At 52.3% G+C, this 104677-nt stretch overlaps 7 protein-coding genes across 20 annotated transcripts; 3 read left to right on the top strand and 4 right to left on the bottom strand.

The window, feature by feature from the left end:
- The first annotated feature begins 8719 nt into the window (after positions 1-8719).
- Positions 8720-19421, top strand: TSPEAR (thrombospondin type laminin G domain and EAR repeats). 2 transcript variants are annotated; one of them, XM_086754821.1, is made up of 13 exons: positions 11587-11748; positions 11835-12073; positions 12200-12290; positions 12680-12836; positions 13259-13390; positions 13451-13464; positions 13739-13760; positions 14652-14929; positions 15837-16023; positions 17848-18077; positions 18360-18547; positions 18894-18995; positions 19268-19421. In XM_086754821.1, exons 1-13 carry the CDS (start codon positions 11587-11589, stop codon positions 19419-19421), a joined length of 1956 nt encoding a protein of 651 aa, XP_086610947.1. The 2 variants fall into 2 exon arrangements, with proteins under 2 accessions (XP_086610946.1, XP_086610947.1); XM_086754820.1 differs by lacking the exons at positions 13451-13464; positions 13739-13760 and adding an exon at positions 8720-8813 and having other exon boundaries at positions 11528-11748; positions 14697-14929.
- Positions 19422-20737: 1316 nt separating this feature from the next.
- On the bottom strand, positions 20738-24048 carry LRRC3 (leucine rich repeat containing 3). The gene is made up of 2 exons (XM_086754727.1): positions 23805-24048; positions 20738-22501 (listed from the first exon to the last, which is right to left on the bottom strand). Exon 2 carries the CDS (start codon positions 22497-22499, stop codon positions 21636-21638), a length of 864 nt encoding a protein of 287 aa, XP_086610853.1. The 5' UTR covers positions 22500-22501; positions 23805-24048; the 3' UTR covers positions 20738-21635.
- Positions 24049-24425: 377 nt separating this feature from the next.
- On the bottom strand, positions 24426-43110 carry TRPM2 (transient receptor potential cation channel subfamily M member 2). 4 transcript variants are annotated; one of them, XM_086754721.1, is made up of 33 exons: positions 43013-43110; positions 41372-41638; positions 40966-41051; positions 40305-40473; positions 39639-39819; positions 39084-39250; positions 38475-38655; positions 37896-37957; positions 37553-37753; positions 37097-37199; positions 36736-36857; positions 35368-35718; positions 34787-34924; positions 33932-34061; positions 33494-33639; positions 33204-33316; positions 32885-33098; positions 32194-32312; positions 31757-31889; positions 31443-31614; positions 30823-31006; positions 30361-30542; positions 30078-30210; positions 29891-29978; positions 29169-29256; positions 28582-28733; positions 28106-28182; positions 27914-28015; positions 27513-27599; positions 27256-27361; positions 26646-26747; positions 26064-26180; positions 24426-25790 (listed from the first exon to the last, which is right to left on the bottom strand). In XM_086754721.1, the coding sequence occupies exons 2-33, from the start codon at positions 41564-41566 to the stop codon at positions 25665-25667; spliced, it is 4527 nt and encodes a 1508-aa protein (XP_086610847.1). In that variant the 5' UTR covers positions 41567-41638; positions 43013-43110; the 3' UTR covers positions 24426-25664. The 4 variants fall into 4 exon arrangements, with proteins under 4 accessions (XP_086610847.1, XP_086610845.1, XP_086610844.1 ...); XM_086754719.1 differs by lacking the exons at positions 41372-41638; positions 43013-43110 and having other exon boundaries at positions 24426-25523; positions 25624-25790; positions 40966-41047; XM_086754718.1 differs by lacking the exons at positions 41372-41638; positions 43013-43110 and having other exon boundaries at positions 40966-41047.
- A 3906-nt stretch (positions 43111-47016) lies between these two features.
- Positions 47017-65589, bottom strand: THAP4 (THAP domain containing 4). The gene is made up of 6 exons (XM_086754643.1): positions 65442-65589; positions 63418-64574; positions 54454-54613; positions 51391-51500; positions 49929-50032; positions 47017-47351 (listed from the first exon to the last, which is right to left on the bottom strand). The coding sequence occupies exons 1-6, from the start codon at positions 65516-65518 to the stop codon at positions 47232-47234; spliced, it is 1728 nt and encodes a 575-aa protein (XP_086610769.1). The 5' UTR covers positions 65519-65589; the 3' UTR covers positions 47017-47231.
- A 637-nt stretch (positions 65590-66226) lies between these two features.
- On the top strand, positions 66227-89949 carry ATG4B (autophagy related 4B cysteine peptidase). 3 transcript variants are annotated; one of them, XM_086754508.1, is made up of 14 exons: positions 66278-66345; positions 71929-72231; positions 72336-72434; positions 72966-73037; positions 75109-75207; positions 76053-76154; positions 78511-78583; positions 79629-79708; positions 82939-83135; positions 84139-84217; positions 84963-85108; positions 85791-85847; positions 86142-86235; positions 88133-89949. In XM_086754508.1, the coding sequence occupies exons 5-14, from the start codon at positions 75147-75149 to the stop codon at positions 88204-88206; spliced, it is 963 nt and encodes a 320-aa protein (XP_086610634.1). In that variant the 5' UTR covers positions 66278-66345; positions 71929-72231; positions 72336-72434; positions 72966-73037; positions 75109-75146; the 3' UTR covers positions 88207-89949. The 3 variants fall into 3 exon arrangements, with proteins under 3 accessions (XP_086610633.1, XP_086610634.1, XP_086610635.1); XM_086754507.1 differs by lacking the exon at positions 71929-72231 and having other exon boundaries at positions 66227-66345; XM_086754509.1 differs by lacking the exon at positions 66278-66345 and having other exon boundaries at positions 72034-72227.
- On the bottom strand, positions 87671-95580 carry DTYMK (deoxythymidylate kinase). 6 transcript variants are annotated; one of them, XM_086754513.1, is made up of 7 exons: positions 95436-95580; positions 94148-94256; positions 93807-93932; positions 93049-93139; positions 92497-92694; positions 88292-91461; positions 87671-88224 (listed from the first exon to the last, which is right to left on the bottom strand). In XM_086754513.1, exons 1-6 carry the CDS (start codon positions 95563-95565, stop codon positions 91351-91353), a joined length of 765 nt encoding a protein of 254 aa, XP_086610639.1. In that variant the 5' UTR covers positions 95566-95580; the 3' UTR covers positions 87671-88224; positions 88292-91350. The 6 variants fall into 6 exon arrangements, with proteins under 6 accessions (XP_086610639.1, XP_086610640.1, XP_086610637.1 ...); XM_086754514.1 differs by having other exon boundaries at positions 87671-88220; XM_086754511.1 differs by having other exon boundaries at positions 87671-88200.
- An 81-nt stretch (positions 95581-95661) lies between these two features.
- On the top strand, positions 95662-103948 carry ING5 (inhibitor of growth family member 5). 3 transcript variants are annotated; one of them, XR_015259349.1, is made up of 8 exons: positions 95662-95906; positions 96342-96413; positions 97228-97394; positions 98855-98966; positions 99923-100016; positions 100980-101115; positions 101376-101507; positions 102235-103948. XR_015259349.1 is itself a non-coding variant. In XM_086754510.1 (8 exons), the coding sequence occupies exons 1-8, from the start codon at positions 95798-95800 to the stop codon at positions 102275-102277; spliced, it is 795 nt and encodes a 264-aa protein (XP_086610636.1). In that variant the 5' UTR covers positions 95662-95797; the 3' UTR covers positions 102278-103948. The 3 variants fall into 3 exon arrangements, 1 of the variants encoding a protein (XP_086610636.1); XR_015259348.1 differs by having other exon boundaries at positions 101376-101570; XM_086754510.1 differs by lacking the exon at positions 101376-101507 and adding an exon at positions 101272-101333.
- Positions 103949-104677: the final 729 nt, after the last annotated feature.

The following is a 104677-nucleotide window of genomic DNA, read 5'->3' as shown; positions in this document are numbered from 1 at the left end:
GACTTCCTTGAAAGGCTTAATCCTCTCCCTTCGTGAACACGAACACTCGTGCTGGCAGCGTGTGTAATACTAGCCAGTAGTGATGTTTTTCTGACCAGTTGCCTTTTTTCAGTTTGAAGCAGTTACTATAAAACACATTCCTTGGGTAGTGTCGGAGCTCTACACGTGTTACGTGTGCAGGTAAAGTATTAAAGATGAAAAAAAAACTTTCTCTGGATTATATTTGCTTTAGGCTTTTATATTAAAAAGAAAACAAAACCCTTCAACAAGGCAGTAAAAATGCCAGCAATGTCCTCTTTAAAGCCTTTGTATAGACATACATCCACACACGCACATGTTTTTTTTCCTTGGCAAATGGGGCTGTGTCAGAACACACACAGTGGGATGGGAGACACTCACTAATTGTGTTTTGTGTGCCTGTGTGCATGCAAGCGGTTCTTTGAAAGTGCGAGCTGCCGGGCGAGAGGCGTTGGAGCCACATGAAACGACTGTAGCTTCGGGGCAGAGCCAGCCCCGGGCTGCTTTCCAGCTTTTTTTCTTTTTTTTTTTTTTGGCTAGAGCTGTGTTGTGAATGCAAGGTGGTGTGCTGCCTTCAAGACGAAATGGTGAAAGCTCTGCATCTCTCGTATCTGGAAGATCCTTGCTTCCTCCTGAAGTGGTGTCTTGATGAGGATGCTGTGTATGTTTTACCCTTATGAGAACTGAAAGCAGAAACACCTCCTCTGCCAGCACAGACCTGAAATATCTGTACCCAGTGCCAGCCATGCTGCTGATACTCGAATGTGAGATCAGCACAGTTTTTAGGAGGTAGCTCCAGAAAGGGGCTCAAAGCAGCTGGCTCCCCTGGCCTGCAGCATGAGGTGAGGGCTGTGCGTGCTGCAACAGCGTTGAGCTGCAGCAGTGGCAGGATGTGGAGGTACGAGCGTGGGAGGTCCCCAGGGTGAGAAGCGGCACTGGTTACCTGCACCGTGTTGCTTCTCTCTCAAATTTCCCTGGCTCAGTGGAAGAAGAAAATCACTCTGCCCTTCAGCAAGCTCCAGGGCTGGGAGGATGAGGGATGATGAGGGTCTTGCTGCTGGTGGGATGGTCGGGAGTGGTGGTGTGGGGAGGGTGCGGGAATCTGGAGAATTCCTCCAGCCTCTGAGGGTCTGGTTGGGATGAGCTGCACTCCCCAGGGATGAAACCCAGCACTGAGGAGGGAATTGCTCGAGCCACTTAATGCAAGGTGGTCCTGCATAACGTGCTTGGTGCTCTCATGGTCCTCAGGAGCATGGGACAGCTGGGAGGTCAGTGCCTTCCCCGTGCCTCCAGCCTTGGTGATCTTCCAGCCCGTTCCAGCCCCGATGCTTGCAGCTGCCTGCCAGATCCTAGTCCTGCCTCGGCCACCAGCCCCTCTCCTGAGGTAGGTGGTGTAAGAGCCGGAGGAGAACCAGCCAGGTGGCTTTTGAAAGCGGCTCGCGTCCCCCGAGATGCAACTGAGCAGCAGTTAAGATTATGGGGTATGTTAATATATAATTAATGGTAACGATACGGATGGTGGGTTATTACAGGGTAGCTGCCGCTGTTCGCAGCGTGTGCGTGAGCTCTTGGGGAGCGATTTGCGAGCGGGTCTGTCTAGTCATGTTCTTCCTGAAGGGCGTGGGGGCAGATGAGTCAAGTCCTGGGCCCAGTCCCCTTCCTCCATGCATGAGGCACCAGCCGCCCCCGGCTCGCCAGGGCAGGGCTCTCTGGGGCCACTTGGATGCGTTTAACGGGGGGGTGCAAGCAGGAGTCAGGCATGTGCGGCTGGCAGGATGGTGGGGGGAGAGGCCGTGGCTCTGCGCTGCTGTCGCAGCTCTGAAAGGAGCCAGGTCACCCTGGCCGGAGGGGCTGCAGGGGGTCTCTGGGGGAGTGGGTGCAGGGAGCAAAGGCTGCCGCTCTGGGGGCTGCAGGGTGATGTGGGAGGTAGGTTCAAAGCGGCAAGGATGCAGGATGCAACATGCCAGGGGGGTGGGGGGCACCCACGCCCTTGGATGCTGGGCCAGCACGGGGAGGCTTGCCGCCCACAGCCGAGTTGGGAGTTTTTGCCCCAAAACAGTTTTTTCCCACACCAAAACAATTTGACAAATTGAACCAAATTTGGACCGGCGTGATGATGTTAGGTGGATTGGGGTTTCTTTGCTGAGTCTGCCCACGATGGGTTTGGATGGGCTCCTCTTCTGGTGTGCTGTTTCACCAGGATCCCAGCTGGTCCAGTCAACGCGTGGATCCTTCTGAGCTTGCTTAATGGCAGCCGTGCTTGCCATGAAGGGATCCAGGGATCTCCATCCAGGGATGCCAGAAGGGCAGGCTGAAGGGCAGGTGTTTTCAAATCCACTTTGGCTGAAGCAGCCATCAGAGCTTGAATTTTGTCCTTAGCCAGATCCTGCTTTGGCTCGAGATCTTCTGTCACCCTCGCCTGTCCCCTCCTGACTCTAATCTTTCCCTTCTCTTGTGAAGTTCAATGAAAAAGCATTGAACTTCAAAGGCAGCGATCTCTGGGTGCTGTGGTGCTGGGCCAGGAGAGGACAGGCTGTAATTAGAGCTGTGCTCATGGGGCAATAAAGATTTTGCTCGTCCTGCTCGTGCACAATCCCACTGCGTGACCTCTCGCTCCCCAGCGTGGGGCCCTGCTGCCAGCAAAGGCTGCTCTCCTCACCACGTGGACTGTGTGGGGCTGGTGAGGAGGAGGGCGAGCCAGGTTCCTTGGGACAGCCTGCTCCATTCTTCTTCCCTACCCCTTTGAGCCGTGGGCTGGGATTGCCCGTTCCCTGCCATGGGGATCACGCCTTAGTGGGTTGTGGGAAGATGGATGTCCTTGTGCCCGAGCATCTTGGGGATACCAGGCGGTGCTGGGTGCAGGGGGAGAGTGGAGCGGGACTGGACCCGCGGTGTGTGGGGTAACCATGCTGGCTCCGTCTCTCTCCGTGCTAGTGGGGACCAGGCTTGGATGGTTGGGTGGCAGATGCCTGGGGATGGGGACCGTGTCCCCGCCAGTGTCTTCACAGCTCCGAGCGCAACGAGGCTGCAGCCGGAGTGGCTGGGCAGCAGCACTGTGCTGGAGGAACTGGCCCAAAGAAAGTCTTGGAAAACAATAGCAATTGTTCTCTCTCTTTTTTCCCTTCCCTCCCCGGATGTTCGTGGAGATGGAGCTGTGCTTGACTGCCGGCGGGTGGGCAGAGCGAGAGCGGCTGCCGGCGCTCCCGCCTTGGTGCCCGGGGAGTCTGCCTTGCACGCCGCCTGCTCTGCCACCCGCCGCCTTCCCGGACCCGCCAGCTCCTCCAGAGCTGGAATCATCGCTAATATAATAATAACAGCTCTACATTGTCGTATGGCCGAGCAATAAAATTAGCCCGTGGTTCTTTGTCGTGGGGCAAGAGGTTTTCTTACGGCTGCGGTGGGGCTGCAGGGCACTTGGCCGGCCCGTGCTCAGCCTGGCAGGAGGGAGGACCTCGCGCCAGCCCCGAGCGCAGGCGGAGGATCTGCTGCCTGCGCTGGGGGAGCTCTGGCTGGGAGAAGGGCTTGTGATGCCCACGCCTTTTCCCACTGCCCTGAGCAGTCCAGGGTGGGCTTCAGCTGGGAGAGAAGGTGCTGGCCAGGTCCTACCTGGGGAGCCACAGGATTGTTTCTGGTCCAAGCAGCATTGTGCATCCCCTTTTCTGTCCTTGATGGGCCCAGGCATGTGGGGGCAAGTCCCTGGGCTTCCCTGCCGTGGCTTTTTCTGCTGTTCACCACCATCCGCCTGCTGCGAGCTGGGGCGTGTGGCCACTGCCCGGATCAAAGGGCTACGAGGCACAGGAGGGTTTCCCGCAGGGCTGCCAAGGGAGATTCCTCTGTGCGTGGGGAGCGGCTGTCCCCATCCCGGAGCCCTGGGGCTCAGGTGTTACCCCACGGCAGCCTGCTGAGAGACACGCGGTGCTTGGCACCAAGTTTGCTTGGCCAAACCCTCCCGCTTGCAGTTCCCCATGCAGAGCCCTCAGGTTTGCGTATTCAGCCTGGCGAACTGCTGCTCCTGACGGAGGAAGGCTGAGACGTTTGCAAAACCCTTCTCCCCTCTCTGCTTGCAAGCAGGTGCTCTGCAGACCCCCGGGGTCTTTGGGCGAGTGCCTTCGCTGAAGAAGCGCAGAGCTGGGTGCGGGCTGGGGTGGGCACTGGTGCCTGGGGGCTTTGCAGCAGTAACCGTGAAATGGGAATCTTGCCTCCTTCCTCTTGGCCTTAGGAGCTCTGTTTGTTCCCTTTGCAGAGAGATCTCAGCTGAGCTCAAAGGCAAGCAGGGAGTCCAGGTGGAGCTCCTGGGTCTCCTACACTGCCATCGAGGGACATGTTATCTCCCCTGCTACTCTTTGGCCTCTGCGTAGATGTCAGACCTACAGAAAATACCTGCAGCACCATTTCCATAGTTTGCGTGCTTGTGGTTGCTTGGGTTTGATGCCCCCATCCCTATGGAGCCACCTTGCTGGGAAGTGGTGATTGCAGAGAAAGGCTGGGGGTCCCGCGGCTGCGGGGAGGGGGCTCAGCTCCTTGCAAGAGGTTCAGGTGCACTGGGGAGAGGTGCCAAAAGGAAAAAAGCCATTGTCACCGAGGGACAGGCAGCAGTAAGAGGCTGTTTGACACGTGCAGGGGAGATGCGGCTGCTGGGCGCTGCCCGGCCCCATCCTGAGCAGCTCTGGTGCAGAGGCGCGCTGTTAAAGCCTGTTGTACTGGCCAAAGTTAAGTGACTGCTTTTTGGAGCCCTTTCATAGCCTGCCAGCTCGGTTGCCATGCGTCCTCCAAATGCGAGGCAGGATGCTTGGCTCACTCCCGGCTGCCTGGGAAGGGACCTGGGCTGCAGGTCACCAGCCCTGCCCGCTGCCGAAGCCAGGGCAGCGCTGCCAGGACGGCAGCTCCCGGCTCCTTTGCGGGGCTGGGGAGGCGCGTGGGTGTGTGGAACTGGACGGCTCTGGGATGAGAGCAATGCTGGTGGCTCACTGCTGCCTGGCAGGGATTGCTCCCAAACTCAGCTCTGCATCTCAGAAGCTGGCAGCAGGACTTGCAGCGTTGGGACGGCTTTGTGCTTTCTTTGGTGTTTTTTCCTGAAAAAAGTGCCTTTTGCAATCCTCACAGTACTTTGACAAAACTTTCCTGGCAGAACCCCTCCAAAACTTCTGGGAATTAAGTTTTTGAAAGGCAATGGGGTTAAAGCTGTTTACACTTCTTGTACAACGCTGATGGGTTTCCTGGTGCTGAGATTTCTTGCAACAACTCCAGTTCTGTGTCGGTGGGTTGGGCTCCAGGAGCTGAAGTAGCTCCAGGAAACACAGGGAAGATTTTCGGCCTAGAATGAAGGGCAGAGGTGATGAGGGAGCGGCCTTGGAAACCATTGGGGATGGATACCCTGTCCCTCTCCATCCCACCATCCCGGGGAAGGCGTTCCTGGTGTCTGTCTGCCATCTGGGACCTTGCTCTGAGAACAATTTTCCCCCAGCCCCTTCGTGCCTGACCCTGAAGGGCTGATCCTGACCCTGCTGCTCACATAGGCGAGACCAGCTCCGTGTGCTCATCCTTCACCTCCAGCTCCATCCCTGTGGATGTGTGGTGGCGAGCTGGGCTGGAGGATGGAGATGGCACTGCCGGCTGGAGCCTGGGCTGGGGACACCCACGAGAGGGGCAGCGCCGCGTTTGTCTGTGCGTTATGCATAGGGTCGCTCAAGCTTTGGCACAGCCGGTGCCTGTATGCGCGCTGCATTTTATGGGAGAAAGCTCTTGCAGATGTCAGGAATAAAGACTGAAATGAACAGGGCATAACAAGTCCCCAACCATGACTTTGTGTCTGCAAATAATAAGGAATGAATTACGGGTCTTGGAAGAGGAGGAACATTACCCCATGTGCAGGGTCCAGCCTGTCCCTGGCCTTGATTAGGTGCCCTCCTCGCACTGTCCTCTGCGTGGAAGCTCTGCTTGAAATGTATTGTCTGCAGATGGGTTTCTCAACCTTTTCTAACCCAGGGATGGCCAAACCTTTTTGGTGGAAACCCAAGGATCATTTTGTTCGGAGCCGCCACATGGTTTTATTTACGACCCATGCGAATTAGGCAAACGTCTCTGTTTGTCTCTTTTATTTTGTCCTCTCGCGCTTGCTTGTGCGCATAGGAATGCTCGCGCATGTGTTTAGGAACGATTTTGCAGACCGCTTCCTACTGTTGTTGGGATGCGGAGCAGGTCCTGGACCCGACACGAAAGTGGGCAGCGATGGGCCGCTGTCCTTATTTCACATCACAGCTCGGTTCCCCGGGCAGGTCCTCCTGGGGAGGGAGAAAAGCATCAGGCGGTGCCCAAGCCACTCCACCATATTCTGCTGTCCCAGGGTCCCCAGCCCAAGGATGGAGGAAATCCTTGAGAATCATCAACATCCCTGTCCTCAGCAGGAGACCAGCTTCCACCTCAGGCTTCAGGACCGGGCCTGTTCATTCACGGCACACGGCTGAAAAACAGCCTGAGCACACGGTGCTGGGTGAGTGCTGCCTGGTGCGTCCTCTGTGCTCCTCGACGGGGACCGCAGTCCCTCCGCCTCCTGCCTGGAAGTGTCTGGGTCCCTCTGCTTCCGGAGGGGACACCTGCGGCTGCGTCCTTAGGTCTGGACATGTGCCCGCCAACTGTTTTTTTGGCCGAGGAAGCGCTCAAAGGTGGCTGCGTCCCCTTTGAAAGAACCGGGGTCCCTGGCAGGACTTTACCTCCCTCCCCAGGAGGAATCACACGGGCTGCCCGCACCCTCACAGAGCCGGGGCTGGTGTCAGCGGGAGACTTCCCAAAATCCGGCCGCTTGTGCGAGTTCCCCGCTTGGGGCGGCGGGGCGGCGCTGCCAGCTCCTAAAGCCACACTTAACTTGACACATGTGTGCGGCCCTGGGAAACGCGGCAGCTCTGATTCTCATTTGTGCCTCCTCACCCTGTGCCAACCTGCCGGGAGGCAGGGTCCTGCCAGCAGCCGCTCTCGTCTCCGCACCAGCCTCCCTTCCAACACGCCGACCTCTCTGCCGGACCGGCCCAGGGCGCCAATCTCTGCTCCTCCTGCCTCCTGTGCCATGGGGTCCCAGTGAGATGGCTGCTCCCAGCCCCAGCGCTGGTGGGCGTCCCTGAGGCCATAGGGAGCAGCACGAGGGGCCGAGCCTGTCAGGCGAGATGGGATGGCTGGCACCTCCTGCATCCCTCGGGGCTGCCGCTTGCGGCTGACATTCAAGATCCCCAGGTTTGGGTGGTGGCTCTGCTGCCGAGCACCGTCCCCAGCACAGGGATGAGGAGGGATGGGGAGCCGGTGGTGCCTCACCTCTGCAGTTCTCTCTAGAGAGGTTAAACTCTGCTTAAGCATGATCTTGGTAGAGCCCTGATTTGGGGGATGGCCGAAAAAGATTTTGGGGGAAGGGGAGCTCAGTCCAGCATCCCTGGACGTGCATGGAGCCACCCTCCTGGCTGTTTGACTCTGAGGTGGAGGCACCAATGGTGTTTGGGTGTCTCTGGGCTCCAGTGGCAGCTCCTCTCAGGATTTGGGACGGAGGTGCAGAGTGCTCTGTTCCACCACGTGCCCGCATCCCATGGACTGCAGCCTTCTGGTCCCAGCAAGGTGGGTTTTGGGCCAGCGAGGGATGTGGAGAGACCAGCAGTGAGGCACGTCCGTGCGTCCGGCTCCGGCTGTTCCTTGCTGACGAAACACCCGGTTTGCGACACAACTTTTTGGCGTTTCGTCCCGGCAATCCGCTTTCTATTCTGGCGCTCGCCTTGCGGGAAGGCTTTGGGGATGGGGGGTGGAAGCCCGTTTCAATTGTTCGGGGAATGGAAGTAACTTGTTTTGCGGCTGGAGGAACCCAGCGGAGCTTGCTGCACGCAAAGCGTTTTTCCACTGCCGTCTCTCCCGTTTGAACAGCGGAACCTCGCCGTTTCCAAACCAGCACCCAGCTCACTGCCACCATCCGTGGCAGGGCCAGGTCTGGTGGCCGGCCTTTGGGCTGCGGCTTTGCGTGGGGCACCGGCTGCGCATCACCTGCCCAAAGCTCTCTCAGGGGTGAAATTCACACCTTGTGAGGTCTGGCTTTATTTTGGGCAGGGTGGAGCACACCAGAGGGGACAGAGAATCTCCCCCTTGTACAGGCTGGGATTGTGCTGCTGAAAACCCAAGGCTTTTTGGGGCAGGAAGGTTCTCACCTTGGTCTCTCCAGACAGGGGTGAGTCTCCCACCTCCTCCCACGTGACCCCGGAAAAGTGAATCACCAAAAATGAAAGGAAGCAAAGAAAAAGAGAAAAAAAAAAAAATTAAAAAATCCCTCTCCAAAGCTGCCTTCCAGAGGGCTGGGCAAAAGATAAAAGCTTTCCAAGGAGCTGGGACTCCTCCTCTCCCACCGCCGACTTCTCATTTAAATGTCTGCGCCCAGGCTGCAGCCGGCACTGCCTCTGCGGCCACCCGGGGGAGCCCCCGCCGCCCCCCACCCGCCACCCCTGTAGCTTGCCCAGGGGCGATGCCCACGCGAGGGGACAGCACAGCCGGGGCTTAGCACCCCAGCGCTGCCTGACGTGACGCGTCCCCAAAGAGACGGACCTGCGACGGGGTGCTCCAGGTGGTCCCAGGGGCTGACTATGCGAGAGGGGGGCTGAGCTGAGCGACGTCTGCCCAGGCACGGGGAGTGGAGGGCAGGGGGGTCCCGGTGGATGGACCCCCTGAGGCTAGCCCCCCGATGTCGGCTCTGCTGCTGCTCTGCGTCGTCCTCCTCCACTGGGCCACTGACGGGGGCTTCGTCAGGGGGGACAGGACCTGGCAGCACTGCACAGGTAGGAGTGAGGGCTGGTGGGGGGAGCTGCGCTGGGAGGGCGATGGCAAGGAAGGTGCTGGCCGTGCCGGGAAACACGCCAGGACCCGCGTGCTCCCATGGGCAGCATCTTCCCCACGCTGCCAGGGCAGAACCCAGAAAATGTGCTCGATTTTGGGGGATGTGTGGCTGCTTACAGGGTGCCCAATGTGGGGCAGCCTCTCCCCGGCAGCCCAGCTCTGGGGTTTGGGTGCCTGGGTGCTGGTGGACACGTGGCAGGATGTCTTGGGATGCCTTGGGTGCTGGAGCTGCCAGCACCCTGCCTGCACCCATGGGCAGCGGGTAGCAGGGTTGTCCCTTTGCCCGCAGCCCCTCAGTGTGGCGTGGTACCAGGCAGCAACCAGCCCTTCTTGGTGCCGTGGGGAGAGCTGTGTGCCTGTCCCTGCACCACGAGCTTTGTCCCAGCGTCTGCTGGCCCTGGGGACCGACGCGCAGGGAGCGGAAGGGTTGGAAGGAGAAGCAGAGGATTGCCATGAAGTCCCCCCCGGAAAGTCCCTCCCGCCCGGACTCTCCAGGGCTCCCTGCATCCTGCCAGACACAACATACCCCCTCTCGACAGCAAAACCTCCCAGAAAGTTTCCATCCTGCTGCCCCCAGCCAAGGATCTGGCAGCTCCCATGGCATTTCCTGTAAGGAAGTGCCTAGAGCAGCTCAGGCCAAAGAGGGTCCCCGTCCCCTGCCTCTGCCTTCCCACCCCCGTCCCCATGCCACGCTATCCCCACCGTGGGCAGTGAAACTTCAGCCCAGTTTGGGGGGCTGCTTGGGCCCAGGCTCGGTGTGCTTGGGGCTTGTCTCGGTTTGGTGGCACCTACATTTATGTTTTATTACAGCCCGGCTGGCGGTGAGAAGGAAGCTGAGAGGGATCAGAGAATTCCTGCCCACCGCCTCCTCCCACAGATGCTCTGGTCTCTCCAGACGCGTTCCCTCTGACCCCATGCAGCCTTGACGGGAGGGGTCCCGGGGGTGTCGAGGCCCCAGTATCAGCACATTTAACTGCTCCTGCATCCCTCCTGCTGGTGCCTGGCCTCGGCTCCCGGCACAGCCCTGATGCCGTCCGGCTGCAGGCAGCTACCCCACAGAGCAGGCAGCTGCCGGGCGCCGTGCTGCCCGACCTGTGCCGAGAGCTCCGGCTGCTCTCCTGGCCGTTAAGCGCCCGCTCTGCTCTGATCGTGAGCAGCGGCTGATGCGGGAGGCAGAGTGGGACACTCATCTTTAGTTTTAGGGATTTGGATTTGGTTTTAGGATTTGGTCCCCTGGCTGAGCTGTCCCGTGGCTCGTCCCAGCCACCCCAGGGCAGCTGGGGGCTCCTGAACTGCTCTGCATATCCAAGCCTGAATTCAGCTTGTGGTTTTTGCTGAGAAAAACAGGAGCTGATCATTCCCCGAGTCATGCATTTCTGAAATAAGTCGTTTCAATTCAACCTCCTCCATCAAGGGTTTGCTTTAGGAGCAGCTTAACACCAGCGAAGGGGCAGGCAGGAGGGATGCAGAGGTGGCAGGGCGGGAAGGACCTCGTTGGTCTCCCTGCTCCGGGCTGGATGGAGCCACTCAGGCAGATTCCTCCTTGCTGTACCCATCTGGGTTTGGAATGGCTGGGGATGCCTGGCGGGGGGGAAATGCCTCCCCTCTCCAGCTGGTTTGGATTCAGACACCCGCCGGTCCAGCCTTGCTCAGAGCTCCCTCTCTCCTAGCTCTCCCCCTGTGCCTCGGCAGCCGGGATTTATTAGTACAAATAGGAGCTAAAAGCCCAGTCTCACCGGGGATGGGACAGGCAGGGATTTTTCGGTCTGGCCAAGTGCTGCTTCATCCTCTGGGCATCTCCGCAGAGCCCCTCTGCCCTTTGCTGCAGACCCCGCAGTCCTGCCCGCGAAGCATTCAAAAACAACAGGTGCCAAGGCGGAGAAGCGCCCGCCACGGGTACAGCCCTTCCTGCGGCTGCCGGCACGGGGCTTGCCGAGGCGTCGGGCCAACGGCGGCCCTGGCACGGTGCGGTGGGGACGGCTTTGCAGTGCCACTGCGCAGCACAGCGCTGTTCCTCGCCTGGGCCATGCCCTGCGGCTGGGCGCGTCGTTTTCTCCTCTGGGGAGAGGATAATGATTTAATGAGCGGTTTTGGTGCCTGCCAGGGGAGGGCAGGGAGTGTGTGTGCAGTTAGGGCTGGGTTGGGAGAGCCTGGACCAGGGCTGGGGCGGGGAGCACCGTGCCCCACTGCCCTGGGGTCGGGCGGCCGCCCCACGAGCGAGCCTGCGGGTGTCGGATCCCTGCCCGCTCTCCTGGCGCCGGTTGCGGTTGCTGGTGCCAGTGGATCCCTAGGAAGCTGGCAGCAGCCTGGGGCTGTGCAGCTGGCAGTTCCCAGCCCGGGGTCAGCGTTTGGAGCTGCGTCACTGGGACAGTTCGTGCGGGTGAATCCACACACTTGGTGTTCCTGCTGTGGGGATGGAGATGTCAGCCATGGTGCCTGGAGGACAGACCTTCCCCGTGTCCCTGGAGCAGGGGCTCGGAGCAGACCCCGGGGAGGGGTGCCGTGGAGCGCTCCGGCCAGTGCTGGAGATGAACTGGCTGCCTTGAGCAAGCCAGGTGGCAGAGCACCCCACAGCGAGGCGGGGACTCCATCCCACAACAGGACAGAGTGGGATGGCTGCCGCTGCCGTGACGTGCTCCGCTGTCTCTCGGCACAGACCTGCATCCCCTGGACATCCTCTCAGAGGTGGTCCCTGCCGGCAGGCTGGCCCGTGGCATGAGGGTCTTTCAAGTGCAGGGAGTGCATGGCTTCCAGCTCGCCGCCTCGCCGCCCCGTGCCCTGGGCTTCCCTGCTTCCCGGCTCTTCATCCACTGCGACCGCTTCCCCGAGGAGTTCTCCATCATCGTCACGCTGAGGGTCCTCAGCATCCCTGCCAAGGTAAGCGCTGCCAGCCAGGCACGGAGCGGGCACAGCCCAGCCCTGAAGCTAACGGCGTGCGGAGATGAGTCCGTACCCTCCCGCAGAGAAACGAATACATCTTCACACTGATGGCGGAGGAGACCCCCAGCGTGCTGGTGGGGCTGCGCTACGCCCCTGACAACCTCCACTTCCTCTTCTGGACCCAGGAGCACGCCGGCGGTTGGCAGACCCGCATCACCTTCCCCAACGTCTCCCTCTCTGACAATCAGTGGCACACACTCGTCCTGGCCGTCTCCGGCCAGTCCTTCTCCCTGACGGTGGACTGCAGCATCTCCAAGGATGTGTAGGTTGGGGGTGGCAGCGGGGGGCTGCGGAGGGCTGGCAGGGCCATGTTCCTCCACCAGCATATCCTCCAGCCACCAGCAGACGCCATGAAGTTGTCCCCTGCCTCTTCTCTGCCCGTTCGCAGGGTGGGGGAGACGCCGTTTCCAGCCTCTCTGTCGGTGAAGAGAGCCAGCTTCTACCTGGGCAACAGGAGGAGAAGGAAAGGCGCGTTCACGGTAGGTGCCCCATGGTGTGAGGCTGCCCGGGGCTGCTCGTGGCTGGCCCTGGGGTGAGCTACAGCCCCCTCTCAGCCCCGTACGCTGGCAGGGCTTGGGCCACGGCACGGTCTGCTGCTGGGCTCGGTCCCCGTCTGGCTGTGGGCGTGCGAGGGGCAGTGCTGGTGACTGGCACCAGCTGTTAAATTGCCCAGGATGGAGATGTTGGTGGGCTGGGCGTGTAACAAGGATCTAACAAATGTACATGAATCCCGTGGAGGCTTCCAGGGCCCAGGAGGGAAAGCAAAGAGGAAGAGTCAGGAGGGAAATTCAGGGCATGAATCACCTACAGTTTCAATTTCTTGATCTTGCTGGACTTGCTGTCCATCCTGCTGCTCCTGCTTTCCTAGGGCTTGCTGAGACAGCTTGTCCTGCTGCCAGGAGCCGATGCCACCCCTCGGATATGCAACGCCGTGAACTTTAAAGTAGCGACGCTCTCTGTCCCCACTGTCCTCCAGGATCTCCCCGCCAAGCCAGCGAGCAACGAGGTGCTGAAGTACCCCTATGGTCAGTTACTCCCCATGGCGTGGGCTCCCTTGGCCACCTTCTGCTCTTGTTGAGGGAGGCTCTTTGCGTGGGGCTGGGCATGGAGCGGGAGCGGAGGGGAAGAGGGTCTCCCCAGCACCTTCTGTTTCTCAGTGTGTGTGGTGGGATCCCTGTTCAAACCCCCCTGGATTGCTGGAGTGCCCCTGCATGGGTCCCTTGGTAGCACCGGGCTCGTGCCAGTAGCCCCACGGGTGCCATCCCCCAGGATTTTCTCAGACAGTGAATTCCTAGCTTGGTGCTAGGACGCCATTCCCCCGTTTGCTGGTGCCCATCATCAGGATGGGACAGGGACATCCAGCCCTCCCTGTGTGCATGGGGATGAGCCTCGCTGCTCCTACACTGCATGCACTAAGGGGTGTCTGCCTTCTCCTCTCCGTGCCCAGAAACCGACACGAAGGTGACCCTGGGCTCCCGTCCGCCCTGCACCAAGCAGGAGAAGGCGCAGTTCTGGTTCAACGCCTCCCGGCGAGGGCTGTACCTCTGCAACGGCAGCGCCTGGATTTCCATGCTGGAAGGTACTGATGTGCAATGCGCTCTTGGGGATGGAGGGAGGGTCTTGCAGAGGAGGAGCAGAGATTTGGCTTTGACAGCACTTTTAGGGGGGAACCAAGTCAGGCAACAGTGGAATGAGGGGGCCAGAGTGTCCCCCTGCCTCTGCCCTGCTTGGCTGGGCTTCGCTTTGCTCTCGGTGCCCACATTGACACTTCTAGTCCTGCTCTGGATTCAAGCGCTTCTGTGAGCCAGCTCCCCGGTCACTCACACAGTGCCTGACTTGTCCATCCACCTCATCCATGTTGTCTGTCCCTCCTGGGGCTTCTCCAGTAAGGAATGAGCTCCCGGTCTGTTTGAGCAGGACAGCTCAGCCCATGGAGAGCCACACCTGGTGTGCTCCCTGCCACGGGATCCCAAAGGTGCAGGTGCTCCCAGTGCTGAAGCACTTGTGGGGTGGGCAAGAAGGAGCAGAAGGACTCATCAGCTGCCGGAGATACCGGACGGAGTGATGGGAGGGTGGTGGAGGCAGGTCGTCGTGTCATCTCAGCTCTCGTGGCCTTTGTGCAGAAAATAGTGGGACAACATTGGAGCAGCAAGGTGGCAAAGCAACCAGAGCCTGGAGGAATGGGCGTTATTCGATGGTGAAATGGATTTCACCCACTGGCACTCTCCCACTTGCTCCAGGCAGTCTGCCGAGGATCCCTGATGACTCCCACAACCGAGCCATCCTTCTCCCCTCTCCCAGGGTTTTTCTTATGCTGGTGCCCCCGTGGTGGGTTTGGATGAGCCATTTGCACCCCACAGGAGCTGGTGGTGGCTGGAGTCCCCATCCTTCCCTACCTCTGGAAGTCATCAGGATTGGCATCTTGTCCTTGTTTTCCCAAGGAGACCTTCTGCTGGGATCTTGCTGACCTGTGCCCCTTGGTGCCACCAACACTGGCCCTTTTGCTGTAGATCTCTTCCTCTCCTCCTCATTCTCTTTAGGATAAATGTATCAACCTCCTCCATAAGAAGCATTCAAAATCTGTGGCGTGTTGTTCTTCCCGTCTCCCGGAGGAGGCTTCCTGGCAGAGCACTTTCCAGCCCTGCCCTCCGCCGGAGAACAGGCAGGCGTGGATGGGGCTGGATGTGCTGCTCAGTGAGACGGAGTCAGACCTTTTACCACCCCCTCAGGTTTTGGTCCTGTACCACCAGCGACACCAGGACCTTTCTTTTCCCTCCATAAAGCAGCAAGTGCTGCTGAGCCAGCTCTGCTATGTAATGTGGGGCACCTCTCCAGGCAAGGTCGTCTGCTTTCAACCTCACCCCTCTCTTTTTGTGGTTTCCTAGTCAAAGAAAGGCTGGACTATGTGGAAGAGTACCAGAACCTGGTGACCAACTCTGAGACCATGGGTGTCGAGGTCTTCACCATCCCAAAGGTGGGACTGTTTGCAGCCACTGCCAACAGGCACACGCCCCCGGGATCGGCCATCTATAAGTGGACCGAGGGGAAGTTTGTGCCCTACCAGAACATCCCCACCTACCAAGCTCAGTCTTGGAAGTATTTCACCATAGGGAAGAAGGTAAGTCTGCCTGGAAGGTTATCTCGGTGCCTTCATATTTCAGATCTGGGGATGCTCCTTCCCTGGAGGGACCTGGGACAGGCCACCGCTGAGGGTGGGAGGTCTCTATCCTTGGGGGACAAAGCCCCAGGCTGGTTCTGGCAGGGTCCTGTGCTGGGCAGGAGGCAGGAGGCCACCCTGTGACTGTTTTCTGCCTGTGGGCTGTGTCCCTGTGCTTCTTTATGGCCCAAACTGGGGCATTACCTCTGGCACTCCATACGAAACACGCAGGAGTGGTGGAGCCAGCATGCCACACCGCGTGCTCCCACGAGCTCAGGCGTGCTCCCCAACTTGCGCAAGGCCGTCCTTGATGCTGCATGCCCATCCCTGATGCTCGCAGGGGATGTTTCTTGGTCTGGAAAATGTTTTGTCTTGGGGAATCATTATAATCATTATTGTTGTTACCATATCTGCGATTTTTCTTCTGAACAACCTTTCCTTACAGGGAAGGTTTGGGTTTGGTAGCTCGGACCGCCCTCCCTCGCCAGCCCGTTTCACCAGCACAGCTGTGCTCCCCGTGTCCCGGGCTGGTGGGGCAGGAGTGGCCGCAGCACGGCTCTCCCTCTGCTCGGCTCCGCGGCTGTGGCTGCGAGTCTCGTCCCTGCCCCGGCTCTGTGTGCAGCAGACACTGCTGCTGCCATGCACAGAGACCCCCAGGGGCCACCGGGGCCCTGTACCCTCTTTGGGTGCACTGTGCTGTTTGGGAACCCCTGCCAGCCAGGGCCATCTTGCCCCACACCGACCATCCCGGTCCCTGGTCCCACATCCCATGAGCTCTTGCCCCCACCCATCCCCGTCACCCTGCCTGTGCTGGTCTGTGCTCCTTTGAGAGGAGAAAACCAAGATGTCCTGGCTTGTTGTTTTTCAGATCTTCCTAGCAGTGGCTAATTTTGAGCAGAATGAGAGGGGTCAGGAGTTCTCTGTAATATACAAGTGGAGCCGCAGGAAAGAGAAATTCATCACGTACCAGAGGATCACCACGCACAGCGCCAGGGACTGGGAGGCGTTTGTCATTGAGGGAGAGGCTTTCCTCGCCGTGGTCAACCACAGAGAAGGTACTCAGCCCTTGTGTCCCCTGCCAGCCCAGATCAGCTGAGGCAGGTGGCCCTGGGGTGTCGCCGGGGACCACGGTGCCCCACTGCAGGCACCCTGCTGCAGAGCATCCTCCCGTTGCCATGGAAACATTGCAACTCCCTGAGCATCCTCTGCCAGAGTGCAGGCAAAGCTGGGGAGTCAGCGCTCAGAGCACGGTGTCCCTCAGGAAGCCTGAACCCTTGCAGACTCTCATTTTAGCAGAGAAACGCATGCAGGGAAGTGGCTGACACAGTCCCCCTCTGGGTTTCTGACAGCGAGGGACGAGGACAGGAGTGGGGACGGTGTCTTTGCTGAATCTCTCTGCTTCTTTTCATTTGTTTCTCCAATGCTGCGTAACATGGTGGAGTGGTTTGCAGGGGCTGAGCCTTTTTAGAAGCCAAAGCCTTGGCCTTGTGGGCACGCAGTAAGTGTGGGGGCAGCAAAGTGAGAGCCTGCTGCCGTCTCTCCCTCCCTGGGCACCAGGCACATGATCCAGCCTCATTCACCTCCCAGACCATGAGTTGTTCTGGGTTGGGGCATGCACCTCTCATCACGGGGGATGAATGTGTTGATACCACAGCCCTGGCTCTCCGGGATGCTTCCCGCCTGGATGCAGGGCCAGTGGGCTCCTTCCCTGCCATCAGGGCTGGCTCCTGGGGCATCTGCTCCTCTGGCACAGGCTCAGAGCTGATGGCAGGTCGCTTGGGCATCAGCTGCCTGTGAGCTGGGCTGGAAACTCCCTGTGTCATCTGCTGGACCCCACCACTCCTGTGGCAGTGGCAGCAGAAAGGTCCCTTCAGCGGCCGTGCACATCATGCAGAGGTTAAGGCCATCACGGCCAAGCCAAACTGGGGATGGTCCCCTTAGGGGGTGGTGGAGGGTCAGTCCCTGAGGACCCTATTCTCCCTGCAGCCCTTCTTGCCAAAGTCTGTTCCATTATGATGAGAATTACCCATAAACCCATTAAGATGTGGTTCTGCTGCTGCTCAGCCACAGGAAACACTCCCCTCCTGTCCCGATGAGGAATGGCTCTGGGTGGAGGGGATGTGCCAGGCTGAAGGTGCAGAAAAGTTTTTAGCTTCAAGGCCAGCTGGGTCCTGCACAGACATGAGGTTGAGATGCTTGAAAAGAGCCCAGGAGCTGGATGGAGCACATGCTTTGGTGCTGGTGGACTCAGGGGCAGGCTGCGGGCTGTGGCATCCCCTCCCTCACTCTGGAGTTCTTACCGTAAGCGAGGACCAGCACGTGGAGGCCCCTGGCCAGCTCCAGTGCTCGGGAGCTGAGCACAGGGACTTGGCAAAGGAGCGCTGAAAAACATCAGTGTGGTGCCATTCCAGCTGTGACCTCCTCCCAGATGTGCGAGCTTGTGTGCCAGGGGTGACAGCAGCCCCTGATGTCAGTAGCTATGGGGCTCAGCCACACCACGCATGGCCGTCCCGTGGGACAACTGGCAGAGCTTGGCCACCCCGGGATGCTGGTGCGGTGCCTCTGGTGTGGGAACACAGCTCCTTCCTGTCCCTCCTTGGCCAGGGGCTGCCGCGAAGCTGCCACCGCGCACCGGGGAACAGGTTGCCAGCGTGTTTGATGGGGGTGGATGGTCTAGAGAGGGATGGAGGCCCTAGGGAGGGATGGAGGCCCTAGGGTCTCTTCAACTGCTTCATGGAGAACAATCAGTCACTAGCAAACTGCCTTGCAACCTACCAGCAATTGTTTGCGTAGCTGGACCTGTTTCTGTGTCTTGTTTCTCACATGAGCCAGGTATTCCTTCTCTTCATGGTGGACATCTGTCTGTCTGTCTCCCCCAGGGAACAACCACAACATAGACAGCGTGATCTACAGGTGGAACCCTCGGACAGGGTTGTTTGAAACCAACCAGACCATCCCTACCTCTGGAGCCTATGACTGGGAATTTTTCACCATCGGGCCTTATTCCTTCCTGGCTGTGGCTAACACGTTCAATGGCACATCCACAAGGATCTACTCACACATCTACATCTGGCTCAGTGGCTCTTTCCAGCTCTTCCAGTCTATCCTGGTAAGGCCTGGCCAGTGATCAAACTCTACTCCTTGGCTCCCCCTCTGGGTTTAGATAAGCCAGGGAATTTTTACAGAGGCAGATGCTCTTTGGGTAGCGATTGTTTCCCACTGATTCTGCCATAGGGACTGATGGAGTAAGGTTTATTTTTTTCCTTGGAGGGTTTTAGGAGTGGGTGACTTCCTCACCGTGCCTCCAGCAGGTCCCCCCACAGCTCGCAGCCTCCTTGGCTTGCAAAGGGTTGTCCAAGTCCAGCTTGTCATGTGGCTTCCTTCCCCGCAGACTTTTGGTGCTGCTGACTGGGAGGTCTTTCGTATCGGGGACAGAGTCTTCCTGGCTGTGGCAAACAGCCACAGCTATGACAGCGGGATGCCAGCACCCTCTAACTTCTACGCCATCAACTCCTCCATCTATGAGCTGAACATCACTGCCCAGATGTTTGTCAAATTCCAGGATGTCCTCACCTACAGGTACCTGTGCAAAGAGTCAAGGTGCTCCTCAGTCCCCGGCCTTCCCCTGCGCATCCTGGAGGGTTCACGCAGGCTTGCATGCTGCTGGGGACTGAGACTGCTGGGGAGGGCCCAGGTGACAGGTCCTTGGCACCAAACTTCAGTGGGAGCTGGGAGAAGGCCCTGGATTTGGGAAGAGGGGTGGATTTCCTTTCAGGAACAGCCTGGGAAGAGCAGGGTTTTCTGTGTATCATCAAGGTGGCAGAAATTGGTGTGGGGTGGGCTCAGCCTCGCGGACACGGAGCCCCTTCCCCAACTGGCCCCAGAGGGGCCACCTCACCTGCCCGTCTGCTTGCTTCATCCCCAGTGCCCTGGACTGGGAGTTCTTCTCGATGGGAGATGACTCTTTTCTGGTGGTTGCAAACTCCTTTGATGGCTTCACCTTCTCCGTTAACAGCATTATCTACAGGTACTGCTCTGGGAGGAGGGCAGGCATGGGTGGTTGGGTGATTGTTCCCAGCAGGAATGACCCTGCTGGGAGCCCAGCACAGGGACAACCTCTGTGGATGCTGGTGCGTCTGCCCAGGGAGGACAAATAGGACTGCTCCCTGTTTCTGGAGAGGTTTTTGGGCAGGAATGAGAAGCCTCAGTGAGGGCCATACCAGCCCCATGGCTTGGCTTTCCTGCCACCTTTCAGGTGCTCAGCCCGTGCCCCAAGAGCTAACTGCCCTCCCCGTGCAGGTGGCAAGGCTATGAAGGCTTCGTAGCGGCTCACCACCTCCCCACTGTTGGCTGTAGAGACTGGGAGGCATTTCACACCGCCGAGGGCTCCTACCTCCTCTACTCTAGTGCCAAGGAGCCGCTTTCCAAGGTGCTCAAGCTGAAAACCACCTGAGGGGGCTGAGATGTGCTCAGCTCATCACCAGGATCGGGGCAGGCTGGGCATCGAGGTGAAGACGGACCACAGTGCCCGGGAATGGCTGCAGCATCAGGCCTGTGACCAGCTGGTTGTGTGCTCCGCGGAGGAGGAGGAGGACGGGAGCTCCAGAGCTCCCTGCAGCCTTGTCCGAGGGCTGGCAAAGGGGCTGTGACCCTGCTTTGGTGCTGTTTCTCCTGGGCAAGCTCTCCTGCCATGCTCCAGAGCCACATCCTACCCAGGGTGCCTGGCACCCAGGCACTTCTCCGGGCTCACCGGAACGCCGATGCTTGGAATTCTCCAGCCAGGAGGGACCCAGAGCTGCCACTGGTTGTGGACAGAGCTCACACAAACCAGGGAAGAAAGAGACTGAGCAGAGTGTGTGCTGCCGGGTTGGGCGCGTGGCTGGGGGAGGAAAACTGGGGGAAAAGGTGGCTTCAGGCTTGGCTCTGCCTGCCCAGTGTCTGGGGCTGCGATGCTGCTGAGGACCCATCTGGTTCCACATTGCACGCCACGCTTTGTGTCTGCCTTTGGTGGCCTCGCCACCCCATCCCACTGCTGTGGGTGCCTGCCCACCCTCCCGCTCCGCCGTGGCCCGTTTTGGCTGTCCTCACCAAGTGACATTGTGTGTATTGTACAAATCTGTAGATGTGTGCAAGGACCGACGCTGATCCTTGCACCCCTGTACACCGGTTTGCGACTCCTGAGCAAACCTGCTGTGCATTGGGACCAGTCCAGCTACCACGGGCATGGGAAAGACCCAGACCTGCTCCAGGTGAAACCGTGGCCTCTTTTTTTCCTCACCTCTGTCTGGGGGACTCTTTTGCTTTACCAGAGCTCTAATAAACTGTGTGCACCCAGCCTTCATCCCACGCGCAAGATGCAGCTACCCACTCAGGTACCCAAAAAGCCATCCCCAAGCGAACTGGTGCCACGTCCGTGGCCATAGGTGGCCCGCGAGAACAAGGTGGCCCTGAGCACAACGGGGGGCTGGGCTGAGGGTGCCTCTCTGCCTCCCCCACCCGGGACCCTCTGCCTCTCCCGTCTGGCTCAGAGTATCGCTCAGACTTCCCCGGCCCCAGGTTTCCTGCTGGGACTGGGCCACCCACCCCAGCGCTGGGGAGCCCACAGGAGGTGTCAGCCCCCCCCAGGAAGGGGCTGGGGGGGGTCACAGCCTTAGCTACCCGTGGCCCAAGCCCAGGATAGCTGCCACGAGCAGCCCCTGCAAACCTCCCTCCTCCCCCAGCCCAGCCGTGGCTGCAGCTGGCTCTGCTAGGAAGGACCGTTTCTTGTTCGGGAAACAAGGCAGAACTTTATTTGCTTCCATCACACGGATCCATGAGCGGCGTCTCTAATTTGGCCCTGAGAAAGGGAAGATAAGGTGGGATGTACAGCCAAGGTGCAGAGGAGCCATTTGGCCAGCTGGCCCCTGCTCGAGGCAGGCTGGGGTGAGGGTGGTGGGGATGTAACTGCATGGGAGCCGAGCTGGTACACCGAATTTAGGCTTGTCTGCTTTGGGAGAGATTGAATCAGGACAAGCGCAACCCCCTCGAGCACCACCGCCCGCCCTGGATGCCCTGGCTCCCAGTGCAGCACAAACCTTGAGGGCTTGTCCTGCGTGCGGGGCTTTATTGAGAAATCAGAGGTTTGGGAGATCCCCTCCCAGGTTGCGGGTGGCAGGCGGAGGCTGCTGAGGTGCCACGCAGGGGCTGGGGCCAAGGTCCTGCTCTCCGCAAGGCTGGTCCCTTGCTGAAGCCAGGACGGGATGACCCCAATGCACAGAGCGCCCCGTCCCAGGTTCCAGGGACGTCCTGGCCCCACGAGATCCCCCATCCTCGTCTGTCTCTCCCTAGAGGCTGGTTCTCTCCAAACCACGTACACCACGAGTGTGTGGCTGGGGCTGCTTCCCCCCCCCCCCACCAGCTCTGGAAGGGCGAGAAGGGGTCTGCGTGGGGGAGGTTCCTCCCCGGGAACCTGAGCTCCACAAGCAGGTCCACGTGTGGGGTGTCCCCGGCATCCCTCCTCCATGTCATTCACTCACGCTCAGTCCAGCATCGCTAGGGAGGGACGATGTCAACAGCGCTCATTTGCAGGACGGGAGCAAGCACTGGAAAAAAATCCCGCAGAGAAGCTTTGAAGCCCACCAGGCTGCCGTTGGCTCCCTGGAAAGGAACAGGGTGTCCCAATCCCATGCTACAGGGCAGTGCTGGTGGTCTCCACGTTGCCCTGGGCGCTCGGCAGTGCCTTCAGGTACTCCACGTGCTTGCAGGTGTCCTCTCGATTGTGCCGGACATAGCAGATGACGTAGACAATGACCATGGCGAACCAGCCGAACATGGTGATGAACATGGCCACGTCCGTGGTCCTCTGACGCACGCTGCAGAAGTTGACGCCAGCATCCAGGACCTGGAGCAGTGGTTTGCCCACGTACTCCTGGCGTGGGGCCGTGTGGCAGGTGATGTCCTGGACAGAGTCGGGGTCCAGCTGCGCCTCCCACAACACCTCCTGCAAGGCACACTCGCAGTGCCAGGGGTTGTTGGCCAGCCGGAGCTTGGCGTTGAGGGCCAGCAAGGCCTCCTTGGGGATACTGCGGATGCGGTTGCTGGAGAGGTCAAGGGTACGCAGCCCAGCAGCCACCCCTTTGAACGCCGCCCTGTCGATCTTCTCAATGGCGTTCCTGGAGAGGTCGAGCTCCTCCAGGTGGGAGAGGTGCCGGAAAGCATTGCTGGGGATCCTGGTGATGCTGTTGGCGTCCAGCTTGAGGAACACTGCGTCTCTGGGGATGTCCTTGGGGATCTCTTCCAGGTGCTGGGAGCTGCAGAGGACGGCCTTTGCCCCTGCCCGCTCCGTGCATTGGCAGCTCGGGGGGCAGGAGCTGCCCCAGGGGATGCAGAGCAGGAGACAGAAGAAAGCCTGGGCGACGCTGGCTGCCGGCGCGCTCGTGAGGGTCATCTTGCACCCGGCCACCTCCGCGTGGCTGGTGGCCATTCCCCGGTGGCTGCAGCAGCTCCTGCGCAGCAGGGCGGCTCCTCTGCACTCCCGCAAAGCCTCTCCCATTGCTGGCGGGGAGCGGTGGGCGACACGGCACGGCGTTATTTCCTGGAACGCCGCTTACCTCTCGCGTGCGCTCTGCCCTGGCGAAGCGGTGGGAGGCTGGGCGCAGGAGCACGGAGAACGAGGGTGGAGTGATGCTGACTGCCACCTTTTCCAGGGCAGCTTCGTTTGGCTCGAGATTATCTAGACCTGGACATAGAGCTGCAGAGATTAAAAACCCTTCCCCCTCGCCCCCATCTCAGCATGGACCACCCCCCCCGCCAGGCAGACAGAGGCAGAGAGGGCTGCAGGATGAGGGTGTGGAGCCGGGCGCGGCCCGGGACCCTCTGCCCCAGCCTGCTGCCGATTTCCACGTGGGATGCGGTGATGTGCTGCGGGAGAGCAGCAGCGGTAAATTCCTATCTCACCAACTCTGAGGGTTAAAAAAAAATGATGAGTCAGTCTCCCCGGATCATCACACTGCCTTAATCACCACCGGGGTTTTAAATGAGGAGATGTGGAGTTCTTTTGCTTTCCCCATCTGGTCCATGAGCTGTACGAGCCCCGTTTCCAAGGGGTTTGCCAAAGCAGGGATTTGGAGGTGACTTTGTTTTTAAAGTAAACAAAGTTTAACAGCCTGACTCCAGGAGACGGAGCTTAGGAGAGTAAAGGGAGTGATCTGGGAGACCCAGGGGCCACCCCAGCCCTGCTGAGGATGAGGCAGGAGGTGGAGCAGATGAGACCTTCTTCCCTCTGCCCCTTGGTGCTGCTCACACCCCTTGGTCAGGCTGCGGGGGGGCGGGGGAGATCCCCGTAGAGGGGGGTGGGACCCTGGCAGGCTCAGAGAACCTTCACCAGGAATTACATTGTCCGTGGTGACCTCCTGAGGAGACCAGGTGGGCACCCAGTCGTTCTCCCTCTGGTACCAGCATCCTTCTGATAATGGCATCCCCCTGCTAAAAGCATCCTTTAGGCACCAGCATCCCTCAGGTGTGATCAGCCTCAGGGGACCACTCGGGGATGCTTCCCACGGACCTACCTGGGCCGTGGGGCTGTGCAGTGGACTCTTGCAGGGGGGATTAAGCCTCACTGCCCAGGAACCCCTCTGGCCCTACAAATGCTGCCAGGGTCTGCCAGCCGGGTCTCTCTGGGGGAAGCAAGGATGCCCTTTGCAGCCGAGCCCGGCCCCCTCCCTGGAAGGGCTCTGAGGGGCCGCAGTCGCTCCAGCTGGACCCTGGGTGTGTGGGGGTGATGCCCAGCCCCAACCCCACGCCTTTGGCCCTCTGCCTCCCCTTCCCCTGCCACCACAGGGTCCCGGGAGTCCCTTACCAGCTGCAGCTCCAGTTGTGACTGCGATGCAGGGAGGACCAGAGGGTGCCAGGCGAGGAGACCGCTGGCCCGGGGCGGTGGGAACACCCAGGCTGCACAGTCACGGGTGCTGTGGGCGAGCGGCTGCGTGGAGCCCTTTCGTGCTGTAACTGAGTGATGCTAATTGAGTTTCAGCAATTCCTCTCAGGCTGCGGTTGCTGCTCGCCAGCTCGGGGCTGCAGGTCGAGAAGCTGATGAGCTGCGGTGAGGCACGATCGCCTCTTCCCTCCCCAGCCATGCCCCCGGCCTGGCCCTCCCTGCGCCTGCGCTGGCTCTCGGCACAGCCCAGCGACGGGAGACCACGAGCAGCCATCAAGCAGGCCAAGAACAGTGGGAGAAGGTGCTGTCCCACCGCCTTGGCACATGGCTTGCTTTCTGGCAGCTCCTCACGTCGACTCCAGACGTGTCAAGTCATCTCTGCAGCCAGCATTGGCGGGGAGGAGGGTGAGTCTGCAAGCGAAGTGAGTTTGTGCGGCAAGATTGGGGGTGGGAACGCTCAAACTGGGCTCATCCTGGAAGAGTGCTCCACGCATGGCCTCTGGGAACGGCCCCTGGTTAAGCAGCTGCCACAGACGACCAGCCTTTAGTTGTTTAACACATGGTTTATTGAGCTGGGTTGACTAAATTGCCACTCTGACCCCTGCCACCTCGCCAAGCCCCAGTGCGTCACTGGTGAAACCGCAGTTGTGCTGTGGTGGCCACCGGTGTGGGAAGAACAGCCCTGCCTGGCCCGAGTCTGATCCATCGGGGCAGAGGGAGCTGAAATCCCTCCCTGAGCCATCCCAGGCGTAATAAGCCACCACGGGGCTGTTCTGGGCTATCAAGGAATGTCTCCACTGTGCCGCCTTCTCCCCATGGCAGGCCACAGAAAAGGTGAGTGAAGGACCCGTTAAGAGCAGATATGTCTGGGATGGGTGCACTGATGTCTTCTATCCTGTCCCTGCCTGAGGGACCACAGAGCATGGACCACCTGGGTCCCAACAAGCTGCCCCATTCTGTCATGTGCACAAGGGGATGGGGACAAGCAGGTGACATTTAGCCGGTGCCTTGGCTGGGACATAGGGAAAGAGTTCAGCTACAAGATGGTGCTCAGCATACACACTCAGGGTCAGGTAACAGTATGGGCCATGGTGGGTGGACGTGTGTAGAGCTATGAAACCATAGGTATCTAAGCCAAGAGCTGTTCACACCTTCAGCAGTGCTGGATCACAGCTCAGGACCATGTTGTTGGGTCTGAGGCAACCAGAGATAGGGAGACAGCTGCCACAGGAGTGACTTGCAGGGCAGTCGAGGTCTTCAGGTGCAAAAGACTCCATGCCTTCTCCAGAGCAATCCCTCAGGAGCTGTGGCAGTGGGGCTGCCAGGGCTCTGAGCAGGAGCTGTGGAGCAGAGGTGCCCACCGGATGTCTGGGGTGGAGGGGTAGCTGGGGCTGGCAAGTCCCCAGCACCCACAATGAAGCAAAGAGCAGGTGGGAGCTGAGAGAAGGAACACCTTGCAGGAACAACCCTGTGGCTCTGCTTGACCCGAGCCCTGGGCTAGCGCTGTGGCTGATGTGGAAGCACCAAGACACAAGCTGGGGCTGCGCTCGGTGGCTCAGGTGACCAAGGTGCTGTGTGGGCACTGCCTAGGCAGCCCCTACCCGTGGCTGCTGGAGAGGGGATAGATTTACTCCCAGAGAGCTGCAACACATGTTCACAGAGGCAACCAAAGTACCTAGTCTCCAGTAGCTGCCCATGGTCTCAGGTGAGCTGGGGTAGAGCTGCAGGTCCCAACCAGAACCTGGTCTGGGGCAGCAGAAGCCCTGGCCCGTGCTCGAGGACTCAGTAGTAGGCACCGAGGAGGGCTGAGGCCTTGTGCAGGAGCTCCTTGTGGTTGGTGTGCAGCGGGATCCTCTTGTCCAGCACCTGCCAGCGGATGCACAGCTCCGGGTCGCAGCCCTGAAGGAACTGGAAGGGGACCAGAGACATCACGTACGAGCTGCTGGCGGCGAGGGGCCGTGCCAGCTCAACAGCACCTCTGGTCCCCAGCCTCCTGCCCTTTCTTTTTGGGGACCCTGGTGCAGTGCCACCTCATGTTCCTCCCTGTGTTCTTCCTCCACTGCATGCAGCTGGGGAAGCCCATTTCTGGTGAGGGCAAGACCTGGGTCTGGAGATCTAGCTCCCTCGCCTCGTGCCCACTGAGAGCCGAGTCAGGGAGCCGCGGAGGCGAGGGACCCGTACCGAATTCAGCCGCTTCATCTCCACGTCGTTCTGGTTGTTGAAGTGCACGCTGACGGCAACCGTCTCGACCCAGGCGTTATCCGTGTTGCGGGGGTCATCAAGGTACCCCTTGTGAATCTGTGCATGGTGAAGGAGTGCCACGTTAACAGAACCTCTCTGAGGGCACCAAGAGGCCCCGGGGGTGGTGGGGCATCCCCCCACAGCTCCCCTGCCCCACTGGAGACCAGCGCCCTGTTCCCACTGCAGCTGGAGCCATGGAGAGCGAGCGCAGCAGGCACAGACACCAGTGTGTGCAGCCCACCCCCAGGTCCCTGGGCTGCCTCCTAGACCCCTGCACGGTGCGAGGCCATTATGGCATCTCCCCACCTCCCCCAGCCATTCCTCTTTGGTGGGCCAAGGGGTGATGCACCCTGCCCCTGTACCCTGGGAACACCCACGAGCCCCTGTGCCACCATGATGTCCACATCCCCTCACTGTGGTGATGCCCCTGTGTGCCTGTACTGCCCTGACCCCTGTGCGTCGCTGCACCCGGGTGATGCCTGCGCACCCCCCTACCACTTGGACACCCCCATGCCCCCCCACCTCAGTGCCTTGTTTCAGCAAGTTCTGGAACTGGGGCCAGAATTCCCGGCGCAGGATCCACTTGAGCTTCAGCGGCAGTGTCTCGCCCGGCTCCAGTGACCCCTGCGCCAAAGCAGATGTCAGCCATGGGGCCACCATCAGCCCAGCCCGGCCTCCCTCACTGCCGCCAGCTTGCCCATCAGGCGGTTGCCACCACTGCAGATGCCACAAGCTCTGGTGGGGGGAGAAAGCAGAGGCAGTGCCTCCCTCCCTCCCTCTCCTGCCAGAAGCCCTCAGTTGTGCCCAAGCACATGTCTGAGTTTGCCCAATTCGACGTCTGGACCTCTCTGTCCAGTGGCTATGCCAACAGCTCATGTGGGTATGTGAGAACAGAAGACATGGAGGAGGAGGAAGCAGGAGATGGTGGGTCAGGGTGGGTGGGGGTATGTAACAAGACCACCGCTCGCCCAGCACTCCTGGCAGTACAGACACTCTGCAGGGCAGAGGTACCTCCTCGGACAAGGCTGTGACACCCGTCTGTGTTTCTCCCTTTTCCACAGGGCATCCAGCTGTCAGCTGGTCCCCATCTCCCCAGACCCTTCTGCTCCAGCTGGTTTCCACCAGCTCTTACCCCGGGCAGAGCCCAGACATCCGACAGCGGGTACTGGGCCACTAGGACTTCCAGCATCTTCTTCATGCTCTTCTGTATGATGGACCCATCCAAATTCCTCCTCCAGCTGCAAAAGATGTCCCTGTCATGCTGCAGCCAGACTCAGCTCCCCCCTTGCCCAGCTCTCAGTCTCTCTGAGATGGCTTCATGCCCCTTTTCCATTCTGCCTCCCCAGCCCCATCTCGGAGCAAGACACCTCTCTGTCCCCACGTGCTCACCGGGTCACAACAGGGTGGAGGGCATGGTTGGGCCCAAAGCAGTGCAGCCTCCCGCGGCCTCGCAGCCCCGTCCTGCCCATGGGGTTCCTGGCAGGGAGAGAGCGAGCGGGTTAGGACGGTGCCAGGGTTAGGACAGCGCGTACCCCGTCACGTTGATCAAAGCCCTGTATTGCTTCCCACCACACCACTGCACCTCTTCTGGGGTGCTGGGGTATTTTTGGGGGGGAATGGCCCTGAGGAAGATGCATGCCATTATCCCTGCCCCACCAGTAGCTGCAGGGAAGTGGGAAGGGGATGGATGCACCCAGCCCCCCCTGGATTATGTTTTCCCGGTGCTTGTCCTACAGCCGGGCACCCCATCTCCCACCTCACCCGCCTGCCCCCGTGGTGGCAGCACTCACAGCGGCAGCCCGTCCTGCACGGCGTAGAGGCCGTGGAAGCTCTGCCGGTCAATCAGCCCGTCCATGGTATTGTAGTTGATCTTCAGGAGAGACTCCAAGGAGCTGGGGGCGGGAGGCAGCCCGGCAGGTAGGGCTGGCTGTGCCGCCCAGGGGAAGGGGCAGAGGAGCGGGGAGCTGCGGCGGGACACTCACGGGCTGAACGGGTCCTGCACAGCCACGTCCCTGTGGTTGGCCGAGTAGGCGGGAGGGTCATAGAGCGGGAAGTCCACCTGCGGAGCATGTGGCCATGTCAGGCCCTCCTTACGTCCCTTCTCTGGTGGCAGGTAGGGACTGGGAGCCCTGGGGACACTTTCTGTCCCCGCCCTTCCTCTGCCCAGTTTGTGGCATCACTCCCCACCTGTTTGTTTCTTCTGTCTCCCAACTAAGCATCCCCCGGCATCCCTAGCACTGCAGATCCCAGCAGGAATGATGCCCGTTCACCTCTCCCTGTCCCTGGGAGGGCCTTGGAGCATCTGCTCCAGGAAGCCACTTGTCCCAGGGCTGGGAAAAACAGGGGCTCCCAAGTGTGACACAGGTATGATGCTGGGTCTGTTCCTCTTCCCACCACCGCCAATATTTGCCCCATGACTCCCTCCCATAGCCCCATGGCCCAGGGTCACATCTCTTACCTCCCAGGGCACCTTCTCATCTGGCACAGGGAAGCGGAGGGCGTGAGAGCCTGGGTACTGGAGGTTTCGGGCAAGCACATGGTAGGAGGGGTGGCTCTCCTTGAGTTTCCCCTCCAGGTCAACGTCCTTCATCTCTGAGGCTTTGCTGGAACCTGCGAGGCAGACACAGACAGTGAGGTCCCACAAAGCAGGGTGCTGAGCTCAGTGCTGTGGACCGTGGCTCTGCTGAGGGGGCTAGCTGGGTCTCTCCATTGGGATGCTGATGTCCCTGGGCGGGGGGGCTGGCCCCTGGCATCCCTCTGGCAGGCTCCATAGGAAATCCTCCAGGGATGCTCAGTGGAAAGCCTCAGCCATGGGCTGGGGAGGGAGCCATGGGAGGGCTCTGGAGCGGAGGGTGGGAATGGCCACAGGAGAGGCTGAACAGCCTCACAGAGCCCCCAGACCTCCCTGGGTCAAAGGAACATCTGCCTCTGCCCTGCTGCTTAACAGAGGGGTGCGAGGGGCTGCTCAGCCCTGGTCCACAGCCCCACAGGTGCCAGCGCAGAGCTCTGGGTTTCCCTGGTGAGGTGGAGACAGGCTCCACTTACCCACAGGTGGCATGTCCTCGCCTGAGCTGAAGCCGTTGCCCTGCAGCGCCTGCATGATCCACCTCAGAGCCTGGGCACTCTGGTGCACCTGCGTGGGACGGGAGAGGGTCAACCCTCCCGCACCCCAGCTGCCTGCCGGGCTCCCCTGCTCGAGCGCTGCAGGATGCGGCCCTGGCCGGAGGCACCGCTGCCCTCAGCTCCTGGCTGCTCCAGCGATCCTTGCTGTGCCCTGATGCTCGGCTTGGAAAACCAGCTCCAGGGAAACGTTCTTTTCAAAGCGGGTGGAAATGGAAGTGGAAACAGCAGCCATGCTGCAGCCGTCTCAGAGAGGAGAGGCCAGGGCCTGGTCCAGCTCCCCAGGCATCCCACTGCTCATGCAGGGTGTGGAACAGCTTCATGGGGAGCGGGTGGAGAGTACTCCATCTCCAGAAACTCTGGCGGGTCCTTTCGGGTCAAGGAGAAGAGCTGGGTCAGATCTAACTGCTTGGGTGACCAGTGGAGGCAGGGGGTCATCCCACCACTTCCCACCTTCATCCTCTTCACTTTGGAGTCAAACATTTTCCATAAGTGTTTTCCACTAGGATGCTATTGTTTTGGCAAGGAAACTCAAACTCTTTGACGGGGGATTAATTCAGGGGGGCTTTCTTTTCTGCTCTGGCTCAGCTGACTCAGCCCCTGGCAAACCCCACCTGCCTTAGCTGGTTGCTCAGCTTTTGCCTCACCTGGTCTTCCAGAGAGACCAGTCTCTGCTCCACCAGCCCTGTCCTCTTCACCCGGTCCAAGTCCAGCAGCTCTGCCAGTACTTCAACCCTGGAGGGACAGTGCAGAGAGGGAACCCCCTCAGCAGCCACCCCTGCAGTACTCCCAACTCTGGACAGAGGGATGTCCCTGTCTCAGGAGTGCCGGTACCTTTGTGCAATGTCTCGGATCTTCTGCTCTGTATTCTCCTTCTCCTGGCACTGCTGGTGCTGCAGGTAGCTCTCCTTTAGGTACATCTCCCAAGAGAGAAGAGCAGCTTCTTCGTTCTTCTCCAGCTTCTCTTCTGCCAAAGGAAGGGGATGGCAGCGCTGTCACATCCCTGGGCATCACAAACCGCAGCACCACAGCCCAAACACCAAGCCTCGTGCCTCGGTGCACGGTGCCATGCCCTGGGGAGGAAGCAAAGGGCAGGAGGGGAGATGCTGGTCCTTACTGAGCTGTTTGTGGCGTGTGGCTGGCCTGCGGAGCAAACCTCGCCGGACCAGGATCTGCAGGTGGTTGAGGAGGATGAAGGGTGGAGGCGCGGGCGGGCGGCCGTGGTACTCCTCAATCAGGTCGTGCCGCTGGAACTTCCAGATCTGGTCGGTGTGCTCCTGGACCTGCTGGAAGGTGTAGCTGGGGCAGAGCCCAGGTGTCAGCCATGCCATGGGGATGAGGGGCACATCGTGTCTGTATGGTGCCCTGGCTCCTATCCATCTCCCTCATCAGCCCTGGCCTGCACCAGCTACTTCCACTGTATTTATAACCCCCACAAATCACCCCTTGTGCTCTGGTGAGCACGTGCCCCAGGACCCTCCTTGTGCTTTCTCGGTGTGCAGTGCCCTGGCCGTGGCCAAGTCTGCAAGCAAAGACAGCTCAAGACGCTGTCAGGACCATGGGGCCAGGTCAAACTCACTTGAACATGGCGATGAGGAGGTTGAGGAGGAGGATGTTGGTGAAGAGCAGGTACAGGCACAGTAAGATGACCGTCAGCCACTCTGGGAAGATGGGTTTCTTGTTGTCCTCATTTGTTTCTGGGCACTTGGGCTTGTAGGGGTCGGTCCCGTTGGGGCTGCACTGGTCAATGTTGAAGTTGACCCCTGCAAGAGAGCATGGCATGACTCTGCTGCAGCCAAACCTCACGGTGTCTTGAGGAGCACATTGTGCTCTCTGAAAGTGGCCAGCATCAAGGGAGCTTAGCACCAGGCAGGGATTTGACTTCGATCTGCATCATCTCAGGTGCTCTGCTCACTGCCACCAGCTTTGCAGCTGTGGCACCCAGCTGGATCGACTCATGATCCCCATGCCTTTGCTACTCTGCTCTCTTGACCGCTGGCCAGGAGCAGTCCCTGGGTTTGCATTGGTGGCAACACTCCCGAGGTGCCGGAGCAGGGCTCCATCTCCTCCATCCCTTACGTTGTGCTTCAAGTGCAGGACTTCCACAGGCCAGCACGGCAGAAGCCAGGCAGCATGAGCTTGGCCTTCTTGCAGCAGCCCTGCTCATGCCACGTGCCGTCACTGGCCGGTGTCCCTTACCGTCGATGTAGGAGGGAATCTGCCCAAAAATGGTCAGGTAGGAGTGGTAGACCACACCACGGAAAAGCCACTCCACGCGTTCCTCGTTGTGTATCAGGATGGCCTGCTTGGCAACCCCAAAGGACACCACCCACACTGCTAGCAGGAAAAGGAAGAAGAAGACATCCTTCATCTGCAAAGACAGAGTGGAAGAAAAATGGTGTGCTGGAGCCAACCCCCTTCCAGGACAGGATAACACGGGTGGCACATCCATCCCGTGCGGGCGTCCAGCTGCTCTAGCCGATCACTCTGGCAGGATGGCGGGGAGCTCTCACCATGCGCTTCACAATGATGATCTTGGGCCCCAGCGTTTTACTGACTGTGAAAATGTGCATCAGACGCAGGCAGAAAATTGTAAAAGCCAGTGACAGTATGATGCGCCCGGGATATAACGTTGACGGGATCAGCCTGGGCACAGAAGGGAGGAAGGGAAACATCTCAGTGCCACCGGTGTGGGTTTTTACTGATCTCACACCATTACATTTCTGCAATGCCAGTGAGCGTTCCCAGAGCGCTGGGTGAGAGTTGCGGCATGAAAACCATCTCTGCTAAAAGGAGCTGAAAGCAGAGGCAAATTGCTCAGAATTAATCGCATGACCACAAAAATCTTCACTGGCCTTTGGAAGATGAAATTGCAGTTAAAAACCCTGCACAATTCTCACCCTGGTTTTGTAGCCCACGGCTGTGCCATGCAAGTGGCTCTGCAGCTCACCTGCAAGTCAGCCCTGTGACAAAGACCAGGATGGCGCAGATATCCAACTTATTCCAGAAGTCCTTGAAGTACAGGGAAGCCATTTTCACAACCCCAAACCCGTCTGGGTCATACAACAGCTGTTGGGAAGAGAAGAGAGGTTGGTGTTTCAGCGAAAGCCTTGTAAGATGCTCACACGCCTTGTAGAGGGGAGGGACCACGCAGACCTGCTGGCCATCTCTGGACCCTCTGGCTTACCCAAAGTGAACCTGAGCCTACAGGGTTTTCTACAGGGGCATGGAAGGAGCATGCGGAGAGATACCTGAGACACAGGGCTCTTTAGTCTGGTGAAGAAAGGCACTGAGATGTTGAAGCAAAAGCTGAAAAAAATCAGATGTCAAGCAAAGCCTGGAAATGCTTCTGGAATAAATGCCCAAGGAAGGAGGTGGACCCTCCATCTCCTGACGTTTTCAGCTCAGACCAGCATGTCTTTCTGCAAGTACCCGGGACCAAGCCAGATGCAGCCAAAGAGATTCTCCGGCCTCAGGGACAGGAGGATCTGGCAGTCCCTTGTGCTGGGACCTTTCTGAATAGATGGTGAGATGAGAAGCAGCATGGGAACATGAGCTATGTGGGACCTTCCAGGAGCACCCAGAGGGGTGTCTCTCCCTCCTCTCACCTCCTCCCAGCCTCTGCTCTGCCTGCCCCATACCTGACGGGTCTCCTCGCACACCAGGGAGAAGAGCCAGAAGTAGATGAGGTACTCTCGCCAGGATGGCAATGGCTGGAAGTCAACCATCAGGACGTAGGCGAAGAGCAGGAGGAAGGTGAAGTAAGAGAGGATATTCATGTGGAAGATGACGACAGGTGCTGTGAAGAAGGCTCGGAGGCGTGTCAGGCAGCCCATGGGCTGCAGTCTCTTCTCCCTGCGGGGAGCAGGGGTGGAAGTGGGGCTCAGCTGCCCGGGGAGATGCCACGGCAGCTTCTCCCAGCCAGCCTTGGTGCACGCATGCCCTGGCTGCAATAAGTACCTGAAGGTGATGAGCTTGGTGTAGAGAAGTGGGAAGAACAGCATGCACACAATCACCCGCCAAAGCCCGTTGTCCACGCACATCTTCCCCCACCAGACTTTGGTTAGAAAGGCCTGAGAGGAGGGAGAAAGAGGAGCACCGGTTACAGAAGCCCCCCCACCCCCTGTCAGAGCAGGGCTGCAGGGCTGCAGGACAGAGCCCCGTTGCTGTCAACAAGGAACCCTGCATCTGAGGCAGGGGACAGGGACACTTGGGCACTTCCCCTCCAAGCACCACTGCTGGGAACCCACCTGAACACCCCCATGGGACACAAAATTCATGTTCTTGGCCTCCAACGCCAGCTGCAGACAGGTTGTCTTCCCCCAGGCCTCAGAGACACGGGTGAGGAGCTTCTGGGCTCTGTCTTCGTCCTTGCGGTAGCAGTCTGTGAACACACCTGGCCAGGCAGGGACCAGGGAGACCAGGCTGAGCTCTGGGGCCAGCTCGGTGCTCAGCAAGGTGCCCGCAGAGTCACCCTTTGCAGCAGGACCTGGACATTGCACCCACAGTGGTGCTCGCACCACCACGCAGGCACAGCCCTCGCAGCACCACGACCTCGACCACGACAAGGGGTCTCCCCGCTTGGCACCAGCTGCCCCACCCATGAGCCCCAGATACCTCCTGGGCAAAGCCAACCAGCACAGCAAGGCGTGAGAGCCGTTCTGGGTTGCCAGTCCCCTCCGGCTCACCGATCGCCTTGTGCTCGTACTGCTCGGCCAGGGCCAGCATGTCATCGGTGGTGTCGGTGTCTTCCTCCTCCTTGGCGAGCTCCTTCAGGATTTTGCTGCAGGCCAGCGCGGCCGCCGTGCAGTCCTGGCTCTGGAGCAGAAGAGGCCAGAGAGAGCGTGGGGCTCTGCGCCCTATCCTGCCAGTCCCAGCAGCCCTGCCAAGCCCTCCATGGCTCCCACGGGAGGGAAGGGTGTCCCAAGGAGGGTGTCCCAAGGAGGGTGTCCCAAGCAGACTGATTCTGAAGATGGACAACTTGCTGCGACAAGGGCTGAGCTGTGCTCCCCTCTGGGTGCAGGGGCAGCAGGTGACCCACTGCCACGGGGAATCTGGGGACACCTTGGGTGTCTAGCGGGAAGCCTTGGGTGACGGTGTGACTCCACGGCTCTGCATGGCAGGCTCACCAATGCCACCAGCCACACTGCCTCTTGCCCTGGGGATGATGGTTATGGGTGCAAGCCTTCTCCACCGCAGGTGCCATGCCTCTGTGTCCTGCCTGCGGTGCTCTCTCAGCCTTTGCAAGGAAGAGCAGGCTTCCGGCCCAGCCCATCACCTCTGCCCCACAGCGTACATTTTGGCTGGGAAGGGGGGGATCTGGCATCAAGGTGTGTGTCTGCGGACAAGCATCAAGTGTCTGCAGGCTCACTACCTGGCTCCCATTTGGTGGGGGGGGGGGGGGTGGTCAGGCTCAGGCACTGCCATGGGCCAGCTCGCCTGCTGTCCCAAATGCCAGCAGCGGCAATCTTTCCTCTGGAGGCTGGGAGGTTTGGCTCCATCTGAGCCTCTCGGCTGGGACCGACAGCTCTGGGCTGCGATACCTGGGCCCAGATGATTTCTGCCAGCTCCTTGCGGTTCTGGACCACAGCCCAGATGAGCAGGTCGCGGACCGGGTCCATGGTGAAGGTGACTCGGCCGGTAGTGCGCTTGTAGAGGGACCGGAGACTTGACCCCTGAACCTGCAAGGCATGCGATGGTCAGACCCATTCCTCTGCCAAGAGGCTGCAGAAAGCAGAGAGTTCCTCAGCACAAAGCCACCCCCGAACCCGGGGTGCCTGCCTCCAACACCCATGGAAGGGCCTTTGCTGCAGACAGCAGGTTGGCCAAGGCTGGAGTCATCCTGGAAATGCCGCTTTTTCTAGGGCATGTGCCCATCCCGCCCAGCACACCCACCCCACTGGGTCCTGCCCACCAGAGTCAGGCAGCCACGTGCTGTTGCGGACGTAAAAGGGTGGGAGTCACACCCTGAATATGGGGCAGATGACTTGGGCAGGGCTTTAGGGGACTTTAAGTGGGATTCTTGAGCAGGCAAGAGGACAGACACCCAGCTGCAACCTCCAGGACAGTTTCTTGAGCCAGTGTCACCCTCCTTAATGCCACCATGTAACCTGGAGATGCGTACATTCAGCTTAATGTGTGGGACGGGGATGGAGAGCCGCGGCCGCTCCGTGTGCTTGGGCTTGGGGTAGAGAGGCTGTGTGGAGCGGCCCAGGAGCTCCCGCAGCACCTGGGAGACGTGGTGCAGTTGGATTCTCGGCATTTTGGAGCCGGCTGTGTGCTCTCTCTCTTCCAGCAGGACCTTCTGCAGCTTGCTGTGGAACAGGCAGGATGGTGCCATGTTGTTGTAGAGGTAAACCAGGGTGTCCCAAGTGACAAACTCCTTGAGATGCACTCCCTGCTCCAGGAACAGCTTCACAAACTCCGGCTTGTTGGAGATCAGGGCAGCTGCCATCACGGGGTGGAGATCTGCAGGCTGGCAGGCCAGAGGCAGAGGTGAGGGGCTCCATGGCTCCAGAGCAGGGCCCCACCATGCTCCTCACTCAGATGAGGGGAAGATTTTGTCCCTGAGCACACAAGGAGCTTCTGGGTGTGAGAGACCAGCTGGGAGGTACTGGGGCTTGTGGGACATCTCCCAGAGACACGCTGCTGGGTTAATATGCCCTCTGCTCTGGCAGTGAAGCCCTCTGCTCCCTTGGCTGCTGCGTGGAGGGATGGGGTAGGGAAGAGGGCAGACCCTCTTTCCCCAGCTCATAAGGATGCACCATACAAATGAACAGGACCTCACAGGCTTGTCCTCTGTGCAGAGCTCTTCAGCTGAAAGATCCTGGTGCTGCCAGCAGCATCTCAGCCATGGGGAGACTGGCTGCTCCCAATGGTCACCCAGTTCAGCCTTTGTGGGGTTTTCCTTTCTAAGGCAACCTTCACACATGCTCAGAAGTGAAAACAAAGCCCATGGGTAAGGGAGCACGTCTGTCCTGGCAGGAAGGTACCCGCTGACCTTCTGCCACAGCTTGGTCTCAGACTCAGCTTTTCGTACCAGCCACATCGGTCCAGGGCTGCAGCACCTTGTAACAGCCAGGCTGAGTGAGAGGAGTTTACAGACCAGCTGTGATTTAACAACATGGCAAGAGCAGTGACAGCACGGCAGAACTGGCAAGAGGTATTTTTGGCTCTAGGTTGGTGGATTGTCTTTAAAAGACATCAGTTTTGAACAAAATACCAACCAATAATAAACCAAACAGGATCTTTACAAGCAATGAAGTGCAGGATGTGCTCACCTCTGCTTTGGGTGTTTGAGTGTACTTTTGAGAGACAGGACAGATTAAGAGCCCCTGGCAAAGTGGTGGGAGTTTAGGGTCCAAGAGAAATGCCCCCAAAACCTCTCCCTGGGCACAGCCGAGGTGAACAATGCTCTCAGTACCCACAGTCCCCAGGTGGCACCTGACAAGCTGTAAGCGTGACCAGACAAGCAGCATAGGTACTGCCTTACCTTCCACTCGTAGTCATCCGTGAAGATTTCACTCCGAGCAATGTCCACCCTGTTCCAGGCCACAGCTAACTTCAGCTGGTGGTCCCAGTTCTCACGACCAAAGTGGTCCTGGTTTCGGGATGCTGCATGCAAAGTGCGTGTGTTAGAACAGAGGATCATTTACGTGGCAAGAAGATACGACCTGGAAGCCCCCTTGGAGGCCTGGCACTTTTGGAGAAACATCTCTCCCCCATCAGCTCAGCATCACAAAGTTTGGGTACCCCTTTGGTGACCCCACAAGTCAGGCAGCTGCAGGAGGTTACTTATGACCCCCATCCCATTCACCTCACCCCATCCTCCCAGGCAGCTCCCCACCCCTCACCTTTGAACAGGGCCTGGAGGATGGCCACATCCACATCCTGATGGCCATATTTGCCCTCTCTGAAAATGGTCAGGAGCTGCCGGCTCCGCACTATGTCTTGTATCTACAAGGAGAGCCATGGGCAAGCAATCAGCAGCAGCATCTCTTGCTTGCTGTTTCCCGCTGCTCCCTGTCTTGTGTGGGGCAATTCCTTGCTCCTCTCGGGTTGCCTGCAGACCCCCTGTGCTGTGTCTCCCAGCCCACCTGGGGCTGGTCCCAAATGGTACCTCTCTGCCTAAAGGGAGCAGGCAGTGAAGGAGCAGAGCTCGAGCCCTTGGGTTGCCCAGCAGGACAATGCCAAGCACTGCTGCGGGGAGATGGATGGTCAGAGGAAGATAAGTCTTAAGCTTCATGCTAGGAGCCTTGCTGCTTATGGGAAAGGACCCCTAGGGACCCCTTTGATCTCCACAAGCTCACCTTCTTGGTCCACTCCACAAACTTGCCCTCAGTGAATTGCTCGTAGGTGTCGTGGAAGAGCACGCTCAGCTTCTTCTGGATCAAGGCAATGGTTATCTTGGGCACAGGCAGGTTGGCCACCTGCGCGATGACATCGGCCACACGCCCAGACCCTTCCACAATCACACAGGGGGTCCCGTTGGTGATGGCATTGTAGATGGTCTGCAACAGAGTGGGGAGGCTGGTCCTAATCCCACCCAGAGGCCAGAAGACCCTCTCTGAGCCTGAGACCCACAGTGCTGCCCTGCAGCACTGCCATCTGGTTGCATTCCTCTTTTGGGAGCGGGCAGGAGCAGTTCCTTACATCAAGTGTCCCAGGGCCTCCTTCCAGCACCACGCACACGATGGGGATCTTGATGGCGACGCCTGTGGGGAAGCGGAGCCCAGGGTCACCTTCCTGCGGGGCAGCCCTCTCTCATGTAGCTGCACACGGTTGCCTGAGTGGTGGGGTGTGAAAGGCAAGATGGGAGCACTGCCCCTGACATGTCAGCCTCCAGGAGAGAGGGGAGACAATCTACTGGCAGTCATGTTGCTGGAGCATGTGTGTACACATGTTAGAATAGAAGACCATTTGCATAGCGAGAAGATAACACCTGGAAGTCCCCTTGGAGTCCTGGCCCTTTGGAAGAAACAACTTTCCCTGATCAGCTCAGCATCACAAGGACTGGGGATCCCTTTCATGACCCCTTAAGTCAAGAAGCTGGCAGAGAAAGGCTCTTTGAACCTGAGGAACCAGGTTCCACATTTATCATGACAATCCTCTCAAACCCCTTGTCTGAATCCTCCAGGGAAGCCACAGCCCAGGATGAGCATCCCTTACCAATGGATGTCCCATCCTGCCTTGTGCCCTCCCTGCCTCAGGCCTGGCTACGTGTTGTGTTACCTCCTTTCACCTTGGTCTGCTCTGAAATGAACTTCTCCAGTCTGGTCCTCAGGGGGATTTCCACCCCATACCTCCCGTGGGTCCCATTGTCCACCAGGATGAAGTGGGAGTGGTTGCTGTCGAGGCATGACAGGCTGCCTTGGTTCTCCTCATCCATGATGTACTCAGCTGGAAAGCCACCCTGTGAGGTGCAGGAGGAGAGACTCTGGGAAAAGCCTGGCAGGGCTGCAGAGGAGCACCAGATGCCCAAAGCAACCAGCATGTGGGACAGCAACAGGCCAGCATGCGGTGCCTGGCCTGGCCAAACAGCTGTCCTTGCCAGCCCTGCAGTCCTGTCAGCCTTGCCCCATGCTCCTCTGTCTCTGCTACACCTGCCCTCACATCCACAAGGGTTCTCCCAGGAGAAGTGCAGCACACAAGACACTGCGTAGGGCAGAGGGGTTTCTCAGCAAACATCAACCCAGGACCATTACTCCTTCTGGTGTGGCCTGGGGCTGCCAGCCACAGGCACGCCTTGAAGCACCCATTCCCATCACGGTCCTTGGCAGGACTTCCCTGGCACTCCAGGCATAGGCAAAGCAAACGCATCTTCAACTCTGCCTGGCTCACCATGGGGCAGATGAGGCTCTCCCGGTTGTACACGGTCCCCCAGGTGGCTATCCCAATGGTGACAATTTCGCCCTCCTTGTGGCTGCAGCTCAGGATGAAGTCTCGCACTGCCTCTCCCACCTGTTTCATCACACCAGCGTGGGACCCCCCTGTGATGATCCAGGCCCCTGGGGGTCAGAGAGGGGCTTGGGAAGGGAGAGAGTCTGCCCATAGCAATCTCCTAGCATCCCTCTGTATGCTGCAGGAACATCTGGTCCTTGGAGATGCTCCATCCCCCAGAAGACGACTTCCCTGCCCACTACATCCAGCCCTGGCAGCACAGGAGATGCCTTCTTCAGCACAGCATTGCATCTCTCAGTCCAGCTCCCTGTGAGCCTCTTTGCAGTGATTGAGCAAGAATAGTCCATCCCTGGTGGTGGCAGTCCAGACAGGGACCTGCAGGCCTCCTCAGCCAGCTCAACATCTCCACAGTAGCCCAACTCACTGAACCTGGCATGGTCAGATGACAGGCCCCTCTCCCATGGCAATAGTGGGGAGAGTTTCTGCATCTCTTACCCGTGGTCTGGGCCACTTTGACTAGCCCTTGCCGGAAGATGTTCTTCAATCTTGGCTTCATGACAAAGTTTTTGGCTCCCCCAGTGACTGAGATGAGCAGGTTGGGTGGATCGAGGCCCCAGTGCTGTGTCATGAGGTGGTAGATGACCTGCGGAGGGGTATCCGAGGAGACACGCACGTACTGCAAAAAAGAGAGGGTACACACACTTCGAGTAAAAACAACAGGGTCAGGGCAACAGGACAGCTCCACCACAATTTCTCTGGTCCCAGCAAAGGACCAGGGGCTTCCCACGTCATTTCCCAGCATAGTGCTGTTGCTATTGCCCCAGGTCTTTGTACCTAACCCTGTTCCCTTTCACTTCCCTGGGACCAAGCATTCCCAAGAGCAACCTAAGGACCAGGACAGGGAACAGCCACTCCTTGAAGCATGGGCCTCACAGCACGAAGATGAGTCTCGTGGTTTCAGAAAGGCACCAGGTTCAGGGCTGGGAGAGACAAGAGATCCTATCCCACCCCCTTTCCTCTGCGTGGATCAGTGTTGCCTTGGGGCATTTCCACGCTTTCCTAACCTCCTCTCGTTCAGGAGGGAAATACTCGCATTTCATCTGCCACGGCAAGGCCTGAACAATGGCTCCCCAGGCACCACAGACAGGAAAACCAGATCACCTTCCCCATCTTCTGTCCCAGGCCCGTGAAGCTGATATCACCGAAGGCATCTGTCGGCATTTCCTGGATGTGTCTGCTGGGGTCCCACTCCTTCCCCAGGAAGACGGGAGGTTTGGCAGCATCTTCCAGGTGCTGTTCCCTGAGATAGCCGCACTCGCACACAATCCTCCTGAAACACACGCCATCAACTTTGCCAAAAACAATCCAAACCCAAAAGGCACAGCCCAGCTGGCCCACCTGCCTCAGCCCAGGCAGGAGGTGTTGGCGTTCTCATTAACAACACCGCAGGCACCGGCATCTCCCACCCAGCTCGTCCTCCAGCTCAGAACTTGTGCAGAAACAAAGGCATTGTTTGGGGGGAAATTTAGTGAAAAATTGGTATTTCCACCTGTAAAGGCTTAGGACAGAAATATTAAGGTTACTCTGGATGAAGTACGGATGGAAATGACTGCATGCCAAAGTGCTGGAAAGGTTCCTCACTGGGACACGGGATACCAGCCACGTGGTGACACACAGCAGGGTGAAGAACCAGTTGAAACGGAATTTGTGAATCCCCCTTGACACCAGCTCCCTTGACAGGTGGGATTTTCTGCTGCTTTGTCACCAAACACCCCTTGTTCTTCTCTGGCAGGGGAGGGGAGTGAGGGACTGTCTGACTTACCCAGAATCCGATGTCTGGGAGCTTTCAACAAAATAGGTGCACTCTTTCTTCCGGATGTTTTCAGGAATCCACGAGATGAGATTTTCCTGAGGGAGAAGGAAAAGCAGCAAGGGATCAGCATTTCTGCAAAGGGCCAGAAATCATGCCAGGGGTCAGACACCCTGGTGCTTGGAGCATATCTGAGAGCTTCTTTTGATGTGAAGGAAGACAGCTCCATCTCTATCTGCAGGGACAAAGCCAGGTGTACCAGGGTTTGGTACTCAGATGTTTGAGGTTTTTCTGTCTGTCCCTAAAACTAAAGTCATCTGCTATTAATGCTCCCGTTAATGAGTCACCAGATAACTCATTAACGCTCTTCCGTCATGTATGGCCAACCACTCCCTCTTCCAGCATCTCCTGAACTTGCCTTTTCGTTGCTGCCCGAGGGGAAATGTGCCTTCCGCCTGCTCTTCGAGACACTGCTACTGCTCTGATGGAGGTTGGGGACCACCTCAAAGTCGCTCATCTTCCTGGCATGTGTGGCAGGGTCGTCTCCTCTCTCGGGGCACACCTTGTTCAGTTCGGAGGGGAGCACCTTGGTGTGCCGGCCACGCACTGCCATGGCTGCTGTGTCTTGTCCTGCTTGGCCTCCTCTCTCCTGTTCCTAGGCTGGGAGGTCCTGAACATCTCCATCCTGTGTGCAGCAGAAAAGAAGAAGGATACTCATGGACTTAAAGCACTGGGGCGTCCTGTTCATCATTACCTGGGTGGAGACAGCTGGCTCACTTTTCTCTCGCTGTTCGGAATCATTCTGGGATCGTTGTCAGGTTTATTTTCATTCTATGATTGCTGCTCAGGACAGGCTGTATCGGATCAGCCATCAGGTGGTGAGAAATTGTAAATAATTCGTTTTGGTTTTTTTTAATTATTATTCTTATTATTATTACCGTTACTTTTATACATATATATTATCTTTCCCTTTGCTATCCTAGTAAACTGCCTTTATCTCAACCCATGAGTTTTCATCTCTTCCTGATTCTCTCCCCCATCCCCTGGGGAGGGTGAATGAGCGGCTGTGTGGTACTCGATTGCTGACTGGGGTTAAATCACGACAGTGGTGAACCAGCCTCAGCATGCACCATGCTGCCCCAGGCAGCCTGTCGGCCTCCAAAACCTGACCCCATTGCACTCTGCCAGCCAGCACGGCTGCTGGCCTGCCTGCTCTGCTGCCTGGCCGTCCACCAGCCCGCAGCTTTCCTCACTTGCCCTCCACTGCAGGCGCATGGAATATTTCTGGCAGCAGGGAGAGCAGAAACCAGGTCTCTTCTAGGATTCTGTGATTCCTGTGCAGCAGCCCAAGCATGGCTCTGCACGGAAAATCTGTATCAGCATGCTGGCTGCAGAGACAGGGCACTCTTCCATAATGGGGGGTCTTGTGCCCTGCAAATGTCCGCTGGGAGCCCAGAGCTGAAGCTGAGGTGCAGGCGCGCTGCAGAGCAGGGGCTGCCAAACTCCTGAGCCCTCCCAGATGCTCACAGCCCCCGCTGCTGAGCTCCTGAACCGCTGAGACAGGAGAGCTGCTGCAGCAAGGATGGAAAAGCTCCCGACCTCAGAAGCCCGATTTTTGACCGACCGGCTTTCTGCACCAGAACAACCGAGGGCAAATCTAATTTCTTGAGAACGAGCTGTCTAAATAAGCTCAAACACATCCTTAATTCTGGTTCCTGGCCCCCCAGGGCGGGCAGGCTGGTGGGGATCTGGGGCACAGCCACAAGCAGCTCATGCAGGAAGGGCTCTCACACCGCATCCTCCACGCGCACCCCGGGGTGAACAACCATGCCAAGAAAACACCCAGAACGCCTGGCCTTAAGGGCTCTGGGGCCAAGGGCAGAGCCCCTCCGGCCGCAGGCAGCACAGGGCCCCTCGTCCCGGGGCTCAGGTCACCTCTGGGCTGCCCAGGGTGGTCACAGCACCCACAGGGACAGGGGTTCAAAGCCCTGACCGCAGGACCACTGCCTACAAACCATGCCCACCCTCCTTGCCCCTCCGGCAGCACGACCGTCAGTACCTTCCCCGCAGCATCCTCTGGCCGCATCACCGGCTCCTCTGCTCCGTGCCTGTCATAGGGATTCAGGGCCATGTCCCTTTCCTCCGGCTGGTCATTTTGTCACTGGAGCGACAGACGACGAGCAGAGAATAAGGCAGAGCTGCCTGCAGAGAGGAGGTGACGGCAGGGCGGCTGGCAGCCTCCCAGCAAATCAGGCTGCGGAAGTGGTCCCGGCTGAGAAGCTGCAGAGCCCAGGCAAAGCCTCAAATTTGCTCGAGCGGCTGAGTCACGCTCCCCGCAGCAGCGATTCCCACCCGCAGCCGCCAAGCACACAGCCTCTCCCGCTGCCGTCAGCCCCGCGGGACGCTCACGCCCGAGCTCCCCTTGGCAGTTGGCACGAGCAGGGGCTGCTGGGGGGATGGCGGGACCCCGGCACACGGATGCTGCTGGAAAAAAGCAGCAGCTTGGCAGCTCCGACAAAGGCTTGGGTGCGTTGCAGGCTTGGCAAGTGTGATGAAAAATCCCTTCCCTAACTATCAATTTAAATCAATCTTTATAGCATGAAAGTGTACTAACTTTATTTTATATATATATATATATATATAAAATGTATGTATTAGTTCTACACAGTGATGTGATGAGGTAGTGGAATTTTCCTGGAGACATTGGTATTGTTCATGCTTAAGTAAAACCAATGAAAGGACAGCCCAGCCTTGGCAAGAAGGACTTTGCTTCTGGGAAGCTGAGAGCAGTCCATGAAGGATAAAAGCTCCACCCCTGGGACAACCACGATAACGCCAGCATCCCAGCCCCTCAGACGCATCTCAAACCCTCCCAGCATCACAGATCAGTGACTCGAGCAAGACTGACTCCAGGGATGCCTGGATAAACAGGCAAGCAGAAAAAAAAAGCTGCAGAAATAGAGTTAGTTTGCAAAGTTTTACTGTGATTAGCAATTGGTAGCGTGGGTGTTAGCGGTTAGTCCAATCGTGTGGCACCTGAACACCTGAAGGGTATAAGAACGCTGCCTAAAACCGCACTCGGGGTGCCCCAGTTTGGCTAGGACGCCTCCTGCTCATGAATCAATATTTACCTTTGCAGTTGTGTGCTTTGCACCCCAGCCTCCCGGACAGCATGGGCCAGGTGTGAATCTTCATAACACACACCCCAGGTGAGGAACCTCACTGTCCCACCACAGGCACCAAACGCCGGTGCTTCCCACCTCTCCATTTCAGATGCTCTTCTCCTCCTGTGATGCTCTGTGCCCTAAACGAACTGGCTTCTCCACCGGATTTGCAGCCACTTAACTCGCATTTGCCACAAAAGTCGCTAAACAAAACCAGCATTAATCCTCCTCAGGAGATGTGCTGAGCAGCAAAGCCAGGCCAGGACGGCAGCCAAGGCAGCGGATGCCACAGCAGCGAGCCATTTGGCCGGCTGGGGCTCAGCAGCAGGTACGCCAAGCAGCCTGGGCCATCGTGGCTCGGAAGGAGCCAAGGGTCCTGCAGCACCAGGCCACGGCCACCTCTGATGGCCCTTGCTGGAGAAGGCTGTACAGGGACGGGGCAGTGCCGGGAAAGAGTTGGAAGAGGTGTTGCTGGTTCTCAAATGCAGGCAGGTCCTTCAGGTTGCGATGGGCTCAGGTGCTGGGGCAAGGCACCAAACAAACAAGCAGGGTCCAAAGGAAAACGCGGTCACGTCCTTCAGCTGGCTTTCCAGCCAAAGCATGTAAGTTAGCACGGGCCGTCTATGCAATGAGTTCTTCTGGTTTCCTTGAACAAGAGCAAACAGCTGAGATGCTTCGCTGGGAGAACAGATGCCACTAATAAAGCCGTAAATAAAATCCATGTGCAATGCTTTACAGCTCAGTTGTAATTAACTCTGCATTGCCAAAAGGACTGCAGCCAGAACTGCACATTAATTACACATTAATGTGAACGTTCATCCGCTCTGGGCTGGCTGGCTCTCTGGAGACCGGGGCTTTTATTTCACTTTCGTGTATGCCAAAACCACCACGGCCTGGTGGGACCCGCACGGAGCCATTGCGCTGGGGCGGCTCCTGCTGCTCCTCCTAAAAGCCCAGCTAAATCCCAGCAAGGCTGAAAGCAGATCCTGGCAAGTTAACACCCACTTGCGACAGCTGCAGGAAGGAGGGAAGAGCAGGAAGGGCTCCAGCCGCTCTCCAGGGGCTGTGCCTGCACGCGCATCCCACGCCCCAGGTCAAATTCAGCCAGATTGATGTTTGCGAACCAGAACGCTTTCTGCTGCCACAGAGCAGCAAACCTCCCGCCAGCGCCATGGAGCCTCCGCCAGGCTCAGCCCCTTGCTTTGGGTCTCTCCCAGTGAAGGATACATCCTTCCAAGAGCCTTTGCCTGGTGGAGACAGAGGCCAGCACAGGCTGGGAGGAAGGGAGCATCTGTGGTGGCAGCACTGCAGCCACCAGCCCTTACCTGGGCAGGGCCAGGGGCGCATCCCTGCAGGGGCGAGCAAACCAACACGGAAGAAACCTGGCACGGCCCCTCTCAGCATCCCCGGCACCAGTCCTCGAAATGACAGCTCCACAGCTGGGCTCCAGGCCTCGTCCCACTCCCGAGGCCAGCAGAGAATGGTGTCGCTCTCTGCCAAGGCTGGTCCCATGGCCTGGGACCTCCGACAAGAGGATGCTGCTCAGAGGGAGCTTGTGCCAAGTACCTAAGAGCCACCTCCCACTTGCCAGGGTTTTCAGATCTAAATCTCTGTGAAATTTCCATCCTTGCATCTGTCTCTGGGGCCCACAAGGCACTGAGAGGCCGTGGTTGCTCTGAGCAGCTGCCCCCCATGCTCAGCTTCCCTTGTTGGGGCAGACACAGACCCCAAAACTCTCGACACCAACATTTGAGTCCACCCACTGGGCAGCAAGGTCTGACCTGACTGCGGCAGGCAGGCGTGGGCAGCAGCTCAGCGCCAACACCAGGAGCCACCCGGCAACCCGGTCCGCAGGAGGGGATGGAGCGGGGCACCAGTGAGGTCCTGGCACCCTTCACGTACCCTGCCACCGCACAGCTCTTGGGGATGTCCCAGAGTGCTCCCAGCGGGAGGGGAGGGGGGAAGGGCTCTGGGTTTCCCTGGAGAAGAGGCACGCGCAGGCTGGGGCTGCTTCTCCTGTGGGCAGCACAGGCAGAGGCTTGGGGAGGTGCCAGAGGCTTGGGGAGGTGCCAGAGCAGAAACTTTCAAAACAGCAAAGGTTTTAAACCCCTTTGGCCAAGGGCGGTTGTGGGTCCCCAAGGAAGCTACAGGTGCAAGCCAGACCCATCGCGCCCTCATGCACAGTTTCTGCACAACGGCTGGCATCAGAAAGCTTGTGAGAAAGAAATGCCACCACCAAGGCCTTCCCTAGAGCTGCACAGCCACTGCTGAAAGCCTTTGGAGACAGTCGGTGGAGAAACACAGCCAGAACTGTCTCTCCTACCTCTGCTGCAGACCAGAAGCAGTGCTGGACCTTTGCCTCCCTCACGGCTGAGGGGCTCGATGACAGATTCCATGAAGGTCAAGGGCTGCATCTTGACTCCTGAGTTAGAAAAAAAGAACTGCCGCGATCGATCCTCACTGATCGCAGTTTCTCTTCTGTCCATTGGCTCACAGTTTTCACCCAAACTCTTGTAATATTCGGCACTGAACCTAGGCAGGGTCTGGTCCTGACCTCCAGGACTGCCCCAAGTCCTTTCAAGTCAGCTGGATGGCACCATCAGGATCCGGTCCTGCGGCAGTTCTCTCCATCCCACAAGACGCAGGTGCTCTCTCCAAATATTGAAGCCGAGTTTCATTAGGCAGCAGCTGGAGCTCTCAGGGTCTGTCCCTGCAGTGTCAACCCATTCCTGATCCTGCTGCTGCCGCGGCGTTCCTCAGATTGCAGAGAAGGGTCTGGGAGGCTGGATCTGCAACCCAACGCCTGCTAAGGAACGGGCATCAAAAAGCCCCTCTGGAAGCACTGCCAGAGCAGAGGGACGTGCAGACCACTCTGCAGTCACGCCCCAAGACACAGCCATAAAAATAAAAGCCTTTTATTTATTTTTTTTTTAATATACCATTACAGAAACATCTGAGTAACGTTCTCAACAGGACAGGCAGCTCCGTGGCCCTGCGGGTGAGCGCAGGCAGCCAGCTCCGGGGTCTGTCGTGCCGTGCTCCCCAGATGCCGCTGCTCTCGGTGCACAACACCCTGCTCCTTGGCCTTGGCAGGGAGACCTGGCCCTCCCGGCGTCAGGGCGTCACCTTTTTGTAGGTAATGTGGAGGTGCTGAGTCATGGGCTGCGTAGTGGTTGCCATTGAGACAGTTTGTTCGAGTTTTCCATCGGAATTGAGCCGGAATTTTCTAGTAATCTAAAAGGGGAGGAAGAAAAGAAAAAATGAAATCAAGCAAACAGCATCCACAGGCTAAACCTCTTACCTGCACTTTCTACCTTCCCTTTGCCATCCTTGTGTTTGCTGACAGCACACCACAGATGGAAGGATACGGTCACTACAGCCATGCGAGTAAACGAGGAGAAGTTTTCTCTCCTCAAGAAGGCAGCCCTTGCCAAAATACCAGCTCTAAGCCCCAAGATCGTTATCCACGGAGCAACACAGTGTCCTGGCACTACTACTGACACCACCCCAGCACAGACAGGCCAGCATCCCTCCAGCAGAAGAGCAGCTCCTGGCTGGTGGCTCAGGGAGATGCTCTGCACTGGAGACATCCCCAAGGCAGCCTTCAAAACCACTCGGGCTCTCTGCAGGTCACCACACCACACCAGAGTAAGGCACTGCTCACACTACCTGGGGAGATCAGAGCCCGCCAAACTTCAGCTTGCACCTACAGTCAGACAGCTTTCAACCCGGAGGTGGGACAGAGGAGCACTGCCATCCATCGAGAGAGCGCGACAGGCGACATTGTCCCTGTCCCTACACCTGGCCAGGCTGTGAGCCAGCATGTGCTGCAATAAACCTGAAGAGAGGCAATCTGGGGTTGCCTTGGGGACCTGCTCCACTTTGGACCTATGCAAGCAGATGCTTGAACCCAGGCTTCAGCAGCTTCCAAACTGGAGGAGGCAGTGGCTAAGCACCCACAGTGCTGGGCACAGGCTGTAGGTCTGCTCCTGGGTGTTGGCAAAATAAAGGAGAGCAGTGGGACCATCCTTTTTGAAGCTCAGCTCCCGTTGTGGAAGAACCCTCTGGAGGGAGCGGGTTTTCCTGCCTGAATTATGACTCAGCCGAGCCACAGCCATCCTGAATCACTTCTTCAGTGGGAACACAACATTGCGGTGAAGTTTTCTCAAAATGAGCAACTAAAACAGCAGCACGTGTGCCCTTCTCACAACACTTGTGGTCTCTTAATTTCCATGGGCAATTTATGCTGTTTTGGTGAAGAACAAAACATGTTGGGAACTGGTTACCTGCCATACGCTCCCATTCCACATCATCATTCACCAGCAAGGGCCTCCCAGATAGTCCCTGCGAACAGTACCTGGGCCTGAACTGCCCTCAGGGGCCAGGTGAGCACAGACCTTCAGCTCAGGAGGTTCCATATTCCAGCTTTCAGCCAAAGTCAGCCTTGAAACCCTCAACCAGCAAGACATTTGCTGGCTTTCTGTTGCTTGCCCCCCCTCTACTCCTGCCAGTCTATTTGCTCACACTTCAGGCAGTTATTCCGAGAGGGCTGTCCATTTCAGTTAAATATTTTTAATTAAGAGCTCCACTGCCTTGGTGATATTCGTAGTACTTAATGGCTTTATTTCTCCTCCTATGGAAAGGAGGCAATACAGCCGCTACTGGGAAAGGAGAAACCCAACAACTTAAAACGTGCACCTGTTCAGACGGCCTTTCTGGAGTTAGGACATTGTTCGTGCAGGTACATACAATTTTTGGCACATCAGTGAATTTAGGGAGCATACTTATGATACTGGCTGCATCTGCACAAACTTTGCTCTCAGTTATCTATGGGTTGATTTTATAGCGCATAAGAACGAGGATGCAAAATTAAGCCTTAAAGACCAGCCTAAGACAATACTGTATTTGCTGCAAAGTAGTGTCTTGTCTACCAAGAGTCACACCTCACTTGTCACCCTTCAAAAATTGCACTCACTTGGTTCACATGTTATCAGAGAAAAATCAGATGCAAAAACATGCCAGTACGTACTCTTTGTGAGAGCTTGTTCCACCTTGCTGTCTTTCTCAGCCGCTAGTCAGCCAAGATAGCCTCCTCCATGACAGCTAGGATTGCAGTGGTAACCAGAGTATGCCACACTAACTCCAGCAGTGCCATTTTACCCACAGCTGGCTGTACCCTACCCAGCTGTGTCAACAACAAACCGTCACTACACACGCACACGAAAAAAAAAATCAAAACCAAAGAAGCAGTCAACCAAGACTGAAGCTGACAGCAGGTACCAGCCCCACCAAGCAGCCACAGATAGGAAAAGAGCCCACAGCAATTTGTGAATGCCCTGAAAAGCAAGCAAGCGAGACTTGCAAAGACAAGGTGGAGCTCCAATGAAAGGCAGTAAAATATCCTGATGAGCCCCGATACTGGACATACCTTACATGAGCACCCTCATACTGTAATTAATCCAGAAGACCAGCATTAAGAAGTAACACTACTGCCATACAAGGGCATTTAGACAAAACCTTCCTATTCTCTTCCCTAAGCATCTGCTACTGGCCACTGCTGGAGACAGGATTCTGGGCTGGCTGGTCTGATTCAGGGCATCAGTTCTTATTTCACTGATACCTCTGGGTCTTCATGTACGAAGTATCTCCTGAAGGCTGTTACAAAAAGGATAAGCCAGGACGCCATGCAATATTTCCAAGAACTCCTGATGGCAATCTGTAACTAAAGCATGCTAATCGACCTATCCTGTCAACTAGGGACCTTCTGGGGCTAGCAATACTTTGTGAATTGCTCACCGCGTGTGCACTCACCTGCTCTACGTGGGGCTTCTTGGCAAAGGACATCCTGGCTATGGAGTGAGAAGCTATAGACAGCTCTTGCCCATTCACCTCCCCTTCCTCCACCTCCACCAGACCTAGTGAGAAGCAAGGTCACATAAATTATTAGGCTATAAAGGTTGCTTGACAATGTTACAATTATTAGGCTACGTAACAGACCACCACTCTCCCTGAGGTTTTATTTGACCTAGCACATACTGATAACTGCAAATCCACCCAACGTCAGACGTGTAATGCTGCTTAGAAAAATCTAGTCAGACAATTACTCATACTGTGTGGGATGAGTATCTCATTGCAACTGGCAGTTTTCCCTTCAGCACCTGCTCTGGAGTTTTAGAAGCAAATTTAAGCATCAACTGGGTTTTAACATTCTTCCCCTGTTAATAATTTAGATGCAGTTCTCTCTCTCATTCAGCCCCTGGAAGGTGTGTAACAAGCACCAAGGCACTACCTTCAGACAGTGGGAGATTCTCCTAGCTTAGGAGCTAAGAAAGAAGATTGCACTGAGATTCCTCTCCAAGGCTGTTAAGGGATCAGTAGGAGAGAAGCTCCCCTGCTACAGTGCTGTGGAGGCTCTCGGCAGCGCCACAGCCTGGGCAGGGTCTCTAACAGGGAACCTGCCACACGAATCACACCAAACACTCCTGGATGGAGAGGCTGCAAAGAAGGTTTAAAGCCACCACAGCCCCACTTTGCCAGGGCCACAAGCTCTACCCTGCACTGCAGAATCAAGTACAGTAAGTGTTGACATTGGTAACAACAGCAGTGGGATGTTAAATCTGACCCTGCTTAGAAGGAGTAACTGACCAAATATGACACAAGTAACAGTAGGACTCTAGTCCCAGAAGCTCAGGAACCAAGGCGTGCACCTCTATTTCTGCCACAGGGTCAACTGTGGCCAACTCATGGGAGCAGTGGGAACAAAGCATCTTATCTGTACACCTTCCCCCCACCTCTCCACAAAAAAAAAGACCAGGATCTTTTTGGGCAACAGAATGGCATCAAGAATGTCACTGGCCACTTATCACCTGCCATCATTAAGGCTCAGACTGCAATTCTTGTTACAGAGGCTGGGGCTCTTCTGGTTTGCAAAGTGATATCTGCCAATATCAACCTATCGTTTGAGGAAAGGATAGCCCTCAAGTCTCCTGCATGAGCCATATTTCAACTTGCAGCCCTTTCCTGTCACAGAAAGCTAGAAAGCCTCACAGACAGTCCTAGAAACTTAGTGGTTTTGACACAAGCTCATTTATTAATTTGTTTTCACTGTGGGTTCAGCGCCAAAGAGCAGCACCACTGCTCTTTGGCACCGAACCCACAGTGAAAATAAATTAAATGAAATTGTGAGAGGTGCAATAATTGTCTGGAAAAGTGATGAAATAGCACAGCAGGGTAAGGACTCTTCTCTTCCCCAGCATGGACATCAGGAATGTACCTGTGTTCTGGGCACTAATGAAGGCCACCTTATTAGTGTCAGGTTTGAGGCGGATGAATCCACATTCTCGGTGCATAGGCTTCCTGGTGTCCGGATGGAAGGCGTTGAACCTAAGGGAAAATCAGCACACAAAAGCTGCTGTTTGTGGCACTGAAAATACAGCGTTTATCCTGGTTTCATCTCAGAGGAAATGGTATTTAATTTAACCATGATTGCCTGCAGTATTATTTGAAGAGTAAAAGACTGACAATGCTTCACGGTTGGGAGATGCAAACATGTAAAAATACGGTTACTTTACAGGCGTAGGTATTTCTTAGAGCTGGAGTTAAAGTTCAAGCTTCAGATTTTCCACAGCTCCTGGACCTTTCTAAGAGCTAGCTCAGAAACTCCCCCAGGAAGTCAAACATTTCACAGATGCTGAAGTCACACTCTGTCTCAAATATGTCATTTTCTCAAATAAATATCTGGAATTACAATACCATCTTTATTTAGCTTTTAAACCTGACTAGTGGGATTTTTTTTACATTACCTGCTGCAAGCAGTAGCTGAACAGACATATTTCTCCCACTATCCCCTTCAAAAAGCAAAAAGTTCAGCTCAGATTCTTATTTATTCTTCATGAGGCTTTAGAGTTGTATGCTTGGTCACCCATAATGTGGGTGATCAGATAAATAATGCACGTTCATATATTACTTGAGTGCTACAGCATTCCTGACTCTACACAGGTAACTAAATTAAACAGCAGCTTAAACACAACAGCAAGCTAGGTATCTACATTATGCAGTGGACTGTCCTATTGATGTTTCTTTATTCTAGACTAATCTCTTTCTTTTCATACCATTTTCCATACCATTTCCCACCCTGCATCCTTCTACAGGAAAGAAGACACAGGCAACCTCAGAGCTGCTGCTGCTAAATCTGCCCCCAGAACTCCCTCGAGTGACAGCAGTTTCCACACATGTCTCTGCAGTGCAACTGGGATGTGCCTGCTGGAAACAGCCAACATCAGCCACCTTGGCCACTGCGACCTGTGCTGGGACTGGGGTATGCTGTACCACCAGCTGCCACCCCAGCGCTAGCAGGGCAAGGGTGCAAGAAGAGCATGACCAAGGGGCTTGTCCAGGCCCTGGCACACGGGAAGCTGGCACAGTTCTTTATTAAAGACACACTGAAAGCTGGAAAGTCCAAAGCAAGTGTTTCCTGTGTGAAGTAAAATATAATGAATCACACAGAGTCAGCACTTCCTAGAAAGCCAGAAGCACAAGGTGCAGCACACGGCACAAAAAACCTGTGGGCTTCAAAGAACTGGAGACAAGGGAGGGGGAGCACAGCTAAGGCATGCGTTAGGCAGGAGTCTGGGTGCCTTGCAGATGCTTCTGGCTCCCCAGTGTCCTCTGGGTACAAATACACACATTCTCCTGTTTGGCTTTGTCTCTTTATAAAGGATGTCTCCTTTTAACTATGTGGTTATAGGAAGAACCAGAAATTACTTCTATGAGTGGTGCAGGGCTGCACCCCTGCTGAGGGCTGTCTTAGCGCCTCAGGCTCTGGGCTCTGCAGCTAGTGAAGCCAGGTACCCTACAGAGCCATGTCTTGTGGTGGGATTATCCAGAATCAAACCAGAAATTAACTTAATCAGGCTTCTTTCAGTGCTTGGATTATTCAAAAGACACATGGACTGTCTTGTAACAATCAAGTGGCACTGCTCCAGGAGCCAGGGAGGCACAGGGTCTCTATCCTCCAAGCCTGTTGCCTATTTTCCTGACACTTTCCAGGGCTCAACAGCTCTGAGCTGTGTATCAAAAGTTGGGACAGGGAGGTGTAGTCAGTGCATGACTGAGAGCTTTGTTACTTTTGGAAACTGGACTAAAAATGTCACATGCTGAGCTGGCAGCTCTGTTACAACTAACAGCACACACCAGGAACACAGGGCATCTTTCACCCAGCGTTGGCATCTTGTAATTATTCTTTTCTCTGGTTTTCAAAGCAACAAGCTTTCCAACTCACCCTTTCCAAAGGAGTACTGGAGCAGCACTGAACAGTCAGCCAACATGTCACTTCTCTTCCTCCAGATTTCTTTTTGATTTCTCTTAGAACAATTACTTGCAGCCAAAGCAGTTAAGCTATCTGCCTCCTATCCCTCATGTAGTTTGTTAAACACTTTAATTTTTGTTAGATTTTCTTAGTGGTGAAGACTGAGGACCACAGTTTAAAATGGACAAACTTGGCAGCCATGCCACAGCTTCTTCATTTATTTCATTTATAAGTGGGTGGTTCACAAAGCAAAATAGCAGTTGTAGTGCTGTTAGCTGAAGACTCATTTCTAATTAGACAGCTACTGCCAGCAAGAAGAATGGCGGGTTTTTTCCTGGCCATAAGGACAGTACATCTTTTGGCTAACATAGTGCACATAGAATCACAGAATAGTTTGGATTGGAAGGGACCTTTAAAGGTCATCTATAGTCCAACCCCCCTGCAATAAACAGGAACATTATGTTAAAGTGGAAGGACCACTGGTCTTTCAAAGGCAAGTATGGAATTTTGCACAAGCAACTGTGATGTCCATGCTGGGCCGCTCTTTGTACCCTATGTTACTCACACTATTCTAACTTACAGTCGCATTTGCAGCGCCCTGAGTTACTTCTCACTACGTAACCCCCAAGACTGGCAGGCCACAAGAACTGCACACTGCACCGTGGCCGCAGTCTTGATCCTGTACACATGTTCACGGGTGCGAACTGATCCTTTACATGTGTGTTCACAGGTGCAAACTCCCTTTTGAAAAGCTCTGGACAAGTGCACTGTACTCCTGGGCTAGTGAATCTGCAGTGACTGCAGGTGTGCAGCTCTGGGTATGCTGCAACAGCACACCAATTAATCACAAGTTTTAAAGGAAAATGAAAGTCAGACCATGCAGTCACATATCATTACATCGTCTCATTTTGTAGGTGAAAACTTGTTTACTTTGCCACTAGTAAAGAAACACAACTGACAAATCTCGCTGAAGCCATGCCTGATGCAATCCAGAAGCTGCTGCCAGCAGAGATAAAGCCCTAGACTTACGAGAAGTTGAGCATGGGCTGCCCCACGTGAGAGATGTGCACTTCTTCCAGGTACTGGAAAGGCTTCATTGTAGGGAAGGTGCCATCTCCTGGCGGGTCTGAGAGCCAGGTGCCCAGCATCCAGGACAGGGGCTCCATCACAGGATTCAGCTGGGGAGTCTCTGTGGAGGAAAAAAAAAAAATAACAAAGAAAGAAAATTCAGGGCTCTGTGCTCTGCAGCTCGCTGAGCTGCTTATAGCTGGGTGGAGTTGAACACAAAACACCTCAGAAATGGTCCAATGCAGCAGTAACGCTTTTCTCTAGAGCAGCGTTCAGCTCCAAGGTGCAAGGGAGACAGTTAATAACAGTCACGGAAAGTAGGTCTGTTTTCACACCTGCTCACGGCCTAACATAGCGCACTCTTGCTGGAGGTCTATTTCTGACTCTGCTCTGTAGCTCAAGCTGCAGAGAAAGCCCTCTCCCATCTACAGGCAAGGAACAAGACTGAAATCTCAGCATAAAGTATTATCACTAAATGATAATTAAATCTCTAATTCTCTGGCCTGATTTTTCCTAAGCACTGAGCATGTACCTTTCCTGTTTGTTTCAGAGACCAAGGAAACAAGTCCTCACTTCAGAGGAAAAAGAAAATAAGGCTGCATACATATTCAAGATCAAAATTTGGCTATAATTTTTTTGAAGAGGTTAACAATGACCTGTACTTGTACAAAGAGACAGGAATCATTCAGAAGTCATACTGCTTAGGCTCTGGACTAAGGCTAAGTGAAATGTGGTAAAAAGACTAGTGTGCCTGCAAGTTAAAGCGTGAATGGAAGAGAAAGCTACTTCCCTTTGTCATTGCATTTATTAATAAGCAACCAAAATCTGTTTCACAAAGTTAAAACTTCTTTAGCTAATCATTCTAGAAGAGCTTTGATAAACAACAGTTTTGCATTTTGCTGCGATTTCAGAGGGTGAGACCTGAAAAAAAAAAATTAAATCAGAGAAATGTAGACAGACAATTTAAAGTCACATGAACAGCAAAGCAGATCCATTCCTCAGGTGTAAGCAGGGAAAGTGACACTGCACTCACATGATCTCAGGAAAGACCAATACCGATAGAAATGAGGTGCCCAGTACTCTAACTTAGCTATGTTATGCAGACAAGTATGACTGAAGTACACTTAAAGCATGTCCTCCTCCCAGTCAGGTGACAAATGACTCATACTGGCAGGGTGGGAGTTGAAGGGGGTTGTTTTCCACACCTAGAGATATCGCCTAATAAAAGAACAACCTACCTGTCCGGCTGGTTTAAAAGGCACAGACTCAACTGCAGGGAGAAATTACGACCTAAAAAGGTGATTCTGTGGATAAAAACTTCCTTCAGACTGAGTTTCACTGTGCTCAGTCCCCAAATGTCGGGCTAAAAAGACTGAGCAAGGAGGAAAAACAGACAGTCCACACCTGGAATGCCAAAGGAGGGAGAACAAAAACTTTGCTGGGCAAATACCACTTTTGGTACTTATTCTCCCAGAAACAGCAGGTTTAGAAAGCCAGCCAGCATGTCAGCAAGATGCTGCTTATTACTTTTCTTTGTCCTGAAGTATTTTGCAAGTGAAGCAGCGTGAGAAAACATGAGAGCTCATTATGAAATAGGTGACAAAAATCTACGGCATCAGAGCCAGCCTTTGCAAAGCCCATCCTGCCAGCCCGTGCGCTCACCACCAGCTTACCAAGGCGTTAAGGGGTTCCTACAAGCCATGCAGCAGTGTTACTGTGCCAGACAGGATTTCATTGCACTCACCTTCCACCTGTACTGTGAGCAACCAAAGCAACAGAACATTATTGCTGGTGCAGCAAAGACCTTAACACAGTGATGACCAATAACAGAAGTCCAAAGTTATTGCTAAAAGAAATCCCATACTTCTACATTTTTTTTCTTAGGAACCAGTTCCCCTTTCTACTTCCATATTGAGAACATGCAGTTTTGTGAGTAAGGAGAGTATCGCTACCCGTCCAACTGGTATTTGCCTTTCACTTGCTACTCCATACGCTGCATTTATTTCCAAGCTTTTTGTAAGCTCAAACTCCCACTGCAGAAGGGAAGAGTAAAGCTTTGGAAAGGCTAGAAGAGACTGCAGCCTGGGCTGCTGCTGCCCTCTCCTGGGTCAGGAAGCGGCAACAACGCCCAGTAGCACGATGCTTTCTGTCACCAGAGTGCTTCTAATAGGGCACTTAATCTTCCTCTGCTTACCAGCCTTGCAGCATTTCAGGAAAAAGCATCAAAATGTCAGATGAAGGAAATGGCTTTAACCATTTCCACTCTTTAGATTTCGTTATAAAACAAGAGGAGCCAACCAATCGTTTCTAGCACCCACAGCTTGACCCTGTTGCCTTGCTGTGCGGTGTCCAGCCTGGCTAGAGGTGCTTGACCGGGCAAGCTAGTCTCACTTCCAGAGAGCTGGACTTCCAGCCAGCTGAAAAGGGAAGATGTAACTGCTTATCCTGAAGTCTATGGCATCTGGGCAAACACCACAGCCAAGCAACCATTATTACTTTTGCAAACTACCCGGATGGCAGTGAAGCCAACATGAGTTTTTTTAATTCTTACGTTGCTTGGAAAAGCTGAGAGCAACAGAAGCATTGGTGGGAATAACAACCAGAGACTCAGTGAAGTGCAGAAGAGTAAATACACGCTGATCCCACCCTACGCAGTGCTCTTACCTTTGGTATTGCTCTCCGACTAGTGGACTAAACCCTTTTGTCTCTCTGGCAGCCTTCTGTGCCAGAGGGCTGAACTGAGAGTGTGGAAAAGCAAGAGCGGGGAGGCAGACAGGAGACAGGCTGATTGAGTCCATCAGGGAGAAAAAAAAAATAAAATAAAAATGGTGATTTGAAAAGAAATTTGCTTCTTATGTTGTGGCTGGGCTGCGTAATTGCAAGACTACTGGAGAAACAAAAAGTAGAGTTTAAAGAGGAAAACATCTTTCTCTGTTGAGCTGCTTTTTGTTTCAAACAACAGGTTTATAGATGCAGTCACTGTCAAGAGGAATTTCACAAAGGAGTGTGTACTTCCCTTTTTAAAGATCTAAACTCTTGGAGCATCACTTTTACAAACAACCTGCCACTATGGCTTAAAAAGTAAGCATGTGATGATACGAAGAATACAAACCACAACTGACAATCTGGAGTGCAAGAGACACTGGCCACTGTTCTGCATGTTTAAAGCTTCAGACTCAGATGGGGTCCTCTTAATGCTGGTTCTCTACATCCACATGCAGAGTTTCTCTTTTATCTAATAACAGGGAAGCTCACACTACAGCCTCTCGCTTAACAAGGACATTCCTGGCATCTCTTTCCCCTACCAGATGATACACATTCTTGAAGCCATTAGGGACTCAGCATCTTCAAGACCTCTGCTGCTTTGTGAAATCCAACTGAAATCAGCTACGATGCTTACAGATTGCAACAGCTTGGGAGACAAAAACCACAGGCACATAAGCAACCCAATCACCTGGATCTCTTGTCTTCAGGGAGCCACTCAGGCCAAAACTGCCGTGCCCAGGTCCAGAGTCAGCTCTGTTTCACCATCTGACCCCACTTCATTCCTCTGAACTCGCACATGGACTGTTTCCACATCTTTCCCATTCATGGAGAGTTTAGAAGTCAAATCCCTCCCTGCACTGTAACAAAGTCAGACTGTAACCAGCTGTCCACGCTTTGCAGCGGAGACTGCAAGCTCTCCCTGCCATGAGACAAACCAGACAAAGCAGTTGGACAACCCCCTCTGGCCATGTCTACACAGGCTTCAGCCAGCGTGGCTCTCAAGTGGGATCCCTGGCACAGAAAGCTACGCTGGCACAAATTCCTATGCAGCTTTATCAGCAAAACTGCAGCGTGAGCAGCCAGCTTGTTGCTAACAAGGCAGCTAACCTATTTCCCCTAAGTTGAGGAATACTTGCTGCAGGAAACTTAAGTAAAAAAAAAAAACAAACAACCAAACAAAAAGCAAACCAACTCACACAGCATCTCCTCAGTCTTCAAAGTGCAGGATGTAGAACAACAGCTGGGCAGCCTCTTGCAGTCCTTACTGGACTTATATCATCATCATCAAGTTTCTGATAATTAAGCAGCAGCCCCGTTTCACGCACTTTTTCCATAGTTAAGTACAGAAGGTGGCTTTGTACCTCGCTGCCCTTCCCAGAGTGCTGCACCCCTTATGGACTTTGCTGGTGCTCCTCCCAGTAAAGCAGGAAAGCATTCCGAGCACTGACGTGCTCTAGCTCCATAACGTGGGAATGTGGTTATATTCACAAATTCTCACCTAATGGTCTTAGTAATTATTTTCATAACCAAGCACCGATGTGTTACTGCCTCTGTTTTCTAACCTCTGTGGTAAAATGCTCCAGTGCCTGACAGAGTTCTCCTGCACTACAAAATACAGAGAAAACACTTTTAAAATAATACATTATTATGAGAAATGCTACCTGAGCTTACCTCAATGTTTTACTTTCCCTCAAGTTTTCCTTAGCTAGCGTTTTCATGGCTTCCTAGTTGCAAGCTATTTTTCTGTTGTGAGTCATTGCCGACTCACTGCAGAATTAAATGCGTAATGCACAAGTTGTACAGGCTACTAGGGAGAAAAAAAAAAAAGTAGAAAAAAACCGAGACCATTCCACTGGGAAAAGAAAAAAAAAAAAAAGAAAAAAAAAAAGAAGAAGAGTAGAGCAAAAAGTCTTTTTTTTTCCCCCTCACCCAGCCACCTTTCTCTCCAAAGGGACGCTGAAAGGGCCATCTCCCTGAGCACATCCCAAACTCGCCATGTGTCAGGCCAGTGACAGAGCACGAGGCAGGGCAGTGAAGTCTCACCTAGTCTCCTTCCTGACACCTTCTGCCACACATTCAGCCCTGCTTTTAACCTATGCACACATATTCCTACTCCTTATCTCGCTCTTAGCTTACTTTACAGCTCCCTTGTTCTTTGTAACGCCTGCTACTGACCATCTTTCTACCCTGGCCATTCCCATCCCAGACAAGGCAGGAAAGAAAAAAACAAAGTCACAGGCAGCACCCGCCATGTCAGAATAAAAGCATTTTTCTTCCAAAATCTAGCTCCAAGTTAGCGTGCAGCTGCTAGGTTAGCAGTGCCTGCCCTGGCAGAGGCAATTTTTCTGACAGCACATCTTTGCGATCCATTATAAGCATTTCATTTGCAGGTGACGGGACGCTGCTGTTGAAGTCCTGCTCAGACGGGTGAAAATACAGCATCTTGCATCCTTGCACAACCCCACTTCTCATTGCCACCAAGAACACTATTTTGCTATTTGTTTTCCGCATGAAAACCTGCTGCCACTTTGACGGGAAACACCACCTCGGGCCCCGCACACCAAGCATCAGGACTCCCATTTCAGCCCAAAGCCAGGCCTCTTGCATGTCCCCAGAGTTCAACAACCATGCTTTATTTGCATGTAAAAAAGCATTATAAACAGCAGCACTTCTATGTTGGCTTTGTACAAATACTGAAAAACAAATCTAAGCTGCAAGGAAATATGATTTCCTACAGATTCTTAGCAAAATTCTAACAATTTTCCACGCAAACCCATTTGCAAACTCGCCTGCTTTTAATATGACCTTCATGGGAGCAGACATGGAGTTTGGAAGAGGCTCCACACATGCTAAAGCGACTGAATTTTAACAGCTTTACCTCTCTGACAAATACAGATACTCCAACCGCATTGAATCATACCTGCATTTGCTGCACTGCCAGTCATGGTTTGCAGTTATTGCTTGCTCTAGCTCTCTAACCACCTTTGCTCACCAGAAGGTGTTTCGCTCAGGTGATAAGATGGCTATAAGGGAAGTGAGCTCATGATTAGGCAAGACAGTTATCCCAGTGCCTGCTGGGAGATGTAGTTTTACAGAAAGACCACACTAGAGCACGTTAAGACGATGTGATCTCGTAAAAGAAGCATCTTGGATCTCCTGCCTGCGCTAGCACGGGGGGAGTATGATGTAGCACAGCTGTGAAATCTACAAGCTGAACAAGATGGTCAGAGAGTCCTTGTGTGTCAGAAGAGAGCGCTGTCAGAATAAATCTCTCCTTCCCAAGGACACTGGATCCATACTTGTTTGCTGGCTCTCCCTAATTTTTTCCAGCGCATCCTGTTCTCCAGAAGATGCACCTAGCCTCATTCTGCCTGGTGCACGGTGCCTAACCATGTTCCTCTGCTGGAAGTATTCCTCAGTCTTTGCTCCACAGACCTCACAAGTGGCCCACGAAACAGAACAAATCATTTTCCTACTAAACAAGAGAGCAAATTCAAAGTCTAGATGGAAAAGGTTACTGTGGCAGCTGTGCAGGGAACAGCCCAGGGCTTCTCCTAAAACCAGTTAGTCAATCCCCCTGTTAAGGCAGGTTGGGAAACATTGCTTGAACACATCATGACCATTAAAACACGCTGTGAGCCAGAACTCACCATGACTGAGTCACCGATCCTCAAGTGTGACTGGCAGGGACTGCACGTGCAGCAGTTTTGCAGAAACCTGCTCTTTCCAGCCGGCTGTAGTTCAGATACAACCAACAGAAATTTACTGGCCTCACTGGAGGAAATTACCAGTGGAGAAATAGCACCAAAATGAAGATCTGCTCAACATGTGCAGGCCTAAAGCTCGATTTTCTACTCGCGACTTTGCTGCTGCCTGATGTTCAGCCACCTCCACAAAGAGAGGTCCCGCAGCCTGCGGAGCTGGGATGCAGACACGCAATAACCTGTGCAGTCTATCCAGTCAGTTACGTTACTTACACTCCCTGTCCCCAAGGCACTGCCTTTAGAAGAAAAAAAACATATGCAGGCTCAGGTTCACAGCTAATCACGTCACCTCAACTACACATCCGATGATTCAGGACAACTGAAATGTAGCTACTAACAAAGACTATAATTATTATTAACCTAATATGTTACCTGACTGTATCTTTACGAACACCAAAAAGCCTTTCTTCAGTTCAGCTTTGTATGACAGTAAAACTTAGTGTCTGGGCATAAACCAGACTCTGCCCAGCAGCAGTCATCTGCACTTAATCGGGTATTTTGACTGCCATGAACTATTACTACGAGCACACAAAAAGCAACGCAAGGCAGAAGAGCACCAAGATTAAACTAAAAGAGAAAAAAAAAACCAAAAAAAAACCAAAAAACAACCCAATCAGTCACCAACAAACCCTTTTAAAAAAATCACCAGCTAAATGGTTTCACTAGAACTTCCCATCGCACCAAGCTACCATCACCAAAATAGTCAATTTTCACATATTGATCTCCAGTTTTGTTGATAAGAGACAGTAGAACAGGTAACAAGAACTCATTTTTTTAAAAATGACATTTTCCTTTAGAAAATAGAATATGTAATTCTTATGTTCTTACAGAAGATATTCTTAATATGCAATTCTTGCGTTCTCAAAGACATACGTGTAAGAACATCCACCTCAGAAAAGAAAAGAAAAATCATCGTGCTTACTAAAGAAAAACATCCTTCAGGACACTCTTTTTGCAGTTAGTTTATCACTGAAGCTATTCCAACAAAACTAGACAGCCTATTTTCACATAGGCATACATACATACACATATATATATATATGAATAACAGTTATGGAACCCTAAAATTGTATTTAGTTTGACACCAAAACAATACAAAAATACAGACCAGAAGGTACAAATAAGACTACATTGACTTCCCACAGGAGGAAAAAGAATTCTTTTCCCCCCCTCTACTCAAGTCAAAGTGTGACTTTTGCGATACTTCGGAAAATCAAAACACATGGGCACAGCAGTGTTGAGTACCGACCTTCAAGAATTTTGTCGGGGTTTATTTTCTTGCACTGGAGTGAGGAAGTAAGCCATGCTACAGTAGTCTGGAGAGCGTGTCTACCTATGCTAGTATCACGTTTCTGATTGTGTCTAATACTACCTGGCTTCTGAAGAAGGCATGAGGGTTCTCCTGAAGAAGAAGAGATGTGAGAATTACCATGAGGGGATACCTAAACATCCACGAGTGGCTGCTTCAAGAAAGCCCCAAGTCACACACCCTTCACAAGGCAGCCCTACATCTTCTCAGCAGCCACACAAACACCAAACATCATCAGACTCCCCTAAACTCTTCCCCCAAATTATATCTTACAACTAGAGTCATTGTACAGTACAGTTTTAGCAGCTGTATACGAAAGCACTCTTTTTCTTACAAGAGAATCCGTTACGGCCTTATTCAACCTCTTCACAACAGTATTTTTACACATCTTTGTCCCTTGCTGAGCTCCCCTGTGTTTTCAGGTGTCTCAATTTCTTTTTTTAATTTATAGAGAAGTTACTCTCTTCCCATTTTATCATCTGTTTCCTGATGACTTCTGCCTTCCAAGCGATCAAACTGAACACAGGCATTCAGCCACAAAGTGACCTCACTGTGGATCATGACATTGTCACATCTGATATCTCCCACCTCACTTAGATATCACATATCCCGAGCACTGAGTGCAGTATATGAAATCTAAGATCAGAAGAACCTATTATATCACTGGAGAAGACTACGACAGCTCATTAACACACCAAAAAAATTCACGGACACACTCCAAAGGGAAGGCAAATCATAACAGGTGCTATCGAGCTACAAACCAACAAGTTAAAATAACCCAGGAAGAAAAAAAAATAAAAAGTTCATCAAGAGACTTGTCTGCAACACCATGACCTAACTTTCCATTCCGCACCAGGAATCACCTGGGAAACTTTTGGGATATAAGAAATAGCTCGTGTGCCCAAAAATCTAATTCTTTCACCTCTATCTGTTGGTCTAACACAAGCTGCCACTCCTCCTTCCGAAACTGTACCCTTTCTCATATTTTTTACCCATCACATCTTTACAATCTCTAATTTAAGCAGCCTCTCATTGCTAAGGAAACAGTGAATTCTGCCCCAGTGCAAAGCCACTGGGGATACTGACCACAGTCCTGGGATAGCAGGCTGTTCAAGTAAGGGAAACTGATCCTCTTCAGCTCGTCTAGCTTCTCCTTCAGCTTCCTGACTTGACTGTCCGAGCGACTGATCCTCTGCCTCAAAAGTTTCAACTCTCCATTCTTCTTTTCTACCTGCTCACGCAAGCAGCACACCTGACTTTTGCTCTGCCTGGAGGAGAAACAGTAGGAGTGGAGGGAGTCGATGAGCTTGCAAGCTCCCGAGGCCGACATGATGACTTCATTGATTGACATGGGGTTGGCATCCGTGTCACCCTTCCGCCCCACCACAGCCTCGGCAGCAGGCTGAGGGGTAAGGTCTGCCGGGGACGCCGACAAACCCTGGGAAGGTTTCTGAGGGGTCGCAGTGAGGGATGAAGTAGGGGAGCCTTCCGCTACGGCCTTATCGTGTCCCATAAGATGGCTGCTGCAGCTTGGTTCCACGTCTCTCTTTGGCCTTTTCCTTTCTAGCGGCTCTTTTGGGAAAGATGGCCTCTCTCTGGCATGCTTAGAGGAAAAGCTATAAGAGTGAAGGGAGCCGATGAACTTGCAAGCACCAGAGGCAGGCGGCGTGAAGTCGTCGACCGACACGCCACTTCTGTCTGCTACCCAGCTCCCCGTCCAGGTAGCTTTAGGACAGTCCTCCACAGAAGCTCTCTCAGGCGTTTTCTGAGGTCCAGGCTTTGCAACCAAATTATCACCTAACGTCCTCCTCTGAGGGCCGTCCAGCTGGCCATGGAAGTTCTCTTCCTCCTCCGACATCGACCCGATTTCTGCTTGCAAAGTCGCCTCCTCCATCTCTTTTGTCCCTTGCATCACCATGAAGTCCTGGCCAGAAGTCGAGGTCCTCTGAACTACCTCACAGCCTCCTTCCCTTGGGTCTTCTCCATCCTGCAGCGGCACCTGGCTTGCTATTTTTCTTCTGCTTCTGACATAATCCAGGTTGTCGTGTTTTTTCTCGGCAAGCTGGAAAATAGTAGGGACAGCAGTGGGCTTCAGTAACCGGTGCTGGTCTTCTAGCCGCTTAGAAAAACTGTCTTTGGTGAAATGCTCACTGCAAAGAAATGAATACTTGGTAGGAGTCCAGTTGTCTCTCTGAACAGCTTTTAGCCACAGAATCAGACGCTTTGAATCCTTCAGAGGAAATCTAAAAACAAACAGACAAAAACCATGAAAAAATAAGTCGCATTCTGGAAATCAGGAGGGTTGGTAGCTCTAGGTTTAGGAAATTCTGTGAAAGCTGTATTTTAGCAGGTTATGCTCATTTGAGGATTATTTCACTTTGAGCCAAAACACTCGATATTCGTTCCCTCCGTTAAAAGCTCCACTTCACAAATAGCGCAAATTAAAAGTGGTGTTTCCCTTTTCACCAGCAACCGACCCATTATTCGGCTCCTACGACAAACACAGCAGCCTGTCCGCAAACGAGTAGAAACGGAGGATGCAATGAACACCGAAAAGCCCTGGCTTGGTCAAGGTATCGTCCACCCGCTGCCTCTGCGACCCCGGCAATGTTTACACTCGGTATATTTAATAAGGTGTAAAAACACCTGGGCTGAGAAAAGCCCCAGAGTAGCTGTACGAGGCACCTTTTCCAAATGGGCCGGCCATGGGGCGCCTGAGACAGCAACCTTCCCTCGGGGACCCCAGCGAAGCCCTTGGTGGGGCAGAGGCGGGGGGACAGGCCGAGGCGGGGAGGGGGGACAGGCCCTGGCGTGAGCCCGGGGCCCAGGCCCTGCGGCGAGGGGCTCAGGGGTACTCCCCGCTGCCGAGTCCGTTTCTGGAGGCGTTAAGGAACCCAAAGCCGGTTCCCGACGCTGAGGGAAACAAAGGGCGGCCGCAGCCGCTCGGGGCCCGGAGGTGCCGGGGAGGGACGGGCAGGCACGGCGGGGGCACGCAGCCGCCCCCAGCGCCGGCGGCCAGGCCGGAGCGGAGCCGGGGGATGAGGGAGGGAGGCCCGGCCGCGGCACCTGCGGAGGGCCGGGGCTGAAGCGGGCCGGGCGGCCGCCCTTACCTGTGGAAGGAGACGGCGCCCCGGTGCGCCTTCCCCTGCCGGTTGGAGCAGTTGGCGGCGGCGCAGCAGATCACCATCTCCGGCCGCCGCCGGCCGGGCCCGCCCCGGCCCCGGCCCCCGCCCGCCGGCCCGGGCCGCCGCCAGCCGTACAGCAAGATGGCGGAGCCAGGTCACCCCGGCCGCCCCTCCGCCGCTGGGGAAGGGGTTTCTGTACGGCACTACAGTCAACCAAGATGGCGGCCGCCGCACGGCAGCCGCCATTTTGGCCGAGGCGCCGCCGTACAGCGCCGATGCTGTGGGGCGGGTTGGGGGGCTGTAGGGTGGGGGTGTGTGAAATCGCTCCCGGCGCCCCTCGCTTGCCTCCTCGGCGCTGCAGGGCGTCCGCCTCCCGACGAGCCGCTCAGTCCACGGCGGCCGAGGCCGTCAAAAGCGTCTCCGAGAGGGGCAGGCGTCGCGGGGGGGTTATCATCCCTGGGAAAGAGGGGCGGGGCTCGGCCGGCTCCGTACAACACGATGGTCACGCCCGTATATCAGAGCTTCCCCGAGCGCACGTGTCACGGGCAGTTCCCACCGGCGTCGTGCGGAAACAGCGGAGCCCTGACGCGCCGCCCTCCCCCAGCCCCGGCTCCGCTGCCGACCCGGCGCCTCTTCCCCTCCCCTCTCCGCGCCGCCTTTCCGTACAGCAAAATGGCAGCCCCCAGCGCGCAGAGGAAGCCTTCCGACGCACCGAACCGTGACGAGCGCCGCCGGCAGCCAATCGCCGCTGAGGCCGGCGGCGAACGGCGCTCCCATTGGGCGGGCGCCGCGCTCGCGCCAGCAGCCGCGCAGGGCTGCGCCGGGGCGTATGTGTCGGTGGGGACGGCAGCGGCCGCAGCCCTCGGCGGGGCCGCCGCCATGGACGCAGGTGGGTAGCGGTGGGGGCGGCCTCTTTACCGTGCCGCGGCTTAGGGTGGGAGGGCGGCCGCATCCCCCCTCAGGAGCCTGCGGCTCCTGCCCGGCGCCCGGTTGAGGTCTGCCCGGGCGGCCCGGAGCGGCGCGGCCTCTCCCGGCGCTGTGAGGTGCGGCCTCCGGCTGGTAGCGGGAGAAGTCCCCGCTCCCTGGCCCTGGAAGCGGCTCCTCGGCGGGGTGCTCGGGGCAGCCCAGCGACGGCTCCGTTACCGCCGGTGTCCGCGGCTGCAGGCCAGAGGCGAGAGGGAGCCCCCTCAGCAGGGAGGGGAGCCCCTCCTGCCCTCCCCAGCCCCTCTGTCCGCGTCGATCCTAAAAATCTCCGAGTTCTTTGACGTTGTTTGATATCGTGGAGTGCACGGGGCTGCCCGGGAAGGGAACCGGACGGTAGGAGTGGTGGCAGGAGAGGGGTCCCTGTGCTCCGGTCCCGAGGTGCTACGACCGCCTTCTGCTGCGTTGAGGGGCAGGGCGGCTGGGCCGCTCGTCCCGGCCGCTCATCGCTCCGGCTGAGTGTGCCGGCAAAGCCGTTTGCCGTAGAGATTTTGTTTCCATCCAGGGGGAGAAAGAAAGAAGTCTGTTGGCACTTGGGTTGAGACAAGCTTCCTTCTAGCCTTCGCGTAGTAACAGCTTTCATCCACCCTCTGCGGAGATAAGCGTTGTTCCGTAATAACAAACGTCTTCCTCTGCGGCGTGGGCTCCTCCTCCGCGTCGGGGTAAGGTGTGTGTATGAGGAGGGAATCCACAGCTCTCGGCCCTCCAGACTGCTGTCCCGACTTGTTTTTGTCCTTGGAGCAGGCGGTGCTGTTGTCGGTGTAGCCTGGTTGATAGCGTCCCCGCTTTCTGCCTGGTGCGTCCTGGGCACATCGTTGCGTCCAGTCTCTTGTCCCTGGGAACAACGTGCGTTCCAGCGAGCGAGTTTATACAGCCCGAGCCAAGAGATATGTTTGCTTTCCCTTTGTGTAAACGTTACGGGGCTTATCGAGGGAAGGAGAACCGTGCTGTGATAGCAGTGGGGCTGGATCTCCTCTGTGCAAAGAGGAGGTGGGTCTCCGGGCTTCGGAGCAATGAGAGCTCAAGCCCTGCTCCTGAGACAGTCTGGGACCTGGGGCAGACTTTGAACTGTTTGCTCTGGGCCTCCAAGAAAGCACCGCTTTCCAGTTGACTGACTTTCCTCCCTGGCTGTCTCTTAACTCATTGTTGCCTAGATAATCAGGATTTGTCTTGTTTGAAAGAGCTTAGGGGAAATAAAAGACTTAATCTTTCTTCTGCTAAGGCCAGAAGTAAGGCTGTAGACTGTTCTTTGGTTGTCTATTTTCTAGGGGTTTTTCAACAATGAGCTTTACTAACACAATAAATTTACCTTCTCTTCCTGACTCTCTTTTGAAATATTCTGCATCCAGTAGCTTTCCTTCTCTCTGCTCTGTCTTGGGTGATGTACCTTTATCAGCGGAGGGAGATGAACATTTCGGGTCCTTCTCCTGAAGGGCTAGGGGAAAATGTCTCAGCCTGTGCTGGCGCTGCCTGAGGAGCCTTGCTGTGTCAGAGGGAGAGGCCTTGCTAGAGACTGAGGGAAGCCCAAGAAGCAGTTTGGGAAGGGAGGTATTGCAAAGCCTGGTTTTCCTTCAGTGTGATGCTCCAAATCTCTGTTTCGGTATTTTGTATAAATAGTTTTTTGACAAAATATCTAAGCTTTGCACACAAACTATAAGCAAGGTGATTGATGCTGGAGTGAACGTCAGCTGTTTTGCTGTGCAAACCACAGGGAAAATCACTTGCCATGTTTCTGTTTGAATCATCAAAGTTTTGTTTTGTTGTTATTTGTTTCCCAAAGCAGATAGGGAAACAAATAGCTTTGGTTTTGGTAAAGCAGGTAAAGTCAGTGGCTGTCAAGGACCTGATTCTTGCCGTAAGCACGTATCTTGACTTGGAAACTGCCATCACCGTCAGGGTCTGCTCCGCAGTGCCTGACTGCACTTCTGTTTCTGTTAATGTGGGAGCTTATTACAAGTTGGGATAACGTTTTTAGCTCAGCTTTTTCATTGTACAGCTTAATATAAGGGAGCAAGATTTCACCCTCTGCCCTAATTCTGTGTATTGAGACAGTTTTTCTTGGTCTTGGTGCTCTATAGCTTTTCAATAACCTTGCACGTACTCGTGTTTATTAAACTGATACTGAAAGTCACTGGTACTGCAGCATGTGCTGAGTGTGTCAGGGGGTGGTTCCTTGCGCTTCATACAAGGCAGGCTGTTGTGATGAGGCCTGGTATCTTATAACTGGGTAGATCTAACCACGTACACAAAAGTGGAAGAGAACTCAAGACATTCAGGCTTAGTGCTGGTACTTAATACGGCTTTAGTTTGAATGCCTTTACCCAGGTGATTTAATATAGATGTTTTCTGTAGCGGCACATAGAAAGCTTTGTTTTTTCTGTCAGGGCTTTCTAGGGAGAGTGTGGGATGAGAAGGTGTTCTGGGATGCTACAGCAGACCCTGGGGAAGGTGTGCCCTTTCAGGCAGAGATCCAGCCAACTTCGCATCATTCACAGCATGCCCGAGGCTTTCAAGGCTCCTGGAAAGCGAGGCAACTTTTCTGAGGGTGTGTTTTGCAGGGCTGAAACTCTTGACTTTTTAACTGTAAATGCACTGTGCACTGAAAGAAGTCGAACCGCTATATTTGATTCGTGCTCAGATTTTCTGCAGAGGCTGCTGCTCTGCTGTCATGGATGCTTGGAGGTCAGTATTTAAAATCGATTGAGGGCTTCTTGAAGGTTAAGTTTTGGAGTACTGCCTGAGGAGTTTGCTGATCTCACCTGACTTTTGCAGCTCTGAAAGGAGCATCTTCAAATAGGACTTCTGCTTGGTGAATGCCCAATCTTATTTATTTTCACATCATTTGTCTCTAACTCTAAGCAGGAGAGAAAGGCTCATGTGCAAGCTCTGACACTCTTTGTACCCCTGCCTAAATTGTTTGGGTCCAACTTGCTCACATTTAGCTCATCTGGGCAATAAGCACAGTGGATGTAGTTTTGAAAAAGTGCCAGAGTCTGTGAAGGTAGGTGTTTGTAAAGAAAACGCTTAGTGGCTTCAAGCCTTGTGGGGAGTGTAGTGCTGCTATTATAAAATTGTTGATACAAACTGAGAGCAATCACTTGAATTTTCCTCCCTGTGAAGGTGAAACCTTAACTCCTGCATTTAATGGCTGTGCCTTTTCAGATGGTGGCAAGTATTTTCTTAAAAAAACCCATCATCTGCACTAATGCCTGACCACATTTTTCAGATGCGCAGCTGGACCTGCAGAACCTCTGCACCCAGATGTCGGCCATTCAGCTGAAGCACTGCAAGTCTGGGACTCTCCTCCCGAATGTGCAGTGTCATGGCACTTGCAGTTTCCATGTGCTGCATTCCCTGAATACGCAGCTGGTCCACTGGGCAGCCTGGGAGTTCCTTCCAGGGAATCCCTGATGACCCCTTCTGTCTTTGATTGAAGGGGAAGACTTGAGCAGGTCCTTGCTGTGAAGCTGCCAGTTGTAAATCCTGCGCTTGTGAAGGACCTGGGGCCCTGCAAAATGTGGAGCCGCAGAGGGTGTGACATTTGAGAAGGCGAGGAAATGCTGCTAGGAAGGAGAAAGAGGGATGGCGGGTAGCTTGATATTTCTGTGTAGCATCCTTGTTTCAGTCATTTTATTTAAGCTATTTGAGACTCTTTTAACAGAGAAGTGGATTTATGGCAAGCTTGAGACCTGACAAAATAAACCACAAAATATTCCTTGGAACTTTAAAACTTATCTGAGAACTTCAGTTTTTATGTTAAGATTGTATCTGGTAACACACTGAATTTTTAAAAATCCAAACTACCAACCTCCCTTTGAGCTGTCAGATTAAACTTGTAATGTCTCATCCCAAAGGGAAACTTCTGAAAACTAAGGGAGAAAGTAGAAAGTAATACATGCTTGAAAACGTCTGCAGAAGTCATGTTGCTTCCTTCTCTGGAAAGGAATTTCCAACATTGAGCAAGAAAAGGGGCAAAGCAAGCCAAGCCGTTAAGCAAAGATAGACACAGAGAGCATGGACTGCTGGGGGTTCGTAAAGTTTGGCTAGTGTATGGTAAGGAAACTCTTCATTTCACTGCTACAGTTTGTTTGAGAAAAAGACTGCATTAATTTGTGGAACTTTTCTGCGCAAGCAGAGTTGCTTTGCTTCGCTTGCTGTTGAGAAGTCACATCGCGGGACAGGAATGGGAACATGTGGCCAGTGCTATCGTAAATGTGCCTGAAACAGTCTTTAGAGTAATTCACGCAAGGAACGTGCTTTAAATCTTTTGGGCTAGGGTTAGGTCCCGAGTCTATTCAAAATTTTATTTAGGAGCATATTTTCATCTCTATTGCCAGGGTTCCTGCTTAAACAGTAGTTGTTCTTAGTGATGGTGTCTTGCTGCTACTACTTATGTATTTTCTTTGACGTTCGGAATGGGAATTTCAGGTCAGAGAGCCCAGGGGCAAAAGGCTGATGAGGTTCCTACAGGAGGGCGCAGTGTCTTGCATAGCTTGTTTGCCCTAGCACAGCGTGGAGTATCCTAGATGTCTGAAAGGAGGGGGAGCTGAACCTTGCGGTGACTTTCTGGAGCAAAACAACCAAGGCATTATTTTTTGGTGCACCAGGTGATGCTTGGAAAGCTAAGCAAGGAATGATTGGGTGGAAAGCTTATATATGGACAGCTACTTGTAAAGAAGGGTGAGGTCTTTCACGTAGGCAACATCAGAGAAAAGCGGCAGGTGACTCTTCTGGGAAGCAAAAAGCAAGGTGTGCGTCATGGAGGGTGATGGGTTTCATAGAAGATGGGGCTGAGGGGAGCTTGTGGTCATTTAGTCCATTGCCCTGTTTTAAACTCACATCACATTACCGCAGATTTTATTGCATTTGCTGTGAGAGATATTTTCCGTAGCCACTTTAACAGTTACAGAGCAGAGTGGCTTAGTTCTGCTTTAAATTTTATATGTGGTTTGTTATTGACACCTGCAAATTAGATGGTTAATTTTCAAGGTTCATTTCCAGGATTCCCAGATCACTTTAAAGTGTCTTATTTCCAAATATAGATCTAGTGGAGCACAGTTCATCCAACTCTCCTTTTTTTTTTTTTTTCCCTCCCCATTGCCTGTGTCTTTTGCACGAAAGCTTAAGCTGCCCTGATCCAAGGGCAACCTGTGCTGCTGAGTTATTTTGTAGCGGTCGTGTAAGAGGAGGTGGGTATCTAGGCACTGATGGGTGCCATGCTGTGACAGGAGCCAGTAAAATAGACATAAGGTTTGCCTGTCACCTGTCAGTGAGTGCATCTCTGCACATCTCAGTGTTCCTCAGATTTTAGTGTGACATCTGTAAAGGCAGTGCTGCTCGTCAAGCTGCAGGCTGTTCAGTGCAGGTGATGACTTCTGGGTTCATTGCCTCTTGAGGAGGGACTGACTTGCAGAGCAAGGTTTAGTTCCCACCTTAATGCGATCTGTGCTTTTCGTATTCTGCCACCAAAAATTACATTCTCTGGAAGAAGGATTTCAATCAGTTTGCTCACTTGAAAAGAGAACCTTGATATTGTTGCTGACGACACGCACGATGGTGCCTGTTCTGGGAAACAGAGTACAGCTGCCAACTGAAGGCCTAGACATTTTCTTCACTGTTTTCTTCACCGGGCAGAGCCTGGAGCTGACCTAACCTGGAAATCCCTCCGCTTTTCTGCTTGTGGAGCAGCCAGGAGTGAGCCAGGGCTGCGTCAGCTCTCTGTGCCTTCCAGAGTTGGTGGTTGCAGGGGGAGCCATACAATTTCTTGCCAGCTAGAACCAGGTGCTCTGGGTGTGTAAGTTACTGGGCTACAGCAGCTCTGATTCTGTAGTTTTGTATGATTTTTAAAACATAAGGAAAAGTTATGAAAAGTATGTAATTTCTTCTTTCTCTTTCCAGCTACTCTTACCTATGACACTCTCAGGTTTGAATATGAAGACTTTCCCGAGACCAAAGAACCCGTTTGGATCCTCGGCCAGAAATACAGTGTTTTTACAGGTATTTTGCACGCACGGTGCAACGTGCTCTAACACTCCAGAGGACTTTGGTAGTATTGCACCAGCAAGGTGACTGCAAACCTTATAAGCGCACTGCAGAGTCTGTCTGTTTGCTGGTAAAACATGCAGAACCCTAACTGCCACGCTTCTGTCTGGCTGGCTGTCTCCACAGACTCTAATATTTTTATTTAGAAAGTTACCATTTAGTAGTTATTGGGACTTATGTCATGGGGCCAGGATGGTTGAAGCAAGGGGATAGCTCAGGGGAAAGGCAAGAAAATGGTTTACTGCTTTGTAATCTGCCTATGGTCATGGCATCTTTGGGTTGATTGCAGCTGTTTCAGGGGAAAAAGAAAGTTTCTTCTGCACAGCGGCGCTGTCCTGTTCCTCAGCCAGACTTTGCCTCTCTGGGCATACACTCTGAGTGAGGAGCAGAACACTGTTATCATTAGGGAAGTTGGGTGAGAGATGGATTTAGCTGAGTTTGGTGCTACCCTCATGTGTCTGCCTTTCGATGCTGAAAAATTTTCAGAGAAAGAAGAGATCCTGTTGGATGTGACCTCTCGGCTTTGGTTCACCTATAGAAAGAACTTTCCTGCTATCGGTACGTACTGTGGGTGAGTCTAACTATATCCTGGAAATGGTGATAATCAGGTTATCTCTACCTAATAAAACAGTCCCCACGAGCATAAAGTTAATTCACTTCTCATTATAGGAATCTGAAATACACTTCACTTAATTGATAGGATAGATTTTTTGTTTATCTAATGATGAGAATTCCTCATCCCATTGGGTATGAGTGATAACAGTGATTTTAAAAAGGACACAAGAATGAATTTGGGAAGCTGACCTAGAAATATCCTTTCTTTGAGCAACATGGGAAGATTTTTGTATTTCATGTTCGTTAGGTCCTACATTAAGTCTAACGTGAGATATTATTCGATGCTCTTGGGCTTGAAGTGGATTAAAGACATGAAAGCTAGAGATGATACAGAAATTACTGCCTTTGTACGTCTGCCCTGGACTATGTGGGGAGGTTTTGTTTGTTTACGTGAGGGTTTTTAAAAGCCCGAAGTGGCTGTTACATGCAGGAACTGTAGTAATGTGGAGAACATTTCCCAGTGAACTTGAAGGAGGACGTCTTGGTTTCTTAAGATATTCTGCATGGTCACGTCTGTGGTATGGTTTTGTGTACTGATTGGAATGGGTATCAGAAGAGATCTGAGACGAGGTAAATGGGATTCCAAGCCCCATCCATGTCCCCACTGGCAGCATCATCCCCAAAAGTTGATGGGGAAAATGGCTCGGATTTGGAAAAGAGACTTCTTGGTAGCTGGTCCTCCTGGCTTGCTCTGTTCTTTCTGTACTGGGAAACCCTTTGTCTAACAAGGTATGAGACATCTTTGATGCAGTTTAATCCCTTTAAATTCACATTTGTGAGCCATAGTTAAACAGGCACTTGAAATTGAAGGGTTAGAGCGTGTTTAACTATGGCTCACAAGCATGACTGGGGTTTCTATGTGAGTTATTAAAGGGTGAGGAGTGGGAAGAAATTGCATTTTCTGAGTCATGTCCCAGTTACAGTACAGATACAGTTTGCTTGTCATCCAGTAAACCTTTTCCCTTTTCAGTCTGTCTTCTCCTAGTTATCCCTCTTATTGTTGGCCACTTCTCTCTGTGCTTGCCCACTTAAATATCGTAAGCTCTTCAGAGGGTAAGGGGAATGTCTCATGCTAATTTTGTATAAAGCATTATCAATTTTGGATGTTGTATACATTATAAATTGCTGGCAAAACTATAGAAGATAGCTGCTGACCATCCAGCAGTTGATTAAATAGTTCTCTTGGGTGGTTTTTTTTCTCCCTATGCTTTTCATGCAGAGTTGTTGCATGGGATTGAAAGGAAAAAGCAGCATTACAAAGAAACTACTTCTACCAGCTGTGCTGAGGCACAGCTGACTGCATGCTTGTAAGACAGCTCACTCACTGTGGTCACACTAAGCATTTTATCTGTGAAGCCCGTAATAATAGCCAGAGCTTCAGTGGAGGAGCAGCAGTTTCCTTTTGAAGTTCTGTCAGGGAAATGCTTCCATCCTTAAGGCCTTTGTCTCAAAATTTCCAGCGTGAGCTAATATCCAGCTTATTCTCCAGTATTATGTAGGATGTGGTTTTTTCGTTGCCGGGGTGGGTGGTTTTGGCCTATGTTGTTCACTTTGGAATCTCATCCAGTCCTAGCTGCTTATGATGTGGGAATTCCTTAGGACTGATTTGTTTTGCATGATGAGTTGCCTTCTGAAGACGAGAATGACAAGAAGTCGCCTGTAACAAGCACCTCTGTAGAAACGTGTCTCTGAATTGGGCTGGGAGTCTGCAGCTAGGCTCAAGGGCTGTTGTGCTCATGAGACATTCAGCTCTCTTTCTAGCTGATTTGTTTGGGTTTCCCTTTGAAGTTTTTTTTTCCTCTTTTCAGTTAGTGTTAGAGGGTTTTGTTTGTTTGTTTTTAAGGGATATCCTTAAGTTACTTACTGATAACTACATTTTTGTTTCTCAGCCTTGGGTATGTGAGCTAAAGTAATCCTTATTCCCTGGCTGATGTTACCCAAGCATTTAATTTCTTCTCCCTCTTGGCACTGTTTTACTGTTCATTACATGTTTAGTTTCTGTCCTCATTTGCAGGAGGAACCGGTCCCACATCTGATACTGGCTGGGGCTGTATGTTGCGGTGTGGCCAGATGATCTTTGCTCAGGCCTTGGTCTGCAGGCATTTGGGAAGAGGTAAACCAGTGCACAGCTCGTACTGACTGGTGCTTCCACAAGGGCAATACTTGTAAGGACAGCAGATTACAAAGGCGCAGCTGGGAATTGCTGGAGGCTCTATACCTTTTTATTTATTCTTCTCTAGTTGAGAGCTGTTGAGATAGAAGTCTATTGGAAATCCTCCGGCGGGTTTTTCCTTGCTGTCTGCAACTCTACAAAGATACAGTTGTCCAAGCCTTAAAACAAAGCATAGCCCTGTAAGGTGCTAGCTAAATCCACTGAAGCCAAGCAAGTAGTAGATTTTTCTTGAAGGGTTTTGTATATAGCTGAAGTTTAGAACAGCTTAGTGATTGATTCTTGTTTATAGTTCAGTTTTGTCACAAAGCCCTCATTTAATGAGCGTAGTCCCCTCTCCCTGAATACTTTTGTCCTTGCGCTTGGCCCATGCTTGGTCTGTAAGCAGCTATACTGGAGGGGATTTTTGACAGTTGTTGATGGCCTTTGAGTTTGTGAGGGATGATTTTTGTAGTGACGTCACCTTTTTTTCCCAGAATATGTAGTTCCTGCTTGTCAATGAGAAACTGTAATCCTATTTCCCATCTGTGGGATTGAGGCACAATTTGTGTTTTCTGTTTGTTTGTTTTTCTGTGGGTGATATTCCTTTATCCCAGCTGTTAAAATGCTTACTTTTCTTTCAAAATTAATCCTTTAGTGTTGGGAATGTCTCAGATGCCTCGTAGTAAGATAGCGACATGAAAATTGGGTCAGTTGATTGATGCACAGGGAAGAGAGTTTGTAGCTTGCAGTCTGTAGTTGCTAATAAATGCCATGTTTTGTTTCATGTATCCCCTTGTCTGTCTTAGACTGGAGGTGGATAAAAGGGAAGAGGCAGGTGGATAACTACTTCAATGTTCTTAATGCCTTCATTGACAAAAAAGACAGCTACTACTCCATTCACCAGATAGGTAAGAGTGCTGGGTGCTGAAGAGCGTGTGGATATTCAGCCTGGGTTTCCCAGGCATATAGAGCATCATTCCGTGTTTATTTTAGTAGCTTAGCCCCCCAAAAATCCGAGCAGGTCAGCTACAACATGATACCATGCTGATTGTTTTCTGACATGATGTAAAACTACCACTGTTTATTATGGATTCTGAGACGATTATGAGGGACCCAGGAATGCTGGTTAATTTTTAAGGAGCACCTCCTCCAATCTCAGGAGTGATACATCCCAACAAAGAATAAGTCAGGCAAAAACGCCAGGAGGCCTGCATGGGTGAACAAGAAGCTCCTGGACCAACTGAAAAACAAAAAAGAAGTCTAGAGAGGGTGGATGAAAGGACAGGTAGGCTGGGAGGAATATAGAGAGATTGTCCGAGCAGCCAGGGATCAGGTTAGGAAAGCCAAAGCCCTGATAGAACTAAATCTGACTGGGACTTCAAGGGCAACAAGGAAAGCTTCTTTAGGTATGTCAGGGATAAAAGGAAGACCAAGGAGAATGTGGGCCCTCTCTTGAAGGAAATGGGAGACCTGGTTACCTGGGACATGGAGAAGGCTGAGGTACTCAATGAATTTTTTGCCTCAGTCTTCATCAGCAAGTGCTCTAGCCGCATCGCCCAAGTCGCAGAAGGCAAAAGAGGGACTGGGAGAATGAAGAACTGCCCACTGTAGTAGAAGAGCAGGTTCGAGACCACCTATGGAACCTGAAGGTGCACAAGTCCATGGGACCTGACAAGATCCATCCATGGGAATGGAACCCCCATTTTAAAAAGGGAAATAAGGAAGAGCCGGGGAACTACGGACCAGTCAATCTCGCCTCTATGCCTGGCAAGGTCATGGAGCAGATCCTCCTGGAAACCATGCTAAGGCACATGGCAAAAAAGGAGGTGATTGGCGACAGCCAACATGGCTTCACTTAGGGCAAATCATGCCTAACCAGTTTGGTGGCCTTCTATGAGGGGGTTACAATGTTGGTGGACAAGGGATGACCAACTGACATAATCTACCTGGACTTGTGCAAAGCATTTGACGCTGTCCCACACAACATCCTTGTCTCTAAACGGTGGAGACATGGATTTGATAGACTGACCACTCGATTGATAAGGAATTGGCTGGATGACCAGACTCGAAGAGTTGCGGTCAATGGCTCGACGTCCAAGTGGAGACCGGTGACCAGTGGCATTCCCCAGGGGTTGGCATTGGGACCGACCCTGTTTAACATCTTTGTCAACAACAAGGGCAGTGGGATTGAGCACACCTTCAGCAAGTTTGCTGACATCACCAAGCTTTCTGATGCGGTTGACACACTGGAGAGAAGGATGCCATCCAGAGGGACCTTGCCAAGCTGGAGAGGTGGGCCTGTGAGAACCTTACGAAGTTCAACAACACCAAGTGCAAGGTCCTGCACTTGGGTTGGGGCAATCCCAAGCACAAATCCAGGCTGGGCGGGGAATGGATTGACAGCAGCCCTGAGGAGAAGGACTTGCAAGTACTGGTGATTGAGAAGCTCAACATGAGCTGGCAATGTGCACTTGCAGCCCAGAAAGCCAACTGCATCCTGGGCTGCATCAAAATCAGCACAGCCAGCAGGTTGAGGGAGGTGATTCTCTGCTCTCATGAGACCCCACCTGCAGTACTGTGTCCAGCTCTGGGGGGCCCCCCAAACATAAGAAGGACATGTACCAGTTGGAGCTAATCCAGAGGAGACCAGGAAGATGATCAGAGGGCTGAAGCACCTCTCCTGTGAGGACAGGCTGAGAGAGTTGGGGCTGTTCAGCCTGGCGAAGAGAAGGCTCCCTGGAGACCTTATAGCGGCCTTCCAGAACCTAAAGGGGGCCTACAGGAAAGATAGGGAGAGGCTCTTTATCAGGGCCTGTTGTGATAGGATGAGGGGTAATGGTTTTAAACTAGAAGGAGGTAGATTCAGACTATATATAAGGAAGAACTTTTTTATACTGAGGGTGGTGGAGCACTGGCCCAGGTTGCCCAGAGAGGTGGTGGATGCCCCATCCCTGGAAACATTCACGGCCGGGTTGGACGGGGCTCTGAGCAACCTGATCTGGTTGGAGATGTCCCTGCTCCTTGCAGGGAGGGTTGTGAATGGATTGGCTTTAAAGGTCCCTTCTGACCCAAACCATTCTGTGATTCTGTGTGCTTCTTTCTCCCATCTGCACTAAGATACCCTATGAAAGGGTAGATTCTGTTGACTCAAAAATGTTTCCAAGTGAGATTTCTTTCCTATTAAATACAAACTCTGATTAGGAAGGAGTGCAATGTAGGTGAAATTATCTGCTAAGCTATTTTGGTTTTTTTCTTGTGATGCAGCCCAAATGGGAGTTGGAGAGGGAAAATCCATAGGTCAGTGGTACGGACCAAACACAGTCGCACAAGTGCTCAAGTAAGTGTTGTGTTTTTCCTTTTCATCTTTCGAACCAAGGAGTGGGGGTCATTTGGTTTGTAGCTGCTCCTAGCTCACAGGTTTCTACCCGTTGTCTGAAGCGCAACTGTATGTTTTAACGCTTGGGCAGGAACTTGAAAGGAGCCCTTCTGTCATTCAGATGGTGGCAGAATGTAAGGGAAAACAGATCTCAAGTTGAGGATAACCCCCAGAATTCTCTCTCTATATGTCCCACAAGTAATGTGCTTGCCACTAGAACTGAGTGCAGTACTCTTTGCAGCAGACCAGAAGCAAGTGTCAGAGTAGATGATCATTGCCGTCGTTTGGATCTCTGCTGGTACCTGAGTCACGTCTGCTGGCCTGGCAAGGTGTCATTGTTATCAAAAAGCTACCAACGGGCCATCAAGTCACTAATGCACTAGCAGAGGAAAGCTGCCTGGGTACCATGGTGACAGGCAGAAGATCAGAGCAGTGCTGGAGCAGGGACTGCCTTTAACTAGGACACGCTGTATTTTGAGAAACGTTCTTCCTTCTGTCACCATTCTTCCCTCACTTTGATTAGATGGGGAGGTAGCTCCCTGGAATAGGCTAGGATTGCCTAAAAGCAGCTTTTCCAGGTCAGACTGTATGCTCAGTTAGCCCAGGATCTGGTGCAGGTGAGCAGGGGATAAGTAGGGAAAGCAAAAGTTTGGGTTTTGGGTTTGTTTTGGTTTGGTTTGGTTTTTTTACTTATTTTTATGGTGTCTCGCTTTCTGGAAACCAGCAGTTATGGGATTTGAGGTGGAGTTTGTATCAGGGCTCTTGAACTTAGTAGTGGCTGAGGGACAAATTCCCAGGTGTGGTCCCACTGCAATCTTGTTTGTCCTTCTGGCCATAGTAACTAGTGGCAATGACGTCTACAGCTCTGATACATGTATAAAAGCATACTTTACAGCATGATAAAAGCCAATCTCTCCTAATCCAGCATCTCGTCTTTGCTACACCACCATCTTTATCTTGTAGTTGTAACTAATCCTTGCTTTTTTTTTTTTTCTCTTTCCTATAGAAAACTTGCAACTTTTGATACATGGAGTTCACTGGCAGTACATATAGCCATGGACAACACAGTAGTGATGGAAGAAATCCGTAAGTATCACGTGGAGGTAGAACGCAGTATATCCTCTGGCAGCAAGAAGCCAGAAAAATCCTGGAGAGTACAACACAATAAGTGTGAAGAAAATGTTCTGTCTTAAGTCATGGCCAAGTGTGCTAAAATCAGATGATATGAGAATTGCTGTTTTGGGGCAAGGAAGCCCCTTGTTTTGACTTTTGCTTTTGACTTTTGCTTTGTCTGATAAAGCCTCAGCACTGTGGCCTCTGGATCTGGAGAGAAGGTCTGCTGACCTTCAGGCAATAGGTGGGAGCTGCTTGGAAGGTAGTGTCAAACTGGTTTATGGCCACAGGTAGCGAGCAGTAAATAGCTGCTTCCTCTCATATAATGGGGTAGCAATGTCTCTGCTGTTAGGCAGAGTAAGAAAACAGTAACAGATCGCTGAAGAGGAAAATTAACAAAATTGGTGGAGGAGGGAGAAGGGAATCCATCTCTGAAGTGGATCTCTCATCTTTTAAGCTGTGCTCATGGGGTTTTTTTGTTTTTGTTTTTGTTTTTTTTTTGTTTGTTTTTTTTTGGTGAATCCTGACAATAGGATGGCTCTGGAAGCTGAGCAGCTGCGTGATGTTTTCATCCCTAGCATGCTTGCTCAGGCTGCAGTGCCTCAGTAACCAAAGCTGAATGCATGCGTCACTGGTTGCTGCAGTCCTGCATGGTCCTGGCCACACAAGCCTTCCCCTCGCTTGCTTTAGCCTAACTCATGAGGCAGCGTGCAAAACTGTGCAATGTTTTCTGCCAGGCTGGTGTTTTGGAATGGCATGTAGAACAGTCCAGTGAGCGCTGAGCTGGTGCAAGGTTACAGGTGAGATTGTGGCAGGCATCATTTAGGCTGGCTGCCACAGAGCCAAAATCAATTAACGGGTAATTTGTCCCTAGAGTGCAGGACAGTCACTTTACAAAGTCACATTTCTTATCAGGTAGTCTCAGTTGAGAGGCCAAGAAACACAGGATCTGACTGAGAAGTGCCTGTCTGACCTTACGTACGTGTAGTCCTGTGAAGGCATGTGCTGATGCCCTTGGTTTAAACAAGGGCCAGCGTGAAGATAGAAACTGGATTTATCTTTCGTCTTTAGCCTGAAAACATTACTTCTGGAGCTTCAGTTCTGGCTGCATGCTGGCTGCAAGGCTTGGTATGCCTCAGGCTCCTGTCTGCGTGGCTTGTGTTCAGCACTAACGCTGCTTCAGCCTGCCCATACAGCTTGTAATGTGCAAGCGGTGTTTGTCTATTTTCCTCACATGTGAATTGTGATGTATCCATTCAGGGCCTGAAAGTCACTATATGGGCAGGTCGCATGTGTTATTTGTCTGTAGGTATATGTTATATATCTTGTGCCCCAAACATCTGTTGACAGTGAAGCATTCAGAAATCGGAGGTGTTTCATATAACTGTTAAATTTGGTCGTTAGTAGTCTTCAGCATAAGATTGATAGGAAATGCCTTTTGATACAGCAGTGAAGAAAACTTCCACCTCTTTCCCTTCTGAGTCAGTCTGTTGTATCAGAAAGGGGCTCTTAGGATCCTGTGCATCAGAAAGGTGGTGAGAAACCAAGATGGTAAAGCCAGTACCTGATAGCAGCCACAGCAGGAGAGATGATGTGTCAAATCTCTTGGGCTATATTTGCAGAAAATGGTTTGGACCAGCTGGGAAGCTTTAGGCTGTGCTGTGGCACCATAGTGCTGCAAAGCCTGTCAAAGAGGCAGGGTGAGTTTAGTCTCTGCCAAGCTCCCTACTGCTTAATCTGGGGTTAAATATGTTCATATCACAGCACAGGGTTGCCAGTTGCTTTGACTGATGAGGAAACCTGCAGCTACACCCCTTGCAGCAACAGCCCTGCCTTGGCAGCTGATTTCAGATATTCAGAACAGGCAGGCTACTGCAACAAAAAAAACCCAAAAACATGATCTTTACTGTTTTAACAGGATAAATCACGACAAGTAGTGACTTCCCATTTTCTCAGGACCTCCAGTAACTATAATATGTCTGCATGAAATGCAGATATACACGTTGTTCCTCCTTGAGGGACAGTATAGGGAGCAACTGCAAACTCTTCAGAGCAGCTTGTCTCTCATACTGAGGCTTTAGATCAAGGTCCTATTTCTTCTAACCTTGGGTGTAACGTTCTCCTTATTCAGCTCTTAGTAGTGAGCAAACGCCCTGTTGAAATTGCTGGTGATGAAGGTGTTTGTTTACATTGTGTCCTTCCTGCTGGAGTGTCCTGGCATTCAGCTTAGGCCAGGAATAAATTAAATGAGCCTCTGGCATTTTGTCTAATTGCCTTGGCTTCACGATTAAAGTGCTGTGGGTTTCTTTGGGGTTTGGGTTTTTTCTTCACACACCCAGAAAGTAATGAAATTGGCCACTGGGACAGGTAGACTTAGAGATGTTTCTGTACCAGAATCTACATAATCTAGTTGCATGACAGCCTGGCTGTGTGTTTGTCAAGCCTGTAGAATGAGGATGCGTAGCACTTACGTCACGTGTATGCTCCGGGGAGTTATACTGCCCAGTATCTTACAGGCAAAGCTCATGCTGAAATTGCAGAGTTTATTGATCATCCTGCCTTAGGTCTGTAAAGTAGCTTCTGAATGATCCCCAGTAAAATTTGTGAAGGCTTTAGTGAACTTTAGGAAAATTACAACTGCTGTAGCAGACACCGTGTTTGTATCTTGTTACAGCACTAATTACAGATGAATATTTCCCTTGTTAAGCCATAACGCTTTTCTCATTCAGTTCAACTGTCTTCATATCCTCCATGAACTTCTCTGGAGCTGAGCACTCCAGACTTTCCTCTTCCTGCCTACACGCTCTCTGAATTCGGGACTGCTGCCTAACCTCCTAATCAAATCGTTCAGCCTTGTTGGCACAGGTTGTTGCTTAGCTGCTCACCTGCTGGAAGAATTTGCATTTTAACAGCCCACCAGATGGTGGCTGTGAGTACAGCATGCTTTGGCGTAATCTTGATGTAAGCTTAGATGAAATGCTGAGCCCTACCAGAAGCCCTGCAGGGAGTACATACATCATGTGATCCCAGCACTAGAACTCATTAAGCTTTTGTCTTTTTTCTTTCCTGTTTTTGTTTTTTTTTCTTTAGTGCTGTAGGCTTTTAGTAAATAGCAATTGTTGATGAGAGCTCAAATAGAATTTCTCAAGGTCTAGAAACAGAGGTTATTTCTGATGCTTTCTGCTCATGTTCCCTTTCTGTAGGGCGGTTGTGCCAGTCCAACTTCCCATGTGCTGGAGCTGCAGCATGCCCTGCTGTGGAGTCAGACGTACTCTATAACGGGTACCCAGAGGAAGCAGGGGTTAGAGATAGGCTCTCACTGTGGAAACCATTGGTGCTGCTGATACCTCTCCGCCTTGGGCTCACAGAGATCAATGAAGCCTATATTGAAACACTAAAGGTAGGGGACCTGGAGCTGAATTCTTGGTGTTCTGATGCATAAGGACCCTGTTGTGAACTAAGACATTTCTGGAATTTGGCTTGGGGTCAAAAATACTTGGAAATAATTGTCGTGTTCTCAAAAATGTGTTCAGAGGCAATCCTTGTCAGAGGTCAGGATATGGGTTCTTACAGGCTTTAGTGAGGAAAATATGTGGATCTTCTGGGGCTTGTGGTTTTTGATGTTTGGCTTTTTTCTGAGGATGTTATTTCACAACTTCATCTCAGTCCCTCTGTGTTTAGATAGTACCAACCTGTTCAGCACAACTGCACTGTGCTTGGTGGCCTCCTGAGTGTTAATGAATGTAGCGTTGCAAACTCCCTGTGGCTCTGACGCTGGAGCTTGTACTGCAGACTGAGGCTAGAATTTGGCTGATGGTTGCAGTTTGGAGTATCAGGAGGCTGCAGAAATTAGAGTGTGCAGACTACATGCACAAGACAGGGTGCACATTGTCTTGCTCTACTAATGCTAGCTAGCTCTGAGCTGCACGGGTAAGAGAGCTCCAAATTCGTGTAAGGTTACTTGCCCTTCACTTGGTCAATGGTGCCTGGATACTGCAGCTGGATAAAGAACTTAAACTGTTTATTGAATGATCGTTCCCTCCTGAGAGCACTGTTACAACCTGATGACAAGCCCAGGGTATCTTGCCATTGACCACAGCAGAGCCAGGACTTGCCTGGACTGAGTCCTGGAGTAGTGCTGCCTCTTCAGTTTGGTCCATCTGTCTGTTCCTGTCAGCAGTTAAAGGTGTTTTTGATCTGCTTCTGTGTTCCTTGAAGGCCTTGTGTTGCAGCCTTCAGCCTTCCTGGCAGAGCTTCTCTCCAGAAATGGCTGTTTCTGCTGCTAGAGTTGCTGATTTTCAGTGTCCCCATCTCTTTCCCACTGCATTTTTGGATGTTTGCCTTTTTTGCCACCTACTGTCTCACTGTCTGTCAGCTGTGTGTTTTCTGTATTGCTTTTCCAGCACTGCTTCATGATGCCCCAGTCCCTGGGAGTGATTGGAGGGAAACCAAACAGTGCTCACTACTTCATTGGCTATGTAGGTGAGTGCCCAGAGTGCTGCAAAGGCTTTCCAAGCATCTCCCCGAGCTGAAAAATGCTTGTGGAGCGGTACTGCTCTCCTGCTTGGTCTGTGGTGCATGCTGCAGGGTTCTTCTTTACTGCTGGAAGTGTTGGAAGGCTGCTGTGGATGGAATCTCTTTGCGAGGCCCTGAGTGATGTAGCTTTGAACAGTGGCCATAGTACAGGCTGTGAACTTCCACTGTGTAATGGTAAATCCTGTCTGCAAAGAGGTGTGCACAGAGACTTCATCCTGTGCTCAGAGCTAACCTCCCGTTAGGGGCTTGGCTGGGTTTAACTGTCCTTTAGTTGTCCTCTTCCTGAAACCCTACAAACTATTGTCCTTTTACTCTCCTCCTTCCCTCTGATTTTCTCTCTCTGCCTGAGACCTCAGTCTGGTTGTGCTTTGAATTTCTGGGGCTGACTTGAGCTTACACAGGACCCTGGAGGGCATGTGCGCGAACAGTATCCGAATAGTACCTGTCCCTTGAGCCCACGGTATCACTGTGGAGCGCGCACCATGGTTCTGCTGGTAGCTGGCTCTTTGGTTGAGAAGCATTTGGGAAAGTGGCTGAAAGCAAGCTGCCCCTATAGAATGTGGGTTCCTCTGTGGGGTTACGAGAGCTGGCTCTGTCATCGCTCTTCCTCCTCTTTGTATCTCACTGCTTCTCAGAAGACCAGCTTGTGTCATGGTTCTTCCTCTTCATGTCTCCTTGCCTGTCTGTCCAGGTGAGGAACTCATTTACCTGGATCCCCACACTACGCAGCCTGCAGTGGAGCCCAATGACAGCGGCTGTCTCCCCGATGAAAGCTTCCACTGCCAGCACCCTCCCTGCAGAATGAGCATTGCTGAGCTCGACCCCTCCATTGCAGTGGTATGTTCCTGCTGTTTGTTCCTGATCACCTGAATGAGCAGTGCTGTGGTCTCTGTTTCCCAGCTGTCCCTTTCCCCAGGGAAGAAGGCAGTAGTGGTGGGTTGGGTACTCTACAGGCATGCTGTGCTCCGGGCAGGTGCTGCCCTGGGTTTCAGTAGTATTGGTACAGAAGCTCCTCATGCAGGAAGTGGTTTGGTACAGGGAAGTCCTCCTTGCATGGCAGTTTAATGCCATTCCTCATGGGGGTTGGACTAGATGGCCTTTAAAGGTCTCTTTCAACCTAAAGTATCCTATAATTGTATGGGACAGTGTTCTTCCTTCAGGTTCAGTCTGGGCCTTGATTCCTGCCTTTTGATGGGTAGATCTGAATCCATATTATGATTCAGTGTGGCTTGTTTTCTCAAACCTGAGATGCCTGCCCTTTGTTTCCATGGGGGTTGTTTCTGCTCAGTTTTCCTTCTGTAGCAGAGCAGACCATTACATGGACACTTCCAGCGCTTGGCCAGTCTGGTCACCTCAAGCCTGTGGGGAGTGTTCAGTCCAGCAGGGCAGTGTACGCCACAGTTTAAAAGCAAGGCAGGTGGTGTAACCGCTCACAGTCCTGGTCATGTTGCTTGGTGTTAATACAAGGCCTGAAGACTGAAATGATCAATCTACTATATATATATTAATTTTTTTTCAGGGCTTTTTCTGCAACACAGAGGAGGACTTTAATGATTGGTGCCAGCAAATCAAAAAGGTTTGTGTTGATATCACCGGGAAAGGAATGTAGGGTATCGTCTTATTTCCAAACCACTACATAGAGACCATGTTCTCTGCAGCGTGATCCCATTTTAAAATGTATGAAACGAGTTCACTAAAACACCAAAAACACAATAGCTCTGAAATTCTGCTGATGATGTGAGCCAAAGACTTGAGAATTTTTTTTTTTCAGCTGCAATGAAGTCCCAAGAGATCGTTATTACCGCTTAAAGACTTGGAGCGCTGCGAGTACAGAGTTCTTGGTTCTCACGGCTCTGCTCTTGTTCCACAGCTGTCCCTGGTAAGAGGAGCGCTGCCAATGTTCGAACTGGTCGAACGCCAGCCATCGCACTTCTCCAACCCTGATGTCCTCAATCTTACACCAGGTAAGGCCACACAGGGAGCTGGAGCTAAGGGTGAGCCAGTCCCTTTGGTTTTCTGGAAATTGTGTGGAATTGCCCAGTGACTTCTAGAATGTTCCTGTTCTGCCTGGAGTTTGGTGTGGAGCTCCTAGGTCAACTGATCCAGTTCTTTGGCTTTCAGCTAGCTGTTTGCAGATGCCACTGTGTCTCAGGATGATTTTTAGAATGAGGCTGTGAATGGTGATGGTGACTGAATAAAAACCAAGTTCATAGGCTGTCACAGCAATGTGAATCTTATGATTTGTAAAGGGATGCTTGGAGGAATCAAAAGGGTCTACTGAAAAGGCTGAAAACTGAGTTTCTAGGTAATTAAAATGGTCAAAGACAGGGCTGGTCAAACTTGGTTCCAGTGTAAGGCACTCCTTCCCTGTGCATGTGCCACTACCAAAGCAAAAAGGAACAAGTGCTGGGCAGTATCTTGGCTGTCAGGCTCTGCTTATCCTGTTAATAATGTGCGCAAACGTTGCAGGAGATACAGAGCTGTTGACAGCTTCTGCCAAGAGGAGTGAGTATGCATGGAGAAACTTACTCTGTCACTAGGCATTGGGCTGTGTCTTGTCACTTGCATCCTGCACCTTGTGCTTCCTTGCATGCTCTCGCTCTCTCGCTCTCTCGCTCTCTCTCTTTTAACGTGGAGTTTCAAAGCCTTCCTTATCTCGCTGTCCTTTTCTGTAGGAATGCTTGATTCCCTTAAACTGTCAGTTGATCCCTGCCTGTATTAAATTGTCCCTAATTGCTGCCTTTCTTAAAAATGTTTTTGTAATGGGCTACTTGCCCTTCCTCTTCCCAAGCTTGTAGAGCCTCTCCCATCTGCTATGGCCGTTCTGTTTCTCATACAGTCCTACCCCTCACCAGAAAGATTAATCATACTCTCATCAATGTCCAGCCCTTGTTTTTATTTTTCCCAGACAGTTGGGTTCTCTGCTGTGTTACTGAAGTGAAGGGGGCTGCTCGTCTGAGGAGCACCTCCAGAAGTTGTGCTGATGGGACCCATGAGCACTGCAGTTTGATCAAGAACAGTGACTCTAGGCATTTGCACATGCTGCTGGGGGATTAAAGCTTGTCACAAAATGTTCAGGGGGGCCTGCAGCCTTTGTCTATGTGCTTCTCCCCTCTCCTAAGCCATCAGTTATTGCTGTTCAGCTTTTGGCTGGCTGTTCTGCCAAGTCCAGTCTGTGCTTTCTTGAAGGCTGCATTAATGTAGGTTTCTCCTTTACTTCTCCAGTTTGCCCATACGTTCTCACTTGAATTTCCCTTATGGTAAAGTTGTTTCCCCTTTAGGTAGGTGCTCCCTCCTCACCACAGAGTTGAACGGATGGACAGGAGGGATCTTTTGAGAGAGTGCATGCTGTGTAACTACATTCCGGAGTAGCTGGATCAAAAGAAACTATAGCAGAAAACAAGTCACATATTTTAATACATGGAGGGGATAAAATATTCCCATATCAGTTTATTGGGCCAGAAATCTTCATGGATATTAGTCCAGACCTGGGCCAGTTCTCCTATTTTGAGCCTCTTGAGGCAGAACTGTCTCTGCTAATACAGAGCTGCTGCACAGCAAGGTTGTACAAAACAGTCACAGCACAGAGTTGCACTGCACCAGGGTTGTGTTTGGGATCTGTGAAACACGGCACACCTTCTGCGTACCATATAATTCTCTCCGGTGCATTTTTCCATGCTACTGACATGTTCGCATCCCGCCTCAGAGCCTTCATTCAGATATGTCACTGAGTCTCCTGGAACATGCAGCCACTTGACACTCGAAATTCTGCTGCCCTCTGCTGCCCTCCAGCCGTTGGTCTCACTGATGCTGAGCAGTCAGTGCGTCCCACAGAGACAGTGTTTTCTTTTTCTCTTGCAGACTCCTCCGATGCTGACAGATTGGAAAGGTTCTTTGACTCAGAAGATGAAGATTTTGAAATCCTATCCCTTTGAAAACAAATAGGAAACTGACTGCAAATTTGTGTTATGTGTGGGGAGAAGTGGGGGGAGGGAAGCTCCTTCGAGAGCCTGGGGCTACCGGTTTTCATAGGTGCTTGCTGCCATCCCCGCCTCTTGTCCATCCTGGCATTCTGTGCAGCCTCTGAGCGGAGCGTGCATCGTCTGCATTGGGATGAAGAACCAAGCAGGTGTTACAGCCTTACTGGCTGGAGTTGGAATTTCTCAGCAGAAAACAGTTGCTGGAAGTGGATGCAGTGGTGCTTAGGAGTTCAAAGCCTATCTGTTACATCAGCAGGTCAGCTGGCCTTCTGGGGGAGGCAGAGAAATCGTTCAGTGCGGAATCCTTACACGGGGACTCCCCTCTGAAGCTTAAATACAGATACCCATCGTTTAGTAGGTGCAATGTACAGTTAATTCCTTTAGCAGCTTCTCTTCTCACTGGCCAACCTGGACTGCAGCTCACAACGCAAATGAACAGCACACATGTCCCAACGAGACAGCTGCGAAGCCCCTGGAGCACAGGTGGCTGGGCTTCCTACAGTAGAACTGTTCATGCTTTGCAGTACACAGGGCTTCCTCGCAGGTGTAGTACCCCTCTCCTGCTCGCATTGGTTGAGGGAACTTACAAGTGACTGGTAATCTAATAAGTGAAAGGCTGTTTGGGAAAGTGTGGAGCAGATCCATGCTGCTGGTGAGGCTCATCTCAATCTCAAGTTTAAATAACAGCAGAAAGGGAAGGAGAATAGAAAATGTTTGTGGTCTTGCTCAGTGAGTTGATAAAGCATTGTGCTTCTACAATGGATTAATCTCTACAGCAGGTATCTTCAGGAAAGCTGCTTTGAGCAGAGAACTCTATTCCATAGCCTTGGGAACAAAAAAAGTCCTCAGCTGGGAGAGGTGAAACGGGACAACTGAGATTTGCCAGTCATGTGCCTGCACCCCAGTGTTCTGGCGTGGCGTCTAGGGAATTAATCCAGTTGGTACCAAAAATGTGAGCTATAGAATTCCTCAAGGTATCCTTGGTGGGTTGTTCAGCAGTTACTCCAACTATTCCCGTTACACATTCCCTTTCCAAATTGGAAAAGGTCCCTGAAGGTCAAGTAGGCTTCCTAGCTGCATTGGTACCTTTCCTGTTGTCTTCTGCCAGCTCCCCCTCCCTGCAGAGTATGCACAAAGGTACTGTAGGAGCGAACCTGGAGAAACCCATTTGAAGTAACCATCCCAAATAGGGCAGTAAAGACAAGGATGCTTTGAGAAGGTCCAATTATACTGGAAATTGTAGCTACTTTAAGATGATAGCTCTGCCTAGGGCCCTTCTCCACACAGAATTCAGAGACAGGTAAACCGTGGAGGAGGGTTGTCTTAATGCAAACTGCAACAGAAGTTGCTGAAGTAGTTTCCTTAGTGCATGCTGCAGATTGCAAACCTGTTTACAAGGCTTTGTTTTAGGATTGGAACCTGTCAGTTGATGCTTTTATGCCCAAGGATGGTGACAGCTGGCTAGAAATTGCCTATTTCCCCCATGACCGACCTACTGATGCTCTAACTGTCCCTATGCTACCCAAAAGCAGAGGTTTGAACTGGGAACCACAATGCTTCTGTCACTAAATTATTATTTGCTGCTTTCTGCCTGCTTCTCTCCTCTTGTAGTTAGGGGAAGAGGCAGCAGAGGAAGTGGGGCTGTGCTCCATTCATCTGCTTTCAATTTGTATCTGAATAAACAGATCTAAAATCTTCGTCTGTCCTCATGTTCTTGTACGTGAATCGAGGGTGGTATTTAGTAACCCTGCGGTGCAGCTGGGAATGCTGTCAAATGATTGCAGTTTTCACCCTTTTAGGGCAATGAAGAGCTAAACTTGAGCTGTGTGCAACAGTGACATCACCTGCCTTTTGGTGGATCCGACGGGACAGAGGCTGACTGCTTGGGACTGTGCCAAATTGTTGTTGCTGCTCCCAAGGGTAAGCACCTGCCGACATGTTGGCAGAAGAGGAAAAAATACTTGCATAACAATTCTGCTACTTGAATTTTAAGCAGCACAGCATCTCTCCACTTCTAAAACAGCGTAAGCCCTTCCAAGACAGGACATGCTTTTTTGATGAGTCTCCACCATGTGTGCTTCTGAGGTAAAGGGGAAAGAGCCAAGCAGAGGCTCCAAAGCTTTTGCATTGGTAGGTAGAAAACAAAATTTATTTTCCTCTAAGACTGTACACTTGCTGTTTAGCTATTTAACTGAGCTTTTCAAAACATCAGTTTCCAGCTAGCCTTTTAAACCCCGGTTCTGCAGTAGCAAGCGTTACAGAAGTAAGTGCAGTCAATTCAATAACCACTTTTCATGTTTTGGCGTGCGATGGCAGGACACAATGCTTGAATGGGAAGGCTGCACCCTCTGATGCCATGGGAAGGCCCTTTTTGCTGAGAGCTAGTCACTCTGGGCACATCTCCCTCGATCTGTACACAGGAAGAGCTACTACTTTATTTCGTGTTCATGCTTTTATGGTTAAGGACATCTCTGCCAGATGAGATTTTATCTGAGTGTTAACACAACCCCAATAACATAGCTAAGCTGTTTTCTTGATCTTTAACATGTATTTCTGTCTTTTTGGTCAGGAGCATAAAGCTAATATGGCTTCTCTGCGTGTCATCTTCTTCCAGTATTGCTGGAAGGGCCCGATTCAGCATTAGAGGCAAAATCTTTAAAAGAATACTTTATTAGCAAGTCCTCTACAAACTAGTTTCAGCTCAGAGGACGCCTCTTACTAGAGGCAGAAGAATCAAAAACACAGCAGTACCCTGAAACTGCAAAGGCTGTTGCCTGCCTGTTGCTGCTGTGTCCGTGGGGAGCCCTGCACAACAGGCCTGGGGCTAGAACAAGAGCTCCTACCTGAGGTAGGGAAGTTCTTGCGAGGAATTTGTTACGTGCTTATCGCGTGTTCATTTATAAAATACAATAGGGACTATGCAGGATGGAGGGGAGGAGTAGATAAAATCACAATGGCATCAGCACCATGCTGGGCCCAGAGGAATACAGGGGATCTAAGCTGTCGTTACTGGAAGGTGATGTAGGGAAGTCACCCAAGCAAGGAAGATCCAAGAGGTGAGTTTTCCCTTTGGTCTAAAAGAATAACCTGTATGAAGCTTTATTTCCAGAGTTCTCCCAAAGGTTTATTCTGTACCTCCTGCATGGTTTCCTCTGCAATGGACTTGATTTCTCTGTGCAGGTCTTCTATGCTCTTTGAAGCATCCATTGTCTGTTTCCAAGAGAAAAAAAATACAGAAACAGGTTCCTCAATTAACACCACCAAATGAGAAATACCTTGCTGTTTGTTATGTCTACTCCCCCCATTACTCAACATTGCTACTATTCATGAGCAGTGAAATGAGCTCATTTCACCTCCTGTGCACTATTTCTGGAGTGGAATTGGGAAAAATTTATTTTGTTTAGGAATAGACATTTAAGAAGTAGATGTGGGGCTGGATCAAGGGAAACAGATGAAACTGCTGCTGCATCTTGTTTGCTGACAGTATTTGGGGCAGGTAACATAAAGGCAGGTATGAAGAACATTCTTCATTCTGTACTGCATCCCCGTAAAACATCAGTGTATTGATCCTTCAGTGGTTCTTCAAAATAAACTCCACCCCTGAGAGTAGGAACCTCTAAAAATGCATTTGTGATGTTCCACTTTCAGATCTGTTAGGGTTTTTTTAAACACCGCAAGCTGAGGTCAGTAAAGGTGGTGGTGCTGTACGATGCTGATGTTCCTCGGCCTGACATTTAAAGAACAGCAGCATCACTCGCAGGTGCTTGAGGGTAAAGAAGAGAGAAGAAGGTTTCAGTGAAAAGACAGAGATGCAGATTTATCACAGTGACCTATGCAGCACTGGCCCACACAGCACAGCTGAAAAAGAGCAGGCTGTGAGGATAAGCAATTGGTGTGCCTTCTCACTACCGCACAGCCAGCACCCCACCTTTGTGCTCACACAACATCCCCAGACAGCTTGCTGATCTCAGTGTGTTTGTGTAACCAACGGTACTGAGCTGTGTTTCATGCCCTGGACTAAACGGTTCTTGGGCAATGTCTGATGTCTGCTATTCCATCTGATACTGAGGGACAGGGCAGTCTCCTCTCTGCCACAGGCCACAGTACCCTTGGCTGATGCCCAGCCTGTCCCCCTGACCAGGAGCAGAAAGGGGGAACACAGGGATGCGATGGGCACAATTCAGGAGCTGCCACAAGACACCCGCACCCTGGTCTGTGACAGGCCTGTTAGGGTTATTTCCTCACCTTCCAGTTTAATGTCTTGTCCTTCATCAGATGATAGAAGGACTGTAGAACTTTCTCTTGGAAAGAGCTGTTCTCATAACGTTCATTTCCAAAGTTCCCTCGTTCCGCTGCTTCTTCTGGGCTTAACTGAAGAAACAGAATCAGATCTGGCTTTGGGAGTCCAACGTCAGGCTGTTTGCACCAGTCCAGGCAGAAGTTCTGTCCCAAAAAAAAAAGACAAGAGTTCGAGGTGAAAGGAAGGAACGCAAAGAAGGGAAAGAAGTGAGTTAGCTGGAGAGTGGGGTGGGGAAGGAACAGACAGAGGAGAGATACAGCCCAAAACACTAAGCACAGGTCTATAAACTGAAAAGGAGATATCCCAGCTTATGATGTGAGAATTCAGTGCTGGTAATTGTAGGGGTCCAGGTTTTGCTGGAACTTGTGTCCCTCAATTCAATCCACGTTTCCCAGGAGGAGGAGCCTGGCCCATGCGCACTGTCTACCTCAGGCCTCTAACTGGAGCTGCTTCCCCCAGTACAGAGAGGGGCTGGGGCTGCTGTAGGACTCACTCACCTCTTTGGCACTCGTGAAGGCCACTCCAGAAAAGGCGTATCTGTCAACCACCAGCGTGATCCCTTGATGTAGTTTATCTTTCATCAATGGTCTGAAAACCATGTGGGAGGGAAAAAAAAAATAGAGTTACACTCCTTTATAGTGATACAAATGTAAAAGCTCAAGAGGGACTTTGCTGTTAACGTACATAATTATTGAAAGTGATCATTAGAAGTGTCAGGATTATCTGTGATGCTGATCGGATAAACAGCTATTTGTATTCCGTCCTCTAACAGACATTAAGCAGACATCCTTTCAAGACACCCAAGTCCAGGGTGCCCCAGTGCCAGACACTGCTCTAGGCAGCTCCACAATTTACAGGCAAGATCACAGATGAACTATATTCAGACACAAACAGCTTGGTCCTCTTCCCTTTTTAAGCGGCGCAGTAGATTTGTGATACGCTCTGCTTTGGTCAGAGAAAAGCGTCCTTTATTCATGACAACATTTTTTACTACAGCTCACTCATGTGTCTTAGGCTTTCTCAGTTTGCTTGGCACCACCACTACAGCCGAATCAGCAATACTTCTTTTTTTTTTTTTAATGAAAAACATTTTGCAATATGGATTTCCGGGTAAAAGCAACAGCTGACACTGATTTGCCTAGCTCCACACATGAAGATTCAGGGGACAAAAGCAAGGACAGCTGCTTAGAGCTGAATGTAGCCTTCAGCTAGAGGGGAAGTCTGGACACAGTTCCTTAAGCACTCTGTCACTCACACGGCCTTCCTTGCAAAGCAAGGTCCCGTCACTCGGGAAAGACGGTAAATGCACAGCCTAGGCTGGTGCAGTCTCAGCTCCCCAGTTCTTGAATCCAGTAGAGCACAGGGAGTGGAAATATTGCACCTGATTTCAAAAAACAAAACCACGGGATTTGATCTTGGAAGATTAAATCCAAAGTTGTAAAAGGTGATAACAGTCCCCGAGACATTCTTTCCAGCCATGTTTCCCTTGCTAAACAGGATCATATTCTCATACTTACTGGACCCACTGCAAGCTTCCCCGGGGAAGATTCAACACCAAGCATTTTTCTTTTACAAGTTAATGAAGATGATCCTTACACGTGTTCCCAGCGGTTAGCAGAGAAAAGCAGGTGAACAGTGTGGTCCTCCAGGTTCTTCTCCTTCCCCAGGTAGGAGCTGATCAGCTGCCCAATCTCTGTTGTTCTCTCTGTAGGAAAGAGAACCAGTAAACGCTGCCCTGAGCTGCCCGTGCTAAAGCAGTGTCCATATGTGCTGGGAGGCATGTCGGTCTGTGGGTCTAGCTGCCCATCATAGGTGGTAGGAGGTCAATCTGTCTGAGGATGTGGGTCGGTCAGTCTGTCATGGATGGGAGGAGGTCAGTCTCTCTCGGGATTGGGATCACAGAATGGTTTGGGTTGGACGGGACCTTTAAAGGCCATCCAGTCCAAGCCCCCTGCCAGGAGCAGGGACATCTCCAACCAGATCAGGTTGCTCAGAGCCCCGTCCAACCTGGCCTGGAATGTTTCCAGGGATGGGGCATCCACCACCTCTCTGGGCAACCTATGCCAGTGCTCCACCACTCTCATTGTAAAAAAGTTCTTCCTTATATATAGTCTGAATCTACCTCCTTCTAGTTTAAAACCATTACCCCTCATCCTATCACAACAGGCCCTGATAAAAAGTTTCTCCCCATCTTTCTTATCAGCTCCCTTTAGTTACTGGAAGGCCACTATCAGGTCTCCCCACAGCCTTCTCTTCTCCAGGCTGAACAGCCCCAACTCTCTCAGCCTGTCCTCACAGGAGAGGTGCTCCAGCCCTCTCATCATCTTCCTGGCCTCCTCTGGGCTTGCTCCAACATGTCCACATCTTTCTTGTGTTGGGGGCTCCAGAGCTGGATGCAGTACTGCAGGTGGGGTCTCATGAGAGCAGAGAAATCCCCTCCCTCAACCTGCTGGCCACACTGATTTTGATGCAGCCCAGGATGCAGTTGGCTTTCTGGGCTGCAAGCACACGTTATCAGCTCATGTTGAGCTTCTCATCAATCACCAGCCCCAAGTCCTTCTCCTCAGGGCTGGTCTCGATCCATTCCCCGCCCAGCCTGGATTTGTGCCTGGGATTGCCCCGACCCACGGGCAGGACCTTGCCCTTGGCCTGGCTGAACTTCGTGAGGTTTCTATCTGCCTGTCACAGGTGGGAGGAGGTCGGTCTGTCCGCGGGCGGGGTTCAATCTGTCCCGGGTGGGAGGAGCGCAGGGACCGGCAGTGCCACGAGAGCCCTCGGGCGGCCCCCCTGCACCCCCGGGGGCCGCACCAGGCGCCGCGCCCCGGCCTAGCGGGACTCCCTCTTCCCCCCGGCTCCCCACCCCGTTCCCTCCGGCCGCCCGTACCCGGGAAGCGGAGGAGGTCGGCGCGGTGGCCGGCGGCCCGCAGCGCCTCCACCAGCCGGCGGCCCTGCGTGCTCTTGCCGGCGCGGTCCACCCCCTCCAGCACGATCAGGGCTCCCCGCCGCCCCGCCATAGCCCGCGCAATCCGCCCGCCCCGCCCCTTCCGCCATCACCCGGCCAATCCCGGCGAGCGCCGGCCCTCGCCCCTCTGGGCCGCTCTAGGCGGCGGAAGGGCACAGAGGCGCCGAGGTCCTCCACGGAGGCGGCGAGGCGGGAAGGGAGGCACCGCCCCCTCCGCCCCTCATGAATATGCAGCAGCAGCCGCCCCGGCGACCAATGGGCGCGGGGCGCGCTGTGAATATGGGATGAGGCCGGGGCCGCGGCCCTTGTCATGCGGGCCCGGCAGGCGGCGGGAAGCGGCGGCGGCGGGGCGCAAGATGGCGACCGCCATGTACCTGGAGCACTACCTGGACAGTGAGCGCGGGGCGCGGCTCCGGCGAAGGCGGGGGGGAAGCGGCGCGGGAGTGGGGGGAAAGCGGCGGAGGGCGGGGGGAGGCGCGGCGGCGTTGGCCGCCGCGGCCGCGCGGGAATTAAAACTGCGCCACGGGCTGGGCGGAGGGGGCGGTGCCGCCGCGCGTCATCAGCCGCCGCCGCCGCCGCGGGTCATCGGTGCGCGCCGGGGAGCGGCTCGCTGTGCCAACCGGGCGGGTGCGGGCCCGGGCCCCGGCTTGCGGAGGCTTCGTTCCGGGAGCGCTGCCCGTCGAGGAGAGGGCCCGCAGGCTGCACCGCCGGGGCCGTCAGGCCGTGGGGCTTCCGGCTGTGCCGGGCTGGTTGGGTGCTGGCTGCCGGGGGAGGGATGGCGGCCGCCGGCGGCACGGGGGGTAGCGTTCCTTGGCCTTTGCGTTCCAGGCATCGAAAACCTGCCGTGCGAGCTGCAGAGGAACTTCCAGCTGATGCGGGAGCTGGATCAGCGAACAGAAGGTGTGTTCAGGTATTTCGGTAAGCCAAGTCCGAGAGAGAGCCTGCAGCGGCGGGGTGGGAGGAGCCCCGCGGAGACTCGGCTTTGGAGGACGCGTTTCCCGCCCCCCCGCCGCTTCTCCTTCTCTCGGCCTGAGTGCCGTGCAGCTTTTGTGTCTCTTCTGTGAGGGCTCCAGCTCACTGGACGGGTGGTTTTTCAGCAGTTGCCTGTTAGTTTTTAGCTGTTTAATGGCTGTACCCCATGGCCCCTTGGATGGCCTTCATTGCATGTAGTTCCACATCTGCTGCATTCTAGATTGCTGTGTGTCTTGCAAGACCAATTTTTTTTTTTATTTTTTTCAGGCTTTTGCTGTCTGGTTGTGTGTTAAAAGCTTTTCAGTTTGAACTGTTAGAATGGTAAATGGCTGTGCAGCAAATATAGCGTTCCACCTATGGGAAGAGAGGTTGAAGTTTGTGAACCCATCAAAAACAAGTTTCTGATCTTAACTGTGAGCCCTTCTCTGGATTAACTGTAATACACTTGAGAAATCAGAAGCACACTGCAAATGTTGAAGAGTGAATACCTTTATTTTTTTTTTTTTTTTAAAAAAAAGGTAAATACGTTAAGGAATCAGAGCGAGTCCAAAAACTGTCAGGATGGGTACTCTAAAAGGAATCAGAACGAGTCCAAAAACTGTCAGGATGGGTACTCTAAAAGGAATCAGAGCGAGTCCAAAAACTGTCAGGATGGGTAGTCTAAATACCATAAAGAGGTAGAAGAAAAAAGTACTTGCTGTGGCAGACAGCTTTCTCACATGTATATGCTTTGATTTTTCAGATAAGAAAGCAGAAATTGACAGTCTCGCAGCAGAATACATTGAATCGGTGAAGAACATGTTACCCGAGGAGCGAGTGGAACACCTGAAGAAAATCCAGAGTGCCTACAGCAAGTGTAAAGAGTACAGCGACGATAAAGTTCAGCTGGCCATGCAGACGTATGAGATGGTGAGGATCACAGTCAGTGAGACTTTTGTAGAAATGGTCGTACTCTGGAGGGGGGCTGCTGGTGGACGTGTAAGACACTTTCACAGCATCTGTTTTCCCTGACATGTTTATGGTTTTGCTTAAATACTTTACTGAAGCAAGTTATTAGTCCTCAAGTTTATTTTTCTTACTGTTGCCATCCCAAAAAGCCTTCTGTTGTGTTACCAGTTTTGTGTTGAGTAGGCTTCTCTTCTGGTGAAGAGTTAAATGAGTTTATCCCGCTTGGAGATTGCTTGGTTGGTAATACCTGTCTACTGCATAAAAATACCAGCAAATTTACCCCACTCCCTTCTCTTCAGCAGCTCCCCTGTCACCCAGTAATTTATTTAGGGCTAGCCTTACTGGTAAGCAATGTGTTTGAAGTCAACTTCAGTACTGTATTGTGGAGGAGTGGACGGAAATCTGCTCAGCTGTCTTGCTTTCCAAGTGGCAAAAGAAAGTGGACTCGTCGGCTCCACCACTCTGGTTGTATATTGAACACCAAACTGTCCTTGATGGACCTGCTGGGAAAATCCCATTGATTGACATGCAGCTTCCCATTTTTTTCTTTTTCTGCCCCTACTCCTGTTTCTTTTTAACTGTCTCTTGAATAATTCTTATTTCTGTGTATTTTTAACTCTGGATAAAATTTGAGGGGAATGTACTTGGTGTGTTTTGTCCGGGTCCTAGAGGTGCTTTGGCTTCTGCTGCCTCTGCAGCTTCAGTTTTATTGCCATCAAATACTGCAGAAAATGAAATAATTTCACAGGAGTTGAAAAGCATTCTAGATAACCACTAATTTGATGACTAGATATTGTAGCAACACAGTTTAGGGGTGGTGGCTTAAAATACCTTTGTTCCATCTCTGTTCTGTAAGTCAGATTATTGCAGCTAGGGTAGTACAGGGTACTTACTTAGCATGTATTGACTTGATATTGGAGCTGGTCAGCAGAAGCTTGTATTTATTACTAAATTTCTTCAAATAGCGCTCCAGTGAAATAACAGAAAAAAGTAAACGGATCTATTCAACACATTTCTTGGACGTTAATAGAGTATTTTGAAAATTACAGGGAGGAAACAATTCTTTTTTTTCTATTTCTCATCATCTTATTTGTTGTGCAAGCCATCAGTCTGAGTTGCTTTGACTCTTGTTTATGCCGCCTCCTCTCCTGCTTTTCCTTCCTTTCTCTTTGCCTGTAGAGGGATGGGATCCTCTTGCTTTTGCCTATTTTCCTTTGGCTTTTTCTTCTCTCTGTCTTAATTCCCTTTGTGTGTACCATTTCCCTTTTTCCAGCTAGGTACCCCTTTCGTGCCTTGCTCTGAAGTAGTACACTCCTGTTCATGCCAGTAACGGCCAAGTTACTAGACCTTCCTGTTTTCGATTGGGGATTTTTTGTGGTTTTTCTTCTTGAATTCAGTTTGTGGTTTCCTCTTCTGTGCAGGTGGATAAGCACATCCGCCGACTGGATGCAGACTTGGCACGCTTTGAAGCAGATCTGAAAGATAAACTGGAAGGCAGTGACTTTGAAAACCCTGGATCTCAAAGCCTGAAAAGTGAGTAAATTCTATACGTTTGACAGCCTTTTCCAGCACTGAGCGTATCTAACCAAAGGGCTAAGATATAAAGTAGGCTGTTATTTCTGGAGGGAGAAAAGTAGAAAAGTAGTAGTGTGTTTCTGTGCTTGTTTTTAAATGCTCTTCAAATATTTGCAGTATTCTGGTGGGCAGTAAACAGGTGAAGGAAAGTAGAGTCCTGGGATCTAAGTTGCTGTCGTTGCTTGCCAGATCATCCTGAGGTGGCCCACAGTTGCTTGTTGTAAGGAGAACTTGTTACGTGTTGTAACTGAACTGAGGTTCTTGCAGCTCTCCAGAGTAACAGTTTTTGTTTCAGGCTTGATCTGTTACTGAGTAAGCTCTAAGATCTTTTTGCAGAGAGATTGGCCTATTTTCCTTCCTTTACCACAGTTTGAATACTAATCAAGCTGAGAACAGCAGGGAAAATGAGGAGTTAAAGGAAGGTGCCAGTTTCTGTAATGTATACTGGAAATCTGCTGTGATTACAGTGAAATTTGAGTGTGGTTAACCGCAGCCTAGCTTTATGCTTTTGAACTATGAGATAAAGGTAAGGTCAGACATGGAGATAAAATCTGTGTGTGTTATTGAGTAACTAGTTAACTGTCTGGGTGTTTAAAAATATACTGAGAGTTATTTAAAAAAATCACAACATATCTGATCAAATATGATGCTGTTTATATGTTGTGTAATGATGTGAGCTAACATTGTACTGCGGTGATTCAATTGCCAAATCTGAGAATGCAGGAGTTTGGTGCTCAGTCATACTGCTCGCCAATTTGGCATGTTTGTGACTAAAATATATTTCAGAATCAGCATTCACATGCAATTACATAGGAAATAAGGATTTCAAAACCATAAATGCATCAAAAGAGGAACATCTGAGCATCTTTCTAGTATTCCAATAGGTTGAACCGATGGGGTTTTTCCCTTTCTAGAGGGACGAAGTCAGAAAGACAAAAGAGGCTCTCGCGGTCGAGGCAGGCGTACATCTGAAGAAGACACACCAAAGAAAAAGAAACTCAAAGGAGGGTAAGGCATTCGCGGTCACAGCTCTGGTGACTTTGGCTTGACACTTCATGAATTTTCCACAAGCTCATGTTACCCTGCTTATGACTCATGTCTGGATGGTGAGTGGTGTTAGAGTGTTCTGGTCTTACTCCATTTCGTTAGTGTCCTGCTTAGGACAAGTCAGCATTGTTAGTTAGCTGCTTGGCTGGCTTGTGGAAACTCAGCATACTTGGAATGCCCTCTGACTGGAGGGACAAGATCAGCGCCTCTGCTGTTGGCAAGCCTGGGAGAAAATAGCTTTGATTTTTGTCATGCGGCTATTTTTAATAGTTACTTGTGGTCTTGATTGTAGAAAGAAATGCTTGCTCATTGAGACAAAAACTGATGTTGTATTCTTCTAGGAATCTTGGAGAATTCTGGGAGTTGTTTTCAAACTCGTGTCCTAAATAGTCTTGAATAACCTAATTTGGTTTTGTGAAGCAAGGAAGAAAGCATGTCCCCTCTCTATCATATGACTTATATTAGAGGGGCTCTGTTAATAATTTTTCAACTGGCTAAATGGAGGAGCAGAAAATAAAAAAAAATAGTTTTCACTGAGCGTAGCTGACATGTCAACTTAATACACTCCTGTCAGAGCAAGGGGTTTCCCTCATACCTGGCAAGGAGAAAAAAATATGTATAACAAAACTGGGGGGCAAAAAAATCAGATTCTTCTGTCTGCAAGCAGAAGTGATCTGTACATTAATTTTGTCACTGTAGTCATGGAATTTACAGTCAAGCTTATTTTTTGTGTTTGATCAAACCTACCATATTATTTTAATTGGACAATACGTTGTAATGTAATCTAAACTGTAAAGTAGGGTCAGCGTGTTTTAGGGAAGATATTGTTAAAAATCAATTTTCCCAAGCGGGTTTTAGATCTTGGAAACATGATGTTGCCTGCAACTGAAAAGTATTTTGTCCTGAATCCGTCCTTGTCTACAGATCTGAGTTTGCTGATACCATCCTGTCGGTGCATCCCTCAGATGTCCTGGACATGCCAGTGGACCCCAATGAACCTACGTATTGCCTGTGTCACCAGGTGTCCTATGGAGAAATGATTGGATGTGACAACCCAGACGTAAGCATTTGAGATGATTTATTTTCAGATGTTGGCAACGTCACAGCACTGTGACTTCCAAGGGGGATGATATTTGCTCAATTAGATCTTAGAAAATCAAAGGAACATTTGTGAAACACTAAGCATCTCTGTGGGTTTTTCCTTTCTGTTTTGCAGTGCCCAATTGAATGGTTCCACTTTGCTTGTGTGGACCTCACCACCAAACCAAAAGGGAAATGGTGAGTACAACAACATACAGACAGCTTCTTTATTTTTATCAGGCTACAGTTTACCTCAACAAGAATCGCAGTAAGAATTAAAACCCCATTGTAAGCCTTCCTGACAGAGGAGCTTTGCTCTTGTCGTCAGACTGTTTGCATCCTCTGGGGTTTGGGATTGTGTTCCTGTGGAAGGTACAAGGGGAGCCTTCTTCCTGAAGGCTGTTTGCATGGGAGTCTTCGCAGCTATAGATTCAGGTGGGAGCAAAACAAGAATCCAGGCATATGTCAAAATTCGTGATAAACAGAGCAGGTTTTGATGTGAGGCTTGTGCAAATGTGTACATGTCACATCTCAGGTCTGCTGTGTTGTTTAATTGTGGCTGTGGTTTAACTTGAGAAGAGACTTTTTTTTTGTTTTATTTCACTTCTGGAAGCGAAGTTTGAAACTGATCTAGGTTTCGCTTATTTATGTGCTCATCCTGGAAAGAATCATAGGCTTGTTCTGTACTGCTCTCATCTAACAAGATGCCTGGCAGGAACAGGCTTAAGTGAAAGGGAACCGCAGTCGTTGGAGGGAGAGGAAGGAATGAACTGGAGGACCATAGCTATTTTCTTTTGCCTGTAGAGGAGGCTTGTCTGACAAACTTGGAGAAGTTACTTGGAGTAGGTGAATCACAGCTGGGGGGGGGTGCTGAGCCCTGGAAGCCTTCTAGTGCTGTCTGTCACTTCTGCCGCCCGAGTTGGTACAGTTCCCTTCCTGTTTGCTCAGGCTTCCTGCATGTCATGAGAATTGTTGCAATTACTCAAATTGGCGGCTTTTAAAGCACCCTCCCACCCACTCATTTCCAAATAGTAAAAAGAGCTCTTGGGCTATGTGGTGTTAATTTCAGGAACTAATTACTGCCTCTTTTTTCCTGTAGGTTTTGTCCACGTTGTGTTCAGGAAAGAAAGAAAAAGAAGTAAGGAGTAGAGGGAAATGCATCCTCTGAGGCAAGAAGAATTTAATATATTCCTTCCTTCATGTTGCAATATCGCCTTTTTGATTTTTTTTTTTTTTTTTAACTACCCTTCTTTGTTTTCTGGTATGATATTTAATTGTCCAGTGGCCAATTGTAATTCCTGTTCTTTCATACGAAAATGACTTTGGGAGGGAGGGAATTTGCCACAGGAACTTTATTTATGTTACACTTGCACAGTACTGAAAGAGGTGTTACTTTGAAGTGCTAGGGCAGCCAGTAGCTGTAGTCTCTGCTAGTTTGTAGGAGCCTGTGAAACCACGCAAGACCTTGCAGGAGAAGGAGGTAGCGGTGTCTTCAGCATGGTGCATCGCCGTCATGGAAATAGTTTAGGCCTGGAGCTTGGCGTGGTAGAGAAGGGATTTTCTCTGATGCAGCCTGTGTGAAAGAAGTAGGCCTCACTGGTTAGGTGTGAAGTCCGTCTGTTGTGCAGTTTTGTAGTACAGAAGGGAACAGGAAAGCTAGCTAACTGTTTCCAGTGTCTGTTTCCTCAAACCCAAGTACCGTGCTTAGTTCTTACAGGGTGGGGATGGGGGAGAGGTATGGCCGTATCTTCTCTTTTGGGGAATTTCTTCTGTCTACCTTTGCACTGCCTTTATTTTACTTGATCTTACGCCCCCATTCACGTGAACCTTACCAGAAGCAAACCGTTTGACTTTTCACCTCCTTCTAGGAAAGGTTTGTCTCTTTTGAGAGAGAACCTTTAAATAGCAAAGGGATTGTCCTGCAGTGTTTCTTAGTGACAGTAATACTGAGAGAGGGCGTCACCTTTCCTGGCTGTTTCCATTTCTCTGAAGATCCTTCAAGTACATTACTGTGAAGATGAAACCTACAGTATTCTTACAGAGGTAGAAGGTCGGATTTATTCATAAAATAAGATGAAGGCCTGACTTTTGTAACTTGCGTTTGTCCTGGGTAAATCAGGAAAACAAGCTCTAAGGGCTCAGTCAGGATGGTGTGTGTGTTCCCGTGGTGTGGCAAAGCTGAAAGGGGCCACGGGGTAGCTTGGTGGGGGGTTTGAACGGCATTTGCTGTGAAGCGCTGCTGTTAAAGAAAGCCATTCAGCAGGAATGTTTTAAAATTACTTCTTGTCTTTTTTTAGAGGGGACACATTTGCATGTTCTTGACTGCTTTAAGCTGCCTTTCAGATGATGAATGTGAATCCTTGGCTGGCATCACAGTGTCAGTTGCTGCAGTGGAGGGGAGAGGAGGAAATCAGGAGTAAGACAACAGAAGTCCTTCTGTTTTTTTTCCTTCCTCTGAGTTATAGTGGGAAGAACAGAGAACTCTTGTCTTCATGTACATCTCCTGTGTTACGAGGCTTACCTGCCTATGATAAAAGACGTTGTGGGAAATCCTGGTTCTGCTGGTGGAGGCGGGGGCGGGAAAGCCCCAAACCAAGCCCCCCTGCAGCAGCACGGGCCAGGGTTCATGAACTTTGCTGGCTGTGATCCCTGACGGGTGTTGATGGCCGCTCTGTGCAGGGCTGTGTACTACTTTGCATACCATTGTGCAAGAGCTCTTGGTGTAGACTGCTGGAAAGGCAGAAGAAACTTCCAGATAAGCTTTTGTTCTGCTGTAAAAACAATCTGAATAAACAGTACAGAAGAAAAAAAAACACTTCTAATCAGATTTTGGCACCTGTTTCCGAAAGAAAAGTCTTTTTTCCCCTCTTATACTGACCCTCTTACACGTGTTTCGCAATGAAAGAAAGTAGAACACAGCTCTTGCCAGTTTTCCTTCCCTGCTTTGCTCTGTTGGGCGCTGTAGATGCTGCACATGTGTCAAGACTGACATAGAAGAAACCTGTTGATACTGAGAGCTTTTCTGTGAACATCTTGTTTTGTTGTATCTGCTCTAGGGAAAAGAACCCTGTCTCCAGGGTCCTTTCATTTGAAGTGTGCTGTTGTTGCATGTGCCTTCATTACGTTGCATCACTCCGCGTGTTATACGTGAAGTTTCCATAGTTATGTTTACAAGATGATGCGCATTTGTTGTTGTTGCCATTGTAATAGCACCCGGAAAGCACGCAGATTAAAATTAAAATGAAAAGCAGATTGCTGGGGGGAAGGGGGAGGAAAAGCACAGTCACACAAACCTGAACTTAGAAACACAGCCCTCTTTTTCTTTCTGCCTCTTTTTTTTTTTTTTTTTTTTTTTGAGAGAGAAATTTAATGATGATACCTCATGAGCCAGCCTGTAAATCAGTAACCAGTGAGTGAGACCTGTACCTCATTGCCCTGCTACACTGGATTCATGTAGGAGCGTAACTGCCCCCTGAAGACTGTGCTGATGCCGTTCCAGGTTTTATTTTCCCCTTTCACCCAATGGTATAGTATACAATTTT

Source organism: Chlamydotis macqueenii, chromosome 9 (genome assembly GCF_036417535.1).
Source record: "Chlamydotis macqueenii isolate bChlMac1 chromosome 9, bChlMac1.mat, whole genome shotgun sequence".
Lineage (NCBI taxonomy): Eukaryota > Metazoa > Chordata > Aves > Otidiformes > Otididae > Chlamydotis > Chlamydotis macqueenii.
The sequence above is the reverse complement of the archived record's forward strand: the minus strand, read 5'-3'. Positions and strand labels throughout refer to the sequence as shown.

What these genes read in the sequence shown, in the direction of transcription:
- TSPEAR (XM_086754820.1), top strand. Translation starts at nt 8,720, where the DNA reads ATGTCGGCTCTGCTGCTGCTCTGCGTCGTCCTCCTCCACTGGGCCACT. An exon ending in CGTGGTCAACCACAGAGAAG is followed by an intron (nt 16,024 to 17,847) that starts GTACTCAGCCCT and finishes TGTCTCCCCCAG; the next exon opens with GGAACAACCACAACATAGAC. An exon ending in CAGGATGTCCTCACCTACAG is followed by an intron (nt 18,548 to 18,893) that starts GTACCTGTGCAA and finishes CTTCATCCCCAG; the next exon opens with TGCCCTGGACTGGGAGTTCT.
- TRPM2 (XM_086754721.1), bottom strand. Translation starts at nt 41,566, where the DNA reads ATGGCAGTGCGTGGCCGGCACACCAAGGTGCTCCCCTCCGAACTGAAC. An exon ending in CCTCGGGCAGCAACGAAAAG is followed by an intron (nt 41,052 to 41,371) that starts GCAAGTTCAGGA and finishes CTTCTCCCTCAG; the next exon opens with GAAAATCTCATCTCGTGGAT. An exon ending in CGGATGACTACGAGTGGAAG is followed by an intron (nt 35,719 to 36,735) that starts GTAAGGCAGTAC and finishes CTGGCCTGCCAG; the next exon opens with CCTGCAGATCTCCACCCCGT.
- DTYMK (XM_086754513.1), bottom strand. Translation starts at nt 95,565, where the DNA reads ATGGCGGGGCGGCGGGGAGCCCTGATCGTGCTGGAGGGGGTGGACCGC. An exon ending in TGCTTTGCAAGGAAGGCCGT is followed by an intron (nt 93,140 to 93,806) that starts GTGAGTGACAGA and finishes CATGGTTTTCAG; the next exon opens with ACCATTGATGAAAGATAAAC. An exon ending in CCTTCACGAGTGCCAAAGAG is followed by an intron (nt 92,695 to 93,048) that starts GTGAGTGAGTCC and finishes TTTTTGGGACAG; the next exon opens with AACTTCTGCCTGGACTGGTG.
- THAP4 (XM_086754643.1), bottom strand. Translation starts at nt 65,518, where the DNA reads ATGGTGATCTGCTGCGCCGCCGCCAACTGCTCCAACCGGCAGGGGAAG. An exon ending in CCTGCTATCCCAGGACTGTG is followed by an intron (nt 54,614 to 63,417) that starts GTCAGTATCCCC and finishes TTTCCTCCACAG; the next exon opens with AGACTCCCCAGCTGAATCCT. An exon ending in CAGCCCATGCTCAACTTCTC is followed by an intron (nt 51,501 to 54,453) that starts GTAAGTCTAGGG and finishes ATTTTCCCTTAG; the next exon opens with GTTCAACGCCTTCCATCCGG.
- LRRC3 (XM_086754727.1), bottom strand. Translation starts at nt 22,499, where the DNA reads ATGGGAGAGGCTTTGCGGGAGTGCAGAGGAGCCGCCCTGCTGCGCAGG.
- ATG4B (XM_086754507.1), top strand. An exon ending in GAAATACAGTGTTTTTACAG is followed by an intron (nt 72,435 to 72,965) that starts GTATTTTGCACG and finishes AAAAATTTTCAG; the next exon opens with AGAAAGAAGAGATCCTGTTG. An exon ending in GGTGCCAGCAAATCAAAAAG is followed by an intron (nt 85,848 to 86,141) that starts GTTTGTGTTGAT and finishes CTTGTTCCACAG; the next exon opens with CTGTCCCTGGTAAGAGGAGC.
- ING5 (XM_086754510.1), top strand. Translation starts at nt 95,798, where the DNA reads ATGAGGCCGGGGCCGCGGCCCTTGTCATGCGGGCCCGGCAGGCGGCGG. An exon ending in TGGATCTCAAAGCCTGAAAA is followed by an intron (nt 98,967 to 99,922) that starts GTGAGTAAATTC and finishes TTCCCTTTCTAG; the next exon opens with AGGGACGAAGTCAGAAAGAC. An exon ending in TTGGATGTGACAACCCAGAC is followed by an intron (nt 101,116 to 101,271) that starts GTAAGCATTTGA and finishes TCTGTTTTGCAG; the next exon opens with TGCCCAATTGAATGGTTCCA.